Source organism: Papio anubis, chromosome 4 (genome assembly GCF_008728515.1).
Source record: "Papio anubis isolate 15944 chromosome 4, Panubis1.0, whole genome shotgun sequence".
Classification (NCBI taxonomy): Eukaryota; Metazoa; Chordata; class Mammalia; order Primates; family Cercopithecidae; genus Papio; species Papio anubis.
This window is the reverse complement of record NC_044979.1, coordinates 113715111-113847987: the sequence shown is the minus strand read 5'-3', so window position 1 is coordinate 113847987 and position 132877 is coordinate 113715111. Positions and strand designations below refer to the sequence as shown.

Sequence of the window (132877 nt, the reverse complement as noted above, 5' to 3'; positions counted from 1 at the left end):
TCTACTCCAGGAGGCCAGTGGGACCAAACAGCGCTTTCGGAGACATTAATTTAAATAAAAGGCGTGTCCTCTGCTGTTATTTGCATGGAGGCGGGTCTTCCGGAGCGGCCGAGACACCCAGTCCTGTAGGAGCCCGGACCCTCCCTAGCGCTCCGACTGGCCCAGGTCGCGAGTCTCACGGAGAGGCCTCATTTGCATAGGGCGGGGCCACGTCCTCTTCTAGCCGGCGGCCGCCCGCCCGCCGCTTCCGTCAGCCTCACTGCGGCTTCCTTCCGTCTCGCTCCGCGTTGCTGGAGGCTGTGGTCCCAATGCTCCCCAAACGGCGGCGAGCGCGGGTCAGGTCCCCTAGCAGCGATGCAACTTCCTCCACGCCGCCCTCGACGCGCTTCCCCGGCGTCGCCATCTACCTGGTCGAGCCTCGCATGGGTCGCAGCCGCCGGGCCTTCCTCACACGCCTGGCGCGCTCCAAAGGCTTCCGTGTCCTCGACGCCTGCAGGTGCGGGGCGGCGCGGTCTTCCGTGGCACCTGTAGTTTTGGATTCTAAGTTTGCTGTGGCACTTCGTGACCTTTCCCTGAGCCTCCATCTCCTCTTCTGTAAAGGGTGCTATTAATTAGGGCCAGGCGTGTTTTAAAGGATCACTGCGAGAATCAAAACCAGAGGTCACGGGTAATTAATAAGCAGTCGTATTTGCTAACAGCCCTTCCGCCTGGGCTGTGTCCCACCTGTGAGCGAGACTGACTTCTCAGGAGGCCCGGAGCCCGCATGCTCCTCTGTCCTCAGACCTGAGTAAATAACACGACTGAGACGCTCCTGTAGGAAGGGAACCAAGAGGAGGAAAAATGGCGGCTACAGAGACAACTCCCAGAGTAAGGGAGCTGGGGGTGCCCCCTAGTTTGGAGGTTGAGAGAGCAAACGAACCTGGGTCTAGTATACCCCTACAGTTGTGTGTGTGTGGTTTTGTTTGTTTGTTTTGTTTTGTTTTTAACATTATCAGGGATCAGTAGTGTGCCAGACCCACTCAGGAGAGGATAATGATAGCAGTAATGATAGCAGCTTAGACTGTACCAGGCACTATCTTTGTACAACAACCCCACAGGGTAGATATGTTATCTCTGCTTTAGGGAAGAGGAAATCAAAGTATAGACACCTGGCTTGCCCAAGAGCTAAACAAGTATGTGGCAGGCAGAGCTGGGGTTCAGACCCAAACAGGCTCCTGCATCTCAGCTAAAACCCCTGTTCTTAGATGAAGACCACCTGGTCCTGAGCCCTAAGGAATTCCTTTCTCTGAGGTGGAGAGGGAGGGAGAGAGCACAAGACTGGGCTGTGCTTGTGAACATAGCCAGGGCAGAGAACTACAGTTCGGAGGGCTGAGTGGTGGTGGTGTTCATCTACCAGGAGGAGGGGCTGGGAAGGCTTTCTGGAGGAGGTGATGTTTGCAGGATGAATGGTCACTCACCATGCAGAAGAGACGGCAAGAATGAAGGCTTGGAGCCAACCAGGGAGGGTTCTGGGCCTCACCCTCCTCCTCCTCTCCCAAATCCCTCTGCCAGCTCTGAAGCGACACATGTTGTGATGGAACAGACCTCTGCAGAGGAGGCCGTCAGCTGGCAGGAGCGCAGGATGACAGCTGCTCCCCCGGGTTGCACCCCCCCAGCTCTGCTGGACATAAGCTGGTTAACAGAGAGCCTGGCAGCTGGGCAGCCTGTACCTGTGGAGTGCCGGCACCGCTTGGAGGTGAGCTGGGTGGAAAACTAGAGTTGGGGCTACAGTGAAAGCCCCAGTGTAGGCCATTGCTCAGCTGGGAGAGGTGACATGGCAGCAATGCCTCAATGTCCTTCAGAGGAGGTGGGCAGTGAGGACTCTACCCAGATCACCAGGGGCCCCCTAGAAGCCAGTAGAGGAACCACAGCAGGGCCTGAGGGGGCCAGGCCATCTCAGCTTCTGTTCTCACCACTGGTGCAAATTCTGGGGTCCGCTTATTTTTACCTTCTTCAGGCTTTTCTTCCTCACCAAGTATATGACACAACAACTCCGAGCGGGATGACCCATGGATCAGCAGGAGCCTGTCCTCAGGATGCTATAAGGCTCCTGGCTTCTGACAGGTGTGGGCTTGGGGCCAGGTTGCCTGCGTTCAAATCCTGGCCCAGCCTGTGAGCCATGGTCGTGGGGCGAGCCCCTAGCCCCCGAGGCCTCAGCATCCCCAGCCCGCTTGGTTGTGAGGATTGGGGTGATGGAGCACATGCGTCATGTGCAGCAGCAGCAGCAGAAGTGCCCACAGGGCTGGCAGATGGGATTGCTGCTACCCTGGCATGAGGAGCCCCGTCTGCAGCCTGTTCTGCAGGATGATGTCTCCCTCAGTCCCATGCCTCTGGTGTTTTGTTGCTCACCTCTGTCCCATGAGCTCCAGAGGGCCTCAGTTGGACACTCCAGGAGAAACAAAGCCTGGGTATGGCCTGGCTCTCTTGCCAGCCCTACAACCTCACGGTGACCTGTTCATTGCCCATCCCCAGGTGACTGGGCCCAGGAAGGGGCCTCTGAGCCCAGCATGGATGCCTACCTATGCCTGCCAGCGCCCCACGCCCCTCACACACCACAACACTAGCCTCTCGGTAAGCCGCTTCCATGAGCCTTGGCCAGCCTTGGGGGTTGGGGACAAGGGTACAGATGGGTGGTAGCTGGTGGGTTGGAGCTGCCCACCCTGCCCCTTACCTAGGACCCCTCCCTGCAGGAGGCTTTGGAGACACTGGCCGAGGCAGCAGGCTTTGAAGGCAGTGAGGGCCGCCTCCTCACCTTCTGCAGAGCAGCCTCGGTGCTCAAGGCCCTTCCCAGCCCTGTCACAACCCTGAGCCAGCTGCAGGGGCTGCCCCACCTTGGAGAACACTCCTCTAGGGTTGTCCAGGTAGGTGCTTACCATTCTGAGCAGGGCGAGTGGGTGGGTGGGGAGGCCTTGGGGCCTGGTGAGACAGCAGAGGGTGCTGTGGGGGCAGGTGGGGATAGACAGTCGTGGGTGCTGACACTGCTCCAAGGCCTCAACAAGCCACCCTCTGCGCTCAGATTCCTCCTGTGCACTCCAGCCATTTACCCCTGGGTGGCTTAGAGGACCCAGTGAATAGTGCTGCAAGGGGCTGGCAGGGCTAGGGGTGACGCTGTTGTCATTGTCATTAGTCCCAAACTGCCCTCCACAGTGGAATGGAAGAGAGCACCCTGAGTGTGAGCATCTCTTTTCAGTGCCCCAATGTGTTGAGTTGTCCTTTAGTGCACTTTCATCATGAGAATACACAGTAACAGAAGATGCTTTTAAATGAAGTAGCATTGAGTTCACATGTTCTGAAAAGCAATTGTTTATGTATCTTGGGACTTATTTGACTTAGAGATGATCCACGTTACCTGGAATCTCAGCTGTTGTAACTCCAAGCCCAAAGGATCTTTGAGTCTGGAGCCCTGGCCTCCTAGCTGTGTGGCAGCAACTTTGGTCACCTCCCTGGGCACAGTTTCCATTTCCAAGTCCCACCGGACCCTGACCCCACAAAGTTGTCTCTGCAGGGTGTTGGAGGGGACTGCCTCAGTCCTTGGGCCCACAGCCTTGACCCTAACTCCCTGCCCTTCTCTTTTCACCCCACACCCTCAGGCTTAGAGTTCTGCTTTGTTCCCTCCTCCAGGAGCTGCTGGAGCTTGGAGTGTGTAAGGAGGTGGAGAGAGTTCGGTGCTCAGAGAGGTACCAGACCATGAAGGTGCGCAGGGCAGGGTTCGGACCCGCCCCAGGAATGTCCTACCCTGGGAATGACAGCACAGTCCACACCATGTACGGGGAGGCGAGCAGAGGCAGCTGACCCAGCCCAGGGGTCAGAGAAGGTCTCGCTGAGGAAGTAGCAGCTAAGCTGACACCTGATATGCACAAGGCAGCCAAGTGGAGACAGGCAAGGAAGAAGCTTGTTTTGAGGACAGAATTTTCCAGATCACTCAGCACCATCTGGCTTTTGGGGGTTTTTGTTTTATTTTGTTTTTGAGACAGGGTCTCGCTCTGTCACCCAGGCTGGAGTACAGTGGTGCAATCACAGCTCACTGCAGCCTTGACTTCCTGGGCTCAAACCATCCTCCCACCTCAGTCTCTGGAGTAGCTGTGACTACAGGCATGCATCACCACACCAGGCTAATTTTTAAATTTCTTGTAAAGATGGGGTCTTGGTAATGTTGCCCAAGCTGGTCTCAAACCTCTATGCTCAAATGATTCTCCTGCATTGGCCCCCAAAGTGCTGGGATTACAAGCGTGAGCCACTTCGCTCTGCCTTGATTATTTTTGATGGAATATTCTCAAGTAGATTACATGCTGTGGCATTTTAAACAGAGCACACTGAACCAAATGTACCCTTTTCTTGGGTGCTGCCACTGAGTGCACTGGGCTTGCCCTTGCCCACCCTCTGCAGGACCTTATATGTTATTTTCTCAGTGTGGTCAGCCTGCCTGTCTCCATGGCCACCTTCCCTCTGTTTCTGCTCACTCCTGACCTGATAGGGAAATGCCATCTGAGCTCTTTTGGATGCCTCGGGTGTGCCTGCTTTGACACCCTTCTGCCACCTTTGTGGCTGGAGGTGTCACAGCAGTGGCCACATGGATAACTTGTCAGTGAAGTATGGGACCTTGGGAGGCCACACAGAATGTTGTCAGGATTGACAGGGAGGCCTTCGAAGAGGGGAGACTTGAGCAATGTGTGCAGGGCAAATGGGCTCAAATATGCAGAGGAAGGGGCAAGGGGCACTGGCAGGGACAGGACCAGATGAGTGGGGCCACTGTGGTGAGTGTGGGAGTGAGGGGCCTGGAGATGATGAAATCCCCTTAAAGTGGATGGAGGTTAATAAGTGCTTTCACTCATTAACTCAGCCCCAGCCCTGATGGCTCCTAGGCTGGCAGAAAATTATGTTAGTAATGAGAAGTTTATTAATATAATTGGGTTAATCTCATCATTTTTAGTCAGAATACTTTGGGTTATGAGTGACAGTGACCCACCCCACACCCTTGGTTCACAAAATCAAGGAAATGAGGGCCAGCAGAGCCCAGGATGGGGAGGGCTGTGGCCGGTCTGCAGGAGAACTGGGCTCAGTGACCTGGGTATTACCAGGCCACTCCTCCTCCCCTCTGCCTCTCTGCACGGTTGCTTCACCCTCTCTTGCCACGCACCAGCTTCCTCCTCTGGTTGGAAATATGGCTACAGAAGGTGCTCCGCACCCACAGGCTACAGCTTCTGCCACTGCGTGGGCCTGCCCTCAGTCTCAGATCCAGAATTCCTAGGGAGGGACTCTAGTGGCTGACCTGAAGCAGGTGACATGCTTGGACTGGGGCCCACCCTGTATGGGGAGATAGTGAGTGCCCCAGCCAGCCCTGCCAGCTCTGCTCCTAAATCCACCCTTTTGATTGTTAACTCCTTATTGTTTTTTTGCTGTTTGCTAAGGAGGAGAACCACAGGAATTCGTTCCACCTGCTGTTAGGTGGGAGAGGCATGGTTTTTCCAGTGACTTAGGAGCCCCTCGTGCTAATGTGTTAGGGTGACTGTTTTAGTTATGTTGGAATCACAGGCTAGAGCTGTGGAAGTCCTGGGAGAGACATTTCATAGAGGAGAGGAGAGGGGTGTGCGTGGGTTTGCTCCCCAAGACGGTGGGCTGGGTAGCCAGGCTCCAAGTTTGAATCCTTGCCCTGTGGTCTAGGGCAGGTTGCGAGTGGTGATGGCGCCTGCCTGGTGCATGGTGCTCCACGGGCCACACCGTCCCGGAGCCAGTGATCATCTGAGTCCAGCCATGAGAGCTCTGCCCATCCGGGCTGTGCTCCTTCCCCACAGCTCTTCACCCAGATCTTCGGGGTCGGTGTGAGGACTGCTGACCGGTGGTACCGGGAAGGACTGCGAACCTTGGATGACCTCCGAGAGCAGCCCCAGAAACTGACCCAACAGCAGAAAGCGGGTGAGCCCTCCAGAGAGGCTGGGCCCTGGGCTTCCCAAAACTGTACCCTGGATCCCTCAGCACCAACTCCCTAGAGGGAAGGGAGCAGGCTGGTGCAGAGGGTTTGGCGGCAGCCTTGTGTGGTGGGCTTCCTGGGGTCTCCATCCAGTGCAGTCAGGATCTATCACAGCCCTTTCTCAGTGGACGATGCTGACCACAACTTCCGTGACATGCCAGGGGCTTGTGTCACTGCCTACTGGTTAGACTTTGACCAGGGACCAGGGACAGCCTGGGCCTTGGGCACACTGCCCAGTGTGGTGCCTGGTACACAGAGGCCTGCAGAGGTGGCACCGAGCAGGGGAAGGGGAAGAACGTCAGCTTTTGAGTTTGTTAGGCCCTGGTTTGAGTCCTATCTACCATTTGCCAGGTAGGTGACCATTGCCCAAGACGTAACCTCTCTGAGTCTGTTAAATTTTCTGTGAAATGGAGAAGGAAGGCTGGGCATGGTGACTCACACCTGTAATCCCAGCACTTTGGGAAGTCAAGGTGGGTAGATCGCTTGAGCTCAGGAGTTCAAGACCAGTCTGGGCAACAGGGTGAAACCCCGTCTCTACAAGAAATACAAGAGTTAGCCAGGCATGATGGTGGATGCCTGTAGTACCAGCTACTCATGAGGCTGGGGTTCAAGGATCACTTGAGCCTGGGAGGTCAAGCCTTGAGGCCACGGTGGAGGTTGCAAAGAGCTGAGATTGAGCCACTGCACTCCAGTCTGAGTGACAGAGCAAGACCCTGTCTAAAAAAATAATAACAATGAATAAAAAAGTGGGAAGGAATGAATTCATAAGCCCTCTGTGAGAGCCAGCAAGTGGCAGGTGTTGAGCAGATACTCCGTTCTCTCCGCATGGCCCGCCTGGCTACTCTGGCCACACCATCTGGGACCACCCTTGGGTTGAGGGCTGTGCTGAAGCAATCCCCACAGCCCAGCGGGCACTGCCAGCTCCACTGCCTCTTTGCACATCTTCTCCCGGGCCACTGCCCAGTTCAGCTGACAGGAAGTGAGACCCACAGGGCTGGTTCCTCTTGATTGCCGCTCTCCACGACAAGAGTAGTCAGGAATGGCTAGCAGCGTTTACTGAGAGCTCACTGTGCCAGGTGCTGCTGTTCCTCACATTTAAACCTCTCCTTGGCTGGGTGTGATGCCTCCCATCTTTATGTAATCCCAGCACTTTGGGAGGCCAAGGCGGGTGGATCACCTGAGGTCAGGAGTTCAAGACCAGCCTGGCCAACATGGCGAAACCCTGTCTCTACTAAAAATACAAAAATTAACTGGGTGTGGTGGCAGACACCCATAATCCCAGCTACTCGGGAGGCTGAGGCAGGAGAATCACTTGAACCTGGGAGACGGAGGTTGCAGTGAGCTGTGATTGTGCCGCTGCCCTCCAGCCTGGGCAACAAGAGCGAGATTCCGTCTCAAATAAATAAACCTCTCCTTAACTGCGTGTGGCAGGCCGATAGGTGACGAAACAGAAGTAGGCCAGAGTAAGGTGTTCGTTGTTGCAAAGCCATCGTCCATCGTTTTACCACCTCTTGGACTCACTTTATGCATAAGAAAAAATAGGCATCAAAAGAGATAGCCTGTGGCATGACTGTATCAACATCAGTATCCTTATATTTGGTTGCAAAATTATAGTTTTGCAAGGTGTTAACCTTTTGGGGGAGCTGGGTAAAAGGCACATGGGATCTCCCTGTGCTATTTCTTTTAACTGTGAGTGAATCTACAACTATCTCAAAATCAAAGTTTAATATTTAAAGAGGGAGAGAAGATAGTGTTATGCTTAGATTGGGATCTCATTCTGCTCCCTGTCTTAGCCTCACCTTCCTCGGTGGCCTTTCCTGGTCCTGCAGCGATGGGGCCCCAGGGTGACCACCTCATGCTGGTGAGGGATGGGGGCTCAGCCTGGGGGCAGGCTGGGTGAGTCAGGAGGGCCGGTGCTGCCCCTAGGACTCCAGCACCACCGGGATCTGAGCACCCCAGTCCTGCGGTCCGATGTAGATGCCCTGCAGCAGGCAGTGGAGGAAGCTGTGGGGCAGGCCCTGCCTGGGGCCACCGTCACGCTGACCGGCGGCTTCCGCAGGTAAGGAGGCCCGACATGTCCCTCTGGCTTGGCTTCAGACCCCTCCCTGGTGAAGGGACCCAAGTCGGGGACCCTGAAGTAGGCCTTCCCACTCATTGGAAGGGATGTGGCCTGGGGCTGGAGTGAGCAGGCCATGTCCCTGAGTCAGAGTCAGACTGGCCCCCTCAGGGGGAAGTTGCAGGGCCATGACGTGGACTTCCTCATCACCCACCCCAAGGAGGGCCAGGAGGCGGGGCTGCTGCCCAGAGTGATGCGCCACCTGCAGGACCAGGTGAGGGTCTCCCTGCTCCCCGGGAGCCACCACTGGCCAATGCCACTGCCTGCTGCTCTCTCTGCACCACGGGGGTCTCAGCCACGCCCACCTCTCCCCACAGGGCCTCATCCTGTACCACCAGCACCAGCACAGCCGCTGGGAGTCCCCTACCCGCCTGGCCCAGCAGAGCCACATGGACGCTTTTGAGAGGAGTTTCTGCATTTTCCGCCTACCACAACCTCCAGGGGCTGCTGTGGGGGGATCCACAAGGCCCTGCGCATCCTGGAAGGCTGTGAGGGTGGACTTGGTTGTCGCACCCATCAGCCAGTTCCCTTTCGCCCTGCTCGGCTGGACTGGCTCCAAGGTAGGCAGTGTGTCGCTGGGCCGCCTGGGGGTGGGGCTGGGCCAGCCCTGCTAAGGACAGTCCCTTCCCCGAAGCTTTTCCAGCGGGAGCTGCGCCGTTTCAGCCGGAAGGAGAAGGGCCTGTGGCTGAACAGCCATGGGCTGTTTGACCCAGAGCAGGTACGTTGTTGGGGACTAGGGACAGCAAACAGCACCCGTAGTCCGCTCTCTGACCCACAATATGAAATGGCCCTGGACCCCTCCAGCCTGAAACCGATAGGACCCTAATCTGGGTCTCCACACCCAGTTCCTGGCCCTCAAGAGCACACCCCAGGTCGGTGCTGGGCTCTGCCTCCACCCTCAGTCGTCCTCCAGGGAAGCAGCAGTGGCTTGACTCCTAGGTCATGGAAGTCCTGCTTCTGTTGCAGAAGACGTTTTTCCATGTGACTTCAGAGGAAGACATCTTCAGACACCTGGGCCTCGAGTACCTTCCTCCAGAGCAGAGAAACGCCTGAGCCTGCCTGTGGCCCCAACATCCACTCAGGAAATCCGTTGCCCCCAACTTGGCCACTGAATGTCTCCAGGCAGATATGCTGCCCCAAACCCCCACCTTCACCCCTCCCCGCCAGGGCCTAACTCTGCTGTAGGTCAGTTGTGCCTGAAGGATCAGTTGAGCCGCTGCTGGCATGCTGCGGGGTGTGGTGAGGTGGGAGCCTTCGGTGCCAGCCTCATCACTGTGTGACCCTGGGTCTGCTCTTAGCCTCGCCATGGCTCACGTTCCTGCCCTGGACGGGATGTGAGCGGGGCGCACTTCATGGAGCCGTGGCGGGGCCTGCAGTCATGAATGGCATGTGGTCCCTGATGTGCAGTGTCCCATCAGTTGCACTGCAGTTACTGTGGCTCCTGCAGGGAGCCTGCCCAGAATGCCTAGAAGAGAACCACACGTACCTGCGCTGCGTTTGAGAGCCATGAGCTGGTTCTTGCTGGCTGTGGTTCTTGCCAGCAAGGAGCCTACTGTCTGGTGTGCTGTAGGCATCTGGAGAGGGAGAGGGCCTAGGTAGGAGTTAGGAGGAAGGTAATTTTCAACTATGGGGCTTCAGTACTGCAGCGCCCCCAGCCAGGCTCTGTGCTTCTGCCTTTAAGGCCTGTTCTCAGCACAGTGTCTCAAAAATAGGTCATATCCTGCCATTCCAGTCGCAGAGCCCTTTAATGGTTCCAAACCCTAAGTCCACACATGGTCCCTGGTTCTGGCATCTCTCCAGCCCCACTGGCCCCAAGCTGTTTGACTCACCGGCTTCCTATTTGATGCACCCAGGCCCCCTTGTGGCCAATTCCCTCCCCTTCTCACTGAGTCAGAAGCACTGCAGTGGGCTGGACACGGGTGCCCTCCACATCCCTCATATCCCCAGGCATACTCTGGCCTCAGGCTTTGATCCACCTGGAGTGTGCCCTCCCCTTCAGGCCTTGAATCAAGTCATTTTGTTAGGCTAGGACTTCCCAGACCACTCATCATTAAAAAATATTTTGAAAATGAACATGCAGTAGACTCTTTTGGGGTGCAGCATTTGCACATGTGGGGCACACCAGGTCCATCCCCAGAACACTTTCCCACACTGTCCTATTGTGGTCACGTGCTTCTCCACCCCCACCCACTTGGCGGTGCTCCATCCCTATAGTTTTGCTTTCTCTAGAATGTCATGTAAACGGAACCAAACTATATTTAACCTTTGGACTAGCCTCTCCCCGCAGCCTAATGCCTTTGACGTTCCTCCAGGTTGCTGGGTGTGTTGATAGTTTGTACTTTATTCCGTGCTGTGGGTGTTCTACAGTTTATCCATTCAGCTGCTGAATGTCTGGATTGTGGCCGGACGCCATGGCTTATGCCTGTAGTCCTAGCACTTTGGGAGACTGAGGTGGGTGGATCACTTGAGGCCAGGAGTTTGAGACCAGCCTGGCCACCATGGCGAAACCCCATCTCTACAAAATATACAAAAGTTTGCTGGGCATGTTGGCTCACACCTGTATTCCCGGCTACTCGGGAGGCTGAGGCATAAGAATTGCTTGAACCTGGGATGCCAAGGTTGCAGTGAGCTGAGATTGTGCCACTGCACTCCAGCCTGGGCAACAGAGCGAGACTCTGCCTAAAAAGAAGAAAACGTCTGGGTTGTTTCCAGAGTTTGGAGATAATGAATCATACTGCTACAGACGTGCATGTACAAGTTTTTGTGTAACACAGAGGTCTTCATTTCTCTTGGGTAAGTAGACAGGCATAGGATTATTGTGTCATTTGGTAAGTATACGTTTATTTCATAAGAGCAAAGTTGTCCTGAGTGTGTCTGTCATTTTGCAGTCCACCAGCATTGTGAGCACCCCTGTAAGTTAAACACCAAGTAGGCAGTTGCTCTGTATCCCTGCCAGCACTTGATAGTTTCAGTATTTGTTAACTTTAGCTTTTCTAGTAGTAGGTATATATCAGTAGCTCACTGTGGTTTTATTTTGCATTTACCTAATGCCTGATAATGTTGAGCATCTGTTCACTGGCTTCTATGTCCTCACTGGTGAAGTGGCTGTTCAAGTCTCATTTTCAAAAACAGAATTGTTGGCCGGGCACGGTAGCTCACACCTGTAATCCCAGCACTTTGGGAGGCCAAGGTGGGTGGATCACCTGAGGTCAAGAGTTCGAGACCAGCCTGGCCAACATGACAAAACCCAAAGTTGCCCACCATGCCCCTCTGTTACTGCTGAATCTTGAGAGTTCTTTATGTGCCACTATGGTGATTGGTAAATATTTTTTCCCAGTGTGAAGACTATCTTCCTTCTTTTAGCACTGTGTTTTTCGGAGTAAATGTATTTAATTTTTATGAAGTCCAGTTTATCAATTTATTCAGTTTACCAGTTTTTTTCTTATGTTTTTGGAGTCCTATCTCTGACCCAAAATCACAAAGATTTTCTTTGCTTTCTTTTATAGTTTGTTTGTTTTCCCCAGAAACAGGGTCTTGCTCTGTCACCGAGGCTGGAGTGCAGTAGTATGATTATAGCTCACTGCAGTCTCAAATTCCTGTGCTCAAGCAATCCTCCTGCCTCAGCCTCCCAAGTAGCTAGGACTACAGGCACAAGCCACCAAGCCCAGCTAACTTTTTAAATTTTCTGTAGAGACAAGGGTCTCGCATTGTTTCCCAGGCTGGTCTCGAACTCGTGGCTTCAAGCAGTGCTCCCGCCTCAGCCTCCCAAAGTATTGGTATTACAGGTGGGAGCCACCACACCTCGCCTGGTTTGCATTTAGATCCATGATTTGTCTTTAGTTAATTTTTGTTTAAGGGGTGTGAGGCTTAGGTTTTTGTATATGGAGGTCCAATTGTTCTAGTACCATTTCTTGAAAATACTGTCCTTCCTTTACTGAATTTCCTATGAACTTTTGTAAAAGTCAATTGGCTATATTTATATGGTTCTATTTGTGGACTCTGTTCCATTTGTTTTTGGATCTGTCCCTTTACAAATACCATATTAACTCAGTTAACTTGAATTTTAGACTAATGCTTAATATCAGGTAATATGAATCCTCCAGCTTTGTTCTTTTCCAAATTATTTTGGCTATATAATCCTTTGACTTTCTATATAAATTTTAGAATCACCTTGTCTGTAGACACAAAACAATCTTTTAGCCGTTTGATTGGAATTGCACTGAGTTTATAGGTTGGGGAAACTAACATCTTAACTATATAGAATCTTTAAATTTGTATCACAGTATGTCTCTCCATTTATTTTGGTTTTCTTTTATTTCTTTCATCAGTGTTTTACGATTTTTCAACATACATACCTGGGACATGTTTTGTTAGATTTATACCTAAGTATTTTATTTCCTTGGAGTTATTATAAAATGTTTCAATTTCCAATTTTTCATTGCTAGCACATAGAAATATAATTCATTTTCATATGTTGATCATGTATCCCAAAACTTTGCAACGCTAACTTTTAAGAGATTTTTGGTGGAGTCTGTGGAATTGTTTACAGACAATATTATTTCTTCTTTGCCAGACTTAATGCCTTTTATTTCTTTTTCTTACATTATTGCACTGGCTAGGACTTCCAGGACAACACTGGAAGGAGTAGTGAGAGTGGACATCTTTGCTTTGTTCCTGATCTTAGGTAGAAAGGATTCAGTGTTTCACTATTAAGGATTATGTTCGATGTAGGATTTTTTTTTTTTTTGAGACAGAGTCTTGCTTTGTTGCCCAGGCTGGAGTGCAGCAGCACAATCTCGGCTCACTGCAAGCTCTGCCTCCCAGGTTCATGCCATTCTCCTGCCTCAGCCTCCCGGGTAGCTGGGACTACAGGTGCCCGCCACCAAGCCCGGCTAATTTTTTTGTATTTTCAGTAGAGATGGGGTTTAACTGTGTTAGCCAGGCTGGTCTTTATATCTTGACCTCGTGATCCGCCCGCCTCGGGCTCCCACAGTGCTGGGATTATAGGCGTGAGCCACCACACCTGGCAGATGTAGGATTTGTATAGATGCCCTTTATGAGGTCAAAGAAGTTCCCTTTTATTCCCAGTTTTATGAAAGTTTTTATAATGAATGGGTGGGCTGGGTGCAGTGGCTCACACCTCTGATACCAGCGCTCTGGGAGGCCAGGGCAGGTGGATTACTTGAGCCCAGGAGTTAGAGACCAGCTTGGATGATATAGTGAGACCTTGTCTCTATAAAAAATAAGAAAATTAGCCAGGGGTGGTGGCAAATGCCTGTAGTCCCTGTTACTTGGGGGTATGAGGTGGGAGGATCACTTGAGCCTGGGAGGTTGAGGCTACAGTGAGCTGTGTGATTGCACCACTGCACTCCAATCTGGGCAACAGAGCGAGATCCTGTCTCAGTAAATAAATAAATACAATAAATAGGTGTTGGATTTGGCTAGGTGCTTTTCTGATTGTGTGAATTTTCTTCTTTAGCCTGTTAACATTGGTTGGTTTTGGAATAGTGAACCACTTTTTTTGTTTGTTTGTTTGTTTAATGGGAGCCTCACACTGACACCCAGGCTGGAGTGCAGTGGCATGATCTCAGCTCACTGCAACCTCTGCCTCCTGGGTTCAAGCAATCCTCGCACCTCAGCCTCCTGGGTAGCTGGGATTATAGGCACACATCACCACACCTGGCTAATTTTTGTATTTTTACTAGAGACAGGGTTTCACCATGTTGGCCATGCTGGTCTCAAACTCCTGACCTCAAGTGATCCACCAGCCTCAGCCTCCCAAAGTGTTGAGATTACAGGCGGGAGCCACCGTGCCCGGCCCGTCTCATACTAATTTCTAGTTTAATTTCCTTACTGTGAGAGAATATATTTTGTATGATTTTAATTCTTTTACATTTGTCAAGGTCTGATTTAGATCCACAGTAGTGTCTGTCTTGGTGAATGTTCAATGTGTCCTTGAGAACACTGGATATTCTGTTGTTGGGTGGAGAGTTGTAAGTGTGAATTAGTTGACATTGTTCATTTCTTCTTTATCCTTATTTATTTTCTGTCTACTTGTTCTGTTGGTTACTAGACAGAAGTCTTGAAGTCTCAAACTGTAATTGGGGATTAACCATCTCTCCTTTCTGTTATATCAGGCTACGCTGCATATATTTTGAAGTTCTGTTGTAGGATTGCAGTGTCCTAGTATCATTGTTATATGATGTCTTTTTTCCTGATCATTTTCTTGCTGTAAAGTTGACTTTGTCTGATATTAATTTAGCCATTCCAGCTGTTTTGATCAGTGTTTGAATGGTATTTCATTTTCCTTCTAACCTACATATTACCTTTTACTGTTTAACAGCTTTATTGTGATATAATTCACACTATACAATTTACTTATTTAAAGTGTACAAATCCAATGATTTTTTCATACATTTACAGTTGTGCAACCATCACCACAATCAATTCTAGAATTTTTATTACCCCCCAAAAGAAACCTTGTACTTGTACTTTAGCTTTTATTCACCAATCTCCCTATACTATCCCCCCACACTCAGCCCTAGGTAACCACTAACCCTAACCCTAACCCTTTAACCCTAGCCCTTAACTACTAGCCTCTAACCCCTTACCCCTAACCCTTAACCCTAACTCTAACCCTACTTTCTGTCCCTATAGATTTGCCTATTCTAGACATGTGTGTAGAGTATTATACAATGTGTGGCCTTTCGCGTCCAGCTTCTTTCACTTGGCATAACATTTTCGATGGTTCATGATGTTGTAGAATGCATCAGTACTTCATTTCTTTTTATGCCTGAAAAATATTCCATTATATGGATAACCACACTTTATTTACCCATCAGTTGGTGGACATTCAGGTTGTTTGCACTTTTTGGCTACTCTGAATAATGCTGCTGTGAACATTTGTGTACACATTTTTGTGTAGACATATGTTTTAAATTCTTGGAGGAGTGGAATTGTTAGGTCTTATGGTAACTCTATGTTTTAGCTTTTTGAGGTACTGCCAGACTTTTGCAAAGTAGCTTCACCATTTTATACTTCCCACCAGCAGTGTGTGAAGGTTCCTATTTCTCGGCCTCACCAATACTTGTTATTGTCTGTCTTTTTAATTATAGCCATCCTAGTAGATGTAAAGTAGTGTATCATTATGGTTTTGATTTTTATTTTCCTAATGACTAGTAGTAATATTGAACATCTTTTCATGTGCTTATTGGCCAACTTCTTAGGAGAATTGTCTATTCACATCCTTTGCCTACTTTTCAATTGGTTTGTCTTTTTATTGTTGAGTTATAAAAGTTATTTATGCATTCTGCATACTAGACTCTTACCAGATAAATGCTTTGCAGGTATTTTTTTCCCTATTCTATGTTTTGTCTCTTTACTTTCTTAATGGTGTATTTTTAAACTTGAAAGTTTTTTTTAAATTTTGATGAAATCCAGGTTTTTTCCCCTTTGGTTGCTTTGTTTTTGGTGTCATTTAAGAAACCATTACCATGGTCATGAAGGCTTACTCCTAAGTTTTCTTCTAAGAGTTTTATAGTTTTTTATCTTATGTTTAGGTTATTGATCATTTTGAGTTAATTTTTACATAAGTGTAAAGTGGGGGTTCATTGTTTTGCACGTGGAAATCCACTTGTCCCAGCACCATTTGTTAAAGATACTATTCTTTACTTGTTGAATTATTTTGGCACCTTTGTCAAAAATCAGTTAACTATAGTGTGAAGGATTTTTTCCTGGACTATCAGTTTTTGCATATGTACTCATAAGAGGCTGATCTGTAGTTTTCTTAGGTTGTTTGTCTGGGTTTGGTATCAGGGTAATACTGCCCTCACAGAATGAGTTGTTACCTTTGACCTACTTGTATCCTATTAAATTTAATGTGAGTTACTTAATTACTTAAAGACAGCATATAATTAGGTTTTTATAATCCAAACTGATAATATGTCTAATTGGTGTGATGAGGCCATTTATGTTTAATGCAACTATTGAAATATTTGACTTTAGATCTACCATTATGTCGTTTTCTGTTTGTTCCCTGTTTTCCATTGCTGTTTCTTCTTTCCTTTTTTCCTTCCCTGGTATTTCTCCTTCTCCCTACACACACACACCCCCCATACAGTGGTGGTTCTAGGGGTTCTAATACACATACTTTTTGTTCTTTTTTTTTTTTTTTTGGAGATGGAGTTTCACTCTTGTTGCCCAGGTTGGAGTGCAACGGCACGATCTCGGCTCACTGCAACCTCTGCCTCCCGATTTCAAGTGATTCTCCTGCCTCAGCCTCCCGAGTAGCTGGGATTACAGGCATGCACCACCACACCTGGCTAGTTTTGTATTTTGAATAGAGACGGGGTTTTGCCATGTTGGTCAGGCTGGTCTCGAACTCCTGACTTCAGGTGATCCACCTACCTTAGCCTCCCGAAGTGCTGGGATTACAGGTGTGAGCCACCCTGCCCAGCCAAATATACCTAGTTTTACAGTCAATTTAGAATTAATGTTTTGCCATTTCAAGTAGCGTGTAGAAACCTTACTACCATCTAGGTCCCTCCACCCTTCTCCCGTCACGTTTTAGTTGTCTTACATCTATATACACTGAAGCCTTCAGACAGTGTCGTGACTTTTAATTCAGCCATCACATAACTCTTAAAAAAGTGAATAGTTTCATATTTATGTGGATTTTTGCCATTTATGATGTTCTTCTTGCATTCCCAAAGTTTTGAATTTCCCCCAATATCGTTTCTCTTCTGTCTGAAGAACTTCGTTTAACATTTTTTTTAAAGCAGATTCTTTGGTTATGAATTTCCTCAGCTTGCCTTCATTTGAGAATGTCTTTATTTTACTTCATTCTTTATTCCAGTAAAATAGTATTTTTACTGGATATAGAATTCTTGGGTGACAATTATTTCAAAACTAAAAATATTCCACTTCTTTCTGGCCTCTATTGTTTCTGGTGAAGATCTATAGTCTTTCAAAGAATTGTTCACCTGTATGAAATGTATCATTTTTCTCTGGCTGGTCTTATTTTTCTTGGTCTTTAGTTTTCAGAAGCTTCTTTATTATGTGTCTAAGCTTGGACTTTTGTTGTTAATTTATCCAGTTGTGTGGTTCACTGAGCTTCTTGGTTTGTAAGTTTATATCTTTTTCCAAACTATCATCAAATTTATGGGCTCCATCCTTTGTCATTTCCATTCTGTTTAGGAATATTCACGAATACTTTCTGAAGGCTGGTTATAAATAGCTGCTGTAAAGTCTGCTTCTGATCATTCCAATAGTTGAATCATCTCAGGATGGGCACGTATTGATTGTCTTCTTTTCTCCCATGTTGAGATTTTCCTGGTTTTCATGCTCTGGGTTATTTTGGGTTATATCCTGGATATTTTTAATATTGAGACTCTGGACCTTGTTTAAATCCTAAGCAGAATGTTGATTGTTTAAAGTGTTTGCACTACTAGTCATATTAGTCCTGTGTCTACACCTGTCAGTCTGGGACCTGCGATGCACATCTAGGGTCAGCCCTGTGCGCAGCCTGGCAGCAAGCCGATGAGTTCACGTATCACTTTACTGGATCGCTCACTTCATCTCTCCCTTCTCTGTACTCTCCCTGAAACATAACAGCTCCCTGCGACATCCCTTCCAAGACCTCCAGCCAGAAATCTGGGGCTCTTTCCCTACCCTTCTGCATACTCCCTGAAACTGCATCCAGGGCCCAGCGCAGGGGGACAGAAAGGAGCCGCAGAAGGCGGTTGCCCCATGCTCTTGGGGCCATGGCTCCTCTAGTCAGAGGGTAGCATTACCTTCTCAGGTTTCAGGTGCCTACCCAGCTCACACTACCGTCACTATGCCACCACTGCCACCTCCATGTTACTGCCCAGGAGCTGGGGTAGAGAAGAAAGGAAAAATTGGAGGGATTCCCCCAACTCGCTGACCTTGAGGGGCTTCACATCCCACTCCTCTGATTCTTCCTGGAGCTCTTTCTGTTGGTGCACTTCAGGTTTCAAGCCGCCTGTGTGTCTAGGCTAGGCAATACTGGTTACCTCACCACTTATCTGCGGAACTTTGGTCTCCTTTTCTCATCTGCCTACTACTCCCTCAGAGCTGCTCCTGCATCTGTCCAGGATTGGTGGCTGTCAGTGGGAGAGACATGGGAAGATGCTCCCTCCACCTTCCTGGGACCACCTTGTTGACTCAGCAGCCTTCCTCGCCGCACAGCATGCCATGCCTTCCTGGATGGAGGCCCTGAGGGCAGCTTTTGGTTTTCCTACCCCTGTACCCCTCCAAGAAAGCTCTGGCACACTGCAGAGGCCAGCAACTACTTGTTGAATGAATCAAAGGAGCGTCAAGCCAGGGCCAAGGGTCAGAAGCAGGGGCTTGCTTCCCCGGAGCCCAGCTCTTCTCTGGGCTCCCCTTTCCTTTTTGACACCTCCTGCTTGGTTGGCAGTGAGGTCTCCCACGTCTGGGGGATCCTTGCCCCTGCTTCTGCACCCAGCCCTGGCTAAGCGGCCTTGTTCTGTCAAAGCTGTCGGGATCTGCAGAGTGCTCAGCTTCTACTCCCGCTCCTACACAGCTGCAAGTGGCTTGAAAATATATGACCATGCTTCAACGTCTCCAGTGATTCCCACTGTGTTGGGACACAAAGCCCACCTCTCTGCCATGTGCCCCTGATGGTTGCTGCCCCAGCTTGTTTCCTTTCTGTAGGGCTTGGGTCTTTGCCAACCCCTCTACCTGGATTGCACTCCCTGTAAGACTCATCATAGCTGAGGCCTTTGCACTCTGCTCCTTCCACTCACATGTCACCTCAGGGATGTCCGTGGCCTCTCCTTTCCCATCTCTCTCCCAGTACATTATGGTCTTTCCTTCCTAGCGTCTGGTGGTATCTATGGTAGGCATGTTTAGCTGCTGGTACGATCCCTCCTCCACTGAAATATGGGCTTCATGTCTGGCCCCTGTGGGACTGCCAGAGCCTGGTCCTCAGTCATGTTTAGTTGGGCTAGTGAGTCGACTCTTTTGGTCAAAGGGACAAAAGAAGATGAGGAGATGTGGCTTCAATCAGGACCAGTGTGGAACAGTGAGACCTGCGCATGGCACTGCTAGGAGGGATAGGTTCTACCTGCCAGCCTTGGGGCTCCTGGCAGCCAACAGGACTCTGCCCACTGGGACTTGTGTGCCAACCTTTGGGTACAGAGCCTTAGCTTCACAGGCCCCAAGCCAGGAGCCCCTCCTCAGGTGAGCCAGCAGGGATGGATGAAGGCCTGTCGAGGGTTTCTTGCACACTCAGATCCAAGTCTCAGAGTGGTGGTCTCTCTGCTGGCCTCCCACCCACACTCTCCTGTTATCAGAAGTGTGGCAGGTGACAGTGTGGTCACTGGGGTGGGAGGATGTGGGAGGCCCTGGATGGGGCCCATGCCCAAGGGTCTAGCCAAGGCCCCTTCATTAGGGCCCCAACTGTGACTTTATTACTCATAGTCTCTTCCCTGCCCTGGTGGCCCTCATCCCCCAAACCTGAATGCAGAAGTCTTGGTCCTGGACTCAAATCCATGCCACTCTTCAGCCTATGCTGTGGGTTCCTAAGCTGAGCATTTACCTAACAATCAAGACTTCTGACAGTCCTCAGTCCTACCCCCAAACCCCCTTGGATTTCTTTTTCAAGGTGGTTTCAGCTAGGAGGGTAAGCGTGGCTTGGGTGAGAACAGATAGGGTGGGAGCATGTGGCAGGTATGGATGAGACCTTGACAAAGGGACCCCAGACGAAAGACAGGGACCCTTTCTCCCTTTGTCCTGGAAACCCAGCTCAGCCCCAGCCCTTGCCCATGCTGCTGTTGCTGCCTGGTACCTTCCACAAGGCCAGACTCCTCTCCGCAAAGCTGTGGCCTGCACCAGCTCCTCTGACTCTCCTTCTCTGCCTGCTGAGGGCCCCCTCCCAGCCTGGCTGTCAATCACAGGAGAAAGGGGTTGGAATTTTGTTTGTCCCTCTCCCTGAGCAGAGAATGGCTGATGCGGCCACCGAGCCTTGACCTGGAGAGCCCCTCTGTCCCTGCTGCCCCCGTCTCCCCTAGCCCAGACTTCTGCCCTTCACGCCCATCCCTGACCAGCAGCCCCACTCAGCCTGGGCTCTGGGTGCCAGATGGTTATGGACATGCCACCTCAGCCCAGGCCAGGAGCTGGTGGATGTGTAGGGCTATTTTAAGCACAGCTTCTTGGCCTGCTCCCCTGGCCCCCAGCCCCCAGCAGCTCAGCTACTGGTCACCTGCCACCGCCTGGAATGCTGATTGGCAGTTGGCTGGGGTGGGGGCTGGGAAGACACTGTTATAAAGCTGGGAGTGTAGGGAAGCAGCCATCCCCATCCAGAGTCCTCTGTGGTCCCCGCTGCCACCATGGCCACCCACCGCCTTGTGATGGTCCGGCACGGCGAGAGCACATGGAACCAGGAGAACCGTTTCTGTGGCTGGTTCGATGCAGAGCTGAGTGAAAAGGGGGCCGAGGAGGCCAGGCGGGGAGCCAAGGCCATCAAGGACGCCAAGATGGAGTTTGACATCTGCTACACGTCGGTGCTGAAGCGGGCCATCCGTACCCTCTGGGCCATCCTGGATGGCACGGACCAGATGTGGCTGCCTGTGGTGCGCACTTGGCGCCTCAACGAGCGGCATTACGGGGGCCTCACAGGCCTCAACAAGGCGGAAACGGCCGCCAAGCACGGGGAGGAGCAGGTGAAGATCTGGAGGCGCTCCTTTGACATCCCGCCGCCCCCCATGAACGAGAAGCACCCCTACTACAACTCCATTAGCAAGGTGGGCTGCCTCCACTGGGAAGGCCTCTAGGAAGCTGCAGGGTGGGTAGTCGGGTGGGGGCCCGCTAGCTTGGGAGGGAAAGCAGCGTGCCTGTGTCCCCCAGGAGCGTCGGTACGCAGGCCTGAAGCCCGGGGAACTGCCCACCTGCGAGAGCCTCAAGGACACCATTGCCCGGGCCCTGCCCTTCTGGAACGAGGAGATTGTTCCCCAGATCAAGGCCGGCAAGCGAGTGCTCATTGCAGCTCACGGGAACAGCCTGCGGGGCATTGTCAAGCACCTGGAAGGTGAGACCGCCCTCAGAAGCCTGGGCAGGGTGGGTGGGCAGCAGCCCCAGCTGGTTTCTCATCTCAGCAAAGCCTCTAGCCCATGGACCAGGCCGCTTTCTAGGCGTGGGGCTCCACATCGTTCACTGAAAAAGCAGGGCTGAGCAGCCACTTTTTAGTTTTGTGAAACTTCCCTCATTTCTGTGTAACCAGGACGCACTCCACAGGGGCTGACCGCACTTGAAGCTTGCTGTGTCCCGAGGCGGGGCAGGCTCCAAAGGGGCATCTGCCCAGGGACACCCAGCTAGGAAACGGAGGGGCTGGGCTTAGAGCATCTAGCTCCAAATCCCGGCTTACCGGGGGCCCTGGACAAACCACCTCCATCTCTGGGCCTCTCCCTTTTCCGGGGTGGTGGGGAGCTCCCAGGGCTCCCCCGGTACTGACTGCCTCTTGATGTGTGGGCTTGGACCCCTCGCAGGACCCTCCCCCATCAGGTCCTCAGATTCCCTGCATGAGCTCCACCACCTATCTCCCTCTGGAGCCCCTCTCTGGGCAAAGGAAAGACCAATCAAAAGAGGGGTGCAAGACTATGGAGTGGCTGGACCCCGGACTTGTAGCGGGGCTCCCACTGAAGAGCAAGGGCTGACAAACAGGCCCGGGATACATGGGTGCAGTGAAGCCTCGCCCAGAGTGACTGGCACCTCCACTCCGCCTCCCACCTTAGTATTCTGACACCAGGGCAGTCTAAATTAGCATCTGAATGACCTTAAAGCTTGTAGAGTCCTGGAAAGTCTAGAAGGGTGTGCCCCAAACCTTCTGCTCCTGGGGCCGATGGGCAGCTGGCCAGAGCACCCAGACCGGCAGGCCCCGGAGACCCAGCCCGCCCCAAGCCTGCCAACTCCAAACACGGATGCCTGGCACTGGCACCGGGGCCAGGCAAAGGGAAGGACCACCTGCCTCCTCTCCCTTCTGGAGGCTTCATGCCAGCCCCATGACCCTCCCACAGCCTGGTTTGGGGAAAGGGGATGCACTTTTGGTGGTGAATATGAGGGGATTTCAGTGGGAGTCCCTGAATCCCCAGGGAACATTCTCTCAAACCTTTCTGCACGGAGCGGGGGTGGAGTGGTGCGAATATCAAAGGTCGAGCTGCTATTCCCAGCTCGGGGGCTGCAGGAGGCAGGCAGGGTCAGGTTTCGACCAGGCTTGGCCTCCCTGTCCCTCCTCCAGCTCCATTCCACACTTGCTCCTGTTCAGGATGTCTAGAATTTAGAGCACTTTGGAAACCAAAAGGCGCAGGACACGGTGGCTCACTCCTGTAATCCCAGCACCTTGGGAGGCTGAGGCAGGTGGATCACCTGAGGTCAGGAGTTTGAAACCAGCCTGACCAACATGGTGAAACCTGTCTCTACTAAAAATACAAAATTAGCCCTGTGTGGTGGCGCTCACCTGTAATCCCAGCTACTTGGGAGGCTGAAGCAGGAGAATTGCTTCAATCCAGGAGGTGGAGGTTGCAGTGAGCCGAGATCGCGCCATTGCACTCCAGCCTGGGCAAAAGGAGCAAAACTCCATCTCAAAAAGAAAGAAAGAAACCAAAGGGCTAGTGTCCTTCCTGACCCTCAACTTCAGTCTGGCTGGAGTCACACTGGGCTGAGGGGACTATGGACAGCACCACCACAGGTCACAGCCACTTGGGTGGGGCTGAAGTCCCCATTTGTTTCACCACTGGGCTATTTCTGCAGGCTGCTTGGTCTAACTCAGTTACGCCTTGACCTTCGGCAACATTTCTGTGGCCTCACTCTCAGGGCTGGAAAGGTTGGTGCCAGGGGAACTGGCTCTGTGGCCCATAAAGGTCATATAGTGTCTGCTGTGTGAATAGGCTGGGGACAGAGGGGCTAAGGACACCTATTCCTTCCGGCACAGGGATGTCAGACCAGGCAATCATGGAGCTGAACCTGCCCACGGGGATCCCCATTGTGTATGAGCTGAACAAGGAGCTGAAGCCCACCAAGCCTATGCAGTTCCTGGGTGATGAGGAAACGGTGCGCAAGGCCATGGAGGCTGTGGCAGCCCAGGGCAAGGCCAAGTGAGGGGTTGGGCTTGGGCAATAAAGGCACCTCCTCCCACAGCCTGGACTCCAGCGCAGCCGGGCATGCCAGGCTCACCCCACCATCAGCTATGGGGACTCCAGAACCAGGGGTGCTGCCTTCCACCTTCCCCCACTCCATGCCTGTGTCACCAGGGGCAGGAGCCTAGTACCCACCCCTAGTCCTCAGGACACTGAGCCAGGGCTGCAGCCACTCCATGAGTTTGCAGTCAGGACAAGCCTGTGGTGACCCTGAAGCTTCAGAGCCACTTAGTAACCATGCTCTAGAATTGGCATGCTTGGGGCCAATTAGAAGAGGCCAAGTGACCCGGCTCTCCCCATGGGGAGCAAGGACCACAGCCAGGACGTGGCTTCCCAGACAGCTTCCTACAGAGGGCAGGTGGTCCTCTGCTGTCCTTGCAACCCCCAGGTGGCACTTTGAGCCCTGACTCTTGGGTGGGGACAGGTAAGCCCAGAGGGTGTCTCAAAGCTGGCAACAGCCCAAACTTGGGTCTTCCATGGGAGTGGAGGGGAAGTTCCCTCTTCATGGGAGAGGCACCAGGAAGCCCTGGCAAAAAGGGGAGAGGCCTAAGCACAGGAAAGCCGGGAGCAGGGTTGGATTCCATGCAGCCTTCACCCCAGGCACCAGCACGTGACGCCTCGAGTCACGCACGTCTGCCTAGCAGCTCTGGGGCACAGGAGGGACCTAATTCCCTGGATGCTCGGTGGGTGCCAGATACCTCACGCCACACAGTGGGCCATCCCATGTAGGCAGAGGCTCCCTGAAGCTGGGAGCAGGGCAGCCCTTGGCCTCTCCCAGAGGAACTGGAACGCAGGAAGGCTCCAACTTCAGTCCCATCTTAACATTTAGCCTCTTCCTGGTGGCTGATCATCATCAGCCGCAGTCTCAGGGTGAGGGTGCTCACACCAGACACACAGCAGAGGCAGACACCGGGCAGGCGGCAGAGTGCTATTCCCACATGGGAGCATTCAGGCTATAGCAGGGCAGGTCAGAGCTGCGAGCCTGTGTAGACCAAACTGGGAATTCGTGGTCCAAAAGCATATTTGTTCTTCAGGGACACGGATGAGCTGGGACAGAAAATAGGGGAAGACAACAGGCCAAGGCCACTCTGTGTTACGTTTCCTGAAGTCAGAATCAGTTGAGGCACACACTGGGGCCGGCAGGCATTGAGTGAGCCGTATGGAGGAACATGTTGTGTCTGCTGTTTTCGAATACCCAGGGTGGAAGCTTGATCATCCACATCCCCACTTCCCATAGCCCAGGCAGAGGGACAGAGAAATGGAGTGGGGAGCACAGAGCAGGCTCCGACAAGACAACTTCCCTGCTGCCAAACCACCATGATCCACTCTGACTTTGGTCACAAACTCCGCTAAAAACAATTCTCTACGTTCACTGTTCCCAAGGGTCATTCTAAACAGTGGTGGCCACCACCCCTTAGAAGCAAGAGAAAAAGAAAAAAGGCAAATAAATGCAGAAGGCAGCCGGAGCCTCCCAGATGCCCCTGCTCAGGACCCTTCCCCACAGCTTGGCAGTGGCCACTCAGGGCTTGGCCACAGGCAGGGCTTGGCTCAGTATCCTGTCAGGGGCAAGAGCCAAGCTGTGTGGGAGGGTCAGGGGGATGCAGGAAGGATGTTTGGGAATCACCAGGGCATTGCTGCATTTGAGGTGACAGGCTTGAGTCTGCCAAGTCAGAGGGAGCCCTAAGGCCTCATCCTCACTGGGGGTCCCATTCCTGGAAGAGTGCCGAATGTTCAACTCCCAGGCCGCCTCTTCCAGCAAGAAGAAAGCCATGTCTGAGCAGGGAAGGGCAAGATGTGCCCTCAGCCTCACTCAATGAGCTCCACGTAGTTGGCAGGGAACATGCCAAAATGGCCATCCGGCCCATAGCCACGCCACCAGCCTTCGTCGATCACCTCGATGCCTGTGATGAGGTTCTCGGGGTCAAAGGAGATCTCTGTGTCGTCGGCTGCAAAGAGGATGAGCCCAGATGTATATCAGGGGCTCCCTCCCACATCCCACCTGCTCGGGCAGCACACGGCAGCCCCACCCTGCTGCAGTACAGCTCGCTGTGGCTCTGGTTCCTCCTCAGAAATATCCCTGCCACACTGCTAAGCCTTGGCCAACACTGCACCCTGTCCCAATGCTGCTCTGGTGACCACAGCCTCAGGGCACACCCTCCTACAGAGCATTCCCAAAAAAGGCTAGTGTAGACACCAGTCTGCTCCATGGGGAGCCTCCACCCCATTCTCCAAGGCCTCCACCAGGGACGCCTGGGGAACCAGCATCCAGGCTTGGCCCACCTCCCTGCTCAGACCCCATGTTTTGTGACAAGGATGGCAACTGGGATTCTTTTTTTTTTTTTGAGACGGAGTCTTTGCTCTGTAGCCCGGGCTGGAGTGCAGTGGCCGGATCTCAGCTCACTGCAAGCTCCGCCTCCCGGGTTTGTGCCATTCTCCTGCCTCAGCCTCCCGAGTAGCTGGGACTACAGGCGCCCGCCACCTCGCCCGGCTAGTTTTTTGTATTTTTAGTAGAGACGGGGTTTCACCGTGTTAGCCAGGATGGTCTCGATCTCCTGACCTCGTGATCCGCCCGTCTCGGCCTCCCAAAGTGCTGGGATTACAGGCTTGAGCCACCGCGCCCGGCCGGCAACTGGGATTCTACATCAGCGGCCAGCAAATAGCTACGAGGAACACACGGGGAGGCCTGCGCTGTGCAGGACACTCCAGTGCCACAGTTGCCCCCACTCCAGAGGGGCTTCTACCCCTAAACGCACCACCCACCCTCCTGTCTTCTCTTCCTGACACCCCGTGGTGCCATCTTCCCATAAAACCCCAGACCCTCTTGTCTCCTAACCTCAGGACCCTGTGGTCCGTGCCAGTCAGGCCAGGGCACCTTACCTGCCTGGTAGTCGTACAGGGCACGGGCACAGAGCCCTTGCCCACTGAGCCCCTGGCCCTGAATGTGGTGGTCAATGTGCTCAGAGCCGGCACCTTGCTGCTGCACCTGCCCAGGGATGACAAAGGTGTTACCCCAGACTCAGCCCTTACACCCAGTCGCTGCTCTGCACCACATGGCCCGGGTCAAGCTGGGAGTACACAGAGGGAAAGCAGTCTACAGGCTCCGGGGCTGCTGCTGTCCCCGCCCTACCAGAGCACAGAAGCCACAGGACAGTGCGCAAATCCTCAGCCATGGGCTGCAAGGTCCCCTTCCCACCCAGCACCTCCTATAGAGTGGTGCTTGCCCTGACAATTTATAGCACAGGGCTGCTCCAAAAATGCATGTGCTTTAAAACCTGTTGCATGCCCCCAGAAAACTTGGCCCGTGATAAGTGTTCCTGAGTATGCAGCCCCTTCCTGGCCCCAGCCCCACTGTAGGAACCCACCAGTGGGGGCTCCTCGTAGAAGGTCTCCTGCTCCGGGGGTCCCTCATACACAGCCTCCTCTTCTGCCTGCAGCAGACATGGAGGAGTGCTGGGCGCCAGCTCCTCACCAGGGAGATCTGCACCAGGGAACACAACGGGTTCTCACTCCCACACATCCCCCTTCTCCACTGCTGTCCCCCAGGGTCCCCATGGGATGACAAGCGCCTTGCCTGTCCTAGGCCTTGAGACAGTGGCAGCTGGCTCTCTGCCAAAGTGGGTCTCTGGTTGGGTGAGCTGCTTCTGCAGGAAGGGGCTCCTCAGCTTGCCTGCAAATCCGGGTAAATAAATACAACATCACTTCAGAAACACCACCTGTTGCACACGCGCATGCGCACGCACATACACACACCCCCCGCCCCCGCCACAGCACCCTCCACCCTGGTGTGCTCGAGGCAGTCTCATGGGGCTTGCCCTGGCTAGTGCAGGAACAGAGACCCCAGGGCCATGTGCTATGTGGTGACCTGGTAGACAGCGCAGCCCAATATCTTTTGGAGGCCAAACTGGTGACCAGTGTGGTCACTGATGAGGTCAAGGGCCCCAGGTGTCCCTTCTCTCTCATCCCTGTCACCGATACATGTCACTAGCCTCAGAGAGTCCACATAGGACCCCAGGATCCCCCTCACCCTGCTGCTGCCTCATGGCCAGGCCCAGAGGGAGGTCTCACCCGGCTGAGGACTGGAGACAGAGGTGGTGGACATGGCCCTCTCTTTCTGCTTGAAAATCTCCCTCGGGTGCATGGCAGACTCCTGGAGGGAAGCACATGTTGACCCCTGCAGTGGGCAAAACTTTCACCACCTCTCCCCAGATCACAGCCCCTCCAGCTGTCAGTCCGGTAGCCCCTCAAAGGTGAGTATGGGGCCAGGAGGCAAAACGTGTTCTCAGGTGAGAAGTCATTTAAAAATAAAAAGTCCCTTTAAAAAGGGAAGTAAAACACAGAAGCCAAGGGGCTCACAGGGCCTCCCCCAGGACCAGGTGTGGTCCAAGCCCGAAGCTTCCGCCTTTGACTTTCCTCTCTACTGTCAGCTCTTGAGGTGCCCAGGTTCCAACCTGCCCCAGCTGACTGCAGGGCAGCTTCTGCCCAGGTCTGGGCTGGGCCCTCAATCCATGATCAGGGACTTCTGTGTGTGGCCAGTACAGGTCCAAACAAGGAGAGCACCCTCATCTTACCTGCTCATCTCGGTTCCTTGAAACCACTTCTTGCTGCTGCTCCTCCCACGTCCTGCTGGGAAGGGCCGGGTGGGGTACAGCTGAGGCACAGCCACAGCTTCTCACGCCGCACCCCTCAGTCCTCCTTGCCTCCGTGGGATGGAGCGGGTGCTCAGCAATGCCCCAGGGTGGGTCCCCCAGGCCAGCCTCCACCTCTGGCTCACCTCTGGGGGCTGGCCTCGCCACGCTGCTCCTGATAGCGCTGCTCCCGGCGCGCAGCCTCACGCAGCTCACGCTCCCGGCGCTCCTGCTCCAGCTGCCGCTGCGCCTCCTCAGCCCGCCGCTTTTCCTCCAGCCGACGGTTCTCCTCCTCCTTCTGCAGGGAGAGCCGCTGCCTGCTCAGCCCTGTGCTGACACTTCAGCCTAATCCCCTGCCCAGGACTGGGTTTTAGGCATATGGCCAAAGACGGGCACCAGAGCCAGTCGCTCATTAGCCTTGTGGCTTAACCTACCCGAGCCTCAGTGTGACCATCTGTAATGGGCACCAAGGAGAGCGGATGCTGCATGAGCTCACTGCGAAGAAAGCTGAGCCACAGCAAGCAGAACACTCCCCTGTGCCCAGCACGCCCCGGGGCAGCACTCACCTCTGCTTTGGCCCAGAAGCTGTCTTTACCAACCCTTTTAATCTCAGACACAGCATTGGTCTTCTGGTACACAGAGCCCTGTAGGGGACAGCACTCATTAGAGACCTGGACCCAGGTGGAAGGCCAGTCCCACAGGCACCAGAGAAGAGAATACACTAAACTTGTGACAGCACAGGTGAGTGCTGCTAGGACTGGAGCCAGCAGAGGCGGCAGAGCACTGCCCAGTGACCCTCAAGGAGACACATATCAAGATGACCTGAAAGCAGCCCAGGACACTGCCCCAAGGGGGATGCTCAATCCCAGACAACACTAGAGGGGTCTCTGGTGGTCTTTGGCCCTCATAGATGGGGGCCAGGGCAAGAAAGGCCCCCATACTCCACCTGCAAACTCCTAGACATTGGGCAGTTCTGAAGCAGGCCTCTGGCCAGGGGCACTCAGACAGCTGACTAGCACAAGAGCGTCCAAGGAACCACCACTGAGCCCAACCGCACATCTGTGGACGCAGCTCCCAGCCATCAGCTCCACACAGCACTGGGGCTGCAGGCCCACAGGTATCTCCCGTGACTCCAAGGGGCCTGCTCTGGTTTCAGGCTCTGCATTGATGTCCCCTTTAGTTCCTCCACAGCAGCTACCTCCAGGGGCAGCCCAGGATGTGCCAGTGCCATGACCTCGAGGGCAGCCAGACTATCATAGCCATGCATCCTGCAGAGCCTCCACTCTGATCACACAGGCTGGGCTCCAGATGAAGGCTAAAGAACAGCTAGTCCAAGCCCTAGGCAAAGTCAGAGGGCTACTCCTGCTCATCTGGTCAGTGGGCACTCCCCACAGCTCAGGGGTTACTAGGCAGGCATGGGCCCAGCCAGCCTGGGTGCTGGGAAGTGCACATTCCTGGCCCCCTGCCCTCAGGCCCTGAGCAACAATAGGACTGGCGATGGGCAGGCAGCACTCACCACTGGGGCCTGGGGCCCCACGTCCTGGAAGCGGCCACTCTCCTTGTGAAAGCTGTAGTTGGCACCTGAAGCCTTGGCCACCTTCTCCATGATGCACTCAGGCTCCACATCCTCTTCGGCCCGTGCGTTGATGGTCACGTGGGCCCCCTGCAGCAGGAGTAGCACTTGAAAGAAAGGCTTTGCAAGCCCAGGTTATGGGCCAAACTCCTGTCAGTCCACACAGCACAGGCCACTACTACACCACACAAGACTGGAATCAGGAAACCAGAAGGCACCTGTCTCGCTGCTGAAAACTGAGGCATGAGTTCCCCTCAAGGGCTCAAACAAACCAACCTGGAGCAAACCCCTCATACTTGTCCCAGTTCATGTGAAACCCTTGCCCTCCACTGTGTTATCCAGTAGTTCCTTCTGTAGATGTTCCCTGCAGCATATCAGTAGACAGCCCAGGCATGATTTGCATCAAAGGCCTTCCTTCCAATCAATGAAAATTAATTTTAAATGCCATCTGGAAACCACAAAAGACCCTGAATAGCTAAAGCAATCTGAAGCAAAAAGAGCAAAGCTGGAGGCTTCATGCTACCTGATTTCAAATTAAACTACAAAACTATAGTAATCAAAACAGCATGGTACTGGCATAAACACAGACATACAGAACAATGGAAACTAACAGAGCACCCCACACACTTACAGCCAACTCATTTTTAACAAAGGTGATAGGAACACACACTGTGGAAAGGATGGTCTATTTAATAAACAGGGCAAGGAAAACTGGATATTTATATGCAGAAGAATGAAATCAAATCTTCATCTTTCACCATATAAAAAAATAAACTCAAAACGGATTAAAAAGACTTAAATGTAAGACCTGAAACTATGAAACTACTCAAAGAAAACATTAGAAAGACGCCCCTGGACATTGGTCTGGGCAAAGATTTTTTTGGGTTAAGACCTCAAAAGCCCAGGCAACAAAAGCAAAAGTAATCGACTACATCAAGCTAAAAGGCTTCTGCACAGGATATGAAACAATCAACAAAGTAAACAGACAACCTACAGAATGGGAGAAAATATCTTCAAACTATCCATCTGACAAGGAATTAGCGACCAGAATATAAAAGGAACTCAAACAACTCAGTAGCAAAAAAATAATAATCTGATTTTAAAATGGGCAAAAGACCTTAACAGATATTTCTCGAAAGATGATATACACATGGTTAACTACATATGAAAAAACGCTCAACATCACTAACCATCATCAGGGAAATGCAAACCAAAACCATAATGAGCTATCATCTCACCACAGTTAGAATGGCTATTATAAAAAACTCAAAAAACAAATGCTAGCAAGGATGTGGAGAAAGGGAAACTCTTACACACTGTTGGTAGGAATGTAAAGTAGTACAGCCATTATAAAAATAGTATGGTTTTTTGGTTTTCTTTTTTGAGACAGTCTTATTCTGTCGCCCAGGCTAGAGAGAAGTGGCACAATCTCGGCTCACTGCAACCTCCACCTCCCGGGTTCAAGAGATTCTCCTGCCTCAGCCTCCTGAGTAGCTGGGATTACAGGTGCCCACCACCACACCTGGCTATTTTAGTCCTACTAAAAACAGAACTACCTTATGATCTAGCAATCCCACTGCTGGGGATATATCCAACTCTGATGTTCAGCACTATTAACAACAGCCAAGACATGGAATCAACCAAGACATCCATCAATGGATGAAAGGGTAAAGAAAATGTAGTATATAAACACGAGGGAATATTATTCAGCCATAAAACAGAATAACATCCTGTCATTTGCAGCAACATGGATGGAACTGGAGGTCATAATGTCAAGGGAAATAAGCCAGGCACAGAAGACAAGTATTGCATGTTCTCACTCATATGTGGGAGCTAAAAAAGTGGGTATCATGGAGGGAGAAAGTAGAATGGTGGTTACCAGGGGCTGGGAAGGGCATGGGGGAGAGAAAATGAAGAGACGTTGCTTAACAGGTACAAAAATACACTTAAATAGAAGGAATAAATTCTAGTATTCAATAGTACAGAAGGGAAATTGTAGTTAACAGTAATTTTGTATATTTCAAATTACCTAGAAGAGAAAAATTATAATGTTCCCAACACAAAGAAAAGATAAATGTTTGAGGTGATGGACATGCTAATTACACTGATTCACTGTATACACTGTATACAGGTATCAAAATATGACATGTATGCAAAAAATATGTGCAACTATTACATATAAATTTATAAAAACCCTGGGCTGGGCGCGGTGGCTCTCGCCTATAATCCCAGCACTTTGGGAAGCTGAGGAGGGCAGATCACTTGAGGTCAGGGATTCCAGACCAGCCTGGCCAACATGGGGAAACCCCATCTCTACTAAAAATCCAAAACTTAGCTGGGCATGGTGGCAGGTACCTGTAACATCAACTACTCAGGAGGCTGAGAAAGGAAAATCACTTGAACCTGGGAGGTAGAGGCTGCAGTGAGCCGAGATCATGCCACTGCATTCCAGTCTGGGTGACAGAATGAGTCTCGTCTCAAAACAAACAAACAAACAACTCTGATAAAAGAATGCCATACACGTTTTCTACAAAAAGTAAGCTACTGACATCTTCCTGAGAAGCCAGACCCATGACCTCATTCACTGTTACTATCCAGGTTGAGCATCCCTAACCTAAAAGTCCAAAATCCGAACTACTCCAATCAACATTTCCTTTAAGCATTATGTCAGCACTCAAAAAATTTCAGATTCTAGGTTGGGCGCAGTGGCTCACACCTGTAATCCCAGCACTTTGGGAGGCCGAGGCGGGCAGATCATGAGGTCATGAGATCGACACCATCCTGACTAACACGGTGAAACCCCGTCTCTACTAAAAAAATATAAAAAATTAGCTGGACTTGGTGGCAGGTGCCTGTAGCCCCAGCTAATGGGAGGCTGAGGCAGGAAGATGGCGTGAACCCGGGAGGCGGAGCTTGCAGTGAGGTGAGATCGCGCCACTGCACTCCAGCCTGGGTGACAGAGTGAGATTCTCTCAAAAAAAAAAAAAAAAAAAAAAAATTCAGATTCTGGAGATTTTTGGAGTTTGGACGCTGAACTGGTAAGTATTTAATGCAAATATTCTCAAATCCAAAAAAATCCAAAACATTTCTGGTCCTAAGCATCTCAGATAAAGGATACTCAAACCTGTATACCTGATAAGCTGGGAATTCTCTTATCGGCTCCTAGATGGAAACTGAGGTATAGCTGAAGAAATGTTGGCAGAACCAGAAATCAAAATTCTGAGTCTCCTTTGCCAGAGAAATGCAACCAGCGAAATGCAAAAAGTTACCTGACAAGTGACCAACAAATGCTTTTGTTACAAATAGTTTTTAAAATTTAAAAAGGTTCTATTATAAGACTGACATAAATCCATGTAGAAATGGGGGCTGGAAAGGAATGCATCAAAAGGGCATGTGCGTGCTAAGATGGTGAGCACTCTCCCCTTCCTCCAAATCCTGACGGTATTACTAAGCTGTTTAGAGGCATCATAAAACAAAACAGAACCAGGGCCCAGCCTTCTCACAGCACCAGTTCCAGCATGGTCCTTTATTCTGCCCCACTGAGGCCGGCCTGTAGGTGGCCCTGGCAACATCCTGACCTCCCATGCATTCGCTGATGAAGAGTGAAGCAGCCTCTGGTCATGCCCTGAAGGGCAGGCAGATAGCATTAGCCAAGAGCACACTCCCGAATCCAGTTCTGATTCCCACTTGCTTGCACCCAGGAACCTGGGACACCTCAAGCCTGTGAGGCCTGTTCCCACTGGAGCAGGCCTCGCCAGGCCTCACCTTCAGGAAGTTGGCCATGGTGCTGACGTGGCTGGCGCAGGCTCCCTTCCGCACATCGTTCACACCCTCGCCTGTCTGTAACACAAGTATGCCCAGAATGACCCAGGCCTCCCCCAAAGCCACTTCCCTCCCCTGGGGACCCAACATCTACCCTGTGTCCCAGAAAAGAGAAAACTGCAACCCCCAAAGCAGAACCAATTCTTCTGACTGCATCACACTGGTGAGGTAAGTTTCCATGCCTCCAAAGGGCTCATGGACGCTCCTTTGGCAGGATGGTTACCAGCTTTCCCTGTGGGGGCATCTCATGAGTTTTCATGAGTTTTCTTTCTTTCTTTTTTTTTTTTTTTTTGGAGATGGAGTCTTGCTCAGTCGCCCAGGCTGGAGTACAGTGGCACAATCCCAGCTCACTGCAACCTGTGCCTCCCAGGTTCAAGCAATTCTCCTGCCTCAGCCTTCCGAGTAGCTGGGACTATATGTGCATGCTGCCACGCCCAGCTAATTTTTGTATTTTAGTAAAGACGGGGTTTCACCGTGTTGCCCAGGCTGGTCTCAAACTCCTGAGCTCAGGCAATCCAACCACCTTGGCCTCCCAAAGTTCTAGGATGACAGGCGTGAGCCACCGCACCCGGCCTTCAAGAGTTTTCTTGATCCCTACCAAGGGATCAAGGAGGCCCTGTCCCTGCACTGCCAGGCTCCTAAACACTCCCTCAGGCTCTCTACTCCATCAGAACAACCACCCTCAAGAGCACGGAGCAAGGACTCCCTGCGACTGCTTTTACTCCATTTTGCAGGAAGAACTCTAGGCTTGGAGGGTGAATTCTGCATAGCAAAGTCACAGTTATTCTTTGGGACACAATGAATCTTTCAACTAGTCTGCTCATTCACCAGCTCAGAGCTGTTCTACTGATCCACTAAGTCATGCCCGTAAAACACTCTGTTCCTGAAGTCAAGTCAAAACAGGAAAGAAGACAATGGGGTTTCCTGGGTCACACCTAGATGAAACGGGCTCCACATACCCAGTTGATGAGGACAAATTTGGGCAGTCCGGAGTTGGGGTCCTTCACTCTGCAGAAGGCATACATCACCTTCCCGCTGTTGAGCTCCTCCACCATCTCCTCCAGGCCACCCTCTGCAGCAGAGTCACAAGGAAGGTCAGGGGTGGCCCTGACATTCCCTGCTGGCCCTCGTCCCACCAGGAAGGGAAGCCAAGCTGCCTTTAAAGCAGGGCTTCTCACATCTACCTGTATCAGAATCTTTCTAGGGGCATGTTTACAATCAGAGTCCTGGGCACCAGCCCCACTAAACTGACTGATGAGAGCTGGGTGGGACCTAGGAGTCTGTGATTCTGACAAGTACCTCAGGTAATTTCTTTCACCCACACTTGTTTAAAAACCACTTCTCTAAACCCAGAGGTAATTCTGGAAATAAAAACAGGGTCACTTCCATGGCAAACCAGCCACCAGACTTCCAAATGGAGGATGTCTACATCAAAATTTTATTGTTGCCTCAACCTTGCAAAGGGGCCCGGAATAGCAGGGCCTGTAGAGTCACCACTGCCTGCACCTGTGTCTGCTCAAGCTCCAGGGCCGCCCAGGGGGCCAGACCAGATTGAACGTCCTGCAGCAGCATAACTGGCTCAGCCCTCACAGACTCCAGAAGAGAGGGTGATGGGGGCAGGGGGAGCACAGGAGTGGGCAGCTCTAAACGATTCTCCCCTGACACTGAGGCTTAGCCCCCACAAGCTTTCCCAGGTTATGAGGAGGAAGAGCTGATCAGGTATTTCAGCTACAGGGCTCCATATAAGTGGAGGCAGTCATGAGTCCCCACTCTGGGGACAGCAACCTGTTGCGTTTGCGGCACAGCCCTGTCCCGTGCCACTGGGGATGATGACAGGAAACTCAAGTTGTTGATCCCTGCAACTCCCAGTCACCTGCCACACCACATGTCTACTGTTCAATGGTGATCCTTCTAGAAAGGGGACACCTCCCAAAAAGGTTGTGAAAGGAAGGGGCTTTCTACCAACAACAGCCACCAAACCGTGGAGAACACACTCCGAGCGCTCATTGAACAATGAAGCCATGTCCGGCTCAGGACAGAGGGAGGGGTCAGGGAAGTTCTGGAGGAGGAGTAGTCAAGGGTGTCAGCTGGGGGGCCCACAGGTCACACTCTGACCCAGCCTACCCTGACAATCTCTGCTCTGTGCTGGCCAAGAGCCTGTCCTTCCTGCAGAGACCCCCAGAGCCTCCCCCGTGACTATCTGCAGTGATACTGCCTCTCCCAGTGAGGATAGGGCCCCTGCAAGCACTTGGCACAAGACCAGGGCAGGACAAAGGGAGACTAGGCCATGTCTGTGGACCTTCTTTCCACCAGCACCAGTTCTGGGACTGGTGAGCTTCCCACCACAGCTCCCTGGACGCAGGCTGCCCACAAGCTGGAGAGGCCTGTTTCCCTCTCAACTCTCCCCAAGTAGACACAGAGAAAGCACTCCCCTGCACCCAGAGGGGAGGAGAGCCAAGAAGGAATGTTTTCACTTACACATATCTGAAACCAAAGGCCTGCCAGAAGTGGCCAGTGAGCACTGGAAGCCCCATGTGGCTCAGTGGACCAAGACGGCTGAGTGCGCTGACCTCCGGTCCTGCCTGTTGTTGGCTCATGTAATGATCAAGGGGCCAGGGAACCCCCAATGGAGTTAATGTGGGGTGGGTCTGCAGAAGGCAGGCTCCAGTCCACTTCCCACCCTCAGTGGAGGAAGGTGTTGAGCCACTGGCAGAGGCCACCTGTGTAATAGAGTCCCCTTCTTCCTGTGCAATAGCTGAAATGCCAGCTGAGATGGACTGCTGATGGTCACAATCCTCTCTCCTTTGCACACGTCACCCTCCTACCTCCTGGTGTCCCCGAGTCCATTTGGAGTCATACTCACCCCCTGTGCCAGCCACACGGATGTCATTGCTGTTGCCTTCATAGGTAAAGAGAGCCCTGAAACGAAACACAAGTGAGCTCTGTAGCCAGTACCTTGGTTACATCTCTCCTCACCGCACCTACCATGACTTTCCGCTACACCCCAAAAAGCTTGCGCCGACAGTAACACTGTGAGTGGACACGGGCCCCTTCTCACTTTGCTCTAGCCCGCTAACCAGGTTCTCAGTAGGCAACTGTGCAGCCTTCTCAGCTCGGCAGCTGGGAGGACACTGGCCTGACTTACCATGGGGTGGGGGTTGTGAGGGACAAAGCCACGGAGATGGGAGCACACATCTACTATGAGGAAAACATGAGCTGTGGAGTTTCCAACAACTGCTATACATTCGTGTGTCAAATACTCACCTGGCCACACCAGGTATATGGATTTGAAGAGACAAAACATATCTACATATTCCTGAACCCAGAGGACCCAAAAGGAGAAGCAAGTCAGAGAAATACACACGCTGGGCCCCTTGGAAGGCTGCCCACCACTCCTGTGCATGTCTGCCCTGGCTCCAGTGAAGCCTGGCAGGTAGGGCAGCAGGTCCTTCTAGGCTTGAGACTCTTTGGTAAACACAGATAACTACAGGTTGTGTTTATTAGAAACCACAAGGGAATGACACAACATGAAATCACACAGTTAAAACCATGAACCTACCAAGCCCCTCACGGACAGGTACCCATGAGCAAGTTTCCTATCTAGCAGAGCCTATCTCTCCATGGGTGACATGGGGCCATGGCTTTCTTTTCCTGTAAGATTAATTATTCATAAGAACTCTGGGCCAGGCGCGCTGGCTCATGCCTGTAATCCCAGCACTCTGGGAGGCCAAGTCGGGCGGATGGGGATCACGAGGTCATGAGATCGAGACCATTCTGGCTAACATGGAAAAATCCAATCTCTACTAAAAATACAAAAAATTAGCTGGATGTGGTGGCAGGCACCTGTAGTCCCAGCTATTCAGGAGGCTGAGGCAGGAGAATGGCGTGAACCCGGGAGGTGGGGCTTGCAGTGAGCCAAGATCATGCCACTGTACTTCAGCCTGAGCAACACAGCAAGATTCCATCTCAAAAAAAAAAAAAACAAAAGAACTCTGGGCCAGGCATGGTGGTTCATACCTGTAATCCCAGTACATTGGGAGGCTGAGGCAGGAGGGTCGCTTGAGTCCAGGAGTTTGAGACGAGCCTGGGCAACATGGTGGGACCCTATCTCTACCAAAAATACAAAAATCAGCCAGGAGTGGTGGCACATGCCTGCAGTCCCAACTACTCGGGAGGCTGAGGTGGGAGGATTGCTTAAGCCCGGGAGCTTGAGGCTACAGTGAGCCATGATGATGCCATTGTACTCTAGCTCAGGCAACAGAGTGAAACCCTAACTCTTAAAAAACAAACAAACAAACAAACAAAAAAAAACTCTGGTAAAGATTCATTCTGACTTGCTATTAGCATGAACCTTGCAGCAACTCAACACCCCTGGCAGGACTGCTGGACATGGGTTGCGGGCACTGACCCATTGGACTATAAGTCAAAGGCAAAACCCAGTCCTGTGTGTGTCATCTCCCCAGTCTCAGCCAGACGGAAGCTCCAGGGATCAACAGGTGGACAGGAACCAAATCAGCTTCAACTTGGCTTCCCCAGGGCTTTGCCAATGCCACTGGGCAGAGATGCTTATGCCTGAGAAAGATGGAGAAATTAGACCCAGGCCCAGTGGGATCTGGTTGGTAGGGAGGAGACAGGCCTCCAGGAAAAGGCACTGCTTACCAGGAGAGGAGACAGAATACAGAGGGAGAGAAACACCGAATGAGAAACACTCAGAGAAAAGGAACTAGAGAAGAGACCACAGAGAAACAAGAGAAAGATTTGGGAGGCGGCACACTGTCAGCGTGAGCTGGGGGAACGCCCTGGAGGAAAGAAGCCCATTCCTCTTGATGACCACAAAGCCCTGGCTGCCAGAAGATAGCAAGCTGGCACAAGCAGCAGGGAACAGAAGATGGCAGCTTAACCCAGCTCTTGCAAGAAGGGACTCAGCCAGCTACGATGGCTCACGCCTATAATCCCAGCACTTTGGGAGGCCAAGGCAGGCGGATCACCTGAGGTCAGGAGTTTGAGACCAGCCTTGCCAACATGGGAAACCTTGCCTCTACTAAAAATACAAAATTAGCCAGGTGTGGTGGTAGATGCCTGTAATCCCAGCTAGTTGGGACTCTGAGGCAGGAAAATCACTTGAACGCAGGAGGCAGAGGTTCCATGCCACTTCACTCCAGCCTGGGTGACAAAGCAAGACTCTGTCTCAAAAAAAAAAAAAAAAAAAAGGGACTCAGCAGCTAATATAATAAGAGCCAAGCTCAATGCCTGCCACCTATCTCTCTGACTTGATCCCCCTCTACCCCAGGCCACCTTTAAGAATGTTCCCGGTGCAGAGGCACATTCCCACTTTAGAGGCCCTTTGAAAGAAGGGCGAAGAAAGTTTCAAATCAACATGAAAAAACATGGTGCACTGGCCTCTGAACAGCAAGGAATATGGGAGTGTCAAGCATCTTATAATTCTATCATGCCTTTGAAAACTAGTACTGAGAGCCTACTGCTTACTAGTTACAGGAATGCAGCTATGAACAATCCCTAAAAGGTCCTACCCATGGAACTTACTTTCTAATGGGAGAAAAAATACACACCTAACACTAACGTACTATTAGCGAGTGAAGCAGGTGCTAGAGGTGACACATGAACCAGGTAAGATCAATGCCAAGATATGGAGTAAGCAGGGGCAGGAGACAGATGCAAGACAGAGAGCTGATGTCATGGCTGCTCCCCACTCTGCCTGCCTTCCCCAATGCCAGCACTGTGTGTGTGAAACTTCTTATAACCCACCAAACTAGAGACCACCTCTTCTTCCTCTGATATCTCTACCACTTTTTCTGTATGAATCTCAGTCCATCCTTCATCCAAGCATCTGCTACACATAACAACTGTGCCTCAGGCACCAAGGACAGAGAGACCCCACCCCTTCCAGTAAGAGATAAAGGTGACAAGAAAACCCATAAGGATTTTCAGCACATGTTGTGTCTGGCATGTGTCTGAAGGAAGTCAAACAGAAAGATGGGAAAAAGTGCCTACAGACAGGGAGCCAGGAATCAAGGAAGGCCTCTCTGAGAAGGCAACCTTGGGGCAAAGAAGTGAAGGCTGGGGACAACGTGGAAGAAGTGTGCTCCACGCACAGGAAGCAGCAGAGCAAGGACTCTGAAGAGGAACCAACTTGTAAGTTTGAGGAAGAGAAAGACGGCCAGAGTGGTGACAAACAGGTGTGGCCACAGTGTGGTAAGTGAAAGGGGTGGTAGGTTCTGGGTCACGCAGGACATCAGCAGAGCGAGGAGTCTAGGCTTTATTCAACATGCAACAGGAAGCCACTGTAGAGTTATAGACACGGAAGTGACATGGTCCAGATATTTTTCCGCAGTGTGCAGGAATCTACCACACAGTATCTGCTGTAACCTTAATGGTTGTGACTATGAGGGTGGAGGCCAGTGGGTCATGCTGCTGAGTAACACAACCTGTAGTGCTACAAGAGCCTGGAGGTAGGGAGGAGCATGGCATGGCTGTCTGGGCAGATGAGTCCAGTGAGATAGGTGGGTTCTGACTTCATGAGGGGAAAGAGGAGGTTCCACAACCCTCATGAGGGACAGAGAGTAGATGGGGTGGGTAAGCACCAGGCCAGGAGTGGTAGCAGACAGCTCTGGTAAGAAGCCCAAGGAAAGGCTAGGAACATAGGAGGTCTGAAGAGGGAAGCCCAAACTGCCAGGTGGGCTAGGAGGCATCATCCCAAACCAGTGATGGTTCCTGAGAAGACTGATGATGAAGAGAGACCTGGAAGAGAGATAGATCAGGAGTGCCAGGAAGCTCCTAGGTAAGTCTGCCAGGGTAAACAAAGTGATCAAGAGCATGCTAAGAAGCAAAATCTTTAACTAGGCAGGGTTGGAGAGGGGCAAAGATTCTTCTGGGTTCTAAAGCCAAGTGGTATCATGAGGACATGAAAATGGGGCACTCATTGCAGAGATGCTTTTGACTGGGTTTGAAGTAACAGGAGAGGTCTAAGAGAAACACGAACAGGAATAGGAGAGAGGCAAAACAGACCTGACAGGGGGCTGACATCTAGAAACTCTCCTGAGAAATCTAACACTGACTGACATGTGGGTAAATCTGAGGGATTATAAAGCAGGTAGAAAACCCTACCAAGGAAGTGACAAGACATCCTTCTTTTTTTTTTTTTTGAGACGGAGTCTCGCTGTGCTCCCAGGCTGGAGTGCAGTGGCGTGATCTCGGCTCACTGCAAGCTCCGCCTCCCGGGTTCACGCCATTCTCCCGCCTCAGCCTCCCAAGTAGCTGAGACTACAGGCGCCCGCCACCACGCCCGGCTAGTTTTTTGTATTTTTAGTAGAGACGGGGTTTCACCATGTTAGCCAGGATAGTCTCGATCTCCTGACCTCGTGATCCACCCACCTCGGCCTCCCAAAGTGCTGGGATTACAGGCTTGAATCACCGCGCCCGGCCATTCTTTAGATGCCTCCCAAACAGAAGATGTGCTGTTTGGCATAAGTGCCATCCAGGGCACCCAGACCTGACAGGAGAGTCTACAGACACCCCACAGACCTAAGCAACTGCTATTCTAAAGCTCTTCCCCTAATGGCCCAGGGCGGAGGAAAAGGCAAAGCCATAACATCCTCAGGGTCACAACACTACACTGCATAAAAGCCGCTCTGTGCTGGGCACTAGGAAGTGCGGAGGAGATGAGAAAGCACTTGTACAAGTGGAGATGGCCCCCATACAAGGGGAAGACAGTCGGGAGGGCCTCAGTGCTGACCACAGGGTGGCCCCACCACGACTCAGCCTCCAAGGCCCAGTTTCTATTCCCCAAAGTTGAACACCTTAGCCCACCATACTCAGCATATTTCTCAGAATTGGAATTTCTCAAAACCGGTCAGTGAAAACAATTTAAGCAAATGGGAAAGTGAGGATATCTTGGGTGGTGTAGGGAAAATGGGACCTTTTCCCAAATAGATAGCGAGCATCCTACTTTCGTACATCTTCTCATGTCTCAAGCACAGGAAAGAGTACACTTTTTGGAGAAACAAATGTCTGAAGTCCATGTTCACAGAGAGCCAAGAACCCAGATCCCCGAGCTCCTCGTCTGAAGCCCCCAGGGCAGGGCTCACATTCACAGCCCGGCTGCCAGGCCGCTCTCAAATGCCCATCTCTGAACACAGCGTTTGCAAAAAAAAAAGGGCGTGGCTTCCGCCTTTTCAGAGAGGGCTATGCAGGACTCCCTTCTCCAGGGAAGTCCCAGGGCTGGAAAGAAGAACCTGGTGAAGCTAGCAAGCACGACCAGGCCGAGGATCCAACATGGAAGCCCGCGGAGCCCATAGTGGGTGGCGAGCGGCAGGGGGAGGGGCGGGGACTCACTGGGTCCCTGCAAGCCGGGTTTAACTTGTCCACAATCGGCGGGGCAAGGGGTCACGGGGGGAGACAGCACTCCTGCTGCGGTGTGGAGGGGGCAGACAGGTAAGCCCCGGGCGACCTGCCGGGGTGCCGCTCCCTGCTCGCGCTCCCGCTCCTCCCGGGTCCCCGGCTCGCCCCAGACAGACCCACCCCTGAGGCAGCCCCTGGCCCGACCCTGGCCCGTCTCGCCGCCCACCAGTCGGTCGGGGACTTCTCGGTGACCACCCGCACGTAGGCCTCCTGCAGCGCTGGCCCGTTCCGGCTCAGGTTCGCCGCCATGGCCCGCCCCGCAGTCTCCGCGCCGCTGCTGCCGCTTCCGGGCCGGACCGCCCCTTTGACAGCCGACAAGCCTAGCCTCCGACAACCGGAAACCCCGCCCCACGGCAGGAAGCGGAAATGGCAGGGGCCAGCTGCACCCGCGGGTCCTAGCGAGTCGTCAGGCCCTCTGGTCTAGCATCCGGGTCCCGCGAACGCCGAAAGACAAGAGGGAGAAGCGAGGACTCGGCTTTCTGTTTGTCCTAAGGGAGGGATCCTGGGGCGCGGACTAGCCTGTTTTCTGGTCCCACGCAAACGGCAGCTTGACTTGGAAGCCTAGCCGAGGGGACCCAGTCCAGCCCCCGCTAGCTGCTCTCACAGCACCGCGCTCATTCTTTTCTTTTTTTTTTTTTTTTTTTTGAGACGGAGTCTCGCTCTGCCGCCCAGGCTGGAGTGCAGTGGCCGGATCTCAGCTCACTGCAAGCTCCGCCTCCCGGGTTCACGCCATTCTCCTGCCTCAGCCTCCCGAGTAGTTGGGACTACAGGCGCCCGCCACCGCGCCCGGCTAGTTTTTTGTATTTTTTAGTAGAGACGGGGTTTCACCGTGTTAGCTAGGATGGTCTCGATCTCCTGACCTCGTGATCCGCCCGTCTCGGCCTCCCAAAGTGCTGGGATTACAGGCTTGAGCCACCGCGCCCGGCCCGCGCTCATTCTTTTCTAAATCTTGTTATGTCGATGCGTTTATTTGAGAGATCTTGGGTTCACTGCAGTCTCCCTACAGACGAGGTCTTCAGCCTGTTTGTGGACCCTCAACAGTCTGATCTATGAATGAAACATGCATAAATGTACGAATACCCGGATAAATGAATGCTAAGTGACGATCACACCGCTACAAACCTAACTGAAAGTGCCTTTGTGCTTTCTCACTCTCACCTGAGTTTTTCACTCTGCAATTTGGTGGAGGCCAGGATAGTGGAGGCGTGAAGAGAACCTGCCTTGTGCTTCACCTGCACATCTAGATGGTCGCCCCTAGAAGGTGTCAGTAATTCCTCAATCTGCTCCCCTCCTCCAGTGAGCACCAGTTTTTCCATCCACAAATCTGCCTACACTGACTGAACTAGCTTCTTATCTGCATGATAGGGAAACATGCCAAAGCCCAAGGCAGCTCACAGCTTCTTTCCCTCCCATGGAGAATAACTCCCCTTCCTCCTTAAAATATAAATCCGGCCGGGCGCGGTGGCTCACGCCTGTAATCCCAGCACTTTGGGAGGCCGAGGTGGGCGGATCGCGAGGTCAGGAGATCGAGACCATCCTGGCTAACACGGTGAAACCCCGTCTCTACTAAAAATACAAAAAATTAGCCGGGTGTGACGGCGTGCGCCTGTAGTCCCAGCAACTCGGGAGGCTGAGAATGGCGTGAACCCGGGAGGCGGAGCTTGCAATGAACCCAGATAGCGCCACTGCACTCTAGCCTGGGCGACAGAGAAAGACTCCATCTCAAAAAAAGGAAAATTATATATATATATATATGTATATGTATAAAATATATATGTATTATATATATATAAATCTACAGTCCCTTAAGTCCAGATGTGCTTTGGAATTCAATCTAAGATTTCAGAAAAGTTATACCATGTATGTCCTGTATACTCTGTAAGCTCTTATCACAGGATCTGGAGAGGAACTGGTAATCAGACATGTTCATACTTTTGCTGTGATGTGTGTGAATAATCAGCTAAGTGGAATATAAGAAGACTCTAAATAGCCTCATGGCCATTAAGGTCAGTTTTTGCTACCAAATGAACTACCAAAATCTTACGGTGTTTGGGTCTGGATGGTACAGATAAGGGCTTGTGGACCTAATTTAGAAAAAAACACAGTTCATTTGTTATGTCCATTTTTCTTTCTGTTCACATCATTGTTGCTTGTGGTCTTGTTTGTTTTGTGCTGCTATAACAAAGTACCACAGACTATGGCTCTTATCACAGGATCTGGAGAGGAACTGGTAATCAGACATGTTCATACTTCTGCTGTGATGTGTGTGAATAATCAGCTAAGTGGAATATAAGAAGACTCTAAATAGCCTCATGGCCATTAAGGTCAGTTTTTGCTACCAAATGAACTACCAAAATCTTACGGTGTTTGGGTCTGGATGGTACAGATAAGGGCTGGTGGACCTAATTTAGAAAAAAACACAGTTCATTTGTTATGTCCATTTTTCTTTCTGTTCACATCATTGTTGCTTGTGGTCTTGTTTGTTTTGTGCTGCTATAACAAAGTACCACAGACTATGTAATTTACATATAACAGAAATTTATTTTCTCACAGTTCTGGAGGCTGCGAAGTCCAATGTCATGGCACTAGTATCTGGTGAGGGGCTTCTTGCTGCCTCATAACATGGTGAAAGGGCAAAGAGGATGAGAGACAGACAAAAGGGGGTCAAACTCATTCTTTTTTTTTTTTTTTGAGATGGAGTCTCACTCTGTAGCCAGGCTGGAGTGCAGTGACCACAAACTCGGCTCACTGCAACCTCCGCCTCCCAAGTCCAAGCAATTCTCCTGCCTCAGCCTCCCGAGTAGCTGGGACTACAGGCACATGCCACCATGCCCAGCTAAGTTTTGTATTTTTCATAGAGACGGGGTTTCACCATGTTGGCCAGGATAGTCTCGATCTCTTGACCTTGTGATCTGCCTACCTTGGCCTCCCAAAGTGCTGGGACTACAGGTGTGAGACACTGCACCCAGCCCCAAACTCAGTCTTTTATAATGAACCTGAGGCAGGAGAATAGGGGCTGGAAGCAAGGAACCTAACACCAATTCACACTAACCTCCTAGAACCAAATCAAAAGGAAAACCCTAACTTATGACCAAGTAACAAAAGGACCAGAGGCTACTCCCTTTGCCACCGCCCCCCACCTTTTTCTGCATGGTAGATGAAAAATTGAAAGTACCTCTGATTGGTCCCTTTCCACAACCAATCAGGCTGCTCATGGACCAAGTCTTCATTTGCATAGGAGTATAACTTTGTAACTTCACTTCACCCTTTCAATCAGAGGTATGCATAGGGTGTAACTTTGAAACTTCGCTTAAGCTTCTGATAGGTCCCCTCCCTCAACCAATCAGACTGACTGCGGGCCACTAATTCATTTATGTAGGGTGAACACCAAGTAACCAATGGGAAACCTCTAGAGGATATTTAACCCCTAGAAAAATCTGTAACCAGGCTCTTGAGCCACTTGCTCAAGCCACTCCCACCCTGTGGAGTGTACCTTCATTTTCAATAAATCTCTGCTTTTGTTGCTTCATTCTTTCCTTGCTTTGTTTGTGCATTTTGTCCAATTCTTTGTTCATGACACCAAGAACCTGGACACCCTCCACAGGTAACAAACCCACTTCCAAGATAATGGCATTAATCCATTCATAAGGGCCTAAGCACCTCCCACCTCCCACCACTCAACGCCATCACATTGGAGATCAGGCCTCTAAGACATGAACTTTGTTGGATACATTCGAACTACAGCACTTGTCTTACAGGCAGAAGCTCTGACATTTCTGAGAGGAAAACAGTTACTTCATCCTGACCTGGAGAAGTCTCAAGCTCTGGCAAAATATCCCTTCTCCTCAGCAGTCCAGTCTGCAGCCTTCACCCCTCCTTTGAATTCATCCTAGATCTTCTTTTCAATCTTTTCTCTTTTCCACAGTGCAGGTCTCCCTACTTCTGTACTTTGACTTCACTATTGTCAGAAAAAGTGAATTTACATTAATAGGCGCTCTCCAGGTCTCCTAATTTTCAGTCTTTCCCCCCTCTTACTTCAGTAACATCTCTGCTTGTTTTTCCTTCAGACCAGACCCTCAGGTGACTTTCTGCTCCCTCATCCCTCTGCTCCCAGTCTCCATATTCTAGAGGAGTTTGGCCATCGGTCTTATGGTACTTCTACTGCCTTCTCTTTGGTGAACATATCTTTTTTTTTTTCTCTTCTTTGTCTGGGAATATTCCTATTTAATCACCTTCCAGTTGTCAGGTTCCTTCACCCACTTGGCCACCAGTCCCAGGCGGAAGCCCTAGGAGGTCTGGGAGCACTTTTCAAATTTTAGTCTACCTGAGGAGAAGCTACCCTTACCTGAAACCAGGTTGTGCAGTCCAAAGAAGCAGGTCTCTGTGTTCTAGAATTAGATCAGCTCAGTGAGGTGGCCAGGCTCCATGTAGAGAAGACTATGAGGAAGAGTCTCTGATGGTGAGAAGTTTGAGGGAGCATGATACTGCTTCCTGTTGTAGTGTATACAAACCTGTTTCAGCTTGATAGGCCAGGGAAAGCCTAAGAGGAGGTAGCTAACCCTGGAGCAGAGACTGGGTTCTGAGGTAGGAGCCAGCCTAATTGGTCTGAGAAATGGGACATAGGGAGAAGGAGAGGCCAAGGGTTTTATTCTACATGTAATGGAAACCCTGATGGGTTTTAAAGAGGAGATGATGTGGCCTGCCATATGTAGACCACCTCACCTCTCTCACACTCCCATTTTTCTTGTATAAGTTTCCTGTTTGCTGTCCTGTAACCACTCAATGGGTTCTTCTTTCCTGTTGCTCAGATATAGCTGATCTATCAAGATCAGAGAAAGAGTATAATACACATAGAGCCAGTGAAATGGGAGACTGGAGTTTTATTATTACTCATATCAGCCTCCTCCAAAATTTGGAGGCTAAGATTTTTAAAGAATAGTTTGGCAGGCAGGGGGCTAGGGAATGGGTGCTGCTGATCGGTTTGGGGGTGCAGTCATAGGGCTGTGGAAAATGGTCTTCATGTGCTGTCTACTTCTGGGTGGGGCCACAGGAGTCTAACTGGGGCCATCCAGTTATCAGAGATGGAAAAACCTGAAGAGACATCTCAAACGGCCAATCTTAGGTTCCACAATAGTGATGTTATTTACAGGAGTTACTGGGGAAGTTGCAAATGTTGTGACCTTTGGAATAATGGCAGTAAACATTTAACTACAAATTCAGGCTCCTCTCATCCTTCTAACCTGGTGGCCTTTCATTAGTGTTACAGAGGCAGTTTAGGTTTGTGTGTTTTTTTTTTGTTTGTTTATTTGAGATGGAGTTTTGCCCTGGCTGCCCAGGCTGGAGTGTATGGCACGATCTTGGCTCACTGCAACCTCTGCCTTCTGGGTTCAAGCAATTCTCCTGCCTCAGCCTCCTGAGTAGCTGGGATTACAGGCATGCGCCACCACACCTGGCTAATTTTGTATTTTTAGTAGAGACAGGGTTTCTCCATGTTGGTCAGCTGGTCTCGAACTCCTGAACTTGTGATCTGCCAGGCTCGGCCTCCCAAAGTGCTGGGATTACAGGCATTAGCCACTGTGCCTGGCACTAATTTCTTTTTCTTTTTCTTTCTTTTTTTTTTTTTTGGAGACAGAGTCTCATTCTGTCACCCAGGCTGGAGTGCAGTGGCACAATCTTGGCTCACTGCAACCTCCGCCCCCCAGGTTCAAGCAATCCTCCTACCTCAGCCTCCTGAGTAGCTGGGATTACAGGCGCACACCACCACACCCAGCTAATTTTTGTATATTTTTTTTGTTGTTTTTGTTTTGTTTTGTTTTTTGCCAGAGTATCACTCTGTCGTCCAGGCTGGAGTGTAGTGGTGCAATCTTGGCTCACTGCAACCTATGCCTCCTGGATTCAAGAGATTCTCCTGCCTCAGCCTCCTGAATAACTGGGACTATAGGCACACGCCACCACACCCAGTTAATTTTGTATTTTTAGTAGAGATGGGGTTTCACCATGTTGCCCAGGCTGGTGTCGAACACCTGAGCTCAGGTGATCCGCCCACCTTGGCCTCCCAAAGTGCTGGGATTACAGGTGTGATCCACCACGCCCAGCCCATTAATTTTTGTATTTTTAGTAGAGATGGGGTGTTGCTATGTTGGCCAGGCTGGTCTCAAACTCATGTCTTCAAGTGATCTGCCTGCCTTGGCCTCCCAAAGTGCTGGGATTACAGGCATAAGCTACCTCGCTCAGCCTCTTCTTAATTTCTTCACTGACCCGGTGATCTTTCAGGAGCGTGTTAATTTTCACAGATTTGTACAGTTTCCAGAGTTCCTTGTGTTATCTACTTCTAGTGCTTTTTTTTTTTTTTTTTTTTTTAATTTAGAAAGAACAGAAATTTGTTTCTCACAGTTCTGGAGGCTGCAACATACTGCTTTCTAGTTTTATTCCATTGTGGTCTAATAAGATACTTAATAGGATTTTTATTTTTAAATATTTGAGATTTGTTTTGTGGCCTAACATATGGGCTATACTGGAGAATGTTCCATGTGCTGATGAGAATATGTATTCTGCAGCTGTTGAATGAAATAGTCTGTAAATGTCTCTTAGGTTCATTTGGTCTATAGCGTATTTTAAGTCTGATGCCCCTGTGTTGATTTTCTAGACTGTAATCTGTCCAATGCTGAAAGTGGGTGCTGAAGTCCTCAACTTATTGTACTGGGGTCTCTCTCTTTTTCTCTAGTAATATTTACTTTATAGATCTGGGTGCTCCAGTGTTGAGTGCACATATATTTACAATTGTTATATCCTCTTGCTGAATTGATGCCTTTATCATTATATAATGACCTTTTCTCTTTTCGTTTTTTGACTTAAAGTCTATTTTGTCTGATATAAGGATAGCTAGTCCTACATGCTTTTAGTTTACATTTGAGTGGAATATCTTTTTCATCCCTTCACTTAGTCTATATGCATCCCTTTAGTGTGTTTCTTATAGGCAGCATATAGCTGGATCTTGTTTTTGTTAAATTTATTTTACAACATTTATTTTAGAGAAAAGGTCTTGTTTTGTCACCCAGGTTGTAGTGCAGTGGCAATCATAACTCAACTGCAGCCTTCAACTCCTGAACTCAAACTACCCTCGTGCCTCAGCCTCCCAAGTATCTGGGACTACAGGCACATGCCACCAGGCCCAGTTAATTTTTTTTTTTTTTTTTGAGACAGAGTCTCGCTCAGTTGCCCAGGCTGGAGTGCAGTGGCGCGATCTCAGCTCACTACAAGCTCTGCCTCCCGGGTTCACGCCATTCTTCTGCCTCAGCCTTCCAAGTAGCTGGGACTACAGGCGCCTGCCCCCACGCCTGGCTAATTTTGTTTGCATTTTTAGTAGAGATGGGGTTTCACCGTGTTAGCCAGGATGGTCTCGATCTTCTGACCTCGTGATCCACCCGCCTCGGCCTCCCAAAGTGCTGGGATTACAGGCGTGAGCCACCGCGCCCAGCCTATTTTTTTTTTTAATTGTATTTTTTTGGAGACAGTCTCGCTCTGTCATGCAAACTGGAATGCAGTGGCATGATCTCGGCTCACTGCAACTTCCACCTCCCGGGTTCAAGTGATTCTCCTGCCTCAGCCTCCTGAGTAGCTGGGATTTACAGGCACATGCCACCATGCCTGGCTAAGCAAGGCTATATATTTTAATAGGGAAGTTTGAACTCTTTACATTCAAGGTTGTTATTGATGAGTGAGGACTTATTCCTGTCATTTTGTTATTGGTTTCTGATGTTTTGTATGTCCTTTGTTCCTTTCTTCCTCTTGAAAAATTTTTTTCCTTTCCTTTTTTTTAATAAGAGACAGAGTCTCACTATGTTGCCTTGGCTGGTCTCAAACTCTTGACCTTAGGCAATTCTCCCACCTCAGCCTTCCAAAGTGCTGGGATTACAGGGATGAGCCACCATGTCTGGTCCCTTTCTTGTCTTTTGCGATTTGGTGGTTTTCTGTGATGATAATGCTTGATTTCTTTCTCATTCGTGTATCCAGTCTATCAGTGACTTTTATACTTTCACATGGTTTCTTTCTATAATTCCCTTTTCCTCCTACCATATCTTGCATACTGTAAGTGCTAATCAATGCTTTGATACCACTTAACATAACTGGAAACTGATTGTGATAATTGGTTAGCAGCAAGTCTTTCTCAGAAGACAAGCCTTTTGAGCCATTGTTGGTGTGCTGGAGGACAGCAGGGTTGAGAGACTGGCTACAAGTGGCAGCTCTGCTGTTGCCCTCCAACGTGGAGCCAAGTTGAACACCTGCCTTCAAGGGGAGCTCTGATGCAGGCAGCTGGATGCCTGCAAGCACACCTGTCTGGGGGCAAGGGAGAAGATGAGAAGGACGAGAAGGAAGTAGATGTATTTTTAAGGAAATCATTGACTTCTGATGGGGTGTTTTGCAGATTTCTTATAGCTTTTTGTTTTGTTTTTCTTAGAAAGTTTCTCTGTCATCAGGCAAAGACCAGGATGGGAACAGGAAAACTAGAAAACTGGTCAAGGGAGAACAAGTCCCTTTTCCTCTCACCAGTGAACAGCAGGTGAGGAAGCAGACTCTGAGAGGAATGCTATTCAGGATGGCTTGCTGCCTGCATGGCATGAGGGGCTGTCTTGTGGGTGCTGGCAGCCATAATCTCCATTTTTCTGAAGACCACCATTTATGGCTAGATTCAATACAGGTCCAGACCTTTCTCGACACTGCTGGAGAGGAAGTGTGTGCCACAGTCAGAGGAGATGAAGCATGGGACGAAGGGGAGGGGAGGGGAGGAGAGATGAGTGGCTCTATGCTAATGTTAGGGTTTCTTCTCTGCCCTTTTGGGCACCAGGGACAGATCCTAGGAAAGGAGTTCTGCCGACAGTCTTGGAAGCACCTTCTCTGGCACTTAAGGCTTTTTCCTGAATTTCAGAGACAGAAACATATTCATCCTTGAGCAACTGCAGTGAGGCAGTGTGGAATTCTAGGGTGTTGATAGCTATGACTACCAGGACTGTTGGACATTTGCATTCTGGCATTTTCATTCCTTGTCCTAAGATTTTGACTCTTTGCCATGTTCTTGGAACTCCTGGATCTTTTTGGAGTCTGATAAAGGATCAAAATCGCAGCTCCATTCAGCAAACCCAGAAGCTTCTGGGGAAGAGCTAATGGTCATTTGTTCATCATGGATCAATTGTTCAAGATCAAGCACCTTTCTGATATCTCTTGTCCACAGAGAAAAAAACACATTACTCCACAGGTGGCTTCTCAGATTTGCTGTCTAGTTGCCAACCTGAGAACTTCCTTGGAAGCATGGCTTCTGCACAAATGGGTTACACTAACTGAACCACAGTGGCTCTTAAAACAAGGTTTTTGACCTAAGGAGCCTGTTCTCCAGGCTGACCTGAACCCCTCAAAGACATGGCAAGCAGGTGACATTTCTGCCCATGGGATTTGCTGAGAGATCTGGAAGGTAAAGAGCCACCTTAGGCTTCAAAGGGTGAGTGAATTTTTACCACGAACCCCAAAGGGCTGATTTGACTTTCTCTATTACATATATCCAACAGAGAGAGCAGGCTTGGGGAAATTTTGTCTGCACTCAGAAAATTCATCAGTTTCTTGGGAATCATAAGTTATTACACTTGAAAGACCAGAGAATGGTTATTCCCCAACACCAATTTGGGCCTGAATTTTCCCATCTGATGTGTCTCTAACATGTGAATCAGTCCCACCTTCCCTGACCACGAGTGAAGTGTTCTGTGATGCTTGGCTGTAGATGCAGTGTGACAACTGCCTGAAGCACATGATCTCAGGCACCAGATGGCACTGCTGCTCAGTACAGTCATAGGCTAACAGCCTTCCTAGAGGACACTGGTAACAGCATTCTCCCCAACTATTAAGATTTATTGTTTTGTTTAAGCAAAGACCAAAGAAGCAGCGAAGATACAATTAAAATGGCAATCCTTGCTGGGCGCGATGGCTCACGCCTGTAATCCCAGCACTTTGGGAGGCCGACGTGGGCAGGTCACTTGAGTCCAGGAGTTCGAGACCAGCCTGGTCAACATGGTGAAACCCTGTCTCTACTAAAAATACAAAAATTAGCCCGGCATGGTGGCACACGCCTGTAATTCCAGCTACTCGGGAGACTGAGGCAGGCAAATTGCTTGAACCTGGAAGGCAGATGTCGCAGCAAGCCAAGATCGCACCACTGCACTCCAGCCTGGGAGACAGAGCAAGACTCTGTGTTGAAAAACAAAAAAGGCAATCCTCACCATGGTGAGATGCAGCCACACCCAAAGGACCCCAAAAGTGGCCTTATGGTAGCAGGAGGATCCTAAATGTGGATCCTCACAAAGGGAATGCAGCCCAAGTTGAAAGTGCTTCTTCCTTTGCTAAGGAAGTGATTATGTGAATAACCTCAGTATTCTCAATGGGAAAGTATCTGGCAATAAATTTGTAGCCACAACTTGGAAGTTTCTGGAAGAAGTCAACCTCCCACAGTCACCTTTGGCTGACTGCTTGTGTTAGGTCTGTAGACTTCCTTTCAATCAGCCTGCAAAAGTCCCATCTGGCCATTTGGTCACAGTTTAGCATCACTTCCTGGGAGTGGACCAGCTTTATAACCAACCTAGAAAGATCAGGTTGAATTTGGCTTTAGAGATCTGAAGCTCCTCAATTTTCTTCCCTCTTTGGAAGTTTTATTAGAATAATCTCTACCCTTTTCTGTCCTCTTCCTAAGTAACCTAGTCTCAAGGCTCGAAGCTTTAAAGGCAAACCTTAAAATATGTTGCATCAGAAAGCCAAGCCAGAAAGCCGATCACCTAATAGGCTATTGTAATTTCAGGCTCCAAATAACTGTTAAAAGTGGGTATCTTCTGTTCTGCCTAAAAGAAAGAGGCTGAAATGTCAATTATCATTTAGAGTTATGAGTGAATTGCATTTTTATTTACATTTAAGAGTCTCTCTCCCTCCTTGTGTTCTAGTCTGTGAATGGCTCACACCTGGACTTAGTGTAGGCTCCTAGTGGGAGGAGCGGGGAATAGTGAGAATCCTCATCAAATGGAGTAACATGACCCAAATCTCCAGAGGTTTCATAATTTTGCTCTTGCTTCTAAAAACATAGTCATCTCTTATGGGGTGTTATGTGCTTTGTATCCTGAAATTTTCCACTTGCTGCTTCTTGGTGTGAAGGGAGAAATGCCAGCATGTGGCACTGCAGGAGGAGACTGGTGGAAGCTGCAGGGCTAGGCCTTCACTTCCCAGTGACACTGTTCCCAATTCCCTCCAGGATGAGCTGAGACTCCTCAGGATGTGGTTCTGCAGCAGATGAGGTGTGAAGAAAGCCTGCTCTGACCTGGGCACCCAGGATGGCACTGAGTTCTAAAAGGCAAAGGGTATGTGGTGAGGGGCCAGGCTGAGGCCCTGGTGTGGTACCATCATGGGCAGCAGCACCATTTGAGGCCAGGTAGGAGAGACGTGCAGGGCCTGGCCCCCCAAGAGACCAACAGACAAACTGAGGTGGCAGAGAGAGAGATTCCAGTGTCACCAGGAAGACTGCAGATCATAACAACAATGGCTGCTGATTTGGCATCAAAGAGGTGGCACTGTCAAAGCCATAAATGCTGAAAATGGCACCAACATGCTGCAGTTGGAGAGAGTGGGTGACCAACATTTGTTTGAAGAACAGATGACGCTCTTTGAGTGGCTCAGCCAACAGCCCAAAGTTTTAAGGGAAGACCTCTCTGCCAGCTTCAACGTCTCACGTAAAACCTCCGAGGCACTTACATAGCATATTTTTGTGTCCACTCTCTTGCTAGTCTGTTGTACCTGGAATAAAAAAGCAAAGGGAGTGACACCCTCACTTGAAATGGTCACTTCCCTTCAATGTGGTGCAGAGAACAGGACTGATGTGGGGAATGCTGCTACTGCTGCTGCTTGTCAGACATCTGGGGCTGATGGGTAAGTGGAATAAAGGCTTTCCCCGGAGCAGGAGCACATCAGATATGGCTGTAAACCCCCAGCTGGGTGAATCCCTCATTGTGTAAACCCAAAACTGTTGATTCTCCATAACTATCTGCTGTGGAAGATTTAATAATGCAAAGACTTCTTCCCTTTCTTTCACCTGTCCTACAATATGGATGCAGGGAGGACAGAGAAGAGACATACAAAGGTCAGTTTGTACTAGTTACAGGACGTTCAGCACACAAACTCCAGAACAAGGGCTTGGGAATCTGCCTACCGGAGTGTGCATCAGCACCATCCTCAGCAGCTGTTCCACCCCTCTGTGCCCTGGCTTTTTTGATTGCTTGCCATAGTGAGAGTACCTGCCTTGTGTGCTTGTGGGGAAGACTAGAGAAGTCTGTACGCAAAGCACGTGGAGCAGGCCGGGCATCCATTGAGGACTATGCAGGTGTGTGCACTTACTCTCATCATTGTAATGAGATTTGATGCTATGAGACTATAGATTAGAGAGATTTATAGTTACAAGAGGCACTGAAAAAAATCACTTTTGGTATGTCTAAAATATCTCGTAATAAGTGTTAAAATAAACACAAGTTAAACCCCAGTCAATTAAAAATGTTGATTGTTATTGAGAAAACTCCAGTGAGGGAAATAATAAGATCTATAAAGGTCTCAAGAAAAATATAATTTGAAAAAGCCATGTGGCTGAGTGTGGTGGCTCACACCTATAATCCCAGCACTTTGGGAGGCCTAGGTGGGCAGATTGCTTGAGCCCAGGAGTTCAAGACCAGCCTGGGCAACCTGTCTCTACAAAAAATTAGCCAGGTGTGGTGGCATACACCTGTAGTCCCAGCTACTCAGGAGGTTGAGGCAGGAGGATAGGTTGAGCCTGGGAGATCGAGGCTGCAGTAAGCTGTGATCACACCACTGCACTTCAGCCTGGGCAACAGAATGAGACCCTGTCTCAAAAACAAGGAAAAAACACACTCCATTCTAATCTCTGCAGACAGGAAAGAAGTAATGAGTAATGAACTGAAGAACTCACTCACTGAAGATGTCTTTTAAAAGGGCCAGCAATACCTTCTCTGAAGGTCCACAATTGAGATTCACACCACTCACAGGACTGCGACCCCTGCCACACCTGGGCCTCTCTCACAGTGCTGTCAGCACTCAGAGACTAACACTTGGTGATGACCCCTTGTGCCAGCCCTACCAACTACAGACACCCTCATGCTGCAGTGCATGTGGTTGTGCCTGGCCTAGGGGGTCGGAATTTTACAATTCTGGTTCTATTAATTGGTGTTTAAACAGAGAGCTGGCAGTGAAGGTGTAACACACTGCTGACTTCTGAGCTGAGCCAGCGAACTGACCACAGCAGTTCAACCTCACCTTCGGTATAGCCAAGCAGACATCCCCTTGTCTTAGTCTATAAACCCTAGAATTTAAATCCAAATTTTTCTTGTTGTCAGATTCTTCTGAGTCTGTTCTTGGCTGACCACTGATTTTGCTAGCCTCGAGGGCAGGACTTGGCAATGTTTTCATATATAGTAGCAGCAGCTAATGAGTTATCCAGGAGGGTGAACTGCTTTTATCTCCTTCTCCCTTCTTAGACTCAAAAGACATGTTAGTGAGAAAGCCAGGAGTCCAAGCCCAGGGCACACCCACTGTGCACATGGCTCAGCATGGGCAGGAAAATGTCCATGGGAACCTGTAGCACAGAAGCACTAGCTCAGAGCATAGGTACCGCATGGAGCTGCCTGGGGCAGCCATGGCACAAAGGCAACCCAAAAAGGATGCATACTTCTCTCTGTCGGCCTTGTAGGTGTGGGCTATCTCTGGCACCAGAGGGTCATCGGGGTTGGGGTCGCAGAGCAGCGAGCAGATGGACAAGAGAACTGGGAAGAAAAGAAAAGGTTGGTCAGCTGTAGCCACGAGGCTGCTAGGTCACCCCTGGGTGAACCTCCCTGAACTTGCACTCTGTATTGACCAAGGAGATGTCTTCCCTTCAACAGCCCAATATAAACTGCTTGATGTACCACTTGCTCTGTCCCATGTATCGTGTGGCCTCAGGCATGCCATGCTAGGATACTTCCCTCCTGGGTGCATCCTGGCTCTCATTCCCCTTCTCCACTGAAGCACCCCATCTTAGTCTCCAACTGCCCTCCCATCCTTGTCTGCACCCCACATCATGCACCTCTGGCATTTAGTCCCAGGAGTCCTGTTTACTGGTAAGGAAACAAGAATTCAGAGCATTCAAGTAACTTGTCCAAGGTCACAGATTTGGAACACCCAATAAATGGGTAAAAATGAGATTCTGGGCCAGGCATGGTGGTTAATGCCTGTAATCCCAGCACTTTGGGAGGCCGAGGCAGGCGGATCACCTGAGATAGGGAGTTCAAGACAAGCCTGACCAACATAGACACACCCTGTCTCTACTAAAAAAATACAAAATTAGCCGGACATGGTGGTGCATGCCTGTAATCCCAGCTACTCGGAAGGCTGAGGCAGGAGAGTCTCTTGAACCTGGGAGGCAGAGGTTGCAGTGAGCTAAGATTGCACCATTGCACTCCAGCCTGGGCAACAAGGGTGAAACTCAATCTCAAAAAATATAAAATAAAGAGATTCTGAACCAGGTCTGTCTAACTACAAAGCAGATGCATCCTCCTGTGTGCCAGCACCGTCTCTAGGACGTGCACTCAGTGTGGCTCTCAGCAACCCTGGGAGAAGGGAATCACCCACTAGGGCTGTGGTGAGCAGCAGAAGGAACTGTGGTACCTGGATTCTTCGGGTCCCAGAGAGAAATGCGAACTCTCGTTCCTGGCTTTGCTTTCCACTCACCATATGATTCCAAACAAACTGGATTCAGCGAGTCCATCAAAGTCCTGACCACAGTTCCCCACACATAAAGCTACAAATGACAAGGGCAGGTTTGCCTTTTTTAAGATACTTGGCTAGGCACGGTGGCTCACGCCTATAATCCCAGTGCTTTGGGAGGCCACAATGGGAGGACTGCTTGAGGTTAGGAGTTTGAGACTGGTCTGGGCAACAAAGTGAGATCCTGTCTCCTCTACAGAGAAATTTAAAAATTAGGCCAGGTTCTGTTTCTCTTGGGTTGATTTTTCACCATCCTACCCACGCTCCACCTGCCAGGATACTGCACTGTCTACATTCAGGTCTCTTGTGCACGCACAGCCCATGTGCAGCCCATCTTAGTTCAGAAGGAATATCTGCATTTCTAAGCTCAGTTTAGACTGGTTTCTTCAACTTCAACCAGAGACATGTGCTTAATATCATTTATTTGGGAAGGGAGGATTTCTCCACCAACTTTGAGGTCCACAGGGGCATGCCCTGTATCTTTTTTCAGGGCTGACTCACAGTTCGTTTTGTGCTTATTGGATGAATAAATGAGGGAACAGAGAGGGTAATTTAATATTTGCCTTTCTTATTTTTAGATAAAAAATATAAGTAGAATCAATATTTTCTTCTTGCACCCATGTGACAGTTTGAGCACCCCAGGGCAATGGACTGCTGAGAAGCGCCAGGGCGTGGGGCACAAAGTTCTGCTGGTGCTGCCTCATATGGATGTAAGGATGTCCACTTACAGGCACAGCAGTGGACAGGGCTAAGTGACCTGGGAAAGGTGACTGCTCTCTCTGAGCCTCCATTTTCACTCAGTCAGTGCTGGGGTAAAAACACGTGTAAGAGACAAGGCACACAGAGCATGCCATCAGCGTCTCTACCTTTTGACACAGTCAACGCTGGAGACCACTGAGACCGCAGGATATCAAGGCAGATGCTGCCATTGCTGTTGATATTAGGGTGATAAATTTTGGTTGTGAAAGCAACCTGCAAAGACAAGAGATCCCAAATCAGACAAACCACAGGGACGTCTGGGAAATGAACCAAGTAAAGCAGGAGCAGCCACTGCTGGGCTGTACCTGGAGTGTGCTGCATATCTGGCCCCACAGTGCAGGATGAGCCAGACACCCACTCCCAAACTCTAATGGGATATGGAAGTGAGTGATCACCCAGAAGTTCCCTGACCCATTCCCTGCTGGATTCTCATTCTGAACATAGGGGGATTGACACCGTCTCCCTGAAAACAGTATGTCCTGAGGAGTAACAAGAGTGGCAGAAAGGACTCAAAAGCCCAGAAGTTTTATGCAAAAAGCAGTGATGTTTTGTTGATGTATCAGCAGAAAAGCCCAGGCCCAAAGACTTCATGACTAAAACACCAAAAGCGATGGCAACAAAAGCCAAAATAGACAAATGGGATCTAATGAAACTAAAGAGCTTCTGCACAGCAAAAGAAACTACCATCAGAGTGAACAGGCAATCAACAGAACGGGAGAAAAATTCTGCAATCTACCCATCTGACAAAGGGCTAATATCCAGAATCTACAAAGAACTTAAACACATTTATAAGAAAAAAATCAACCCCATCAAAAAGTGGGCAAAGGATATGAACAGACACTTCTCAAAAGAAGACATTTATGCAGCCAACAGACACATAAAAAATGCTCATTGTCACTGGTCATCAGAGAAATGCAAATCAAAACCACAATGAGATACCATCTCATGGCAGTTAGAATGGCAATCATTAAAAAGTCAGGAAACAACAGATGCTGAAGAGGATGTGGAGAAATAGAAATGCTTTTACACTGTTGGTGGGAGTGTAAATTAGTTCAACCATTGTGGAAGACAGTGTGGTGATTCCTCAAGGTATTCCTCTAGTTCTAGAAATGGCATTTCTAGAACTAAAAATACCATTTGATTCAGTAGTGATCCCATTACTGTGTATATCTACTATAAAGACACATGCACACGTATGTTTATTGTGGCACTATCACAATAGCAAAGACTTGGAACCAACCCAAATGTCCATCAATGATAGACTGGATTAAGAAAATGTGGCACATATACACCATGGAATACTATGCATCCATAAAAAAGGATGAGTTTGTGTCCTTTGCAGGGACAGGGATGAAGCCGGAAACCATCATTCTCAGCAAACTATCACAAGGACAGAAAATCAAACACTGCATGTTCTCACTCATAGGTGGGAATTGAACAATGAGAACACATGGACACAGGGCGAAGAACATCACATACCAGGGCCTGTCGGGGGGTGGGAGGCTGGGGGAGGGATAGCATTAGGAGAAATACCTAATGTAAATGATAAGTTGATGGTTGCAGCAAACCAACATGGCACATGTGTACCTATGTAACAAACCTGCACGTTGTGCACGTGTACCCTAGAACTTAAAGTATAATAATAATAACAAATAAAAGCTCAGGCCATGGACCCTCTGCCAGGCCACAAACCCTCCCCACCTTTCTATTTCACCCTTTGTAAGACCACCCCCTTCTCAGAATTTAGTCCTAAAATACCCTTGTGCACTTCAAATATGTAAGGATACCCACTGTAACAAAAGATGTGAAACCTAAATGTCTTCAGATTGATTACTGGTTAAATTAATGTTATAAATAAGCAACAGAATATTACACAACTGTTTAAAAAGAATGAGGTGAATTTTTAAAACATGAATGTGATCATATGGAACAATTTCCAAGATATATTGCTATGGGAAAAGCAAGATGCAGATTCATGGAAATGCCTGTTCCATTCATGGGAGAAACAAGGAAGCACAAACAAGTGCTTATCCAGGTGGAGATTACTCCTGAAAGAGAAATGAAATGACAAGTAAGACTCAGTGCCTTGTGGGAAAAAAAAGGCGGGGGGCCGGGCATGGTTAGAGAGACAAAGTTGAAAGAAGGTCCTATTTTCTACTGTATACTCTCCTACATTTGACTTTTTTTTTCTGTTTTTGTTTTTGTTTTTGTTTTAAACCACAGCCACACACTACTTCTTCAAATGACCTTGGACCTCAGAGCCTTCACTATAAATAGGTACATGGTACCTCTCCCAGGGATGTTGTGGGACCCATGGAGAGTCTGCTCTCTGTGATGTGCAAAGTGTTCTGAGTCAGGTGCAGCTTCCACTGCTACAGGAGCCTAAGAATCTGCCTCACCTACACTCCCTCTGGGTGAGCAGTGACCTCAACGCAGGGGCTGGGGCAAACGAACATAAGGATTTTGCCGGCTGGGCATGGTGGCTCACACCTGTAATCCTAGCACTTTGGGAGGTCGAGGTGGGTGGATCACAAGGTCAGGAGTTCGAGACCAGCCTGGCCAATATGGAGAAACCTCATCTCTACCTAAAAATACAAAAAAATTAGCCAGGTGTGGTGGCACATGCCTGTAATCCCAGCTACTTGGGAAGCTGAGGCAGGAGAATTGCTTGAATCCGGGAGGCAGAGGTTGCAGTGAGCTGAGATTGCACCACTGCACACCACCCTGCGTCACAGAGCAAGACTCCATCTCGAAAAAAAACAAAAAAAAGGATTTTGCCTCCTCCGCTAGCTCTGAGAACTCACTGGTACTTCTTAGGCTAGATGGAGATGCACAAACATCCTTTAAATAATTATCTACCATTTTTTGCATGTTTGATATAGTTTTTAATATTTTTTAAACTTACTTTGGAATATGAGAAGAGAGTTATGTGCATGTGAGCTCGAATATCTATTACCATATAATTTTTCCCAGAAAGGGTCAAACTTCAAAATCATCTCAGATATTAAGTATCTGCCTCAATATCCCCAATAAAGACCATGCAATCTTGCCAGATTCTTCCTATTGTCAGAAAATTTGTGCCAAAACATAAATCCAGTTGCTCCTGTTCCCTGTAGAAGGAGGTTTTTAAAAGACAGAAGCACTTTCTTCCCTCATAGAATGTCACTGTCACCTTTTAGCTCACATCTCTCCTTGCTAAAATAATCCCAACTCACCCACAGAGCTTACTTCTTAGTCTTTTAATAATAACCACTGTTGGCTGGGCGCAGTGGCTCACACCTGTAATCCCAGCACTTTGAGAGACCAAGGCGGGTGGATCACCTGAGGTCAGGAGTTCAAGACCAACCTGCCCAACATGGCAAAACCCCATCTCTACTAACAACACAAAAAATTAGCCAGGCATGGTGGCGGGTGCCTGTAATCCCAGCTACTTGGGAGGCTGAGGCAGGAGAATCGCTTGAACCCGAGAGGAGGAGCTTGCAGTGAGCCGAGATCATGCCACTGCACTCTATCCTGGGTGACAAGAGAAAAACTGTGTCTCAAAAAATAATAATAATAATTTAGAAATAATAATAATCACTGTTTCTCCTTTGTCCTTGGGCAATTAGGTACCCTGAAAACACCCAACAGACATTCAGGACTACATCCATATCTGTTTAAGGAAAATCCTCAGCTGCTCACACAGTAATGAAAGAGATAAGCTAGAAAATTACTACTTGATAGACACTGCCACAGTCTCTCCAGAGGGTAAGGGAGAAGGGGTGGATCAGAGCACCGTGAAGCATGTTTATGATTTTTCAACCAAACCCCCTTGAACAGCAGTTGTACTCTAATGTGGCAAAGCTATTTTAGCATCTGTCATTGCCCTGCGCAGCACACCCCACTCCCTTGCCAAAAGTTTAAAAGGTCTCTGGGATCCTAAGCATATTTAACCAAGATTTAAAATGCTCAGGCACCAGGTAGCCTCTGGTGGTGATGTCTGGACAGAGCTGCAGCTGGCGAGCACAGAAGTGGCTTCTTCACACTGACTCAGATAAACAACACGCAAAACAGCAGCTAAGCCTCTGACTCAAACTGAGTCATCAAGGCCAAGTCAAGGTAGTAAGACACAGCAATGTCACAACCCCTCGGCTAAGGTGTCTGATGCAGATGCAGGACTTTTGAGTAAGTCTTGCCAAAATGCACAACCTGGCCAGGCGTGGTGGCTCACACTTGGAATCCCAGCACTTTGGGAGGTGGAAGCAGGTGGATCACCAGAGGCCAGGAGTTCGAGACCAGCCTGGCCAACATTGTGAAACCCTGTCTCTACTAAAAATAATACAAAAATTAGCCACGTGTGATGGCAAGTACCTGTAGTCCCAGCTACTCAGGAGGCTGAGGCAGGAGAATCACTTGAACCCAGCCTCTTCTCCACAAGGCAGCAGAGTGATCGTTTTGGTGTGGCAATCCCCACAATGGCGTGCAGACCCTACTCCTGGGGCCATCCATACCCCTCTGGCCTCCTTCCCAACTCCTCACACGCTCACTCCCCTGGGGCAGTTTCCTGGGGACCCGTCTGCCCCCTTGCTGAGCTTCTGCAGTTCCCCCTTCTCAGGGCTATCTCCCCACAACCCCAGCTCCTGCTGCCAACCACTGCTTGTGCTCCTCCCCAGTGCTGACAGTGCTGACTGGCTCACACGCTAAATGCCCTGCCTCCTCCACAGGACTGTGAGCCTCAGAGCAGGCTCAGCTACCCATGCAGAGCCCAGGTAAGAAGGAGTATGAGGTGCAAGAGTCCAGGGGATGAGATGACCTGCAGTGCATAATACATGCTAGGGCAGGGTGGTCGAGGCAGCTCCCTGGGCTTCTCCTTCCCTCTGGTGGCACTGCTCTCTAAAACTCCACTGATGGGATGGTGTGTGCATAAAGGGCAAAGGAGGTTTGCTATTCTTTTAACTTAATAAAGGAAAGTGAAGGTGAAGGTTTAGGACTCACCAGTCCTAAACCAGGGTGTGTCCACCTTGGCACTATTGACACTTGGGGCTGATCATTCTCTGTCATGGGAAGGGAGGCTGTTCTAGGCACTGTAGGGAATCCCTGGGATACCCTGGCCTTTGCCCACTAGATACCAGCAGTACCCCCTCACCACAGTTTTGATAACCCAAAATATCCCAAGATGTTGCCTAAATGTCCCTGGGGCAATAGCAAAATCACCCCAGCAGAGAACCCCTGTCCTAACTCTAAGGGACCGCAGAGAAGGGAGCCAGAGCCTGGAGACATGACCAGACTCAGCTACAGTCACAAGGAAAAGCATTCAAACTGTGGCCTCAGTAAGGAGGCCAGCACCAGCTCACCCCACTGACCCTTGGTCACAACAGGTGCTAATTCCCAAAGTCCAGTGGTTAAAGTCCTGGGAGGCTGTCACCACAGGGTGGAGCGGTGGGCCCTCAGAGAAGACCCATGTACAGCTCTTTTTACCTATACCTGACTTGAAGGGCCCCTCGTCACATGCTGTCCTTCATCCAAACATCAGGGGAGTTGTGAGGGCCACCTCACCTTTGGGGGCTTGAACGGGTAATCCGTAGGAAAGTGGATGGTCAGGAAGAAAACACCTCCTTGGTAAGGACTGTCATTCTGGAATGATGAGACACAGGAAGAGATCAGTGCATGTGCTAAGCCCAAAGTGCAAGAAGCAAAACTGGAGTGGTGTGCTCAGCAGCTACTACCTACCGGGCCCATGATGGTGGCCTGCCAGTGGAACACTACAAGACAAAAGAGAGATGGGCATGTAAGAGACCCCCCAAGAAACATGTCTATTCTACTGAAAATGCACTGCTAAATTACAGGGCACTGTCCACACGAGATGCACTCACTTCTGACACCAACTGAAAGACTGGGGTTCCCCAAACCACCCAAGATGCGGTAACTGCCTAGGACTCCCAGAGCTCACTGAAAACGGGTGTGCTCAAGATTGCCGGTTATCCCAGGGAAACAGCATAAGTTAACATCAGGAGGGTCCAAACGCAGAGCTTCCATTCTTCTCTCTCCGTGGAGTCGGGATGTGTTACTCTCCTGGCATTGCTGTACGGCAACACACACAGAGTACCCAATCAGGGATGCTCACTGGAGCCTCCGTATTTAGAATTCTTATTGGGGCTCTACCCTGAGAGCATGACTGACTGATGTGAATGCCCATAGGGCTGATCTCAGGCTCCAGTCTCCGGCTCCTCCAGGCATGATCCAAGTCCCCACCTTATTTTTTTATTTTTTTGAGATGGTCTCACTTTGCCACCCAGGCTGGTGGGCAGTGGCATGATTATAGCTCACTGCAGTCTCAAACTCCTGAGTTCAAGCTATCCTGCCTCAACCTCCTGAGGAGCTGGGACAACAGGTATGTGCCACCACATCTGGCTAATTTTTTTACTTTTTTCATTTTTGTAGAGATGGGGTCTTGCTATGTTGCCCGGGCTAGGCTCTCACCTTAAATCACATGGTTGGTCTACTTGGTGTGGCCATTCCTCACCCTAAATCACATTGTTGGTGTGCATCAAAGCTTCCAGCCAAATAAAGACATTCCTATCAGGTATGATATCTTAGAGATCGCCCCCTACGTGTTAAGGATGATGGCCAGATCTTTTGGGGACAAGATTAAATTCTTTTTTTTTTTTTTTTTTGAGACGGAGTCTCGCTTCTGTCGCCTAGGCTGGAGGCAGGTCGGATATCAGCTCACTGCAAGCTCCACCTCGGTTTACGCATTCTCCTGCCCCAGCTCTCTCGGTAGCTGGGACTACAGGCTCAGCCACCTCGCCTAGAAGCTAGTTTTTTTGTATTTTTAGTAGAGACTGGGTTTCACCATGTTAGTCAGATGGTCTCGACTCTGACCTCGTGGATCTCACTCTGCCTCGGCCTCCCAAAGTGCTGGGATTACAGGCTTGAGCCACCGCGCCCGGCCAAGATTAAATTCTTTATGTTGCTGTTGTTTTGTAGAGACGGGGTTTCACCATGTTGCCCAGGCTGGGCTCAAGAAATCTGCTAGCCTCAGCCTCCCAAAGTGCTGGGATTACAGACGTGAGACACTGTGCTTAGCCAAGATTAAATTCTTTACTACACAAATGCCAGTGACTACAATTCAGTCAGTTCTTTGCATAGAATTGAAGCCTTGGCTAGCTTTCAGCCATTTTCCTTACTGCTCTGTATAAACCCTTCTATTCCTTGGTTCTTCCCGATTTATTCTGAAGCCCTCTTCAAAGAGTCTCTCTCAGGAGCCAACTTCCCATGGCCCTGGAGCCTCACGGGTGCTGCCTCCATCTGAGTCCTCTCCTGCCCACCCCCTGGGCAGTGCCCTGTGCTCTGGGCACTCAGTAACAAGGTCACAATGAACCCCTCTCATGCTTCCCTTCCAGGTCGCCACCATGTGGCGGGAGTTTAGAGCCTCTTCTTGCTGCACATCACACCCTACACCCTTTCCAGCATCTCAGGTGACTTTCACTGCTCTACCCATTCCCAGAACAGCTCCTGTGTTTCAGCAAGGCTAGCCTAGTGTGGCCCAAACACTCACATTCAAGGTTCCCAAGTCATACAAATGGTCCTAGGGATATTGACTCTAGGGCCTTTGTGGAAAATGCCTACTCACCCACAGGAATGGGTTGTTGGGATCATCTGAAGGGCCTGTTATTCTCAAGAGAATTCTGTCTCATATGGATTCATAGTGGATATGGAATTAGCCCAAAGTTTGAGACCTGGTCCTGTCCTGGGCTTCCTGTCACCTGTTTAAGTATCCCACAGGCTCTACCCAACAGGAGGCCCAGGAAAGCACCAAGGTTTGGGGTGGGAGCACAAGTGCAGGGACTAAAGCAGAAGTTTCCTAAGCCCCTAGAGGTGTTCAAAAGTAGTCAGGGTGGCCCATGAGCGCTTTTCAATATTTCGAAGAAATGGTGCTGAACAGAACACCTTTACCTAAAATAAGGCTGCCTGAGTTAATGAAAATATCACTTTTTTTTTTTGCTTTGACTGTTTTTATTCCAATTCATGCTAATCATTAGTTGAAAGTAGGTATATCTTTGCCTAATGTTAATGTGAATGGAATTCTTTATTAAATAAAAGTGTTTTTGATAATATATTTCAGAACAGGTTAGAATCCTCTGGTCTTGTTCACTTTAACTCTGAGGGCTGCTGGGACACTAAGCAGGGCTTGAGGGCAGAGTCAGAAGAGAAGGCCCCAAAAGCAAGAGGACGAGAAAAGATATAGAGGAGGGATGCTGGAAATGGCTGTGAGCCCACGAGGCAGGTGTGAAATGGCCCCAAAGGCTAGCTTCCACCCACTGAGCTCTGACCGTGGTGGCTGGCCTTGACGCTAGCCTCTCTTAGCCTGGGCTCTGGTGCAAGGTAAGTCTGAGCTGAGCTGAGCATCAAGGAGCTGCCTCTAGACAGCTAAGGCTAAACAAGAACTAGTTCAAGTTTACAGCAACCCCAGTTTAATCTGATATTATCTTAAGTGACAGGTAAGAGGGGAAGCATGCTATAGAGACCTGGGGTGCTTGTGAGGACAACATGAGGTAATCGCTGATTAGTGAGAAGCAGAGTGATGAGCAGGTACCAGGAGACAGTGGAGCAGAGTCATTCTTGTTTCTCACACGCTGCATAGGCAGCTGGGAAACATTTCTGCTCTGTTCCAAAAACGAGATTTAAACTCCCACGTAAAGACTTTAGAGTCCTCCATTTTCAGTGGCTCCATCTGCCTACCCCTGGCTCCTCTAAGCTCAGTCCCCTCCCAGGACATGCAGGCACACATATGTTGGCATGCCCTCTTTTTTTCCAGCTTTGTGAAATTTCTTTTTGTTTTATTGTAGTAAAAAATATATAATAAAATACACAATTTAAACAACTTTTAAGTGTACAATTCTGTGGCATCGTATGCCTTCATGATGCTGTAGAACCATCCCCCCATCCATTTCTAAAACTTTCCATCACCCCCAACAAATTCTGTACCCATGAAACAATATTTCTCCCATTTTCCCTCCCGTCAGCCTCAGGTAATCTCTCATCTACCACCTGTCTCTATGAATTTGCCTAATCTAGATATTTCATGTAAGTGGAATCATATATTCATTATTTTCTTTCTGGCTTATTTCACTTCGCAGGTTTTCATGTTGTAATGTATATCAGAACCATATTTTGTTTATCTATTTTCCACTGATGGGCACTTGGGTTGTTACCAGCTTCTGAAAATCATGAATAATGGTGCTGTGAACATTGGTATACACATTCTGTCTCAGTCTGTTTTTGATTCTTTTGTATATGTACCTCTGACACCACTCTCCTTGAACACATAGTATCTCCCCTCCCCACCTACTTTCCTGTGGCTGCAGTTACTGAAGCCTCACAGGGAAGGATTGGTGTTCCAGAGCCCAAGAAGCCTGCAAAGTGGAGGCAAGGTGAGTGGGCAGAGGACAGACCTGGAAACCCTAATGCTGGGCAGCTCAGCCTCGGCTACCACCTGTGAGGGACGGCAGAGGCCTAGAATAGGTAGTGCTGCTTCTCCCTCTCTCTCCCAAGAAGCTGCCCAGAACTGCTCCTTCAGTCTCCCCCAGGGAAGAGTGGAAGTGGGAGAAAATAATAAGGATTGCCCTTCCCCTTGGCAGAGGCAAGTGGCCACTGCCCTACCCTGCCCTGCCCCTCCTCGGCTGTCCTGCTCTGCTCCCAGGAGCTGCAGCAGCACCAGGTCCTCTAGACCAACTCCAACAATATTTACACCAGCACCCAAGTTTGACTTGGCCAAGGGCACTTTCCAGCAGCCAATGTGACTCCTCAGGCCAAGCTGGCTTTCTCTTGCACCAGAAGAGGGAAGCGGTGACTATAGGACATGAGAGGCAATGCAGGTTCTACTTTGAGTATAACCTGACCAGCCAAGCTGCTGTGAACTCATGGCCTAGACCTCAAATGAAAAAGCCATTCACAAGCAAATGAAGGGAAAATAACTGACTGGTTTTCTTAAATACTGCTTGGCTGATAATTTGGTTGTTTGGTTTTGTTTGTTTGTTTGTTTGTTTTTTAGATGGAGTCTGTTGCCCAGGCTGGAGTGCAGTGGCACGATCTCAGCTCACTGTAACCTCTGCCTCCCGGGTTCAAGCGATTCTCCTGCCTCAGCCTCCCAAGTAGCTAGGATTACAGGCGCATGCCAGCATGCCCAACTAATTTTTGTACTTTTAGTAGAGACAGGGTTTCGCCATGTTAGCCAGTCTAGTTTCAAACTCCTGACCTTAGGTAATCCACCCACCTTGGCTTCCCAAAGTGCTAGGATTACAGGCATGAGCCACCACACCCAGCCTAAATTTGGGGATCTTAATTACAATCCTCCTACAACCTGAAGCCCCCCAAAATACTTACAGTCATCACCCACAGGTCCCGCGGAACACTGGGCAGGAGGATCCCTCTGCAAGTCGGTTAATTCCTAGAACACGAGATAGCGGGTCAGAGTGGCTGTATGTTGGGGATTCTGCCTTTACACACCAATCTTGGTAGCTGGAAGGAATTCTCCTGGTGGGAGGAGGCTCCTAGGCCTCAGGAGTGGGTTAGAGACAAGGTGGGTCATAGAAGTCTACTCCCTGCTGTAAAGATACCAGAGAAGTAGGTATGATCATTTCCATTTTATACATTAGGAAATTGAATTGTAAAGAGATGAAGTTACCTACTCAAGGTACACAGCTGGAAGAGGGCAGGCAAGAAGTCAGTCACACGTAGCTCTGCCTTACCTCCAAGCCTAGCCTCCCACCTCCTCAGGTAGAAGACATCCCTAGGCCCCCAGGTGCTGAGGATATGGAAGGAAAGCAGACCAGAAGAGAGTTCTGGGAGAAGGATAGGTGCCAGGTTTTACTACTAGGCTAATGAATTAATGTATGGAAGCAGTTAGCACCAAGGAAGCGCTCATCTCTCTACTTTGCCTCCCCAACCACCATCCCAATCACCCCAGTCACCACTGGTTATGTGGTAAGTCCTAGGGCTCTGAATGTGGAGACTTTGGCACTTGAGCCAAAGTCTAACACTGCACCAGTGGGGATCGGGGATTATACCACAACTAGATTCCCTTTATGGGAAACCATCTCTGAATTAAGCCAAACACTGTCCTATCTACACAAACTCTCCTGATTTCACCATATGTCTCTGGACACACTGATCATTTCAGTAACCACCTCTGGCCATCCTGCATTTATCCCCTTCACTTCAAATTTAATCAGCCAAGATGGAAGTATTAACATCACAGAAGCCAACAAATGCTACAAATCAGGGCCATGTTTTCTCCCCGAGGGTTGATCTTTAAACATCTACCAGTATACCACTGGCCAATTCTAATAGTATCTAATATATCTGAACCCATTTCCTCATAAGTAAAATGAATTATACTTGGAAAGCACTCAGGAAGCAGCATTAGGAGTGGTCAAAAAAAGAATTTAACTTGGGAACAACTGAGGTCACGCAAGGGGACAGAGGACAGGCTCAGAAATGCAAGAGCTACAGAAATCTCTGTGGAACAGTTCCTTTTTGCTTACCTCTCTGCTATGTGCCCCTCAGCACCTCCACTATCATGGTGCAGGGGAATTGTTTACATTCGTTGCGATACTGCATGGATAAATGAGCTCTATGATAGAACCGCTAAGGCAAATCCTGAAGAGGTTACATGAAGAGCCAGGGACAGGAAAAGCCAGCAGTACAGACCAATTCCCTCTACCTCACAAGGTTTTCCCACACCTCTATGCTTTTGCACTGCCAGTATGCAGAATCCATGGCCCCTTTAGAGGTGTGATCAACAGTTACACCCACACTTAATGATCCCTGAAATGCCGTGTGTGGATCCCCATTGATAGACTCCAACCAGCACCCAGGAGTTTTGAATGCTAACTGGCATTTCAAGGAAGAATGGTGTGACTTGAAAGAAACTAGTCCACTCACACATCGAATTCCTGTGTTCACCTCACAGGGTTAGAAGACTCAGGTCTGAGTCCGAGCTCCATCACTGAGGAAATCACTTTCACCTCTTTGGGCCTCAGTGTAATTATCTGTTAAGCTGTAATCATACTTGCCTGCCAACTTGCCGGCACTATTGTGTGGCTACAAATTTTGCAGGTAAATTTTTAATGTATATAATGTAAGCAAGAGCAACCAGTAAATATCATGACAATAGTGGTATAGAGAATGCCACAATTAGTATTATAAAAAGGGAGAGGAATAAGTAGAATATATATATATTTCTAGAAGAATACTTCGACACTGGTTGCCCCTCCAGGAGGGGAATTGGATGGCTAGGGACAGTCTTGGGTGGGAGACTTTTCCCTGTATATCCTTTGCACCTTTTGAACCATAGGAATTTATTATCAAATCATTAAATGTATAAATATTTTATTTATTGTAAAGGATTAAGTAGGTTAAGTTTATATAGTAATTACTATTACAAGTAACAATGATAAAAGTTGAGACGTTCCAAAAAAGAGAAAGTGGCCGGGCACGGTGGCTCAAGCCTGTAATCCCAGCACTTTGGGAGGCCGAGACGGGCGGATCACGAGGTCAGGAGATCGAGACCATCCTGGCTAACGTGGTGAAACCCCGTTTCTACTAAAAAATACAAAAATCTAGCCGGACGAGGTGGCGGGCGCCTGTAGTCCCAGCTACTCGGGAGGCTGAGGCAGGAGAATGGCGTAAACCCGGGAGGCGGAGCTTGCAGTGAGCTGAGATCCGGCCACCGCACTCCAGCCAGGGCGACAGAGCGACACTCTTGTCTCAAAAAAAAAAAAAGAGAAAGTAAGTTAAAGTATTGAATATTAGTAGAGAAGAGTTAAGCAAACCATGCTACACACCCAGTTATTTCTTAACTGTGTTCCATCAACTCCAAAACTCCATCCTTTGTAAGACACAATTTTACTTTACATACAATTGGGTGGGGGGGGAACATGCTGGCAAATAAGCTAACACCAAATGCTTTCTTTGCACATAAACTTTAATTTTACTTAAAAATTACTTTTATTAGACTGTGTACAGTGGTTCACACCTGTAATCCCAGCACTTTGGGAGGCTGAGGTAGGCAGATCACTTGAGGTCAGGAGCTCGAGACCAGCTTGGCCAACACTGTTAAACCTTGTCTCTACTAAAAATACAAAACTTAGCTGGGCATGGTGGCACGTGGCTATAACCAGCTATTCAGGAGGCTGAGGCACAAGAATCGCTTTACAGGGTGATGCCATGGGCAGGGCGGAGTGTCTGGGGTCTTTTGGGAGCCTCCAATCCCCAACAGTTTTGCAGAACACTGATATCTATGGACTCTAAAATGGACTTCATTTAAAGAAACCCACAGACCATTAATGGACAAAAACATGAATCAATATGTATTGTGGCATTCCAATCCTAGCATTGTGGAAGAGCATCAAGTACAATGTTTTTGAAGACCATGGCCTATCATCAATATGCATTCAAGATCTGAGTTTGAATAACCTCATCAAGACTTAGATCTTCTTCAAAAGCTTCAAGTCTCATTTGCATTAAAGCTCTCCACTGAACCCTCTCACAAAAGTACAAGCTTAAAGGGAGTAAAATCCGTTAATACATTCCATTTGATATCCCTTCTTCTGACTTCTTTTCAATTTCCTTGACCTCTGGGGCTTTTTATATTGCTTATGTTCCTTTAGAGCCAAAGTGACAGTGCTTTCCAAAAAAAGTGTGTTCTGTGGCCATAAGTTTACACTGATAGAGAAGCATAAATTTAGAATGATGAATTTAGAATTAGGTCTTTTATGGTATTCTGTAAAAAGCTGAATTAACAATAAGAAAATGAGGATGAAGCAGTAAAAATATTTTGGGTTAGATTATACTCTGAGAAGCTATGTGGTTTAGAGAAAAGGGCCTCCAACCTAAAAAGTTAATACTTACTATTTTGTCTCTGCCTTGTACTAGGTATACGGTAACTGAGAAAGTCACTTAACCTCTCTGAATCTTAACTTCATTATCTATAAAGTGTAGCTGATATTTTCCCCTCCCTACCTCACAGGGTCCTTGTGAGGAACAAGTGAAACAATGTACAAAAAGAAATATAAAATGTATAGTACAGACAAAGGGTCCTGTTACATAGTTGCAAATCATTCCCTCAGATCTTGGGCCTAGGAAGGTAGGTGATTTAAGCTCATTGAAAGCATGTACCATGTCCAGGCTGGATACATGGTAACAAGGCTATGTTACATTTTTTTTTTCTCTGAGTTGAGTACCTAAAATACCACATGGGCTAATTCTAAGAAGGAGCACCAATATCTATTTTCCTATAATTATAGCTTAGCATTGTTAATGCTCTAGAGCAGTTATGCATTGTAACATATTAGTGATTTGTGAAATATTTTTACTAAAACATGACCAGCATTTTTCTTTAAATGAAAGAATGTAGAACATTTCACAATGCATCCCACATGATAAAGAGCAAAATAAATTTTTTTAGTTATATGTACATATGTGTGTGTGTGAATGTGTGTATACTTGGTCATTAAATAAAAAGTATTTTTTCTTCCTGTGGGGGAAAAAAAAAAAAAGAATTGCTTTAGCCCCGGAAGGCGGAGGTTGCAGTGAGCCGAGATTGCTCCCGTGTGACACAGTGAGACTCTGTTTCAAAAAATTAAAAAATTAAAATTACTCTTATCAAAAGAATTCTTTTAGGCTTAGACATAGCTTTGTGTGTTTCTTTTTAAGTATCATTCATGCATCCAAAAAAAAAGGAAAAACAAGTGAAATAAATAAACTGGTTTGTTCAGGTATTCCCAAAGTTTCTTCCCATTCAGAGCCCAACACTGAGTCATTGATGTCTACACAATATCATCCTCTGTGTCTTCTAAAACAATGGTAATGTGGCAATTCTTAGAGTCCTCTACTACTGTTTCTGGAGTTTTCTTTCAAGACATCAATACTTATTCTGCAAAGGCCCATGATACACAATCTATTTGCACGTATTCCAGCAAAAAAAAAAAAAAAAAAAAAAAAATGACCCAGCCTTACCAAGTTGAGGGTAGGTGGTACCTTCCTTTCTCGGGCTATGAAGAGTTTGGTTGCTCGACATAGAATTAGGAAATTCCAGTCCTTCCTCCAACAACAAATATTTGCTTCACTAGTATGAAATTTACTCTTCACTGTCCTGTTTCTGTGCCTGTGTTCATGAAAGCTTTTCTTTTCAGTGCTAAATCACACTATCTTTTTGAAAATATTTTTAAAACAATTGAACTCAACAAATACAGTACCAGCAATGCACTTACCTCATAATGAACTGCCATGATCCAGTTTACTCATATAGATAGTGACAACTAAGTGAAGGTAACCTGGCTGACAGCTATTGTAAGAAGCATCCCAATTTTAGAGATGTGAACATTTGAAAAAATATTCATCTTGAAGTAGATGAATACGGCATTATCTTACTTCCAAGTTCTCTTTATTTATTTTTATTTTTATTTTTTATTTTTTTGAGACAGGGTCTCACTCTGTTGCCTAGGCTGGAGTGCACTGGCACCATCTCGGCTCACTGCAACCTCTGCCTACCAGGTTCAAGTGCTTCACCCTCCAGAGTAGCTGGGATTGATTACAGGTACGCATCACCATGCCCGGCTAATTTTTGTATTTGTAGTAGAGATGAGTTTCACCATGCTGGCCAGGCTGGTCTTGAACTCCTGACCTCAAGCGATCCTCCTGCCTCAGCCTCCCAAAGTGTTGGGATTACAGGCGTGAGCCACCACGTCCAGCCCCAAGTTTCTTTAAAGAGTAATTACTATCTTTATAATCAGAAGTTAAACTTTTTTTTTGAGAAACTAAACCAAGTATTATGCAGCCACTGAAAATTCGTTTTTAAAGACTACAGAACAACAGGAGAAAATGTCATGATACAACATTAAAGGAAAAGGGCAAGAAAAAAGCAGAGTATAAAATTTGATGTACTACATGATGACAACAATCTGAAACATATACACATCAAAGGCACTGAAAAAAAATCCACAAAAATGTGAACCACAATTATATGAATGGGTAGAGAATATATATACATATATATTTCTAGAAGACTACTTTAACATTTGTTGCCCCCCAGAAGGGGAACTGGATGGCACGCATTCCAGCAAGAAAAAAATGACCCACTTTAGATGACTAGAGATGACTTTTTTAAAAACTGAATTTTGGGAGTATTTTCCAAATTTTCTTTAATTTTCTTTTTATTTTTTTGAGACAGGCAGGATTTTGCTCTGTCACACAGGCTGGAGTGCAGTGGCACCATCTTGGTTCACTGCAACCTCCATCTCCTGGGTTCAAGCGATTCTTATGCCTCAGTCGCCCGAGTAGCTGGGATTACACGCACATACCACTATGCCCGACTAATGTTTGTATATTTAGGAGAGACAGGGTTTTGCCATGTTGGCCAGGCTTGTCTCAAACTCCTGGCCTCAACTGATCCATCAGCCTCGGCCTCCCAAAGTGCTGAGATTACAGGCATGAGCCACCCTGCTCAGCCAGGTATTTTCCAAATTTTCTTTAAAGTACATGTATTGCAAAGTATATGTGTTAAATATGTATTGATATAATAGTTTGGATCTGTTTTCCCACCCAAAACTCTTGTCAAATGGTAATCTCCAATGTTGAGGGTGAGGCCTGGGGGCAAGTGATTGGTTTAGTATCATCCACTTGGTATTATCCTCTTCTCACAAGATCTGATTGTTTAAAAGTCTGTCATGGGCCGGGCGCAGTGGTTCACACCTGTAATCCCAGCACTTTGGGAGCCCAAGGTGGGCAGATCACGAGGTCAGGAGATCAAGACCATCCTGGCTAACATGGTGAAACCCCATCTCTACTAAGAATACAAAAAATTAGCCAGGCGTGGTGGCAGGCGCCTGTAGTCCCAGCTATTAGGGGAGGCTGAGGCCAGAGAATGGCGTGAACCCAGGAGGCGGGGCTTGCAGTGAGCCAAGGTCGCACCACTGCACTTCAGCCTGGGCGGCAGAGCAAGACTCTGTCTCAAAAAAAAAAAAAAAAAAAAATGTGTCATGGCCGGTCATGGTGGCTCATGCTTGTAATCACAGCACTTCAGGAGGCCCAAGTGGGTGGATCGCTTGAGCTCAGGAGTTCAAGACCAGCCTGGGCAACATGGCAAAACCCCGTCTCTACTAAAAAGACAAAAAAAAGTAGTCAGGTGTGGTGGCACACACTATAATTCCAGTTACTCCAGAGGCTGAGACATGAGAATCACTTGAACCAGAGACATGAGAATCACTTGAGCCAGGGAGACAGAGGCTGCAGTGAGCAGAAATTGCACCACTGCACTCCAGCCTGGGTGACAGAGACCCTGTCTCAAAAATAAATAAATAAATAAATAAAAGTGTGGAGAATCTCCCCTTGTTTTCTCTCTTGCTCCTATTCTGCCCATGTAACATGCCTGCTCTGCTCCCTGTTTGCCTTCCACCGTGAGTGTAAGTGTCCCCTCCTCTGAGGCAGAGCAGACACTAGTGCCATGCTTCTTATACAGCCTGTGGAACTGTGAGCCAATTAAAACTCTTTTCTTTCTAAATTATCTCATCTCAGGTTTTTTTGTTTTTTGTTTTTTTTTTGTTTTTTTTTGACATAGGGTCTCACTCTGACACCCAGGTTGGAGTGCAGGGGCATGATATTGGCTCACTGCAACCTCCACTTCCCAGGCTCAAGCGATCCTTCCACCTCAGTCACCTGAGTAGCTGGGAACATAGGCACACACTACCAACTATGTCTGTCTAATTTTTTGTACTTTTGGTAGAGCTGGGGTTTTGCCATGTTACCCAGGCTGAGTCTTGAACTCCTGAGCTCAGGCCATCCACCTGCCTTAGCCTCCCAAAGTGCTAGGATTATAGGCATGAGCCACCTCATCCGGCCTTCAGCTTCTTTCTTTCTTTCTTTCTTTTTTGAGACAGAGTCTTACTCTATTGCCCAGGCTGGAGTGCAGTGGCATGATCTCAGCTCACTGCAACCTCTGCCTCCCGGGTTCAAGCAATTCTCCTGCCTCAGCCTCCCAAGTAGCCAGGATTATAGGCGCCCGCCACCACACCCAGCTATTTTTTGTATTTTTAGTAGATATGGGGTTTCACCATGTTGACCAGGACCTGACCTCAGATGAGCTGTCTGCCTCGGCCTCCCAAAATGCTGGGATTACAGACATGAGCCACTGTGTCCAGCCAGGTATTTCCTTTTTTTTTTTTTTTTTTTTGAGACGGAGTCTCGCTCTGCCGCCCAGGCTGGAGTGCAGTGGCCGGATCTCAGCTCACTGCAAGCTCCGCCTCCCGGGTTCACGCCATTCTCCTGCCTCAGCCTCCCGAGTAGCTGGGACTACAGGCGCCCGCCACTGCGCCCGGCTAGTTTTTTGTATTTTTTAGTAGAGACGGGGTTTCACCGTGTTAGCCAGGATGGTCTCGATCTCCTGACCTTGTGATCCGCCCGTCTCGGCCTCCCAAAGTGCTGGGATTACAGGCTTGAGCCACTGCGCCCGGCCCAGCCAGGTATTTCCTAATAGCAATGTAAGAATGGACTAATACACATATCAAAGAGCAAAAAAAAAAAAAAACAAAAACCAAAATTAAAAAATTGAACTGCTGTCACATACAACCCTGTCACACCTGCAATCCCAGCACTTTGGGAGGCTGAGGTGGGAGGATTGCATGAGCCTAGGAGTTTGAGACCAGCCTTGGCAACGTGGTGAAATCCGCTCTCTACAAAAATTTTAAAATTAGCCAGATGTGGTGGCAGGCACCTGTAGTCCCAGCTACTGGGAAAGCTAAGTGGGAGGACTGCTTGAACCCAGGAGGTCAAGGCTACAGTGAACTATGATTAAGCCACTGCACTCCAGCCTGGGTAACAGAGCAAGACCCTGTCTCAAAAACTAACTAACTAACTAACTAACTAAACTAGCTAAATAAATAAAAAGTGCATCTAAAAACATTCAATTTGAAACATTCATTTGAAAACATATTTTTAAAGGGTTGAAGTTGGTTAGAAAGAGCTGTGGATTGGAAACTTAAGGGGGCAGCTGGTAGACACCACACACCTGGCTCAGGCTCGCATATTGCTGGCTACCTGCTCAGCACCCATCCGCCTTCCTCCTTTCCGAAGGACTCCTGTTCTGAAGGACTCCTGGTCAACTCACTCTCAGCTCCAGGTCTAAGGGTAACCAGACTCCTTGCCACTCATTGGTTTAGGAATGAGCATAAGACATAATTCATAACAAGGCAAAGGAAAAAAAAACATCTGCTGGGCTTTCTGAGAACATTTTCATCAGTTCTTCTGGAGGCAATTGTCTCTATTACTCCCAGATGTCCAGCAGGCTGTGTGTCCCAGAGCCATTCAGCCCAGAGTGACACAGAAACAGACCAGGAGAGGGGGACTGAGTTGCTCCCAAGGTCCTGCCACAGGACCTCCAATTCCATGCACAAGGACAGCTCAGCTTCTGTCACTTGCAGCCAACACATCCTAACTAGTGGTGGCCCAATGGTGCCATCTCACCACTGCAGGCTTGACACACTTTTAAAGTTGTATTTCCTACAGTTCTGTTGTTTTCCCCAGGACTTGCTACATAATTTGCAGGGCAAATTATGTGCATGTGAAAACGTAGGGTCTCTAGTTCAATAATTATTAAGAATTTCCTGATGGTGACAGCAGAGCATAAAACCAAAGGCAGAGCCCATCCAAGCCTGGGGCCCTGTGAGACTGAATGCATCACACACACATGAAGCCAGTCCTGACCTTGATTCTTGTTTTGTTTTTGTTTTAAGACAGGGTCTCACTCTGGTTGCCCAGGCTGGAGTGCAGTGGTGAGGCTCACTACAGTCTTGACCTCCCAGGCTCAGGTGATTCTCCCACCTTAGCCTCCTGAGTAGCTGGGATTACAGGTGTGTGTCACTGCGCTCAGCTAATTTTTTTTTTTTAATTTACTTTTATTTTTTTTAGACGGAGTCTCGCTCTGTCACCCAGGCTGGAGTGCAGTGGTGTAATCTCAGCTCACTGCAACCTCCACCCTCTGGGTTCAAGCAATTCTCCTGCCTCGGCCTCTGGAGTAGTTGGGGTTACAGGCGTGCACCACCACGCCTGGCTAATTTTTTTGTATTTTTATTACAGAGGGGTTTCAGTACATTGGTCAGGCTGGTCTCAAACTCCTGACCTTAAATGATCCACCCATCTTGGCCTTCCAAAGTGCTGTGATTACAGGCATGAGCCACCTCGCCTGGCCATTTTTAAATTTTTAGTGGAGATGGAATTTTGCTGTGTTGCCCAGTTGGTCTCAAACTCCTGGACTCAAGCAATCTACCCGCCTTGGCCTCCCAGAGTGCTGGGATATAGGTATGGGCCACTGCACCCAGCCTGTCCTTGATTCTTATCAAGGAAAAGTTCTCCCTGGCCTTATGACTTCAGTTACCTTGGATCTATAGTTGACATTTCATGCTCAAGGTCCAAACTTGTTTTTCCAAACCCTTCCTTTTATAAATCTTATCAGCCTATACATTTGAATATGTAGGCTCAAACCTTTACTCCTTAATCTCTCCTACCCTCCTCCCTGCCTTCAAAACTTCTGATTCCCCATCCTAGATAATAACACCACCATCTACTAAGTGACCCATTTTGTACACCTCCTTGTTTCACTTGCACCACATCCTCTCCTCAAGTCCTGTCAATTCCACTTCTGTAATGTGGTCCAGGCACTGCTTTGGCCTAGCATCCATTCCATGGTCATTAATTTGGGCAAAGCCTCTGCTGAATCTTCACAACAGCCTCTAGTCTCCCTCTGTCCCGCTTTAGGCCACACTGCCGCCAGAAGGATCTTTTTATAACACAGATCTCAACATGTCATTCACCTGCTTCAAAGTCCTAGGATGACAGATGACCCCTTTCAGAGAATAACTCATCAAAATTATCTCTCTTTTGGACAGCTATTTAAAAAGAAGAGTCATACTCTTAGAGATCCTGTTATTCCACCTCTGGCAATCAAACCCAGTAATGTGAATTAAGGAAAAGGCTCATTGTACAATGATGGTTGATCTGGTTTGGATATTTGTCCCCTCCAAATCTCATGCTGAAATGTGATCGCCAGTGTTGGAGGTGGGGCCTGGTGGGAGGTGTCTGGGTCATGGGGGCAGATTCCTCATGAATGGCTTGGTAGCCCCCCAACAATAATCTGTGAGTGCTCACTCTATTAGTTCAGGCGAGACCTGGGTGTTTAAAAGAGCTGGCATCTCTCTCGCTCCCTTTCTTACCAGGTGACACGCCTGCTTCTCCTTTGCTTTCCGCCATGATTGTAAGCTTCCTGAGGCCTCACCAGAAGCAGATGCTGGCACTATGCTTCTTGTACAGCCTGCAGAACTGAGAGCCAAATAAACCTCTTTTCTTTATTAATTACTCAGCCTCAGATATTCCTTTATAGCAAACAAAACAGCCTAATACAAAGTTCATAACAGCAAATAGTGAAGAATTTTGAACAACAGCAGCTAACTCATATTGAGTGCTTGGTATACAGCAAGCATGTGCTAAACACATTTCATAGCATTTAATTCTCGAAACAACTCTGTAAACATGTAGGACTGGGAGGCTAGGAATGATTAAGTGCCTTACCCAAGGTCCCACTATAAGTGACCTCACATTCTCTAACCCAGGTCTGTCTGACACCCAAGTTCATACTTTTACCTACTACAGTTTTACCTACTACAGGTAATGACTAAATAAGTTACTAGTCACGTACTTGTGGAAAGTTAATGTTAAAAATTAGTTACAGAACTGGACATGGTGTCTCACGTTGTAATCCCACCACTTTAGGAGGTAGAGGCAAGAGGATCGCTTAAGCCCAGGAGTATGAGACCAGCCTGGGCAACATAGTGAGACACTGTCTCTACAAAAAATAAACAATTGGCTGGGCATGGTGGCATGTAGTCCCCGCTACCCAGGAAGCTGAGGAGGGAGGATCACTTGAACCCGGAAGGTTGAGGCTGCAGTGAGCCATGATTGTGCCACTGTACTCCAGCCTGGGCGACAGAGCAAGACTGTCTCAAAAAAAAAAAAAAAGTTATAAATACTACTTCACAACATGCTTACATTTACTATTATGTGAATAAGTGGAATACAAAATGCAGGATAATTATTTTAAATATAGAAAAAACTGAACATAGGTATGCTAAAATGTTAACAAATAGTAAAGTGATAGGATTAGAAATACTTCTTTCTTCTACTGTTGTGCATTTTCCAAATTCTAGTGAATGCATTAAACCTTCATGGACTCCCTCTTACCTACAGGATAAAAATCAGTTACTTCAGCACTGCCCCTAAGGACCACCCGAGTCCACACCATCTGCCCTTCAGCTTCTCCCCTATCCTGTCAGTCCTCCAGGCCTCGTGGTCTCCCCATTGCCGGGAAAGCCTTTTTCCCTCTTCCCCACCTGCCGAGTTCCTACTCATCCCTTAGGACCCAGCTTCATCCTGGATACCCTTCTGGATACCCTAGAGGAGCAAGCTTGCCTTACTCCGGGGACCCAGCAACCCGCTGTCCAGGAGCCTGCAGGTGGCCCCACGGCGCCCCGCCAGCGTGACGCAGCCCACGTGGTCACGGCCCGGCCCCGCCCCGCGCTCGCGCAATCCCTTTCTCAGGCTGCGTTAGCTTTTCAGGCTGCGCGGGTGGCTGTTCGGCCACCTTCCTAGGCAGGTGTATCCGCGACTTGCGGAGCCTTCGTCACCTTTCACTTCACGGCAGCGGCGCCCCGCCCACACCTCGACGCTTCGGACACCCAAAGAGTCGGAGGGTGGGAAAGTGCGTACCTTCTGGATCCGCTTTAGCGCCATCCTACCCCGCTGCCGGGGAGCCGGGCGGCCCGGCCAGGGCTGCCTGAGGCGGCCCGCTGCCGGGTCAGCCGCCACCGAGCTGCACGCTGGGAGCCGCCGCCTGCGCTTGCGCGCGCGGGGAACTGTGGGGCCGTCGTCGCCGCGTGCCGAGCGTCCTGGCGCGGCCGAGGGGAAGCCGCGGGGCTACCCCGGTTACGCTGGCTACCCGCACCCGGTCCTGTGGCTTCGACCACTGGTCAGCAAGGCCCCGGAGAGGCCAGCGAAGAGGAGGGGCTCGTTGGCTTTACCAGACGCGCGGAGCACCCTCAAGGTGCCAAACGCTCGCTTGCTCCCTGTTCCTACATCCTGGGCGTCTTCTCAGGCTGTCATATAACTCCTGAGAATAGTGGTTCTTAACTCTGTAAGTATACATACCCTTGTACGCCTTATGGCTGGATGCGTTACAGCCATTGCCATGTAGATGTCTGTGCATACGTGCACACGCACAACTCTCCGCAGTTTTGGAGATCTCCGTGTTCAGTCGTACCTCACGTGATCTTGCACTGCCAATGTTGAGAACCAATGCCTTAGACTGTGCCTCTCCCAAACTTAATTAGCTGTCTCCTTCCTGTTTTCCTAAGACTTGGCAGGCGTCTAGGTCAGAGTTGTTTAAACTGAGGGTTATGAACTATTTAGTGTGTCACGAAATCAATTTAATAGGTTGCAACCAACATTTGGGGAAAAAAAAAAAAAAAAAGCCAGACGAGGTGGCTCACGCCTACAATCCCAGCCCTTTGGGAGGCTGAGGCAGGCGGATCACTTGAGGTCAGGAGTTCGAGACCAGCCTGGCCAACATGGTGAAACCCCGTCTGTACTAAAAATACAGAAATTAGCTGGGCATAGTAACATATGCCTGTAATCCCAGCTACTTGAGAGGCTACTTGAGAATCACTTGAACCCAGGAGGCAGAGGTTGCAGTGAGCCGAGATCGCGCCACTGCACTCCAGCCTGGGCAACAGAGCGAGACTGTGTCTCAAAAATAATAAAAAATAAAAATAAAAAAGAGAATAAAATGTCAGTGCCTTTCACACAGTGAAGGTAAGAATTGTGGAAGTTTTGTTGCTGTGTATATGTAGATGATATTTAATCTTCAGACTGAGACATGTTTGAGCATGAAAGTGGCTGTTAATATAATTACTCTGGGACCAAAGCCATAATTTAGGATTGTCTCCAGCCAGCCAGGACACATGGTCACCTCTATGTTTGTACTCACTCAGGAAACAAAATGTATTATAGACATTTCAATGGTTGCCCAGCTTTGTCCCTGGCTTTCATGCTCCTATTCCCTCAATCTGTCCTCCACACAACTTCATAAACTGTCTGAAATATAAAGCTTACCACACTGCATCCTTACCCAGAACTCTTCAAGGAAGCCCAGTGGCCTATAGCATCACATTCACTGTCATTCAGGGGCCTTCAAAATCCAGGATCTTCAGCCAGGCACAGTGACTCACGCCTGTAATCCCAGCACTTTGAGAGATTGAGGTGGGTGGATCCCTTAGTCCAGGAGTTCTAGACCATCCCTGGGCAACATGGTGAAACCTCGTCTCTACAAAAAATACAAAACTTAGCTGGGCATGGTGGTGTGCGCCTGTAGTCCCAGCTACTTGGGAGGCTGAGGTGGGAGGATCACTTGAGCCTGAGAGATCAAGGCTGCAGTGAGTTGTGATGGCACCACTGCACTCCAGGCTGGGAGACAGAGCAAGACCCAGTCTCAAAAAAACAAAAACTCAAAATCAAGTATCCTCCAGCTTTACCTTCTCCTTCCTACCTCCAGCCCACCTGACTATCAAGTGTTTCCATCACCACAGCATCTACATTCCTTGACTAGAGCATTCACCTTCCAAAGCCAGCTCAAGCATCACCCATTGAACGGCCCAGGTCAGGCGCTTCCCCTTGGTGTCAAACATTTACAACAGAAATTTTTGTTAGTCCATGGGCCATCCATCCTCCTACATTATTGACATGGCCTTCCCTCCCCATAAAACAAGTGATTCTAGATTTTATAAATGTTTATATATTTATGTAAGAACACATAAATGATTATTTATGTGCTAAGAATATATATGGTGGTTTTGAAGTGTCAAATCTCAAAAAGTATTTTTGGATGGTAGGTTTACTAATGTGTTAATTTCTAAAATTTCTACAGAGAATTTGCATCATTTGTATAATTCAGGAAAAAAAGAAACACAGGATAGAAAATGAAAAATTCTGTTTCTACTCCCTGTTGATAGTTTAGTGAATGGTTTTCTAAACTTTTTAGTATGCTTATATGTAATGTTTCATTTTCAACATTGAAATAATTTTAGATGTACAGAAATGTTGCAAGAATAATACACAATTGGTCAGGTGCAGTGGCTTATGCCTGTAATCACAGCACTTTGGGAGGTCGAGGCGGGTGAATTGCTTGAGGCCAGGAGTTCAAGCTTAGCCTGGCCAACATGGTGAGACCCCATCTCTACAAAAAATACAAAATTTAGCCAGGTGTGGTGGCGTGCACCTGTAGTCCCAGCTACTTGGGAGGCTCAGGCACAAGAATTGTTTAAACCCAGGAGGCAGAGGTTGCAGTGAGCTGAGATTGCACCACTGCACTTCAACCTGGGCAATGGTGAGACTGTGTCTCAAGAAAAAAAAAAAGAATAATACACAGAAGAGTTTTAAATGGATAATTTTGACTACATGAAAGTTTAAAACTTTTGTCAAACAACACCAACTGGAAACCAAAAAGACAGCACACAGAATGCGAGACAATGTTTGAAATAATAATATCTCACTACAGTCTAAGATCCAGAATATATTAAGAATATTTAGAACTCAGTAAAAAAGACTAATAACCCAATTAAAAACTGGGCAAAAGATGTGAATAGAAATTTCTTCAAAGAAGATACTCAACTGGGCAATAAGCACATTTTAAAAAATCAGGCTGGGCGTGGTGGCTGAGGCCTGTAATCTCAACACTTTGGGAAGCTGAGGTTGGAGGATTGTTTGAGGCCAGGAGTTTGAGACCAGATTGGGCAACAGCGAACCCCTGACTACAGAAAAATTTAAAAGTTAGCCGAATGTGGTGGTGTGCATCTGAGGGCCCAGCTACTCAGGAGGTTGAGGTGTGATTATTGCTTGATTCCAGGAATTTGAGGCTGCAGGGAGCTATGATTGAGCCACTGTACGTCAGCCCAGGAGACACAGCAAGACCCTGTCTCTTTAAAAACAAACAAACAAAAGGCTGGGCACAGTGGCTCACGCCTGTAATCCCAGCACTTTGGGAGGCTGAGGAAGGCGGATCATGAGGTCAGGAGTTTGAGACCAACCTGGCCAATATGGTGAAACCCCATCTCTACTAAAAATACAAAAATCAGCTAGGCATGGTGGTGCATGCCTGTAATCTCAGCTACTTGGGAGGCTGAAGCAGAAGAATCGCTTGAACCTGGGAGACAGAGGTTGCAATGAGCCGAGATTGTGCCACTGCACTTCAGTGACCTGGGCAACAGAGCGAGACTCCTTCTAAAAAAAAAAAAAAAAAAAAAGAGGCCTGGTGTCTTGGCTTATATCTATAATCCCAGCAGTTTGGGTGACTATCTGTGGTGGGAGGATCACCTGACCCAGGAGTTCAGGACCAGCTTGGGCAACATGGCAAGACCCCATCTCTACAAGAAAAATTTTTTTTTCTTCACCAAAAGCAGATACTTGAAAAAATTTTAAGAATTAGTAGAGCACAGTGGCGCATGCCTGTAGTCCCAGCTATGATTGCTTGGGCCTAGGAAGTTGAGGTTGCTGTGAGCCCCATTTACGCTACAGCATTCCAGCCTGGGAAACAGAGCAAGACCCTGTCTCAAGAAAATAATAATCATTAGACATAAGGGAAGTATAAATCAAAGCCATAATGAGATACCACTTCACACCCTCTAGGATGGCTGTAATTAAAGGGACAGACAACAAGTGTTGACAAAGATGTGGAGAAGTTGGAACCCTCATACATTCTGGTGGACTATAAAATGGTACAGTCATTTTTGGAAAACAGTTTAGCAGTTCCTCAGAAAGTTAAGTGATGCCAAGTATGGTGGCTCACGCCTGTAATCCCAGTACTTTGGGAGGCCAAGGCAGGTGGAGCACCTGAGGTCAGGAGTTCGAGACCAGCCTGGCCAACATGGTGAAACCCTGTCTCTACTAAAAATACAAAAATTATCCAAGTGATGGTGCATCCCTGTAATCCCAAGTATTCGGGAGGCTGAGGCAGAATCTCTTGAACCCAGGAGGTGGAGGTTGCAGGGAGCCTAGATCGCGCCACTGCACTCCAGTCTGGGTGAGAGAGTGAGACCACCTCTCAAAACACAAACAAACAAACAAACAAAAATGGAAATTAGCTGGGCATGGTGGCCTGCACCTGTAATCCCAGCTACTTGGGAAGCTAAGGCAGGAGAATAGCTTGAACCTGGGAGGTGGAGGTTGCAGTGAACCGAGATCGTGCCACTGCTTTCCAACCTGGGCGACAGAGTGAGACTCCATCTCAAAAAAAAAAAAAAAAGAAAAAGAAAAAGAAAACCTTGTTGTGCTTTTATTTCAATGCTGAATTATTTACAGAAAAACAGATAATACCCTTTTGAATTTAGTGTTCACACACAGAATTTCTTTTGCAAGAAACCTTCCATAACTTGTTTTAAACCTTTAGCTGTATCTTATCTAATTGAAAATAATCCTTTAGCCTTAGACAAAAATTTCCATGTCCATTCCTTCTTAGAACATTTTACTGAGATTATATGATTAATGATTATTTGCTAAGATTAAGAGCCTTACTAAGTCCCTTACCAAAGCCCTGGGCCTTGCCAAGTTGTAAAGTAGGCAAGTTGAACAGTTCTCAAAGTCAAAAGAAGCAGTTTATAACTGTAAAACATTTAGCAAACCTAATATCTGTCCCGTATAATTTAGACCACCTGTCTACATTTTAACAACAACATTTGCATTTTACCAGTAATCTTTAAGACTGTTTTTATTTCTCAAGGATTAAAGTCACACGAACTAAAAGGCATTACAGCTTTTATTTTCCCTTCAAAAATATTTGATCGAAGCACTTATTTTCCTTTAGGCCAATTAATTAGATCTCTCTCTTTTTGTTTTTTTTTTTTTGTTTTGTTTTTGTTTTTGTTTTTTTGAGACGGAGTCTCGCTCTTGTCGCCCAGGCTGGAGTGCAGTGGCGCAATCTCGGCTCACTGCAAGCTCCATCTCCTGGGTCCACACCATTCTCCTGTCTCAGCCTCCCAAGTAGCTGGGATTATAGGCACCTGCCACCATGCCTGGCTAATTTTTTGTGTATTTAGTAGAGATGGGGTTTCACTGTATTAGCCAGGATGGTCTCGATCTCCTGACCTCGTGATCTGCCTGCCTCGGCCTCCCAAAGTGCTAGGATTATAGACGTGAGCCACCGTGCCTGGCCTAGAGCTCTCTTTTTTTATAGACATCACACACAACACATGTAACTGCACAGACAAACAGAAGCAGATCCAGTAGTTACAAGATTTTCTGTTCACCAATCTCCTAATTGGACTATTGGCCTCAAGTGGGACCCTTTAAGAGCAGGGCTAGAAAAGCATGCAGTTTCCAGGGCCCAGTAAACAGGGATAGCTGGAAGACAAAAACAGATTTTGAGGGGGACCTATCCGCTTTTAATTGCTGGGTTTTTATGAGAAAAACAGAGGTTTCTCCCAAAATGCCATGCATGGCACCTTTTCTGTTCTTCTCAAGGAGTCCCAGGCTATCAGAAATTATTTTAGGGCCCCTCATGCGTGCATTAAGGGTAGCAAGACAAAGCGGAGAAAAGGAATTCAGTCAACTGGGAAAAAAATCTTTTTCCAGAAAAACAAGACCAAAGAAGAGAAAAACATAAAGGTTTAAAAAATATTCACTTTTTTTGTTGTTTTTGAAACAGAGTCTCGCTCTGTTGCCCAGGCTGGAGTACAATGGTGCGATCTTGGCTCACTGCAACCTCTGCCTCCCAGGTTCAAACGATTCACCTGCCTCAGCCTCCTGAGTAGCTAGGACTACAGGCAAGTGCCACCACACCCAGCTAATTTTTCTTGTATTTTTAGAAGAGACAGGGTTTCACCATGTTGGCCAGGCTAGTCTTGAACTCATGACCTCAGGTGATCTGCCCACTTCAGCCTCCCAAAGTGCTGGGATTGCCGGTGTGAGTCACTGCACTCGCCCCAGATATCCACTTTTTTAAAAAAAATTTATATCCAGTGCTTTATTAAAGATAAATAGTCTTTTTTTTTTTTTTTTTTTGAGACGGAGTCTCGCTCTGTCTCCCAGGCTGGAGTGCAGTGGCCGGATCTCAGCTCACTGCAAGCTCCGCCTCCCGGGTTCACGCCATTCTCCGGCCTCAGCCTCCCGAGTAGCTGGGACTACAGGCGCCTGCCACCTCGCCCGGCTAGTTTTTTGTATTTCTTAATAGAGACGGGGTTTCACCGTGTTAGCCAGGATGGTCTCGATCTCCTGACCTCGTGATCCGCCCGTCTCGGCCTCCCAAAGTGCTGGGATTACAGGCTTGAGCCACCGCGCCCGGCCGATAAATAGTCTTATAAGAGAAGTAATGTGTTCGCAGGCCAACAGAGAATGCATGTATATGAGAAAGAGATGTGTGAGGTCCCTGATCTGTGCTCTAAGGGAGTGGGCAGTCAGGCAGGGCCTTGGCCAAACAGTAAGGCAGATGAGGTTCCCTATCCTGGGGGACTCACTGCTCCTGGGTGCCCCAGGAGATGTAATCTGGCCGTGTGGCCATGTGGTACTCATCCATGAGCTGCTGCACAATCTCCCTGGATGTGTCCATCTCATCAAAGTTGTCCTTGAACATGTCCTCCTTGCGAAATGGCTCCAGGAAGGCCTCCGTCTTCCGCAGCTTGTCATATTGGTGACAGGTTCTCTCGAAGAGTGAGGAGATGCTGGTGTGGTTGGCCATCATGAGCCCACTGACCCGGTGGGCCAAGGGCAGGTAAGGAGACATCCTCGACAGGGCCACCTGGATGCTGGTGGGGCCCCACAGGATAAAGTTGGCCAACTTCCGTTTCCGGATCCTCTGCAGGTTCTTGTGGACCTGGGTGGGGTTCACGTCTCCCTGGATCGTGTTGAGGATGGTGATGTAGGAGTGGTTGGTGTGGTGGTCTCGGCCTGTGGACACCATCACATTCTTGGGCTGCAGCAGCTACGTCATGACATCCAGGACCGTGATCTTCCTTACACTGGCCACTGACTGGTCCATAGTTAGCAGGTGTAGCCGGTCATGAGAAAGTGGAGCCATGGTGTGGGAATGAGTGAGGCGATGAGGCTGATGAGGTCATTGTTCATGTAGCCGGGGTAGTGCAGGGTGAAGGTGCTGGCTGACATGATGGTGGACACCAGCTGGTTGGTCTCAGAGAAAGATGGGTTCTGGATATTCAGGGGGTCTATGGCAATCTGGTTCAGGGCTGTGTTGTGCAGCACCACCACACAGTCTGCATTCTGCATCAGCCTCTTGAGTGTGAGGAGTGAATTATAAAGCTGGATCACCACGTCGCTTATCTCGTCCTGGTTGAGAAACACTGAATATGTCTGCACCAGCTTCTTAGGATACCTATCATTCAGCCATTCTAAGAGGTAGGAGCCGAAGCCAGAGCCTGTCCCCCCAGCAATGGACTGACACAGCACAAAGCCATCTAGATTGTCACTACCATCTGCCTCTCAGTCTATGATGTTAAAAATGTCCTCATGGAGCTTCTCTCTCTGGGAGAATCTGCTGGCCCAGTTGTTGCCAGCTCCTCCTCCATGCTCCAACAGGTAGATGTTCTCTGGGTTGTAGAGCTTGGGATAGGGGGAGTTGAGGATGGAGTGGATCACCCAGGGCTCCAGGTCCAGCAGCACGGCCCAGGGGATATAGTGCTCATCTTCTGCCTGTTAGAAAAAGATGTCCTTGTGGTCAGTGCCCTTGATGGCGAACTCCTCTACAGTACCCTCGGGGCTGATACCATGCTCAGTGCACAGCTGTTTCCAGAACTCGAACCCAATCTGATTGCCGCACTGGCCCAACTGTAGGGTGATGATTTCCCTCGGCATCACTCCTCAGGTGCCGGCGTCGCAGCCGCTCCCACCCGCAATGCCACCGCATGCCAGCCCCCCAGATATCCACTTTTAGTTAAGCCGAACTCTCTTTAAGAAAATCCTATTTTGGGGTCTGGGTGCGGTGGCTTATGCCTGTAATCCTAGCACTTCGGGAGGCTGAAATTGGCAGATCACTTGAGGTCAGGAGTTCAAGACCAGCCTGGCCAACATGGTGAAACCCCATCTCTACTAAAAATACAGAAATTAGCTGGAAATCACTTGAACCCAGGAGGCGGAGGTTGCAGTAAGCCAAGATCGTGCCACTGCACTGTAGCCTGGGCAACAGAGCAAGACTCCATCTCAAAAAAAGAAAAAAGAAAATCTTTTTTTTTTTTTTTTTTTTTTGAGCTCTATTGCCCAGGCTGGAGTGCAGTGGTGTGATCGCCACTCACCGAAACCTCTACTTTTTGGGTTCATGTGATTCTCCTGCGTCAGTGTCCTGAGTAGCTGGGATTACAAGCACCCACCACCATGCCCAACTATTTTTTGTAGTTTTAGTAGAGACAGGGTTTCGCCATGTTGCCCAGGATGGTCTAGAACTCCTGACCTCAAATGATCCACTTGCCTCAGCCTCCCAAAGTGCTGGGATTACAGGCGTGAGCCACTGCACCCAGCTCTGTTTTTGTTTTGTTTTGTTTTGTTGTTTGAGACGGTCTTGCTCTGTCACCCAGGCTGGAGTACAGGGCACAATCATGGCTCACTGCAGCATCAACCTCCTGGATTCAACCAATCTTCCCTCCTCAGCTTCCTGGATAGCTGGGACTACGTGCCACCATGCCCAGTCAATTTTTTATTTTTTGTAGAGACAGGGTCTCACTATGTTGCTGGAATATAGGCATGAGCCACCACACCTGGTCAAGAAAATTCTTTTAAATCCTTTATTACCCAACAACATTAGCCATGCCAAGCAGCCAATATTTCTGGCTTTTGAACATTACCAAAGATAACCTCCCAGGTGTTCAGAGAAAGGAAAATTTAAGGTGGTTCATGAAGGGGAAGAGAATCAACAAATGATAAAGGACACAAAGATATCAAACCAGAAAGGACTCATTCCCTAAGCCAGGATTGAACCCGGGCCACCACTGTAAAATGGCAGAAGCTAAAACAAAGCACTGCCATGTGGTTACAGGTCACACTTCCAAGGACGTAAAACCAGATGGAGGCCTGCAACAAAGTTTGCCACTGGCCAGCTTGCTGGGCTTGCTTCAACAACAGGCCTATGGAGTCCTAGACCCACATCCCATCCCAAGGTACCCCTCTTTCTGACAGAACTATACGGAGAGACATGCAGAGCACACCAGATTGGCTACAGCTTAAGGCCAACCTCACAAATCCTTTTTTATTAATTAAAACTTTACAGATAATATAAACAGTGATCCTTATTCCCTTTCTAGTTTGTACAGGGAGAGAGAGGTCAAAATCCTGACTGGTTTAAAAAAAAACAAAAAAACTCCTACCCTTTTGCTGACATGTCAGGCTTCTGGGTTCCCTCCCTGCTGAGCTCAATTCCAAGCCAACCAGTTAAGGTTTAGGAAATTAACTTCTCCCAGTTTGGAGGATACATCCCAGGAGAGCATCCTGCAGCATGGGAACACAATCGCCCATCTGTAAAGAGAGGACAGAGGAGGAGAAAGGAATAAGAAGGCATTTATTTAAAGGAGCCCCAGGACTCAAGATGCATTTGAAAGATGTATGGCTACTCATCTAGAAAGAGGGGAGCAAGGCATCCCTGGTTCCCTTCTCTTCCTAGCAAATACCCAGGGTACGTGAGGGAGAGAAAGCGAGGCATCCCTCTTTCTTTTGTCCTTATATCCTTGAGTCCTGGCAACCATGACAGGATGCCTCCCACGGGTGTCAAAGTGGCTTTCACCCATGTTAAGTGGGAGTGGGGTAGAGAGTGGGATTATCTTATCTTACCCCTATATGCCCTATCTCCTCTGCTGTCAATAGTCTTTGCATTCCCTATACCTCATTGATGCCTTGAATACTAGCATAACCTTTATCCATGAAATGAGGCTTAATCGGCAGAAATTAGTCATGCTCACCTGCACTGTGCCTTTTAACTTCTGTTGTCATCTGCCTCTGGATCCCTCAGATCCAGTTTTCTTTCCTAGGGCTTCGACCCAAAGCTTGGAATTGAGTTTGGGTCAAAATAACTTCCTCAGGATGTTGCACAGACTCCTTATCATAAGCTGAATGCTAAGGTCAAGCTGTGGAATTGAGTCCTTCTCCAACAAGGAAAAGAAAAGGGTGTCTTGGGAGTTGGGATCCTAGCCGAGTAAAACATCTTCTAAAAGGAAAAAAGCCTCTAGCATAGAGAAGCCCCCTCTACTTGCAGGGCTGTGTTATCAGGTTGGTACAAAAGCAATCACAGTCCTCGCCATTCTAAGTAATAGCAAAAACTGCAACTACTTTTGCACCAATGTACTCCTGGCCTGGTGGAGAAAAGGAAAAGAAAAACAGCTTAAATGCAGGGCTGTGTTAACTACTGACAGGATGGAAAAAAGAAAAGATGCCCGGGGAACAAACCTCTTATTCTTATGCAAATGAGTTTCTCCAACAGGAAACTTTTTTTTTGAGATGGAGTTTCGCTCTTGTTGCCCAGGCTGGAGTGCAGTGGCACAATCTCAGCTCACTCCAACCTCTGCCTCCCAGGTTCAAGTGATTCTCCTGCCTCAGCCTTCTGAGTAGCTGAGATTACAGGTGGATGCCACCATGCCCGGCTAATTTTTGTATTTTTAGTAGAGATGGGGTTTCACCATGTTGGCCAGGCTAGTCTCAAACTCCTGACCTCAGGTGATCTGCCCGCCTCGGCCTCCCAAAGTACTGCAATTAAAAGTTTCTCGGCTGGGTGCAATGGCTTTTAATTGCTGTTAAAGCCTGGGGTTTGGACTGAGCTGGACCTCTCAGCCAGAGGAGGGGAAGACTCCATGGTATGTGGCGTGGAACACTGGACAGACAGCTGCATGGGACCCTTGGGCCAGGAGCCCCAGCCCCAGCTGGGAGGGGCAGGGAGCCACCACTTGCCCATCCTTCTCACGCATGCATCTGCAGCCATTGAGGTTGTAAAAGGTAAGTGCCATTACAGTCCTGCAAAAAGAAGGAAAGTGCCATAGAAAAGGCTGAGTTGGACCAAGGCTGACATGCCCAATCCCTGAGAGCGATGGGGTGAGGGGGTGCAGTTTCCTTTATCCTCAGAAGAAGCCCGAGGACAAGAAGACTCAGAAAGGAAAAGGAAACAGATTTTTTGGTGTGCATTTTACTCACCCCTCCTCATGTCCCTATGTGGGCCACCAAAATGATGCAGGATTTTTTGCTCCTTAGCTCTGCTAAAGTCTGGGTTCTTGTATCACAACTAGGAAAAATTAGGCACACAGACACATTGAAAGGTGAGGAGAGCACAATTTATTAAAAGAAAGCTCTCAGCAAAAAAGAGAGGGTCCTGCCAATAGGCTCCCACCTCACAGATTGAATACCAGGTCAACACACAGGAGCTGAAGAGGCCAGGCTCATCTCCCCGCATAAGGCATGAATTCCTGGTGGCTCCATCCCCATTCTTCCAGTGTGCATGCGGGCCGTTAGCCACTCCACATTGATTTCCCTTACTGCACATGTGTTAAGGGACAGAATTTTTCACCGTGGGCATGTTTAGGCAAGTACCCTGTGCACCACGACCTGTGTGGCATATGGCTGTCTCCTGTCTCTATCAGTAGTATCAGTAAAGAGACAGAAAACCTACAAAGAAACCGAAAAATAATTCTGGAGCTGAAGAGTATAATAACAAATAAAAAATGCACTGGAGGGATTCAAAGCAAATTTGAAGAGACAAAAGAATCTGTGAACTTGAAGATAGGACAATGGAAATTACCAAATCTGAGGAACAAAACCATCTGGGGATGCAGCCCAGTAGGTCTCAGCCTTATTTTACTCAGAGTCTATTTAAGATGGAGTTGCTGTGGTTCAAATGCCTCTAACACATGTGAGATGAACTCAGAGAGGAGACTCGAACTCCTGACCTCAGGTGATCCGCCTTCCTCAGCCTCCCAAAGTGTTGGGATTACAGGCGTGAGCCACCGCGCCTGGCCCTATTTATTTATTTATTTATTTGAGATGAAGTCTCACTCTGTGGCGCAGGCTGGAATCAGTGGCATGATCTCAGCTCTCTGCAACCTCCACCTCCTGGGTTCACACAGTTCTCCTGCTCAGCTTCCCAAGTAGCTGGGATTACAGGCATGTGCCACCACACCCAGCTAATATTTGTATTTTTAGTAGAGATGAGGTTTTACCATGTTGGCCATACTGGTCTTGAACTCCTGACCTCAAGTGATCTACCTGCCTTGGCTTCCCAAAGTGCTGGGATTACAGGTGTGAGCTACTGCACCTGGCTTGTCCAGTTTATTTATAGTGCTGTTCAGGCTGTCTATTTCCTTATGGTTCTTCTGTCTGATTGTACTGTTGTTGAAAGTGGGGTATTGAAGTTTCCAACTATTATTGTAGAAATCTGTATTTTTTCTCTTTAATTCTGTCAATGTTAGCTTCATATATTTTGAGGATCTTTTGTTTGGTGCATACATGTTTATCATTGTTATGTCTTCTTAGTGAATTGACTCTTATCAATATGTAATGTCCTTTTTATTTATTTATTTTTATGAGAAAGAGTCTTGCTGTGTCACCCAGGCTGGAGTGCAGTGGTGAAATATTGGCTCACTGTGGCTTCAGCCTCCCAGGCTCAAGAGATCCTCCCACCTCAGCCTCCTGAGTAGCTGGGACTATAGGTATGTACTACCACGCCTAGCTAATTATGTTTATTTTTTGTAAAGGCAAGGTCTTACTATGTTGCCCAGGCTGATCTCAAACTCCTGGGTTCAAGTAATCCTCCCATCTCAGCCTCTAAAAGTGCTGGGATTAAAGGTGTGAGCCACCATGTCAGGACTTTTCGAAAAAATATTTTAGTGTAAATTTTTAATAAAAAGATGGGACCAGGCATGGTGGCTCACATCTGTAATACCAGCACTGTGGGAGGCTGAGGCAGGTTATTGCTTCAGTCCAGAAGTTTGAGACCAGCCTGGACAACATGGGGAAACCTTGTCTCTACAAAAAAAAAAAAAAAAAGCCAGACATGGTGGCACATGCCTGTAGTCCCAGCTACTTGGGGGTTTGAGATGGGAGAATCACTTTGAGCTGGGAAGTTGAGGCAGCAGTGGGCCATGATTGCATCACTGCACTGCAGCCTGGGCAACAGAGTGAGACTGTGTCTCATAAATAAATAGATAAATAAACAAACAAATAAATAGACTAGTTCTCACTATGTTGCCCAGGCTGGTCTTGAACTCCTGGCCTCAAGTGATCTTTCCGCCTTGGCCTCCCAAAGTGCTGGGATTATAGGTGTGAGCCACAATGCCGAGCCTACAATTTCCTTATATGTCTCTTGTAACAGAGTGTCTTTTATTTTTTTGAGATGGAGTTTGGCTCTTGTTGCCCAGGCTGCAGTGCAATGGCGTGATCTTGGCTCACCACAACCTCTGCCTCCCGGGTTCAAGCGATTCTGCTGCCTCAGCCTCCTGAGTAACTGGGACTACAGGCGCACACCACCACACCCAGCTAATTTTTGTATTTTTAGTAGAGATGGGGTTTTACCATGTTAGCCAGGCTGTCTCAAACTTCTGACCTCAAGTGATCCACCTGCCTTGGCTTCCCAAAGTGCTGGGATTACAGGCATGAGCCACCATACCTGGCCTAAAATACTGGTTTTTAACCTATGAAATTGGCAATGATTTTGAAAAATTGTAAAAGTTATACAGTGTTGTGGAAAACTAGGACTATCAGTGTTGGTGATTTTGCTGGGAAGGCAATCTGTATATATGTGTGTATATGTTGTGTATGTGTATATTTGTGTATCTGCATATATGTGTGCAGGTATATGTATACATATGTGTGTATGTATAGAATGTATTTAAGTATATTAGTGTGTATGTGTATGTGTGTAGGTATACACATACACATACACAGAGTATATATGTATCAGAAGAGCCTTAAAATACTGATATCCTATTGATCTAGAAATTCAACTCTTCAAAATTTGGCATAAGGAAATAATCATTGGTGTTTATGGGATGTTTTGGCTATAAGGATATTTATTACTCACATTCCTTATAATAATGAAATACTGGTAGCAATATTTATGTCCAACAGTAGGGGTTGGTTAAACATGATGGTCTAACTATATAGTGGGACGCTAAAATTCATGTTAAGTATATAGGCCATGGGAAAGTTTCCCCTTGCCCTCTGAAGGTTTCCTGAAAAATCAACTCACAAAAGGCAGATTATTTGAAGAAAAGGCATGCAAATTTTATGAATGTGTACACAGGGAGAATTACAGAATGATTTCCCACCACTCAACAGGGTTCAGAATCTTGTAGACCATCTTGGCAAAACAACTTACAGGAGGGGAGAAAGAGGAATTCTTTTGAGGGGCAATAAAGGATTACTAGGGAGAAGGATGGATCAGGGCACAGAGATTAACTTGTACGCTATCCTGTGAAAAGGTCTTTTTAGGTGTGGTTACATTCTTGGTCTTATAGGGAGGGCAAGAAAAACAGTTGTTCTCCTTGGAGTGTCTGGACTTTAGGCAGATAAAGACATCTTGTGTTTTGGGAGAAACCAGTGGGGAGGGAGGTCAGAAAGACCTTGAGGCTTCTTCAGTTCAGCACGTTAAAGTGCCATATTTTGGGGTTATCAGTTTCTGAACCGGATTTTATGTCAGTAAACATGTATTGCTTATTTTTAAAAGAATGCTTATTTTAGGCCAGGCATGGTGGCTCATGCCTATAACCCCAGCACTTTGGGAGGCTGAGGCAGGCGGATCACCTGAGGTTGGGAGTTTGAGACCAGCCTGGCCAACATGGGGAAACCCCATCTCTACTAAAAATAGAAGAATTAGCTAGGTGTGGTAGTGGACGCCTGTAGTCCCAGCTACTGGGAGGCTAAGGCAGGATAATTGCTTGAACCTGGGAATTGGAGGTTGCAGTGAGCCAAGATCTTGCCATTGCACTCTGGCCTGGGCGACAGGGCAAGACCCTGTCTCCAAACAAACATACAAACAAACAAGTTCTTTTAGTCTGATCTCCTTCATTTCATTACTCCCTTGAATCAGGCATTTAGGATTTAGGATTTCCCACTCCTCAAACTCTTCCTAACCCTGGTCCTCCTGGATTTGTCCTTATTTTGGGTGTCACGAGTTCCCATGGCTTTACTTATCGGCTCCCATTTACAGAGCATTAATTATCTTCTGAACTCAAGGCAGCAATTACGAATTTCTTTTCTGAAGAGGACAAGGAGGCTCTGAAACATTGACTGGATTCCCAGGAGGAAAAGAGACCATGCATCACGCAATGTTTACTAACATTTAAAAATAGTTACAAATGTTAACTCATTTAATCTTCACAGAGAGGAAGGGACTTATTTGTAGCCTAATTTTCAAATAAGGAACTGTGGCCCTGGAAAGGTTCTATCTTGCAGGGGCTCCTGGGGCTGGTAATTGGTGGAGCCCAGATTCCAACACAGGTATTCTGGCTTCAGAGCTAAGGTTTTCATCACTGCTTTGCTGTCTTGTGTTCTTAATAGTAGTAAACATTTTTAAATAGTGGTTGTTAATGATATTTTAATTTTAATTTTAATTTTAAAAATGAAACAGGGGCGGGGGGGCAGGGGGTCGTCTCAACATGTTGCCCAGGCTGATCTCCAACTCCTGGGCTCAATCGATCCTCTTGCCTCGGCCTCCTGCGGTGGTGGGATTACAGGAATGAGCCACTGCGTTCGGCCAGTGATATTTAATATAACACTAAAAATGCTATCAACAATGGTTTACATTGTCCAGAGCTTTTTATTAAGCATTTTCACTTAGATCATTTTTGGAAACTCATTTTGCAGAGACAAGAACTGAAGCTGAAAAATCTACCTGCCTAAGGACTCCTAACTTGTAAGAGTAGCTGTGAAACCTCACTGGAGGAACTGCAGATTGATAATTTTTACTTAATAACACACTATAAAGAATAATAAAAGTGCTTCGCATTGCCTAGAGCCTCACAATGCCACTTTATACACATTTGACAATGGGTACCATCTCAGAGAGGCCAGCAACTTGTCCAACACACCACTGCAAGTAAGAAGTAGGAAAGTTATTGTTTTGCTTAATAATAACGCCTTACGCTCCAGGGCTAAAGAAAAGGCTTTTCTTACAGAGATTAAACTCCAATTACAGAGAGGTGTGAACTTCATTAAGGCCCTGGGGCTGGTTCGTGGCCCGGGGGCAGGTTATCCTGCAGCTTTGGCACCGCAGGCACCGCCCGGCGAGTTCCGGCCTCCGGGCACCTGGGCAGGTGGGCGTTGGGCGGGCTCCGGGCTGCGGACGGACCTGGCCGCCCCGCCCCGGCCGCCCCCGGGCTGCTCCGAGAGGACCCCGGGCCCACCTCACCCCGCCTCCATCCCTGGAGCGCGTCCCGGAGCGGGCGGGCGGCCGGCGGGCCAGGCCCCTCCCCGGCGCCGAGCCGCGGCCGCGCGGAGGAAGCGGAGGAGGCGGGAGCGGAGACCTCGCTGCGCTCATGGCGTCGCCCGGGTGAGTGCCGCCTCGCAGGCCCCGCGTCCCCGCGGCTGCCGGCAGGAACGGGAGCGGGACCCGGAGCGGCTCTGGCCTGCGGGCTCTGGTCTGGGACGCGGCCCGGACCTGGCCAGGGGCGTCCCCGCCCGCAGGCCCGCCAGGCCCACGGCCCGCTCGCGCCGACCTTGGGCGGACGCGGGCGGGCGGGGGCGCCGGCGTAGGACAGCGGCCCCCCTGGGTGCGGGGGTCCGGGTACGCGGGCCTAGGGGATCCGGGGAGGGCGCGAGGCTCGGAGGTGCCCGGGGCGCGGCGGGAGCGAGGGCCTGGCGAGCGACTGGGGAACCGGGGTGCGGGTCCTCGCCGCGGCCCGGGGCAACCCGCGGAGGCCTGGAAATGCTTCACTCCGGTGTCTGGTGTCTGTGTTCCTGGGTTTTAAACTTGCTCGCGTTGGGAGTGGACGCTTGTTTGCCGCGTCGTTGAGACGTACCCAGAATGTCAGGTTCCGGGCAGATGCAGACCCTTTGCTGACAGCCGGAGAGCCGCTCCGGGATCTCCTTGGTCGGGGCCGTTGCCTACCGGCCTGCCTTGGGGTGGCTGCGCTTATTCTGACATTACCTCTTTTCAACTTTTTTGATTTAAATGTTATTCCTTTTAGGAAATGATGGTGACACATATAGTTTGTAATTTTTGAGAAAAAATTCTCACTTGGCGAACTAAAACCTCAGTAATTCATTATTTTTTTGTTTTGATAATTTTACTAGTGCTGAAATCTGGGAACGGCAGTCCAACACTTTCATTTTACAGAGAAAGAAATTAGGCTCAAGGTCATCGCTTTAGTTGTTAGAATTCTTTGACTGTTATTCATCATTCAGAGGGTCTTGGATCTAGTGGCTGTGATAGCCATTCAGAACAGTTCCCAAAGAGCTTTACAGGTGTGTGTTCGGTGGTGGGGGTGGGGAGGGGACGGTGCTATGGGACCGGGATCATGGATATCATGCCTCCTCCAGATGAGGCCTGAGCCATGCCCTGGGGTGATTTGGCTCAGTACAGTGTGCCTGAATGAAGCAAGCTGAATTTGAACAACTCCTGCTGTCTTTCTAGGCTTTGGGGCAGTGGTCATTTCCAGGACCAGGCCTTTTCGTTGCCAGCTGACTACCCAGCACTTTGAGCTCATAAATAGAGTAAGCAGGGAACCATCCCTGGGAAGGCCAGGCTGATTTACCTAGGGGTTCAAGGTCCTGCAGCATTCCTTTCCCACTTGTCAGGAAAGGGTGGGGCAGAGCCTCCTGGACGCAATGTTGAGGGTGGCTGAACCTGTGTGGGGCTGTCCTGAACGAAGCTTTTTTTTTTTTTCAAAAAGTGGTGCATTTGGTGTCCAAGTACACTGCTTTGTAGACATGGGTCAGAGGTGGACATAATGCTGCACTGGTGTTTCTGTGAGAGTCAGTAGGGCTTAAACTGTGTCCCTGTGGTTGGTGACATTTGATATTTGCGGTTCTGATTATTTGTGTGACCCCCATGAGTCCGCAGTCTGTAATCTATAATTTTCTGAGGGGTATCCATTGCAAAAGCTGAGGTCTCAAAACCTTTAGTATACAAGTCATGCACCACATAATGACAACGGAGGACCACATTATATGACAGTGGTCCTGTGCACAAATACTTATCATTGTGTTAGTTGCCTACAATATTCGTACTGTAACATGCAGTACAGGTTTGTAGCTTAAGAACAACAAGCTGTACCATATAGCCTAGGTGCGTAGTACACCTTACCATGTAGGTTTGTGAAAGTTTATCCTATGATGCTCACACAAGGACCCAATTGCCAAAGATATATTTCTCAGAATGTATCCCTGTTAAGTGACTCATGACTGGTGCTTTATTTCATTTTGTGGGGAAACTATGCACATATTATGTACATTGGCAGACATAGCTCCTAAGTGTCCACTTCTACAGGCTTCCCTGGTAGATCAGAGTCTAGCTAGGAAGACAGTGCTTCCTGAGACCCTCAGGGCTGTCTCAGACAGCTAGCAAACATTAAAGCTACTGCACTAGGTGTCCTAGGGAGCAAGTCCACAGATAAAGGACAGGGATGGGAAGGGAGTGGTGATCCGGACTGGGGTAGTCATAGAGGAGTCTCCAAATTGATGTTTTTATTAAGTGACAGTCTCCATGAGTTGGGAAGGAAAGAAGAAATTCTGACCGTTTTTGAGGACCTTATGAATATGCCAGGCATTGTGCTAAATAAAAGAAATGGCAATAATGACGGCATCAAAGGAAAAGATGTATTTGAGAAATGCCCCATGGCCCAGTGTGTTTGGAACTAAGTGGAGACAAGTCCAGAGGATGAGACTGGGACCAGATGATGGGACCTGGTCCCATTTGTACATTCACTGCCCACCACTCGCTGAAGGTAAATGACACTATTTGCATTGGTGGAGCTCTCAGAGAATCTACGTGACAGCAGTATAGAGATGGCAGAGAGGGCAGAAGACGTCGAGCAGCTCATGCTACCATCTCCCCTCTCTTGAACAGGCCTCACTCAACAGCTCATCTCTTGTCTTTGCCCCTTGCTTCGCTATCTCACAACTGCCCAGATCTTCCTTGTCTGTCAGCTACTCTGCCTGCTCTTTCACTGTTGGGGTTTCCTTGGGCTCTATAATCAATCTCTGCTAGTCCTAACACATGTTCTCTGCATAGTCACATCTGTTTTAGTGGCTTTAACTGTTGTCTGAATCAGAGGTTCTTAACCTAGGCTCCATGATTCATGGATGGGCTTCTGGGGGTCCGTTTGTTCTCTGAAATTGTATGCAGCATTGGGAGTGGTGTGTAGTTTTCCCGGGAGCAAGGTCTGTAGCTTTCAACAGATTTTCAAAGGGGCTTTTATCCTTAACAATGTTACAACTATTCATCCTGAATTTCCAGATTTTCATTTTCAACTACAGTAGATACAGCTCCTCAAGTTTCTTTAATCCGGGTTGCCTATGCAAAGTCTCTATTTTTCAGATTGTTATTGATGGATAATTTGGAAAACAAAAAATAAAGATCAAGTGTAATCAGCTTTACATAGACCACCAATCTTAAAATCTTAAAAAGATTTTAAATAGTCACTTATTCTTATCAGAGAGACAGCTTTACAGAAACAACTAGCGTCCCTCCTCCCTCCCATCTGAGTTTGGGGGGGTACCCTGACAGATGTTTTCCTTTGCATTTGCATACTAAGTTTGTTCCTTGCTCTGTTTTTACGTAAATGCTATCATACTGTTCTGCAGCTTGCTTTATTTGCCCAACAATATGCCTTGAAATTCTTTCCATGCCAGAACAAGGGACAGATCCACATACATTTGTTTTTTGTTTTCGATTTATTTACATTTTCTCTCTCTCTCTCTCTTTTTAAAGCGATGGGGGTCTCATTATGTTGCCTGTGTTGATCTTGAACTCCTGGGCTCAAGCCGTCCTCCTGTCTCGGCCTCCCAAATTGCTGGAATTGCAAGCACATTACACAGTGCCCAGTCTACCTACATTTTGACAGACATGTAATATTCCATGGCATGGTTACATTATTCAGTTAAGGATGTTCCTGGTTTTCTCTAAGATAATCTGTGTCTCACTCTGGACATATAGAGTACATGCAAAGACTTGGACTGCATGAGCGGAGGGCCTGCTTTTGTTTTTTGTTCTTCCTGCCTGTTGTAACTTGTTGCTGCCAAATGATCCTCTTAAATGATTGTACCACCTTCCCTGCCACCACCAGATTTTGAGGATTCTCTGTACCTCCCAACACATGATGACATCATACATGAAAAGTTTTGCCTGTCTGATGGAATAATTGAGTCAAGAAATAGGATGCTAATGGCATCTTCACTTACGCGGTCTTTAAAGACAGAAACTTCATGCCTGACCCCTGTATTCCCTTAGAAAGATTCAGTTCTTTTCTTTGATCCAGTGGGTAACAGCAAGTGAGTAACAGTTGATCTCCATAAGTAAACTCTCACTCCTCAGCTTTTTGTTTTAGGAAATATAGTCCCTGTCTGGCCAGGAGAAATGGAGTTAGACCTGCCCTAGAAGGCAGGAGCTTGGGCAGAGAATGGGTGGAAGGACCTGTGGGTTCTGAGTGGCGGTATGGAGAATGCTTGGCTGTATAGAGGTGGGACTCATGGTAGTAGATGAGGTGACTGATTGAAACCCAGGAATGTGTAACTAATTGGGGTAGAGGAGAAGCCATTACTGGATGACAAACCCAAGGCCAGTTGTTCCCCTGTGGACTGAGTCCTTACCTGAGGAGGGAGGGCACACACACCTTGGCCTTTTCCTGCCCTTCTTCTTCCCCCTTCCTCCTCCCTCTCCACCATCCTCTCCTCCCTCTTCCCTTCCCCGCCTCCTTCTTCCCCTCCTCCCTTCTCTCTTCCTTCTCCGTTCTTCTCCTCCACTCTTCTTTCCTCTCCCCCACTCCTGTCTCCTCCCCTGTGACCCCCTCAGGTCCTTTCCCCAGCCCACTGTTCCTTTACACATTCAGCTGGAGACCTCATCCACCCTCCTGGCTGCTCCTCTCAGGATCATCTTGGCCCCTGGGAATTCTCAAGGACTCATCTACCTTGGTAGCTGAAAGCACCCCCATTAACATCCATTGGCTGTCAAAAGTACCTGACTTTACTTTTAACCTTTTGTCTATGCTGTCCAGGAAGGTTCTCTCCCACCACTGTCATTTTGTGGGAAGGAAAGGGCTCAGCTTTCCCATTGGAGGCCCGGCCTGGTCTGAATGGGCCAGGCCACAGCCCCAGAATTCACAGGCCTTCTACACTGGGTAAAAGATGGGTCCTCTGGCCACACTGGGGGAAGGGGAAAGGGGGCCCCGTAAACCACACTTTGAAGAGGAAGCATTAAAGAACTCAAACAAGATGTATCTTTGCTCTTGGGAGAAGTCCAGCAGGACCCTTATCTTGCTCAGTAGCTGCTGAGACTTCTACAGAAGGGACCTAGCTTTGCCAGCAGGACTGAGACTTTGTATTGGCTCTCTGCTCACAGATGTGGGACTGCCCAAAAAGCCAGCAGCCACTCAGAATGTTCCCTACACTGGACATATGGGAGAACTAGCAGGGGTAGAAAAGGCCAGAAGTGTCCCTGGTTCTTTAGGACAGCTCTCGAAACTTCACTCACCTGCCCATGGGTGGCAGAGTACACCAGGACTTCATGGGATGCAACAGCCATGCCATTGTCCTCTCCATGGGGACGGACTGAAGGACCCACCTCAGCTCAGGGCAGGGCCTCTCACCCAGAACCACAAGTGGCAGGGACTTTCCAGTCCTAGGGAATGTTCTTTTAAATTTAGATCCTGCCCACCTCCAACAAGTGTGTTGTCAGGGCCTATTCTAAATGCTGTTACATATATTAAGTTATTTAATCTTCACAGCAACTTATTCAATAAGTACTGTTATTTCTATTATAGAGAGGAGGGCTCCTAGGCCTGGCTAAGCAGTTTAAGATAAAATGCAAAATGACCCAATTCAGGATAATTATAGTTGGTTTAAATTTGGTTGCTGAGGCACAAACCAAACCTATAGTTGGTTCTGTAGTTTTTGTTGTGATCACAGAGCACATGCGGTATCTTCCAGAACCCTTTGATAAAGCTGAAGTAAGGATGGAAGGATGGGCTCACATGGCCCACATGAGTTAGAAGCTGTGTTGACAGAGTAGACAATACCTTCAATTATGGCTTAACAAAAAATGCCTGAAAATGGAATAACTTAGAAGGAGCTCTTCCTTTAAAGGATTCAATGCCGGGTGCAGTGGCTTATGCCTGTAATCCCAGCACTTTGGGAGGCTGAGGCAGAAGATGGCTTGAGCCCAGGAATTTGAGGCAGCAGTGAGCCATAATCACACCACTGCACTCAAGCCTGGGCAACACAATGAGACACTGTCTCCCTGTCTTTAAAATAAAGAGAGACCTACGTGTATGCTAGGAGCATCCTTCTCACTGTAGGTCAGATGTGGTCGTTCTGTTTTAAATTTGCTGAATTGTGACTTTCTTCTTTTCTTTTTCTTTTTTTTTTTTTTTGAGGCAGGGTCTCACTCTGGTTCCTAGGCTGGAGTGCAGTGGTGCGATCTCGGCTCACTGCAACCTCCGCCTCCCGGGTTCAAGTGATTCTCCTGCGTCAGCCTCCTGAGTAGCTGGGATTACAGGCGCGCACCACCACACCTGGCTAATTTTTGTATTTTTAGTAGAGATGGGGTTTCACCATGTTGCCCGGGTTGGTCTCGAGCCCCTGACCTCAAGTGATCCGCCTGCCTTGGCCTCCCCAAAGTGCTGGAATTACAGGCATGAGCCACTGCGCCCAGCTGACTCTTTTTTTTCTTTCTTTCTTTTTGAGAGAGAGTTTTGCTCAGTTCCCCAGGCTGGAGTGCAATGGCACCAACATGACTCGCTGCAGCCTCAATCTGCTGCGCTCAAGTATTCCTCCTGCCTCAGCCTCCTGAGTAGCTGAGACTACAGGCGCATGCCACCACACCTGGTTATTGCGGATTTTAAGAAACTTTTTTGTAGAGACAGGGTCTAGTTATATTGCCCAGGCTGTTCTTGAAATCCTGGGCTCCAGCGATCCTCCCATCAGAGCCTCCCAAAGTGCTGAGATTATAGGTGTGAACCACCACACTTAGCCCATTGTGACTTTTTTTAAGTGTCCAATACTTTCTTTTAGGGCATTAAAAACTTAATCTTAGATCCAGTTGGTATTCATTTGGGTGAATGAAGTGGTAGGGACCTACCTTAATTTTTTTTCCAGGTTTTTATGATTGAATAAGTTCCAGATACTCAAAGCCACCTAGATCAGTGATGAAATTTTTGACTGCATTTGGGCCTATTTCTGGGATGTCCTTTTACTGATTTCTCTGTATATTCATGAACAACCTTAAATTATTTTAGACTATTTAATTATTATGTTCTATTATCTGGGAAGTTTTGTCCTTCACTGTTCTTTCTCAAAATTTTCCTGATTGTTATTTCATAAATATTTTTTCACAGAATCAACTGGTTTTGAACTTCAGTTTACTTATAGGTTAATTTAGAGACAATTGACTTTTAAAATTATATTAAAGGCCAGGCATGGTAGCTCATGCTTATAATCCTGGCATTTTGGGGGGCTGAGTAAGATGGATCACATGATCCTAGGATTTGAGATTGGCCTGAGCAACACAGTGAGATCTCAACTCTAAAAAAATAAAAATAAAAAATTAAGCCTTTCTGTCCAAGACAGAATACACCTTTAAAAATTTTTTCATTTTATATATGTAAATATAAATATTTATGTTTATATTATAAGGCATATATTATATTACAAATATATATTCTATATAAATATATAATATATTAATTATAATATGTAATATTAAATATATTTATATTATATATAATATATAAACAATATATTTATATGTTTGTTTATATATTATATATAATTATATTTATAATTATGTTATAATTATATATATTTAATATATAATATATATTTAATATATAATATATTTACATATTATATATAACTATAATATATAGTTGTGTATTATATATAATATATAGTTAATATAATATATAGTTACATTTGTTTATATATTATATATAAATATATTTATATAAATATATATATTTTTTGAGATGGAGTCTCACTCTGTTGCTAGGCTGGAGTGCAGTGGTGTAGTCTTGGCTCACTGCAACCTCTGCCTCCCGGGTTCAAGTGATTCTCCTGCCTCAGACTCCCAAGTAGCTAGGATTACAGGCGTGCGCCACCAGGCCTGGCTAATTTTCGTACTTTTAGTAGAAATGGGGTTTCGCCACATTGGCCAGGCTGGTCTTGAACTCCTAACTTCAGGTGATTTGCCTGCCTCGGCCTCCCAAGGCCTGGGATTACAGGCATGAGCCACCACACCCAGCCTGTTTTGTTTTTTTTTTTCACTCTTTCCTCTCTGAAAATCCAGAAATAGATTTTTTTTTAATTAAAACAATTTTATTTTTTTTTTTTTTTTTTTTTTTTTTTTGAGACAGGATCTTCTTGCTCTGTTACCCAGGCTGCAGTGTACTGCAGCCTCAAACTCCTGGGCTCAAGCGATCCACCTCAGCCTCCTGAATAACTGGAAATTAAGGCACATGCTGCCAGACCCAGTTAATTTTTAAATTTTCTGTGGAGTTGGGGTTTCACTGTGTTGCTCAGGCTGGTCTTGAACTTCTGGCTTGGAACTCCTGACTTCAAGTGATACTCTCACCTTGGCCTCCCAAAGTCCTGGGATTATTGGCATAAGCCACTGTGCCCAGCCCTTTTCAGTTCTTCAAGTCTTACTCAGATTCAATATTTTAAAATTCTTCTCATATAGGTGTTGCACATTTATAACATACATTATTTTTCTTGTTGCTACTATAAATCGGAGCTCTCTCCTTCCATATTTCTAACCCATTTGTATAATAGGAAGGCAGTTATTTATTTTAACTTTATATGTCCCCAGCTTACTGAATTCTCTCATTGTTTATGATAGTTTTCAGGTTGATCTCTTGGGTTTTCCAGGTCTACCTGCACCATCATTTCTTTGCATTATGGAGAAAATGCAAGTTGATTCTGTGTGTGTTGTGAGTACACTGTGGTGTCAGGTGGAGGTTGTAGAGCATGTATCTTTAGGGAAATTGCTGACAGTAGTCTCTCCTGTACATGGTGAAGGATTGCCTTTCTTAGCTCTCCAAACCCCTTTCAGCTCATGTGCCTGCTTAGCATATCCAAGGGTAGGTAGGGGTCTTGGGCCAGTCTGTCAGTGCCAATTTGCTTACAATCCCCTCAAGTCTTGCTCTACCCACAGACCTCCCTATCTAAGATGGGAGCAACTGATTGAACCTGGAAAACTTGAACTTACTTTGGCTTGTGTCTGTAGACATATTGTCCAGTCTGTTGCAGTCCTTCACAGATGCTTTTGAGAGTCCAGCCACATGCCATTGCTGCTGGTGCTATTGCCCAGGTCTGAGCCTTTGTTGTTGTTGTTGTTTTCCTGAATATAAGGCTAGATAATTGAGCTTTTGTTATGTCTCGTCTATTCTCAGCCTGGCAGCCAGTAACATAGATAGGCCTGTCACCCTGCACCCAGGGCCCTTTGATGGCTACCCCATCCTCTAGAATAAGAAAAGCCAGAACCTTTTTAAAAAAAATCTTTTTTATTTTTATTTTTTTTTCTCCTCCTCTTCCTCCCCAAAGCCTTACTCTTTTGTGGCCTGTAAAGTCTTCTCTAGCTTCTCCTGCTGCCTTCCCCTACTCACTGATCACTCTCTTGCTCAAGCCACTCGGGCCTCCCTGTCAGTCCCTGGGTACGTTAGGGCTTTTGCCCTTGCTATGCCTGCAGCTGTCTTCCCCTGGTAGTCATATAGCTCCTGCCTTCACCTCCTTCCAAACCAGTACTAACAGGGCCCTTTTTCCAGCTGACCTGCTCTGCCCTCCCCACCACCATTCTCAGCACACCTGACCTTGGCCTGTGCCTTGTTTTCTCTGTAGCACTTAACATCTTCTAGCACAGCCTTTAAAAATGTTTTATTTATTTATTTATTTTGAGACGGAGTCTCATTCTGTTGCCCAGGTTGGAGTTCAGTGACAGGATCACGGCTCACTGCAGCCTCAACCTCCTGTACTCAAGTGATCCTCCCACCTCAGCCTCCCAGTAGCTGGGGCTACAAGTCCTACACTTCTTATATATAGGGGATAGTGTTGATTACCAATATCCCCTTGCCTTGTTGAATTGTAAACCAAGAACAGAACCTTTGTGTTCTCATTAATGTATCCTAAATTCCTAGAAAGGTTCCTAGCAATAAATATGTGGATAAATCTACAATAAATAATAATAAGTCCACAATAAATATGTAGATAAATCCAAGAGAACTTTGCTTAAGATGTATGTACGTCTCTTTGGATCCTTGTAACACATCTGAGGTATATGTGTCAGGGGTGATCAGCTTCATTTTATAGATTAGCATATGTGTGTTTATAGTGTTTTTTGTTTAGTGTTTGTGCAGTGAGTGTTCCCCTCTCTCTCCAACCTAATGGTAATGTAAGCTCTTGGAGGATTAAAGCTGTGTTTTAAAGCCCTATTTTCCGTTGTATGGGGAACCTCACACAGTACTAACCTTTCTGTCTTCTAGCTTTTTGACACTATAGTATGTAATAAATTGTAGTTAACTATATTCACCCTACAGAATTGCAAAGCACCAGAACTCATTCCTCCTATCCTATCTAGCAGTATTTTGTATCTTTTTTTTTTTTTTTTTTTTGAGACAGAGTCTCGCTCTGTCACCTAGGCTGGAGTGCCGTGGTGCAATCTCGCTCCCTGCAATCTCCGCCTCCCGAGTTCAAGCAGTTCTGCCTCGGCCTCCTAAGTAGCTGGGGTTACAGGTGTGTGCCACCATGCCCAGCTAATTTTTGTATTTTTAGCAGAGACGGGGTTTCACCATGTTGGTCAGGCTGGTCTCAAACTCCTGACCTCGTGATCCGCCTGCCTCAGCCTCCCAAAGTGCTGGGATTACAGGTGTGAGCCACCACACCCAGTGTAATTTTGTATCTTAACCAACCTCTCCCTATCCTCCCCTCTCCCATGCATTCCAGTCTCTAATGACCACAATTCTACTCTATACTTTCCTTCACTCAATTTTTTTCTTAGCTCCCACATATGAATGAGAACATGCAATATTTGTCTTTTTGTTCCTGACTTAAGGTTCTCCAGGCTCATCTGTGTTGCCACACAGGATATGATTCCATTCTTTTTTATGGCCGAATAGTGTTTCTGTACATCTATACCACATGCTCTTTATCAGTTTGTATGTTGATAGACAGTTACATTGGTTCCCTATCTTGGCTATTATGAATAGTGCTATATTAAACATGGGTGCAGATATTCCTTTGACATACAAATTTCCTTTCCTTTGGACAAATAGTATAGTAGTGGGATTGCTGAATCACATGCTAGTTTTTTTTTTAGTTTTTGAGAAACCTCCATAGAGGTTTTCCATAAAGGTTGTACTAATTTACATTCCCACAGTGTATAAGAATTTTCTTTACTCCACATTCTTACCAGCATTGATTTTGTTTATTTGTTTGTTTGTTTTTTGAGACAGAGTCTCGCCCTGTCATCCAGGCTGGAGTACAGTGCCATGATCTCACCTCACTGCAACCTCTGCCTCCTGGGTTCAAGTGATTCTCTTGCCTCAGCCACCTGAGTGGCTGGGACTACAGGTGTGCGCCACCACGCCCAGCTAATTTTTATATTTTTAGTAGAGACAGGGTTTTGCCATGCCAGCAAAGCTGGTCTTGAACTCCTGGACTCACAATCCACCCACCAGTACTTGGCCTCCGGAAGTATTGAGATTGCAGGGTTTTTTAAATAATAGCCACTCTAACTGGAATATCATATCTTTTTTTATGATTTTGATTTACATTTCCTTGTTGATTAGGGATGTTGAGCATTTTTTTTGTTTATTTCTTGGCCATATATATGTCTTTTGAGAGATGCATGTTTGATCCTTTGCCTACTTTTTAGTCAAATTATTATTTTTTTGCTATTGAATTGAGTTCCTTGTGTATTCTAGATATCAGTCCTTATTAGATGAATAATGTACAAATATTTCCCCCATTCTACAGGTTGTCTCTTCACTCTGTTGGCTGTTTCCTTTGCTGTGCAGAAGCCTTTTAGTTTGACATAGTCCGTTTGTCTGTGTTTTTTTGTTTAAATTTGAGACAGAGTCTTGCTTACTCAGCCTCAACCTTCTGGCCTCAAGCAGTTTCCCCACCTCAGCCTCTCAAGTAGCTGGGACCACAGATATGAGCCACCATGGTTGGCTGAATTTTCCAATTTTTTGTAGAAATGAAGTCTTTCTCTGTTGCCTAGGCTTGTTCTCAAACTCCTAGCTCAAGCAATCCTCCTGCCTCAGCCTTCCAAAGTGCCATAATTATAGGCATGAGCCACCAAGCCCAGTCCCAGAGTTCTCATTATTGATTTCTAGTTTTATTCCCTTGTGATCTGAGAAGACACCTGATATGATTTTGATTTTTTTTTTTTTTTTTTGAGACGGAGTCTCGCTCTGTTGCCCAGGCTGGAGTGCAGTGGCCGGATCTCAGCTCACTGCAAGCTCTGCCTCCCAGGTTTATGCCATTCTCCTGCCTCAGCCTCCTGAGTACCTGGGACTACAGGCGCCTGCCACCTCACCCGGCTAGTTTTTTGTATTTTTAGTAGAGACGGGGTTTCACCGTGTTAGCCAGGGTGGTCTCGATCTCCTGACCTCGTGATCCGCCCGTCTCGGCCTCCCAAAGTGCTGGGATTACAGGCTTGAGCCACCGCGCCCGGCCAATATGATTTTGATTTTTAAAAAATTTGTTGGCCTGGCACAGTGGCTCATGCCTGTAATCTCAGCATTTTGGGAGACCGAGACAGGTAGATTGTTTGAGTCCAGGAGTTTGAGACCAGCCTGGGCAACATGGCAAAACCCTATCTCTTTAAAAAAAAAAAAAAAAGCCGGGCGCGGTGGCTCAAGCCTGTAATCCCAGCACTTTGGGAGGCCGAGACGGGCGGATCACGAGGTCAGGAGATCGAGACCATCCTGGCTAACACGGTGAAACCCCGTCTCTACTAAAAAAATACAAAAAACTAGCCGGGCGAAGTGGCGGGCGCCTGTGGTCCCAGCTACTCGGGAGGCTGAGGCAGGAGAATGGCGTGAACCTGGGAGGCGGAGCTTGCAGTGAGCTGAGATCCGGCCACCGCACTCCAACCTGGGCGACAGAGCCAGACTCAGTCTCAAAAAAAAAAAAAAAAAAAAAATTAGCTGGGCATGGTGGCATGCACCTGTAGTTAGTTCCAGCTACTCGGGAGGCTTAGGTGGGAGGGTTGCTTGAGTCCTGGTGGTGGAGGTTGCAGTGAGCTCAGATGGTACTACTGCACATCAGCCTGGGCAACAGAATGACAGTGTCTCAAAAAATTAAAATTTAAAAATTTAGTTGATTTGTTTTGTGGCCACTACATGGGTCTATCCTGGAGAGTGTTCTGTGTGCTGCTGAGAAGAATGTATATTTTGAAGCTTCTGGATGAAATGTTCTGTAAATGTCTGGGTCTATTTGGTCTATAGTACAGTTAAGTCTGATGTTGCTTTGTTGATTTTCTGTCTAGATGATTTGCAATGCTGAAAATGGGTATTGAATTCTCCAGCTATTATTGTATTGGCATTTCTCTCTTTAGCTCTAATATTTGTTTTATATATCTGGGTGCTACAGTATTAGATGCATATATATTTACAATTGTTATATCCTCTTGCTGAATTGATCCCTTTATCATTATATAATGACCTTCTTTGTCTTTGTTTTTTCATGTGAAGTCTATTTTGTCTGATACAAGTATCGCTACTCCTGCGTACTTTTGGTTTCCATTTGCATGGAATATTTTTTTTTTCGTCCCTTTACTTTCTTTTCTTTTTGTGTGAGATGGAGTCTCACTGTGTCTACCAGGCTGGAGAGCAGTGGTGTGATCTCAGCTTAGTACAACCTCCGCCTCCTGGGTTCAAGCGATTCTCCTCCCTCAGCCTCCCAAGTAGCTGAGATTACAGGAGTGTGCCACCACGCCCAGCTAATTTTCGTATTTTTAGTAGAGATGGGGTTTCACCATGTTGGCCAGGCTGGTCTTGAACTCCTGACCTCAAGTGATCCTCCTACCTTGGCCTCCCAAAGTGCTGGAATGATAGGCATGAGCCACTGCACCCAGCCTTTTTGTCCTTTTACTTTCAGTCTGTATGTGTCTTTATAGGTGAAGTGAGTTTCTTATAGACAACATAGAGTTGGGTCTCATTTTAATCCATTTAGTTGGAGCACAATGGTACAGTCACTGCCTACAGTACCCTGGATGTCCCAGGCTCAAACAATCCTCCCACCTCAGCCTCCTGAGTAGCTGGGACTACAGGTGTATGCACCATGCCCAGCTAATTGTTTTATTTTATTTTACTTTAAAAAAATACTTATTTTTTTCGAGACAGAATCATGCTCTATCTCCTAGGCTCAAGTGCAACAGTCCAGTCCAGTCATGGCTCACTGCAGTCTTGACCTTCCAGGGCTCAGGTGATCCTCTCACCTCAGCCTCCTGAGTAGCTGGGACTACAGGTACCTGCCTGCCACCACACCTGGCTTTTTTATTATTATTTTTGGAGAGACGACATCTTACTATGTTGTCCAGGCCACTCTCAAACTCCTGGAATGAAGGGATCCTCCCACATTGGCCTCCCAAAGTGCTGGGATTATAGGTATGAACTATCATACTGAGCTTTATTTTATTTTTTTGTAGAGATAGGGGCCTCGTTCACTTGCCCAGGCTGGAATGCCCGGTTTTACTTTCCTGTTTTTTCATGGTGGCAGATACCATTTGTTTGCTTTCAGATATAACATTCCCTTAAACACTTCTTGTAGGGCGAGTCTAGTGGTGATGCATTCCCTTAGTTTTTACTTGTCTGGGAAACACTTTATTTCTCCTTTTCTTCTCCAGGGAGTTTTAATTTTTCCTAAACATGTGGTCACTCTCTAGAGGTGGGATACCCCACCCCATTTTTGCCTTAGATCTTCTTGTGTGTTGAATTGTGCCCCCTAGAAGGAATGTTGAAGTCCTAACCCCCAGTGCGGTGGTTGTGATCTTTTTTGGAGATAGGGTGTGATTTCTAAAAAATTATATGTGATTAGTTAAAATGAGTTCACAGTGGATTAGGGTGGGTTCACATGTAATAAGACTAATATTCTCACAAGAAATGGAAAAGAGACCCAGACGGAAGAAAGCCACGTGAAGACAGAGGTGGAAGCTGGTGTAGCTGTCAAGCCACACATACACTGTATTAGTTTCCTGTGGTTCCTGTCAAAGGAACCACAAACTGGTGAGTTAAAAAAAAAAAAAAAAAAAAAAAAATTGGGGGCGGTCGCGGTGGCTCACACCTGTAATCCCAGCACTTTGGGAGGCCGAGGCGGGCAGATCATGAGGTCAGGAGTTCGAGACCAGCCTGACCAACATGATGAACCCTGTCTCTACTAAAAATACAAAAATTAGCCGGGCGTGGTGGCACATGCCTGTAATCCCAGCTACTCAGGAGGCTGAGGCAGGAGAATTGCTTGAACCCAGAGGCATAGGTTGCAGTGAACCGAGATCGTGTCACTGCACTCCAGCCTGGGAGACAGAGCAAGACTGTCTCAGGAGGAAAGCCACTGCACTCCAGCCTGGGCGACAGAGCAAGACTCCGAGACTCCGTCTCAAAAAAAAAAAACAAAAAACAAAAAGTAGCCAGGTGTGGTAGCGAATGCTGTAATCCCAACTACTTGGATGGCTGAGGCATAAGAATCACAAGTATGAAATTACGTTGCAAGAAAGCAGTAGGCAAGTCAGCAAGAAAGGAGCTGACTGTGAGGAGACAAGGGCTTGCTGTGGATTTTATAGGATGGTGCTTGTGCTGTTTTCTGGAGAGAGCTATGTGCAGTACTGATAACGCCAAGGTTGCAGTGAGCTAATTTGCATTTTTCTATCAGCCGAGGGTCTGAAGTTAGCTGGGTGCAGCAAGATTGTGACTTATTTATGCAGGAGGATTATGTGTCCTGGACCATGAAGAAAGGCAGACTTACAGCTTATGTGCTTTCTCTTTGCTTTCCCTTGGTCCCACCAGCCTGACTCCTTTTCCCTAATTAGGACTCCACATTTAAAAATATATTGTTGATTATAATACAGTGAGTAATTGTACCTGTATTTGTCTAGTGCTCACCTTGTTCAGAATTGTTTTCCTATGCCATCTTGTTTTATGGGCACCATCCAGCAGAGGAACCAATTTTGTTGCTAGAAATTAGTGATTGATGTAGAACAAAACTTGGATTCTGCCCACATGGTTTGCCCTATCTATTCTGGGCATGGATGGATTGTCCAGGGAGTGCCATATTCTGAGGTAGGTCAACAGAAAAACAAAGGTGTGACTTCCCCTAGTTGATAATTTCTTATGTGCTGAACACCCAGGTCTGGTAAATCAGAATCTCCAGGTTTTAGCAAAAAAGCTCCTAAGATCTGCTGGGCAGTTAGAAAAAAAGAAGGAAATGAAAAAGGAAAAATGAGAAGACAAGGAAAGTTAACCCCGCACTGTCTTCTGTGGCTAGACAATCAGCAAGACAGATGGCCTTCACAATGAGCAGTGAACCATCAGCAGACCCGCCGGAAGCAGGATTCAGCCACATGCTGTTTATAGCATGGCTGCCCTGGTGTTGGTCATGGACTTGATTCTTTCTGCCAGACAACAAACCAGCCCCTCCACTGGCTAACTTAGTGAGGAGATGTGGACACCCCGGACCCGGAGGGTGGCGATCAGGTCACCCCTGCCCTGGAGAGATGTCTGTGTGGGGAAGTGCCCAGAGGAGGGAAGGTGAGCAGCTGCTGCAGGTGGCCCCTAGGCAGTGTCTGACACCACACCCTGGGGGCTTGAGGACCTTGGCTATTTCCTGTGTTCTGACTGTATTCTGAATACAAAGAGAATATTTACCTTTTTAAAATTGTTTCCAGTAATAAAAGTAGAATGCTTTTCAGCATTGTGAAGGATATAGGGAAAGGGTCATGATTCTAAGTTAATAGGGAAGTAGGGTGTGTACAGTAAATATGCTAATTAAGGGCCAGGGTGGGCTCCAGAAGAAGAAGATCAAACTAAAGAGCCATTGGTCATCAGGGAGATTGGGGCATGCAAATGCACTAGTCTTCTACCTGTTAATAGAATGGGCTAGAGCAATGGAAGTAGATTATGAGGAGGAGAGGACAGATTAACATAGGGTATAATTTTCAAACATATGACAGGAAAGCATTTTTATGATACTTTCTTGTATTTTGTGTGTATCTTATTTTTGGAATCAGAAACAAATATATAGTGATATTAGTAATTTTCAAAAACTGCATTGCAGAGAGCTCCCTTACCCCTGAGTAGGGCCGTTGGAAGTGCTGTTCTCTGCCGTCTTGGTCCGACTCCGCCTGTTGCACAGACAGGAAACTCAGCAAGGCTTAGAAGCGGGCTGGAGCCCGAGTTGACAGATTGGCTGGTGTTATAATTTTTAAAATTACTGGCTATAGGGTACAGTGGCTCATTATTTTTTGTTGAGATGGGGTTTTGCCATGTTGCCCAGGCTAGTCTTGAACTCCTGGGCTCAAGTAATCCTCTTGCTTTGGCCTCCCAAATGCTGGAATTACAGGCACGAGTCACTACACCCTGCTCTAAAATGATACTATTTTGACTGCAGTCACTACGCCCTGCTCTAAAATGATACTATTTTGACTGCAGCATCCCCCTCCACATTTCATGTTCTGATGTGAGCAAGAGAGCCTTCTCTTTCTGCCCATGTATTTATTATCCGTGTGGACTCACTAATTGCTGGTTTTCGATGGTTTTAAATCAGTTACTGTGTTTGTGCTCACATTGTCCTAGATTTGACCAGGGAGAGTTTCTCAGGCTAGCTCCTGTGACCATCACGTTTTCGAGCATTTCCTTACTTTCTGAAATAAGATGCTCAGGCTCCTCCTGTTCTTTCCTTGCCCCAGCCATCATTCAGGATCTCCAAGGAGTCCATTTTCTTTTAGCATGGAAGGTATTAAAGGGTGCTAGGCATGCCCATTGCCACAACAGTATCTTTGCTTCTTGGCCCTTTCCGTGGACAGTTAGGAAATAGATGCATGTGTACACTCGTATACATACAGAGATATGTGTGCGCACCTACATCTACACACTTACACGCATATGCACATAGGCATGCATATAGAAATCACAGTTCACATGAGTGCCTCCAGTTCCATTGCGCCTCTGCAAGTTCTGCTGTAACTCTCCATTCTGTTTGTATGTTCTTTCTTGAACAGTTAGCCAGCACCCTGGCTTCTGGCAGAATCAATACATTTACTCATTTGCTCATTCCTGTGATACATCTAAAATAGTTTTGTTGTGTTTTTTTTTTTTTTTGAGACGGAGTTTTGTTCTTGTCACCCAGGCTGGAGTGCAGTGGGCGATCTCAGCTTACTGCAACTCTGCCTTCTGGGTTCAAGTGATTCTCCTGCCTTAGCCACAGGCACCTGCCACCATGCCTGGCTAATTTTTATATTTTTAGTAGAGACAGGGTTTCACCACGTTGGTCAGGCTGGTCTTGAACTCCTGACCTCAAGTAATCCACCCACCTCGGCCTTCCAAAGTGCTGGAATTGCAGGCGTGAGCCACCACGCCGCCTAAAATAGTTTATTCTTAATGAGACTACACTTATCATAGCTACTAAAAATAATTCAGGATCACCCCTTCCAGACCACAGTGTTAACTTCAGATGAACATTCTTCTAGAGTTCTGTATATATACCTGTAGATAAATATACACAATTTTATTAAATTGTAGTCGTACTATGTATACTTTTCTGTAGCCTGACTTTCCCCCGACTAATTAACATAGCATCTTTCCCTAACATCTCATCCAGCATCTTTCTGTCCACAAGAGAAATCTATAGCGTATTTTGTAATGGCTGCAGAATTCGACCATAATTCCGTTATTGCACTTTGATTTTAAAAGGCATCAGTTTTCGCTATTATATATAAAGCTGGCATCAACATCTTTGTAACTAAATCTTAATTATTTCCTTAGGATAGAAGTGGAATTACTGGGCAAAGGGTATGTATATTTTTCTGTCTTTCTGAATGGCTGTATTTGTGCTCTGGCCAGAAGTTTTGGAGAGTGCTGGTTTTCTAGACCAGTGTTTCTCAACTGTGGGTGCACATCAGAATCATTGAGGGCACTTTTAAAAGCAGTGATACCCAGGACCAGCTCCCAGAGATTCTGGTTTCATGGATCTGGGGTGTGACCCAGGGTTTATAGTTTTTAAAAGCTCTCCAAGAGATTTTATATGCGGCCAGTTTGATAGGTGAAAGTGGTATTCCATTATTTTAATTATAATTTTCTTCTGAAATTGTTTCAGGCATTCAGATTTGGGAGAAGTAGCCCCAGAAATAAAAGCATCAGAGAGACGAACAGCTGTGGCCATTGCAGGTAAAGTTGGATGAACTGGATGTGGGCCCACTCTGGAGCTGAAGTACTTCTCCTGTCCCCTTGGGATTCTGGGTTCCAGCCTCTCCCTGGACTTGGGATTGTGCACCTCAAAAATAAATAAGCTTAAGGCTTTAATTTTTCCTTTTACAAGAAGATTCCATCTAAGGGTCTTCTAAGCATTCCTCATATATTCAAAATAGTGTTTTTTGTTTGTTTTTTTATGAGCAACACTTTATTCCAGAAAATGGAGTAAGTGTTCCCAGGATTCAGTTAAATAAGTGATTATGACACAATTTAACAGAAACACATTACCCCAATTTTAGCATAACAGCCATTGTAGGTCATAGTTAAGGTGACTGTATAGTTTATCTTCTAAAGTGGGCACTTCTGAGAGTGAAAGGGATGTAATGTTGGGAAAACAGGTATGAACTGGGATTGTAGTCTTCCTGGTTGTGATCCATACAGGCTGGTTTTTCTTTCTCTGAGGATTTGGGGGTGGGGCTGTACCACCACCCTTTGTAAATTCACCTTTAAGGTACGGTGGCCACACTCCAGATATCTAGTTCTCTTACTAACTCATTTTATTTTGTTTTATATTTTCTTTTATTATTTTATTTTATATTTTCTTTTATTTTTTGAGACCGAGTTTCGCCTTTGTTGCCCAGGCTGGAATGCAGTGGCGCGATCTCATCTCACTGCAACCTCCACCTCCTGGGTTCAAGTGATTCTCCTGCCTCAGCCTCCCAAGTAGCTGGGATTACAGGCATGTGCCACCACGCACAGCTAATTTTTTGTATTTTTAGTAGAGATGAGTTTCACCATGTTGGCCAGGCTGGTCTCGAACTCCTGACCTCAGGTGATCCGCCTGCCTCAGCCTCCCAAAGTGCCAGGATTACAGGCGTGAGCCGTTGTGCCCAGCCAGTAGCTCATTTTAGATATATCTTTCATAAATTACGTTCTTCTTAAAATGAATGTGCTAAAAAATAAACTATGTTTTAACTGCCAAAAAAAAAAAAAAAGAATGTGTTCTATTGGATATTAATAGAATTATGCAAAAACAAAAATCCACAAAAATATGCAAATAAGTTTTGGTTAATACAGTTTTATTTTAGGCTGGATACAGTGGCTCACACCTGTAATCCCAGTATTTTGGGAGGCCAAGGCAAGAGGATCACTTGAACCCAGGAGTTTGAGACCAACCTGCGCAACATAGTGAGACCCCGTCTCTATGGAAAAAATCACTATTTTATTCATTCAAACAAATATTTTTTGAGTACTTACCATGTACTAACATTGTTGTGAGCATTGGGATATTGTAGACAATAGTAAATGAAAAGGCTCAAAGCCCTTCATGGAACTTAAATTCTGGAAGGTAGGCACCATGGGGATTATTGGCCAGTTGGTCAAGGCTTATAGCAGAATTGGGATAAAGCAGTAATTGCCCAAAGCCCTTTAGTTTCTCCACGTCTAGAATTATGCTATTCAACACAGTAACCACTAGGCACATTGTTTAAAATTAAACAGAATTAAAACTTCAGCTCTTAAGTACTCTAGCTGTATTTGCTCAGCAGCCTGCATGGTGAGCGGCTGCAGTTTGGACATTGCAGATGGAGAACTTCATCTTGGGAGGTTCCCTTGGAGAGCGTTGTTCTAGACAAATGGGAAAGAAAGCATGGGGATGGGGCGAGGAGAGGGAATGGCCTTATTGGATGCTTATTGTGAGCTAGGTTGTCTTAATTACTTTTAACAATAACCTCTAAGATAGTTATCAATCCCTGTTTCGTTTGAGGAAACCAAGGCACAGAGACACTGGCTCTTCCCCAAACTTTAATATCTCTACTGAATAAACCTTCAGTGGTTATTCTTTATAGCTCTTCTTCTTCATGAGTTATGTGAGTTCCTCTTGAGCGTATGCTTAATTTTAAAGACTTAAAGCAAGGTTTTAAGCCTATAGGATTAAAAACAAGTTGTATTTAAGTATACTATACAGGCCAGGTGCAGTGGCTCATGCCTGTTATCCCAGCACTTTGGGAGGCCGAGGCAGGCAGATCACTTGAGGCCAGGAGTTTGAGACCAGCCTGACCAACGTGATGAAACCCTGTCTCTACTTAAAATACAAAAATTAGCTGGGTGGGATGGTGGGCGCCTGTAGTCTCAACTACTCAGGAGGCTGAGGCAGGAGAATCGCTTGAACCTGGGAGGTGGAGGTTACAGTGAGCCGAGATCGTACCACTGCACTCCAGCGTAGGCGTCTGTCTTAAAAAAAAAAAAAAAAGTATACTATACATTCAGAAAAGTACTCCGAATAATAGCTTTAGAAATATTCACAAACATGAACTTACCTATGCAAGCCAGAAACCAGATGGAGAAGCTGAAGAAAACCCATGCCCCCAAAGGCTCTTTCCAGTCACTTCACCTCTCGTCTGTCATTATCCGGACTTCTAAAAGGATAGGTTAGCTTTGCCTGGTTTATACTTTATGTAGTCACACTATATAATTTATTTATCTTACTCAATTCTGAAGATTCTACTTCATAGCTCATTCTGTTTTTGTCTCACTCCATCACTCAGGCCGGAGTGCAGTGGTGGCCATCGTAGCTCACTGCAGCCTTGACTTCCTGGCCTCAAGGGATTCTCCTGCCTCAGCCTCCCAAGTGGCTAGGACTACAGGTGTGAGCCACTGTACCCAACTAATTTTTTAAAAAACTTTTTGTAGAGATGAGGGTCTTGCTATTGTGCCTAGGCTGGTCTCGAATTCCTAAACTCAAGCGATCTTCCTGCGTTGTCCTCCCAAATTGCTGTGATTACGGATATGAGCCACCCCACCTGGCCTGAAAATGGTTTTAATTGCCTTACTCGGAGTTCTCCAACAATGGGCTCATAACAGTTCTTCCTGGGCTCACCATGGTGGTAGCGCCTGGCCTATCCTCTGTCCCTGTGTTCCGTGTGAGCCCAGTACTCCCAGAGTCAGAGCTTATCTCATCCTTAGGTCACTTCCCACCCAATGTGAAGTATAGTGGAGACCTTGGCTCATGGAGCTGAGCCCTCACTGGCCCCCCATGTTTGCTGTTTTGTGTCTTTGCCTAGAGCCCTGCTGCCTCCTCTTCCCCCTGCCCCACAATCTGCTGATGGCTGCAGAACATCAGGCTCTCTCCCAGCCCTAGTCAGTGATTTCCTTAGTTTGGTAACCCTCAGTCTTTGGCTACTTTGTGCATCCTTGACTTCATCCACCTGTTAAATCCACATCAGAGCTATTTCCCACCCCTAACCAAGCAAGGCCCTATTTTCTCTGGGTCTGGAGGTTAGTCCTGACTCCGGCTTAAAACTACTCTCAGAACCACCCCAACCCTATCTCTGGCATCTTTAGACTTTCCCATTCTCTTCTCTAACTATTTTCTCTCCTCATATGGCATTTTGGGTTCCTTGGAGAATTTGTTCTGATGGCTTTTCCTCACTTGAATAATGTAATCTTTGGACTGCTTGGCATTGTGGTTGATGTGTGTGGATCTTGTGCCTTCTCTGATCTTCTCATGCTTCCTGGACCCCATTTTCTTTTTCTCTCTTTCCTGCTTTTCACATGTCCATCTCCCAGAGACATCATCAAAGAAGACGGTTTGAAATGTTAGGTTTATCTACCTGATTGCATGGAAATCATGAGAAAACAGAAATCTGAAAATATCCGAATCTTGATTTATAAGCTCTTAAAAAATGTAAATTTTGGGGCCGGGTGCAGTGGCTTACGCCTGTAATCCCAGCACTTTGTGAGGCCAAGGCGGGCGGATCACGAGGCCAGGAGATCGAGACCATCCTGGCTAACACGGTGAAACCCTGTCTCTACTAAAAATACCAAAAAAAATTAGCCAGGCATAGTGGTGGGCGCCTGTAGTCCCAGCTACTAGGGAGGCTGAGGCAGGAGAATGGCATGAACCTGGGAGGCGGAGCTTGCAGTGAGCTGAGATTGCGCCACTGCACTCCAGCCTGGGTGACAGAGTGTGACTCCGTCTCAAAAATATATATATATGTGTGTGTGTGTGTGTATGTGTGTGTGTGTGTGTGTAAATTTTGAAACCTAGGTGTTACTTTTTCTTGGATCAAAGTCAAAATAGTCAAAACATGCACTGAAAAGTCTTGCTCCCTCCTTCCTAAGCCTCCTGTTCTCTCCTTTATATTGTGGACTTGCAAGCAAATCTAGAGTTTTAGGTCTTCCTTCATACATAAGTATCTGACTACCACTACATTAAACACATTCTGTAATTAAGATATTAATGTTGATGGACATTTCATGATGTTTGGAGACTTTGGGCAAATAACAGTTTACTGGTAAGTCACAACTCTTCCCCACTGTCTCTCCCCTCGCACCTCACCCTGGTGTATTTGTGCTCTGATATACATTTTAATTTTAAGTGATTACAAAAATTTCTTATGCTGGAATAAAAATAACATGATAGGAGGTGCTGAATTTTTAAATAGTCAAGGAATTTCTATCAACTTACATTTTAAATAGTTTCTAAAATCAAAGGTTAATCTGTATAAGTTTTATGGTTATTCATGTTTATTTTCCCAAAATTTAGAAAATTCTATAAAGATATATCCTAGAGCAAATCTCTGTCTTGTGTGTAGCTATTACTATCTTGTGATGTATTTTTTGCTGGCAAAACATTACATTTACATAGGAAAAACTGAAACCAATAATAGCACTAAAACATCAGCCACCGTATTGTCACTTGACATTTTTTGTTGTTGTTAGGTGTTTTTTTCTTTTTGAGACAGGGTCTTGCTCTGATGCCCAGGCTGGAATGCAGTGGTACAGCCACAGCTTACTGCAGCCTTGACCTCCCAGGCTCAAGTAATCCTCCTGCCTCAGCTGGGACCATTGGCTCATGGCATCATGCCCAGCTAATTTTTGTTTGTTTGTTTGTTTGTTTTTGAGATAGCCTCACTCTCTCGCCCAGGCTGGAGTGCAGTGGCAAGATCTCGGCTCACTGCAACCCCCGCCTCCTGGGTTCAAGCAATTCTTACGTTTCAGCCTCCCAAGTAGTTGGAATCACAAGCATGCGCCACCACGCCTTGCTAATTTTTGTATTTTTAGTAGAGACGGGATTTCGCCATGTTGGCCAGGCTGGCTGGTCTCAAACTCCTGACCTCAAGTGATCTTCCTGCCTTGGGCTCCCAAAGTGCTGGGATTACATGCCTGCCCTAATTTTTTTAAAAAAGTCTTTGTGGACCAGGGTCTTGCTTGGTTGCTCAGGCTGGTCTCAAACTCCTGGACTCAAGCACTCCTCCTGTTCAGCCTCCTAAAGTGCTGGGGTTACAGGCATGAGCACTTGAAATTTTTGACAGAAAGGTTCTAACTTGCTGATGAAACTAAATGTATATGGTTTCTTTTTTCTTCTAGATTTGGAATGGAGAGAAATGGAAGGAGATGATTGCGAGTTCCGTTATGGAGGTAGAAACTACAGGATTTGGCAACAGATTGGATTGGCTAGACGGGGAGTGGGTAAAGTGACAGATAACCAGGATTTTATATTTAGAACAATTGGGAGAAGTTGCCATCTTGGTGAGAAAGAAGGGTTCTAGGTTTAGCTTCAATTAATTTGTGTCAGCCAAGGGTACATTATTTGACACTTCATTTTCCATTGCTTTTTCCATAGATGGTACAAATGAGGCTCAGGACAATGATTTTCCAACAGGTAAGCATTTTCTCTGCCTTTTCTCTCTGTTCTATGAAAGGGGGTTATCATCTAGGCCGGCAATTCCCACACCTGACTGTATCAAATCACCTGGGGAGGCAGAGCACTCAGGTGTAGGATGCCCTACTTCATTAACCCTTTATACATTGTTGACAATATTGCTAAAAAAAAAAAACAAAAAAAAGAATGAGGCCGGGCGCGGTGGCTCAAGCCTGTAATCCCAGCACTTTGGGAGGCCGAGATGGGTGGATCACGAGGTCAGGAGATCGAGACCATCCTGGCTAACACGGTGAAACCCCTGCCTCTACTTCAAAATATAAAAACTAGCCGGGCGAGGTGGCGGCTACTAGCCTAGCCACGTGAGGCTGAGGCAAGAGAATGACGGAACTCCGGAGGCCGGAGCCAGCAGTGAGCCAAGATCCGCCACTGCACTCCAGCCTGGCTACGAGTGACTCCGGGCCAAAAAAAAAAAAAAAAAAAAAAAAAAGAATGAAAGAAACCCGGGGAAACTTGCTAACCACATAGAGTAACCAGGTCCCCCCAGCACCCAACATACTCACTGCCTGTAATAAGTTAGCATGTTTGGAAGTGCAACCCAGAGATGTTTCATTTTTTAACAAGTTCCTGAAGTGATTCTAACGTACAGTCCTGTTTGGAAACCATTTATCTGGTCCAACGCCTTCATTTGCTGGTCAGGATCCTGGGCCCAGAGCTTCTAAACAACCTGCCAAGGGCCACACACTGGGCAGGAGTGTTTTCTTTGTCTTTTCCCCATTGCCTTTTACTACCTTGCTACTTAAAAAATAAAAAGTTGTTCCATGTCTGGACAAGAAAAACAGTGTTCCTAGTTTCATTCAGGCAGAGCTAGGAAAGCTGAGTAACACCTATTCTGCCACAGTGTGATTCTTCCCATGTAGTTCTTTTGTTTTTGTAACAAGTTCATAGGTCGCCTAATGTTCTGTGGGGCAGTCCTGTGGCTGCACTGCCTGTGGAACTCTCTGAGCAGAGTGTCCAGCACTGTGAGTCCTGCTGGTTGAATGGGAGGTGGTCTTGAATCCATCACTTGACCTTCTTGGGAAACAGGCAGAGGGCTGGGTCACCCAGTGTTTCCTTTCATGTTTATCTAAACATCTAAAGCAGCATCACACACGTTTTCTCTCTTGAGAAAGGAACTGGAAAAAAGGCTGCAGGGCAGTGGAATTTGTATTTGTTTCATGCATTAACATTTAAAGTGACTCAGCGGGGTGGCTCACTCCTGTAATCCCAGCATTTTGGTAGACTGAGGCAGGCAGATCACTTGAGCCAGAGAGTTCAAGACCAGCCTGAGCAACATGGCAAAATCCCATCTCTACAAAACATACAAAAACTAGCCAAGCGTCTAGTGCACCTGTAGTCCCAGCTGCTCAGAAGCTGAGATGGGTGGATCACTTGAGCCTGGGAGGTCTAAGCTGCAGTGAGCTGTGATCACACCGCTGCATTCCAGCCTGGGTGACAGAGTGAGACACTGTCTCAGACAACAACAACAACAATTTTTTTTTTTTTTTTGAGATGGAGCCTTGCTCTGTTGCCCAGGCTGCTGGAGTGCAGTGGCGTGATCTCGGCTCACTGCAATCTCTGCCTCCCGGGTTCACGCCATTCTCCTGCCTGAGTCTCCCAAGTAGCTGGGACTACAGGCGCCTGCCACCACGCCCGGCTAATTTTTTTTGTGTTTTTAGTAGAGATGGTGTTTCACCGTGTTAGCCAAGATGGTCTCGATCTCCTGACCTCGTGATCTGCCCGCCTCGGCCTCCGAAAGTGCTGGCATTACAGGCATGAGCCACTGCGACTGGCCCACAACAACAAATTTTAAGAGAACTAATTATATGCAGCATGAACATTAGGAAGGTGCTGGGCCAAGACCTGGGATGGTGGATGGAACCTTCAGAGGTAGCAATACTATTCCAAGCATCTAGCTTATAAGATTTTATATTGTAATATTTGAGTATCTGCAAATAAGTACTCACTCACTAACAGTCTGCACTGAATATTTTAATACATTTAAAATTAAAAACTGCATTAAAGCCAGGCACCATGGCTCACACCTATAATCCCAGCACTTTGAGAGGTGGATTGCTTGAGTTTGGGTTTGAGACCAGTCTGGGCAACATGGCAAAAACCCATCTCCACAAAAAAATACAAGGATGAGCTGGGTGTGGTGGCACACACCTATAGTCCCAGCTAGTTGGGAGGCAGAGGTGGGAGGAGCTCTTGAGCCCAGGAGGTTGAGGCTACAGTGAACTGAAATCATGCCACTGTACTACAGCCTGGGTAACAGGGTAAGACCCTGTCTAAAAAAAGAGAAAGGGAAAAAAAAAAAGAAAACCTGCATTATTGATTTTTAGGTTTGCAAAATGGTTGTTTAGCTATGATTGCTGACTCTTTATGCTTAGTGATTTCTTTCTAGTTCCTTTAAAATATTCTCTTATTTGTAGAGAGAAAAACAAAACAAAACAAACAAACAAAAAAGCATTAACTAGAAAGCCAGAGAGTGATTCAGTGATTATGACTCCTGTGGGAACTTCCCAGTGACCCTGAGTCACAGAAATGACACAGTGGGGAGATGAGGCCTGCATTCAGCTTCTAGGAGTCATGTGCTGCTCACTGTAGCCAATTAATTTGGAGCTCAATGTTAGATCTTACAGGTTTCTAGAAAGACCAGAAATCTGGCTTTTGCAAGAACTCTTCCAATTGTTAAATGTAGCTTCTCTATTTCTGTTCTTTCTTTTGTTTAATGTTACATATATCTGTGGTTAGGTTGGTACCTATTATACCTTGATGTCAGGTTCCAGCCCTGCCTTGGTCTCAGGTCAGCCTTGAGCACACCCTGAGCCTCCTGTGCCTGCACTCTGCTCTCTGAAGGGGGTCATCACTCTCCCCATCCTGCTGGGCTCTCCCTCACCAGCTCTTGCCTGGCCCTTAGCTCAGAAACACAGGGTGAGCACTTATGTCTTCATTTCTTTCCACAGTGGAGAGAAGCAGGCTTCAAGAAATGCTGTCACTGTTGGGCCTAGAGATGTACCAGGTCCAGAAACTCAGCCTTCAGGACTCTCTGCAGATCAGTTTTGACAGTATGAAGAACTGGGCCCCTCAGGTTCCCAAAGACTTGCCCTGGAATTTCCTCAGGAAGCTGCAGGCCCTCAATGCTGATGCCAGGAATACCACCATGGTGCTGGACGTGCTCCCAGATGCCAGGCCTGTGGAGAAGGAGAGCCAGATGGAAGAGGAGATCATCTACTGGGACCCAGCTGACGACCTTGCTGCCGACATTTATTCCTTTTCTGAGCTGCCTACCCCTGATACGCCAGTGAACCCCTTAGACCTTCTCTGTGCCCTGCTGATCTCCTCAGACAGTTTCCTGCAACAAGAAATAGTGTTGAAAATGGCCCTCTGCCAGTTTGCACTCCCACTCGTGTTGCCTGACTCAGAGAACCACTACCATACATTTCTGCTGTGGGCCATGCGGGGCATTGTGAGGACATGGTGGTCCCAGCCCCCAAGGGGCGTGGGGAGCTTCCGGGAAGACAGCGTGGTCCTGTCCAGGGCGCCCGCCTTCGCCTTTGTGCGCATGGATGTCAGTAGCAACTCCAAGTCCCAGCTTCTCAACGCCGTCCTCAGCCCGGGCCACAGGCAGTGGGACTGCTTCTGGCATCGGGACCTCAACTTGGGCACCAATGCCCGGGAGATTTCGGATGGGTTGGTAGAAATTTCCTGGTTTTTTCCCAGCGGAAGGGAGGACTTGGACATTTTTCCAGAACCTGTGACCTTTCTGAACCTGAGAGGTGACATCGGGTCTCACTGGCTGCAGTTTAAGCTCTTGACAGAAATCTCCTCCGCTGTGTTTATATTGACTGACAATATCAGTAAGAAGGAATACAAATTGCTGTACTCCATGAAGGAGTCAACCACAAAATACTACTTCATCCTGAGTCCGTACCGTGGGAAGCGCAACACAAACCTGAGATTTCTGAATAAGTTAATTCCTGTGCTGAAAATAGACCACTCACATGTCCTGGTGAAGGTCAGCAGCACTGACAGCGACAGCTTCGTGAAGAGGATCCGGGCCATTGTTGGGAATGTGCTGCGGGCACCCTGCAGGCGGGTATCTGTGGAGGACATGGCGCACGCAGCCCGCAAGCTCGGCCTAAAGGTTGACGAGGACTGTGAGGAGTGTCAGAAAGCGAAAGACCGGATGGAGAGGATTACCAGGAAAATCAAAGACTCGGATGCCTACAGAAGGGATGAGCTGAGGCTGCAGGGGGACCCCTGGAGAAAGGCAGCCCAAGTGGAGAAGGAGTTCTGCCAGCTCCAGTGGGCCGTGGACCCCCCTGAGAAGCACAGGGCTGAGCTGAGGCGGCGGCTGCTAGAACTTCGAATGCAGCAGAACAGCCACGATCCCTCCTCAGGGGTGCAGGAGTTCATCTCGGGGATCAGCAGCCCCTCCTTGAGTGAGAAGCAGTACTTCCTGAGGTGGATGGAGTGGGGCCTGGCACGGGTGGCCCAGCCACGACTGAGACAGCCTCCGGAGACACTTCTCACCCTGAGACCAAAGCATGGGGGCGCCACAGACTTGGGGGAGCCGCTCTGGCCTGAGCCCCTGGGGGTGGAACACTTCCTGCGGGAGATGGGACAGTTTTATGAGGCCGAGAGCTGTCTTGTGGAGGCGGGGAGGCTGCCAGCAGGCCAGAGGCGTTTTGCCCACTTCCCAGGCTTGGCCTCGGAGCTGCTGCTGACAGGGCTGCCTCTGGAGCTAATCGATGGGAGCACCCTGAGCATGCCCATCCGCTGGGTCACGGGGCTCCTGAAGGAGCTGCACGTCCGACTGGAGAGACGGTCAAGGCTGGTGGTTCTGTCAGCCCTCGGGGTGCCGGGCACGGGCAAGTCCACACTCCTCAACACCATGTTTGGGCTGCGGTTTGCCACAGGGAAGAGCTGCAGTCCTCGAGGGGCCTTCATGCAGCTCATCACAGTGGCCGAGGGCTTCAGCCAGGACCTGGGCTGTGACCACATCCTGGTGATAGACTCTGGGGGCTTGATAGGTGGGGCCTTGACCTCAGCTGGGGACAGGTTTGAGCTGGAGGCTTCCTTGGCCACTCTGCTCATGGGACTGAGCAATGTCACCGTGATCAGCCTAGCTGAAACCAAGGACATTCCAGCAGCTATTCTGCATGCATTTCTGAGGTTAGAAAAAACGGGGCACATGCCCAACTACCAGTTTGTATACCAGAACCTTCATGATGTGTCTGTTCCCGGCCCCAGGCCAAGAGACAAGAGACAGCTCCTAGATCCACCTGGTGACCTGAGCAGGGCTGCAGCCCAGATGGAGAAACAGAGCGACGGCTTCCGGGCACTGGCAGGCCTGGCCTTCTGTGACCCTGAGAAGCAGCACATCTGGCACATCCCTGGCCTGTGGCACGGAGCACCTCCCATGGCCGCAGTGAGCTTGGCCTACAGTGAAGCCATATTTGAATTGAAGAGATGCCTACTCGAAAACATCAGGAACGGCCTGTCGAACCAAAACAAAAACATCCAGCAGCTCATTGAGCTGGTGAGACGGCTGTGAGTGTGCAGAGAAACCCAGTTCAGGTGTAGGAGGCTGCTGTGGGCAGCCCTGTCTGATGGGGCACCCATGTGGGCTGTGCCCTGGTGCCTGAGAATGGCCGGTGCCCAATCGACATGAGAAGACAAGCAAAAGACAGAGGGTTTGGAGTCTCCTCAACAGTGTTAAGAGAGGAAGTGACCTCACAGACCAGCTCAGAGATGTTACCAGGAATATCACAACCCCCAGGGTAGGGAGACACGCAGCAGTTTGTTCTGTCTCAGCTCCTGTCAAGGATCCCGCGGGGTGGGCCCTCTGTATAGCTGCTCTCTGTCACTGGCCCCTGGAGTGGGAGCAGTGTCCTCAGTCACTGCAGGCCCAGGCGGGCAGGTGGTCCCAGGACAGAGGTGGGGAAGTTGTCCTGAGGAAGCAGAAGTAGGCCTTGCTCCCGCCCAGCCCAAGGGCCTCCAGTGGACCAGCATTTGAGATGTGAGTGCCCGTGGTGCACAAGGCACTCCCATGGCACTGTATTTATTGACTGATCTGTGAAGGCTTCCCTGACCCCTGCCCAGGAAGAGTTCATTGGTCGCTCTGTTGTGCCCCACAGCACTTTGTTATACCTCTGCCACACACTTCACGCAGCGCGTTGTAACTCATGTGTTTACATGTCTGTCCCCCAGACTGTGAGCTCCTTGAGGGCAGGGACTGTACATTCTCCAGCTCTGTGTCCCCAGGGCCTGGCACATTATAGATGCTTAATAAATGTCTGTTGAATGAATGAATGCACAAGTGATAGTAATGGGCAGGTTCTGCCTCTCTGTGCCTTAATTCTGTTTCTCAAAGAGGAGAGCAGCATCTGTCTGAGGACTGGGTATGGTAGAGGCAGTATCTGGAAGGGTAGATAGGGCAGAGATGTGCCCTATCCTGGCACATTTTAGTAAAAAGCCATCCTGTTCTCTCTCTTTAAGGCAGGAGCCATTCTTCAGGCTGTTACTGGGGGTTAAAACTAAATACCTTCACAGTAACTCTGAGGTCTTTCCACTGTCACCCCATTTCACAGTTGAGGAAAAGGAAGCCTAGAGGAGGTAAGCCCCTGCCCCAGAGCTCACATCTGGATGGACAGAGCTAGAGCGGATAAGGGGTGGTGCTGTCACACTCAGCCCTGCACCTCTTCCTCTCACCCTCTCCAGACTCCCATAGCTTCTGGGCTTACCCCTGGGCAGCCACGTCAGTGCCAGCGCCTCCTCTGACATCCTCCCCGACCTCATCCACAGCCCACCATTCGAACCAGAGGCTTGGCCAAGAACTTGGGACTTCTGCCCTGTCACTTCTCCTGCTGGAATCCTTGCCTGCACTGGCCCCTCCCAGGGGCCAGTGTCACCTCACTGGGCCTCAGAACCCCACCCCAGCCCTTTCATCAGCTCTAGGAAGCTCTGCTTGATCCCCTGGGCCTTGCTTAGACGTTGGAGCCTCTTTCTCTTTGTGTTTCTTGACTTCAGAGAAACCAAGCCCTTTCCCAAGGGCTCCTACCATGTTTCTTGTCCTCCTTTCACCAGACACAGCAAGGGAGCCTTTAGCTCTCGGTAGCTCACCAGCCCTCTAGACTGGAATCCTTTCTTGAACAAAAGGCTTTCTGGTCCCTTTTCTGGAGATGCCTGGCAGCCTGCCTGCTGTGGGTTTCTGGATTCCCTGGATGCTCCACCTGCTGCTCCCGGGACATCCAAACTGTTGCCTCCTGCGTTCCAGGAGCCTGGTTCTCCACAAACCTGGTCTCTTGCTAATAAGTTTAGGAAAACCTTTCCCTTTTTTCATTTTCCTGCTCTGTTGCCTGGACTGGAGTGCAGTGGCACAATCTCACTGCAACCTCCACCTCCTGGGTTCCAGTGATTCTCAGCCTCCCAAGTAGCTGGGACTACAGGCGCCCACCATCACAAAATACAAATAATTTTTGTATTTCTAGTAGAGACAGGGTTTCACCACGTTGGCCAGACTGTCTCGAACTCCTGGCCTCAAGTGATCCGCCTGCCTCAGCCTCTCAAAGTACTGGGATTACAGGAGTGAGCCACCGCACCTGGCCTCCTCCCACCCTTTTTGAAGGATTGATGTTTCAAGTCTGTGAACTGTGGATGGGCCTTGCCTTTAGCCCTCCAGTCAGTGCTGCTCTTAGGATTCCAATGAACATAACACCCAGGACTTGCCTTTCATATCTGGAGCTCAAAATGCTCACCTTCAGGTCTGAGAAACCCCAGAACTTGCCATGGGGCTACTGGACAGTCATGTTCTTGGAGCCAAGGTTAGTAGAGAGAGAGCCACCCAGAAAGGTGGACAGGGCAGCAGGCTGCTCACCAGAGCATGGCCGTGTGCTCACAAGGGGTCCTGTTTGATGAAAGTGTCAAACCAAGCAAGTACTATCTTGGAGGAAATGGGCCGGAAGAGTGTTTGGGACAAGGAACCAGGCGTGTCTTTGCTTCTTCTGTGAGATGGGGTGTAGCTTGCTTCAGCACGTTGGATGTCTGGCCTGGTTTTGAACCTCAGCCTTGCTTCGTACTAATTATATGACCCTTGAGCAAAGTTACTTGGCTTCTCCAAGCCTTAGTTCCCCCTACTAGCACCTGTGTAGGAATGGAAGATGCTTACACAGTGCCTGTCCTGTGGTGGAAGAGCCAGTCTGTGCATGAGATAAGTGAGGCACCCATCTCTGTGTCTACACCATTCTGCACACCCATGAGGCTTGTGGAGAGGAAACTGCCTTCTGCATCAGCCTCAAACATTTTAACATGTCAGATCAGGATTCATCTTTTAATCAATCAATGGTACCTTAAGATAATTTGCAGCCATTTTCCTTCCTAATGGTATGTAAAACAGCATCTTCTCATTGATATTATCTTAATTTACTGAAACAGCACCGAGCAGGACTGGTGGTGGTGTGCAGTTTACACAATATAAACCTGATCTGGTAGCTGCCCCAGCTCCTCAGATGTGTTGTATTAGCCCAGTAAACGGAAAATCCTCCCAGTAAAAGGGAAAATCACTAATAAAATGATTTGGCCATAAACCTATCCTGAATTCTTCTAAGACTCCAACAAAATTTCACCAGAGTGCAGCTTTATGAGCACCGATGAGTCAGGGCTGCACAAGAGCCAAGATGACCATGGTCCTGGTCTCCTGTCATTTCGTCAACCACACCCTTGCCCTGCCACACACACATTTTGGAGGCCATGGCTTCTTCCATGCCACTGTCTGCCGCGGGGCCCCTTCTGCTTGTCTCTGGCCCTGGCTGACTGGCAGGCACATCTCTCAGAACAGCCTTTGGTGCCAGTCGCACCTCCATTCGTGCCCACCTAAGGGTTCAGGGGCCTTTCTGTGCCTTTCTTGGTCCTTAGCACATTTTCATTATCTCCTCATCTGAGCCCAATTACATCTAGATCTAGCAGTTCATCTGGGAGCCAGGGAGTGGCAGTCTCAGGGGCTGGAGCTCATGAGGCCCATCCCTCGGTCTTCTCTTTCTTGAGTCCACCCCCTCTCTATCCCAAGCACCAGTTTGGCTTCTTCAGGTTCTGACTTTTAGCCCAGGGTTCTGGTGTGGCACTGGGCATTTCTAATTGCCCACAGCTCTGATAACAGGAGAGTGGATTCCTTGGGACCCCAAAGCTGACGTCAGTAATTACAGCTGGGGACCTCACCCACCAAACCCAGCCCTTGTGCCTCAACAGAAGAACAGAGGTGGGGGAATGGAGCAGGAGCTCACAGGGAAAACGACTGAGCTGTCTTGGCAATCTGGTTTGACATGCCTCTCTGCTTTACTCATAGGGTTTCAGTTGTTTGACCTATTTCTCAGAATAGAGCTGAGAGCCTCTGGGATTTTTCCTGGTGAACGAGTTATTAGGAAAAAAAGAATCACAAGGAATAATGTAAAAAACACAGGTTTACAAAGTGTAAAGTGTCAGCAGTTCTGAGGATAAGTCAGCTGTAAAGAGAACCACCATGAGTGGAGTGATCTCGGCTCACCCTCCAGCCAACGGGAAGGGAGATGGCACCCCACCGCCCCTAGGCTGGATTCTGAAACTCTTCAGGCTCTGGAAATACAAGGGGGCTGACGGCTCCCTTTTACACAGCATCTCTCCACGGCCCAGCCAGTGCTGTATCCCCTGAGCACTCTGGGTGAGCCCATGGTCACCCAACTGGACAGATCATCTCAAAGAAGTCCTGACCTCCCAGCAGACCCCTCCTCCCTTCCTCTGCCCTTGTGACCAAGAGTGGTAGGCGTGGACTATGGCTACGTTCCTTAGAGAGCTGCCATAATCTTCCAGGAGCATCCAACAGCACTCTCCCCGAAAGGGGGCTCTGCAAATACACATTTTGAGAGTCTCCCAAATAAACGGAGTGAGTTCAGGACACTGGTTCTCAGCCCCGACTGCAAATTGAAATCATCTAAGGGGCATTTAAAAAATATGAATGCCTGCCCTTTCCCCACAGAGGTGGTGTGGAACCCAGGGGGCTCTGTCATGCAATTGGGGTTGCGAATCACTGCTTTGAGAGCATAGGAGCAACTTCTTGTTCTTGGTTATGTGCGGAACAAAGGCTCACGTCAAAGAAAAAGCAGTTTTACATCCCTGTCTCTGCATAGTCAAAGAAAAAGCAGTTTTACATCCCTGTCTCTGCATTAGGCCCCAGGAAGAGTGCAGATAGGTCTTTCATATGGGTTCATATGCTCCTGGCCTTTCCATGTCCAGGCAGTCCTTGAGGGCCAGTTGGGAGCTGTCTTCAGCAAGCCACAGAAACCCAGGCCATTCCCTGATCCTAGCATGGTGTGAACCCTCACCCCCAGGAAGTGATACTGAAAGAGCACATGCTTTGGAGCAAAAAGGCCTGCTACCATTTACTAGTTCTGTAACCCCAGGTGAGTCTGTGAGCCTCCATCTTCTGCTCTGTGAAGCCTGGAAATACTGCCTCCTTTATGGAATTAATAGGAGAAGGAAAGTGCATCAAAACAACAACAAATGGAAGTTACAGAAAAATAAAACATCCCCAGTCAGATTTTTCTGCTGATGATTTAAAACAATATAACAGTCATACTGATGTATAAAAGTCATTTTAAGTAATTTTAATCATGTAAAGACCGACATGACACCTTTCCCCCAATCACAGTATAAACAAAGCTAATAAAGGATAGATGACAAGATATTTGAACCCCAGAAATGTCTGCCACTGAAATGGCCATTGTGATGCTTGGAAAGATCTACATCGGTATGGAATTCCAGAGAGAGACCTCAGGCATAAGGGAGAATGGTTTGAATAGAGGGAAGCATAAATTTGATCATCTTATTGCCTGCTGCCTTATGGGCAAAACTTGATTCCCAACCACAGCCTTTGTGATGCGGCCCCTGCCCACCTTGGGCCCCAATAGGTGTTGTGCCATTGCCACCTTTTCCTCTGATCAGCCCAAGGAGCTTGTTTCCCTTTCTTCTTCCCCTTTCCTCTGATTAGGGTGGTGTTGCTATGAGTTCTCATAGAACCCTCAATAGCTGGCTCATCTCCCTAACGGGATATGTGGCTATCAGGGACTCCTTAAAAACAACAACAAAACCCACAATTGCTCTCTCCCTCTGCCAGGCACATCACCCTGTAATTTTCACAACCACCATTATTGTCCCCAG

The 132877-nt window shown here is 47.9% G+C and overlaps 5 protein-coding genes and 1 pseudogene across 41 annotated transcripts; 3 read left to right on the top strand and 3 right to left on the bottom strand.

Annotated features, from left to right (window-relative positions):
• Nucleotides 1–226: 226 nt before the first annotated feature.
• Nucleotides 227–10205, top strand: POLM (DNA polymerase mu). 7 transcript variants are annotated; one of them, XM_021935830.2, is made up of 11 exons: nt 228–496; nt 1552–1735; nt 2512–2610; nt 2715–2900; nt 3661–3732; nt 5832–5952; nt 7934–8066; nt 8235–8337; nt 8441–8683; nt 8758–8841; nt 9090–10205. In XM_021935830.2, exons 1-11 carry the CDS (start codon nt 309–311, stop codon nt 9174–9176), a joined length of 1500 nt encoding a protein of 499 aa, XP_021791522.2. In that variant the 5' UTR covers nt 228–308; the 3' UTR covers nt 9177–10205. The 7 variants fall into 7 exon arrangements, with proteins under 7 accessions (XP_003896105.2, XP_021791523.2, XP_021791521.2 ...); XM_003896055.5 differs by having other exon boundaries at nt 229–496; nt 2730–2900; XM_003896056.5 differs by lacking the exon at nt 8235–8337 and having other exon boundaries at nt 227–496; nt 2730–2900; nt 7942–8066.
• Nucleotides 10206–20128: 9923 nt separating this feature from the next.
• PGAM2 (phosphoglycerate mutase 2) lies at nt 20129–23293 on the top strand. The gene is made up of 3 exons (XM_003896059.3): nt 20129–20905; nt 21009–21189; nt 23089–23293. The coding sequence occupies exons 1-3, from the start codon at nt 20492–20494 to the stop codon at nt 23253–23255; spliced, it is 762 nt and encodes a 253-aa protein (XP_003896108.1). The 5' UTR covers nt 20129–20491; the 3' UTR covers nt 23256–23293.
• Nucleotides 23294–24299: 1006 nt separating this feature from the next.
• Nucleotides 24300–42287, bottom strand: DBNL (drebrin like). Of its 8 annotated transcripts, none has more exons than XM_009203030.3 (13): nt 41898–42287; nt 36177–36232; nt 34273–34385; nt 33257–33331; nt 29435–29581; nt 28485–28562; nt 28065–28216; nt 27862–27916; nt 27359–27464; nt 26865–26960; nt 26656–26771; nt 26171–26276; nt 24300–25239 (listed from the first exon to the last, which is right to left on the bottom strand). In XM_009203030.3, the coding sequence occupies exons 1-13, from the start codon at nt 41978–41980 to the stop codon at nt 25100–25102; spliced, it is 1323 nt and encodes a 440-aa protein (XP_009201294.2). In that variant the 5' UTR covers nt 41981–42287; the 3' UTR covers nt 24300–25099. The 8 variants fall into 8 exon arrangements, with proteins under 8 accessions (XP_009201294.2, XP_009201296.2, XP_009201295.2 ...); XM_009203032.3 differs by having other exon boundaries at nt 27359–27440; XM_009203031.3 differs by having other exon boundaries at nt 27862–27913.
• Nucleotides 42288–52634: 10347 nt separating this feature from the next.
• On the bottom strand, nt 52635–80847 carry UBE2D4 (ubiquitin conjugating enzyme E2 D4 (putative)). 14 transcript variants are annotated; one of them, XR_644821.4, is made up of 9 exons: nt 80552–80847; nt 67685–67748; nt 63029–63060; nt 62855–62932; nt 57427–57532; nt 56525–56594; nt 55488–55581; nt 53510–53551; nt 52635–53104 (listed from the first exon to the last, which is right to left on the bottom strand). XR_644821.4 is itself a non-coding variant. In XM_017956748.1 (9 exons), coding segments are annotated over exons 3-9 (429 nt in total). In that variant the 5' UTR covers nt 63250–63379; nt 67685–67748; nt 80552–80847; the 3' UTR covers nt 52635–53028. The 14 variants fall into 14 exon arrangements, 12 of the variants coding, with proteins under 12 accessions (XP_017812237.1, XP_009201305.1, XP_009201302.1 ...); XM_017956748.1 differs by lacking the exon at nt 56525–56594 and adding an exon at nt 63249–63379; XM_009203041.4 differs by having other exon boundaries at nt 52635–53551.
• Nucleotides 80259–128006, top strand: URGCP (upregulator of cell proliferation). Of its 10 annotated transcripts, none has more exons than XM_009203035.2 (6): nt 80259–80537; nt 115555–115581; nt 115886–115956; nt 121351–121401; nt 121607–121645; nt 124651–127998. In XM_009203035.2, the coding sequence occupies exons 4-6, from the start codon at nt 121368–121370 to the stop codon at nt 127242–127244; spliced, it is 2667 nt and encodes an 888-aa protein (XP_009201299.1). In that variant the 5' UTR covers nt 80259–80537; nt 115555–115581; nt 115886–115956; nt 121351–121367; the 3' UTR covers nt 127245–127998. The 10 variants fall into 10 exon arrangements, with proteins under 10 accessions (XP_009201299.1, XP_009201301.1, XP_021791527.1 ...); XM_003896062.5 differs by lacking the exon at nt 80259–80537 and adding an exon at nt 96057–96914 and having other exon boundaries at nt 124651–128006; XM_009203036.4 differs by lacking the exon at nt 80259–80537 and adding an exon at nt 96058–96914 and having other exon boundaries at nt 115560–115581; nt 124651–128006.
• LOC101016149 lies at nt 86643–88255 on the bottom strand (annotated as a pseudogene). Its single transcript, XR_002520950.2, has one exon. The product of XR_002520950.2 is annotated as a tubulin gamma-1 chain pseudogene (transcript).
• Nucleotides 128007–132877: the final 4871 nt, after the last annotated feature.

Bases quoted from the DNA above. Each gene is read 5' to 3' on its own strand.
- PGAM2 (XM_003896059.3), top strand. From the start codon at position 20,492: ATGGCCACCCACCGCCTTGTGATGGTCCGGCACGGCGAGAGCACATGG. The intron at 20,906-21,008 runs GTGGGCTGCCTC...TGTGTCCCCCAG, and splicing joins ACTACAACTCCATTAGCAAG to GAGCGTCGGTACGCAGGCCT. The intron at 21,190-23,088 runs GTGAGACCGCCC...CTTCCGGCACAG, and splicing joins CATTGTCAAGCACCTGGAAG to GGATGTCAGACCAGGCAATC.
- POLM (XM_021935829.2), top strand. From the start codon at position 309: ATGCTCCCCAAACGGCGGCGAGCGCGGGTCAGGTCCCCTAGCAGCGAT. The intron at 497-1,551 runs GTGCGGGGCGGC...TCCCTCTGCCAG, and splicing joins CGTGTCCTCGACGCCTGCAG to CTCTGAAGCGACACATGTTG. The intron at 8,067-8,234 runs GTAAGGAGGCCC...TGGCCCCCTCAG, and splicing joins CTGACCGGCGGCTTCCGCAG to GGGGAAGTTGCAGGGCCATG.
- DBNL (XM_009203030.3), bottom strand. From the start codon at position 41,980: ATGGCGGCGAACCTGAGCCGGAACGGGCCAGCGCTGCAGGAGGCCTAC. The intron at 26,961-27,358 runs GTGAGACCTCCC...CCGGATTTGCAG, and splicing joins TGTCTCCAGTCCTCAGCCGG to GCAAGCTGAGGAGCCCCTTC. The intron at 26,772-26,864 runs GCAAGGCGCTTG...TCCCTGGTGCAG, and splicing joins TGTCTCAAGGCCTAGGACAG to ATCTCCCTGGTGAGGAGCTG.
- UBE2D4 (XM_009203038.4), bottom strand. From the start codon at position 80,593: ATGGCAATGGCTGTAACGCATCCAGCCATAAGGCGTACAAGG. The intron at 67,749-80,551 runs GTATGTATACTT...CTCGTGTTCTAG, and splicing joins CAGCCATAAGGCGTACAAGG to GAATTAACCGACTTGCAGAG. The intron at 62,933-63,028 runs GTAGGTAGTAGC...TCATCATTCCAG, and splicing joins AGGCCACCATCATGGGCCCG to AATGACAGTCCTTACCAAGG.
- URGCP (XM_017956745.3), top strand. From the start codon at position 113,234: ATGTGGACACCCCGGACCCGGAGGGTGGCGATCAGGTCACCCCTGCCC. The intron at 115,582-115,885 runs GTATGTATATTT...AAATTGTTTCAG, and splicing joins GTGGAATTACTGGGCAAAGG to GCATTCAGATTTGGGAGAAG. The intron at 121,646-124,650 runs GTAAGCATTTTC...TTCTTTCCACAG, and splicing joins GGACAATGATTTTCCAACAG to TGGAGAGAAGCAGGCTTCAA.